This window comes from Lampetra planeri, chromosome 2 (genome assembly GCF_965212315.1).
Source record: "Lampetra planeri chromosome 2, kcLamPlan1.2.h2, whole genome shotgun sequence".
Lineage (NCBI taxonomy): Eukaryota > Metazoa > Chordata > Hyperoartia > Petromyzontiformes > Petromyzontidae > Lampetra > Lampetra planeri.
The window spans coordinates 21,066,123-21,209,457 of record NC_136108.1 but is presented as its reverse complement, the minus strand read 5'-3'; the positions used below and the strand labels follow the sequence as shown (position 1 = coordinate 21,209,457).

Genomic DNA, 143,335 nt, shown 5'->3' with positions numbered 1-143,335 from the left:
TAATAATGCATAATTTGGTCAGGTGGTATTGTGGTTCGAGTGTCCAAACCATAACCGAAAGGCCGTGACTTCAAATCTCAGTCAGAGGTTAACTCAGCCCATCATCTCCACAGGTTCAATAAAATCAGTACCAAGGTGTGGGAAGTCAATCCCTGGTAAACAACCCTTTGGGAAGGATGGCCTCTGCCGAGGCTGGCCCTAGGCAGACAATCGCGGCACCCCTGGTGGCTGCAGCAGCGCTTCTTACAACTCTGTGTCCACCTTGATTGCCCGTCCCAAAGACCAGCACGGCCTCTGCTCTAGAAAGGTGCAATATCCACCAATGACTTGAGGGCCACCAGTGGAGATGAGCACCACACTACAGCCAGATGCGAATCATCGTAAGATTCCATATTTTATTTTAGCTTAATGTGTTACGCACTGCTCCACCACTCGCCCAGCCTCGATTTTAAAAAAATATGCAATGTTTGCATCGGTATCTGTATCCTTATGTGTGTTTAATGCACACCTATAATCACCGATGTCCTTCCCATGGCTTCACTCCGGCCTCACATAAAAAACAAGAGTTGGTGTAACTTTCTTGCCCCGTGCCCCTATATCTGTAAAAAAAGAGCTTTATAGCTCATCGGATTCCACCAGTCTAAACATTCTAAAGATTCTGAATATCCACAAGGCGAACGGTCATTCCCGTTCCCCTTCAGCTACAGTCTGTGGTTTTCTATTCACGATTATGGAACAAGTAGCTGCCCCTTTCGCGTGCGATTTGTTTACTTTGACAACTTTTCACACCGCTTACTTAATGATTATAATTAAGAAGCAGTCACCAAAATGCTTTTTTGTCGCGTTGGTGACCCAGGTGACTTAACACGTAGGCTTTTACCACCAATATAATCCATTATAGAGGTTTTTTGGATTAGATCGCGTAAATATATTTCTATATTTACACGATCTAACCCAAAAAATATATATTGATATTTACGAGATTTAACCCAAAACAACCTCTATTATGCAGGTCACTCTTGCAAATGAGACTCACCCTGGTCTCTTCAGTTCTCAACTGGGTCAACAAAATAACCTTGAAACTTTACTTCTAACTAGTTGAGGGCCCATTTAGATGCCTCTTTTGTTAGGCATCACTAGTTGAGGGCACATTTAGATGCTTCTTTTGTTAAGCATCACAAAAGCAGTCCAGTAAATGCGCAATGAACATGAACTAATATCTTCTTGGTTCTTTCAGTAAAGTCACGTAGAAGGGAAATAATAAAATAATAAAAATAAAACATAATAAAATACAATTCTCACGACGTTTCGGCCACAATGCAAGCAGCCGTCCTCAGGTGAAGAACGGGTCTGTCGGAAAGACAGCGTCTCATTCAGACGCTGTCTTTCCAACAGACCTGTTATTCATATTTCATTTTTATTATTTTATTATTTTCCTTCTACGTGACTTTACCGAAAGAACCAAGAAGATGAATACCTGCAGTCACGAAAGCTTTAAATCGAAAAATGAACTAATATCTGCTTCGTAGGTATGTATGTTGAATTTCTTTTACACCATACGTAGCTAATTGGAGGTGCGGGATGGTGCCATCTGTTTGATTCACTATATATTCATTTGTGTATTCGTGATGTCCCAAGGGAGAGGAATGACCATCCGTGGAGTGCAGAACGATACGAGCAATAGGAGAGGGGCAGGGCCTTCTGGTGTAGCATTGTGGAGGAGGCTGTAATGAGGTTGGGGAGATACGCAGGAACAAGGCCTCTGGAGGAACTTGAACACAACCAGGGCAATGTTTTATTACCCTGGTTGTCTTCGTACTCTCTCCCCCCAGTGACATTCCCCTTTCCATAACTACAAACTCCAGAAGCACCTTCAGGGTTTGATTCCGTGCAAAGCCAAAGTGTATTGAGCGAGTACCTTGTGCGTTTCAAGATGAAATGACACTTTACATGCAGGATTCTTAGCTTAGCCGGACAAAAGCCATTCAACTTTTTAAATTTCTCCTACTCTTTGGTTCTTTCGGTAAAGTCACGTCGGTGAAAAATAAAATTAAATCACGACATTTCGATTGCAACACAAGCAATCATCATCAGGTGTGACAACCACAGCAAGACATTTTTTTTCAAATCTCGAATTTTCTCCTACCCCACGATTTGAATTCAATTTTGCTACGAGCCTCATGTCATGAGACATTTACAATCGGGGCTCTCACCTCTCACAGTGTACCATCGCGTCAGAGAATAACACGGTCACGGATGCCGTCAAATCACGACTCATGAAGTAACTTGAATTGGGTGACACCTCCTCTCTGCCCTGGAAGTGAAGCTGACCTCACGCGTGGGATTTCACAGCAAGTTCTACGATACGCAATTTATTTCTTGATTAAAGCCAACGTAATGATCCCAAAAAAAAAATTGGACACGTAATTTACGTAGCCCAACGTTAACATTTATAAATAAAAACAATTTTTTGCATTGTCAGAGCTGTACAAATCTATAGATAAGAGCACTGTCTGAAAAGTAAATAAATAACAGGTGACATTTCTGGCAAAGGCCCTGCTTCATGCTATATATATGAAGATGGGTGACTTGCGTATTATGTTTAATTGATGACAAGGCTAAGATCATCGGCTGCCGATACGTGAGAACTTGGTGTAGTGGCATGTAGGTTGCCTGGTCTCAAACCCAGGACTTCAGTGGTGTCAGCTCGGTCCTCTGGCCACTAAGGAATAATTTCCTCTCTGTCCGGCAGCCATATGATGCATGACTGCTGTTATCCATACCACGAAACAATGATAGAACCGACAATCGTTAATGACAACCAATGTGTAACATATCCCTATTACGTATTATTTACTGTACAACGATGACCCTTTTATACCTACATGACCTGATTTACATTTCTGGGGCACACGTGGCGTGTGGTATTGTGAACCCTGTCGCGCTGCATAACTTCACTCAAAGATAGAGGGCAGACCACGTGTCTGTAATCGCCGTGTCCCTCCAGTGGTTCATAGGCCGTCCATGAAACATAATAACAAAAGTTACCATGTTTTTTTTTTAAAGTTCCTCCGGAGGCCTTGTTCCTGCTTATCTCTCGACCCTCACGACAGCCTCCTCCCCAATGCTACACCAGGAGGCCCTGCCTCCGCTCCGATGGCTCGTATCGTTCTCCATTCCACGGGTGGTCACTCCTCTCCCTCGAGACATCACGAATACATGAATGAGGATATTGCGACTCAGACAGATGGCACCATCCCTGTCCGTTACGATGAGCCAATTATGAACATCCTGAAGCCACACCGTACTTTCCTACTCTCCGAATTACATCTATTTCACATTTCTTAACATTCTTCTCAAGAACTGTGCAGAATAATCCTACTGTGAGTTTTGCATATCCATTGCAAATGTGCAAATTCCAGTGCGTGTACCAGATTGTCCAAGCAAAGCAAGGGCAAAAATCCGATCGTGCAAAGATAGCAAGTGACGGCACAGACCTCAGAGAGGTCGTCCTCAATTATGCACCACAACACAATCTTCTGGACCAATGTCTGTGGGGAAGCTCGTACGTACGTGTGCACATTGAACTTAATTTGCACCGTACGTAGCCAACCGTGCTAATCGGAGGTGCCGGGGGAAGGACAACAAACTAAACACAAAAAGCAGTTCTAAGGAATTGAGTTTTCAACCTAGAGTTAAAGTCTTTTCAATCTAGAGTTACAGCGTTGGAAGCCATCATTCTGCCACAGTTTGGCAGACAGTGGCAGAACCATTCTACGCGATTCATCCGAGTACATTTCACCACGTGTAGAATGTATTATATGGCTAATGTTTAATCGAGAGCAGAGTCCGAGAGAGGCAGAATCTCCCCACAATTCTGTCTCCACAATTTTGCAAGTGGGGAAAGATTCGTCGGGCAACGTCGGCAGAGCGGACATCAGACGGTGGAGTGGCGTCGTGCCGCACAGCACGCACAGATCCTGCACGAGCCCTCTGCCTGTCTGTTACCCTTTAAAATTGACCCCATTCACAAGTTGCAGACAGGTTCACGAAATGCTAGAATCCATTGACAGGTTCTAGTGTGTGTGTGTGAATGAGTGGCAGCTGCACTATTTGGTACATACACACACACATGTTCGTGGGTGATTTCGTGCCTGGCTTGATAGCGTTCTGTCGAGTGAACTGGAGGCTCTGTCCGTTGTAACCGAGCGTGAATCTGATCACACAGTGTGTGGAATGTGTTTAGTGGAAAGTTTACACCACCGAAACGTTCTACTACGTCACCATCCCAACCAAAAGTCATCCCTGATCTCCCACTACAAATGTGGTTGGACAAACGAGTGATGAAAAAAGAATAAAAGGCTTTTACCCTTTCTGGCAATAATACGGCAAGTGTTAAGATGTTAACACACCAAACAGACACACGTGTTACAGGGCATCAAGTCTGCATTAACCCCACATATTTGTGATAACACATGCAAACAAGGGGGGGGGGCGGAGGGACCCTATTCGGCCAATCACATTTGACGTTTTTGGCTCTTCCCAAAATCCGCGGTCGGAACGACGGATAAGCGGGGTTATTGGGGCAAATTTCATTTGCCCGGGGGGTCATCCACGGTCGTGCCGCCCCCCCACCTCCCACCCACCCTCCCTCCCACCAGATAAATGAGTGAATGCACGGTTGGGACTCTGGATATTTGGAACCGGGGGGTACCCGCCCCCCTGTTTACCCCGGACAAACAGAGTCTGTAATAAACGACTCGCGGTGTAGCCTTGCAGAGCTCTAGAATCCTAGCAGAGTATGTGCACAGGGGTTTAAGATAGAAAATAAATAATTCGAGAAGGAAATAGAGACAAAATGCCGCTAAATATATTCGTTTAATTTCGTTGAATATAACTGCACCACAAAGGAAACTGGCTTTGTTCATAAGAGACTGTATGTCGAAACCGGTTCACGGTTTGCTTTTCTCGAAGCAATGCTGCTGAATTTATGTATTCCCAGAAGGCTGTGCGGCTGATGGGTTGTGTAAGAAATAATTTAATTTATGTTTTAAAGTGAAGTCTGATATGTGAAGGAGTGAAGGAGATTGCTTACAGAATCAGAATATGTATTTGTACTGGAAGAATCCGATGAGCTATGAAGCTCTTTCCCAAAGATGTCCAGTATCTGTGAAAATGCTACATGGTTTCCACTGATGAGTGAGGAGTGAGCTGATTTATTGTTGATGTATCCAATTACTCCACTACCCGGCTGCATTCTTTCCCAACGTTATTTAAAGTACAGATTGCAGTTTTCGCTTTTGGGGGCAGGCTTATTATTTTTGAGCTTATGTCAAATGTGCCTTGAACAGGGAGACATGAAAGAGATATGACTTGAAGCAGAGCCACTCACTCCATAAAGGAGAACATGTCACATTTGTAAGTTTAAAATTAAAAAGGCTCACATGTATGCCAAAAGACAACAGGAAATCTAGTCAGTGTACTGACAATGTGCAAGATTATGGCTGGAACGAGAATAATGATGAGGAGTTAAAATATAATACAACACACGATCACTTGTGCTGACTAAATTGTGACCATAAATGTATGTCTACTGAACTGTACATCCACATGCGAAGACTGCACAGTTAAACTAATTGGGCAGCAGAAATAAGCCACGCACGTTTGTTATGGCAAGGAACGTATGCATGCGCCAGCACTCATCACAAGGGCAGTGAGAAGGCCCCAGTGGTAGTGCCGCATTTGCCACTTTGTTCCGGAGGTTCACGGTTCGAATCAAGCGGCCGCCCTGGTTAATATTGCGGCTTGTAATGATAACCTTGTTCATAAAACTACGCGCCGTCCGTTTCACAGTGAATGTTAAAGATCCCCTGATGTCATTCCACAAGAGTAAACCATTGTTTTGCCGGAATCAGGATTCCAATTTGCCAAAAATTAGAAAATTGCACCGCAAATGGCTTAATTGGGATTTTATATATACACACACTCACACAATAGCCATCATCGCTCCCTGCTGACAGACACGTCACTCTTGCCATCGAGACTCCATCCTGGTCTCTTGAGTTCTCACCTGGTTAAACAAAATTCACTCGTATTATCTTGAGGTTTTTTTTTCCTCACTGAAAACAACATTTTCCACGGGAAATCCAGCAGGCTAAAGCCAGCGCCACGCTGCTGTATTTCCATGGCCATTGGTTTGACAGTCCTGAGTGTTCAAGAGCCACCTGCCCCGTGCCCCTTACACTCCGTCCCCTCCACCTCCTCCCCTCTGGGGCCACAGGAAAGAAACTGAATGTTTCGTGAAACAATGTTTAATGTTGGCTTTGGTTATGTTGTGCCACCCCAGGCTAAAGTGCTTTATTTTTGCAATGTTCTAGTCAATTGGCAAATATGATTGTGGCATCAGTAACCTGCTCTCTCTCCATTGCGCACACGTGTCACAACCATCACAATGTCCTCTTCCTGATTAAACAATTATATTCCTGTCGTGTTCAATTCCTATTAAACTATGACATTTTGAGAACCCTCTGCATGCAGCTATACGCAATGGCCAGACGCTCCCTTTGTAGTTGCCAGCTCTCTGACCCACAAAATAGACATGACTTATACCTTAAGCACTCATCTATTTACACTAAATTCCAAAAAAACACCACCCTAACACATCTCTTCATATCCTTATTACACCTAAATTGCTATGCACATTATACGTTAATTCGCCACAAACTATTTTGTTACAGCATCCAGAATGACATTTTCAGAAAGTGCACTTCAAGTCACATGGTCCAGCCCCATAATTAACATTATAATTTAAATAAATGTCGAATATATAAATTGTTAACTATATTTTCATTAAAGTATTTAGTTTATCTCTTCTTAACGTATAATTGGCGATGCTTGTTTTGAAACAACACTTGTCCATTTACAACAACTATGTTTCATTTGTGCAATCGTTAGCCCAGACGTTTTCCATCCCAGAATCCCATGGGAAATAGAGCCCGGCGTGTGTTTGGGGGATGACCCACTGGGAGAGGCTTCACAGGCCTGCCTTCACCTGTCATCCTTCACAGAACCCATTTGTGCACAACCACGACTGATAAAATGTTTAGCCATCCAATTAATTGGGTCATCCCAAGTTGAGATGTTATGAATATGCTGTCATAGTTTGGCTTGACCAAACTCTTCTTCTTGTGCGGTCTATGGTGACCGGGTTAAGATGACCAAACTCACTCAATAATGAGAACGAGTGTGTAGCTTCACTGCGATCCAATGATTAGTAGCCAAACAACGCCACACAGCCACCTCCGTAACAGTCCGTGCTCTTGCTGGAGGAGCTAAAATCTCAGCACGAAGGCAGTGGCACACACCAGCCCAATTGTCTGATGGCAAACGTTGAATGCAATCCGCAGCCTATCAGTTGCAGCAACCTCAAGTAATGGGGGCCCGATGGATTCCCACAGGAATCTCAGACTCCTCTATTGCTTACATAATTAGCACGGATGCCGTGCAGAAGAAGGTGGCAGTTGCAATTACGATGCAATCTACGGCACCTGCCCAACAGCAACTGATGTTTAGAAAACACTGCTGTTACCAATCGTGTGAACTACACCCGAATCGTCTGAAGAAAATTATTGTTTACAATGCTTTCATGCACTATGCATATATATGAGTCAAGCCCAAGAGGGTATGTTTTACAACCCGTCAGAGTGAGCATTTTACGTACGCATATATGACCCTTCATTTAATTACAGCAGAGTAGCCGCAATAACGTCTTCTCGTTGATTGTCGCTCAATGTGAGCAATGATTGTGATAGTGCTGCCATCACATGCACACGTCTGTCCACAATGCTGCCCACGGCCACACGGAAGTTAGTGACCCAAGTATCAAAAAGCGATCACCTTCATCTGTGGCCCTAATTGGTGAAAATTCCACACTACTATGACAGGGGTCAGTCTGTCCAGTGTTCAACCATCGTTGACCTCCCACAATGTCATACTAATTTTATCAACCTATAGGGCTGTTGACAAATATTGAATATTGTTGACAAAATAGAAGCCATCCAAGCGTACACGAAAAAAAAACCTCAGGTGATATATTTTTGTATTTCTACCTTTGGCTGCCCGGAGCCAATGGGATTATAGAGCGTTTTTTCATAAATTAAATGGGAACTTAAACACACACACACACAATCCGAAACACACGGAGTTATATTTCCCCTTAAAAAAACCCAGACAGGGCTTCTGTGGCCAATGCTGTTGGCAATACCTAATCAAATAAATAAGGTGGCACAGAAAATTTAGAGGGGTCAGCACCGTATGCCCAACCTCCTTTGTCTTCCCCACGCTGCTAATATTGACGCTCACTTCATGGGTCCCTCCATCGGCTGTGTGCTCACCGCCTGGGAGAAGCCACGGCAGATTCAGATGCCAAATCCCGCTGCTGGAGCACGAGCACGAATTAAGTGGCCAAACCCAGGACAATGTTGCAGCAAACTCTAACAACCATGCTGCCACTGCTACCAATGCATTTTGAACTTCTTTTGTTTTCGTACTGTACGTAGCCAACCGTGCTAATCGGAGGTACGGGGGAAGGACAGCAAACGACCCTCTCACACACAAAGGCTCGCATGCACACGGGCACACGTGCACACACAGCAGTGTCCGATACCAACAATTGAACATTTAAACGAAATCAATTCAAATTCCCCCCCTCCCAAAAAAATGAAAATATTTTGTTACTATTACACACAAATACAACGAATCGCATAACACAGCAGCCATCTGCTGTACCTGAATGAGGATGGTCTGGACGGAGTTCATCGTGGAGAGAGAGAGAGACCCGCCGTCCTCCCGTCGATGTGGCACGGCAGCAGGGCCACTCGCCGTGACCGCCTTCCCGCACGCAGCTCCCTGGCGAGCGGGTGTGGTGGCGTCCACAGAGGGTCCTTCGAGTGAGTGTGAGCGTGCGTGCGAAGGCTTTGGCACTGCGCGCTGCCTCGATCTGTTATGCTCCTTATTCACTGGACGAGACACGCCCGCTCGCAACGAAACCCAAAAATGCGATTGGAAGGATTTATATTTTTTTTGTTGCAATTCTCTTCCAGCTCGCTCTCATCTCTCCCACCCGACACACCCTCCCTTGCCTGGCTGCAATCCCACCCCTCCCGTCTTCCCCGGCTCCCACCTCCTTGCCACTGCTGTTTGCTCGGGGCCTCTCTCCAGAGACATCAACACAAAGGATAGTGCAGCAAATGAACGCAGAGTGTGGCTCTATCCATCCTCGATCCCACAAATTACACCCATCTCCATACCCATCCGACAGAAATACACTCGGGGATTAATGCCCGGAAATTCTAGTTACCATTTTGTGAAGTCAGTAAAATGCATTCGACATACGTGAAACACGTACTGACCACTCATGTAATCCAATAGCATGTGAGGCATGGTGTCTGTATAATAATAATATTACAACCTTTCCATTCCATCCGAGGCGAATGTGGAAACCCAAAAATAAATATATATGTTTTCAAAAATACATTTTATTGAATTTATATTATCAAAGAGAGTGACATTTTATTGACACCCCGAGTGATATTAAAATTGTCGGTACAATAAATTAAAATCAAACCTGCCATTTACTTGCTACATGAAGCCAACGGCGGTAGCTTGCAGCAAGGCTGGCTCGCTTGTGGAGGCACAGGGTTTTTTTTCTTTTCTCCTAGCACGTTAATTGAAGAGGCGATTCAATCCTGCCTTCTGGCTAGACGAGCACACCCGTCTCGCTCTAGATGGTGGGTTACAGGACCATCTGGGCCGACTGGGGAAGAGGCAGGTGCTATCATCCACGGTGGTGGCACACAAGCGTTGGGTGGTGGGTGAGGGGTCGGTGCTTTTCAAGACGTATCGTCAGCAGAAGGTCGGGTGAATATGCATCGCCTCCATTCACGCCCGCGTCACACGGCAGCACTGGTTATGCCGCATCGAGGGTTCAATGCCCGCAACGGACAGCGGTGTCTGTGTGCCGGTTGCCATACAGTGTCGTTACCCAATCTCAGATTTTTAAAACTACCCACAACAAAAAGGCAATAACTGCCCCGCCCCCATGAATTTCAATTTCCAGGTTTCCTTTGACATAATATGTTGTCTTGAACCTCACTATACAATAACCTGGTAACAAGAGTAATGCTGGATTTAAATTATTCGTCAAAAATGCCAGTTAAATGCATCTTTAGTTTAACCCACAGCATAAACATCAATTAATACAAAGTGCCCAGCAAGCGGTGATGTTGATTTCAATTGCAAAGCCCATTCGGTACATTTTGGCATATCGTGTTATTTGCTAAGCTCGTGCAAAGAAAGGTATTGTATACCAACAAGAAACCCATATCATGACACCCGAGCAGCTGATATACAACAGTGGGTATTAATTAACGTTAACGTGTAATACAAAACACCAGCTGTCACTGCCTATTGCAAACTCTTCCCATCAGTGAAATGCCCCCTGGTAATTTGGGTGGCCTGCCCCGTGATGGCCCCAGGCCCCTGGGATTTCCTCTCCCAATCTGGCAGCATGAAGCTGATTAAGAGGGCAAAAACTATCTTTTAAAAAAAACACGAAACGGCAGTAATGAAGCCCAATGCAAAACCTACGCTTTCATCTTGACACGTATGTTTAACGTAGCCCTTCTGAAAACGGGCAACTAATTAAGACAAATTACACTGTGCCAATATTTTTAGGTGCTCTATAATGTAATTTAAAATGTCTGTTTAGCCCCTTGCGCTTTAGGAAATTGCGCGTTCTAACCACACAAGAGCGCGCTCAGTGCCAGATATTACTAAGTAATTGTGCTATTCAACGCAATCAATCACAGCAAAGTATAAAATCACACCACTTTATTCTGAAACTTGACGATAACATTTGTTGGAGCAACTGCCGTGATACTACTGACGCTAAATATGCGCGGGGCTTGAAGCCGAGAGCTTAAAGATGTAAAGTGCAGCTTGTCACGTGAAGGTCGGTGAACACACCACGTGACGGGGATGTGGTTCGACGGTCGAAGCCCATGAGCCGCCCGAGTTGCATCACAAGCGGTGTGACACGGCTCCTGCCATTCACTAAACTCAACCGCAGTGACAGCAGAGGGGATGGAAACAAAACAAGCCACTCGTTTCACCCAGGCTCTCGCTTCTACGAGATGTGGGTATTTTTTGTCATCACATTTCCTTTCTTAAATTATAAAAAAGGCCAAAGTCCTGCATTTCGTGAGTAACAAAGTGGTGGTCATCTCCCGTTAACAGCCCTGAGCCATTGGTGGACATTCCACATTCCTATGGCGGGTGTGGGGGGGTGAGTCTACCCATAGGACAACTACTGTTGACCTCCCCACAAAGTGGTATTTGTTTTATTCGTGTCAACGGGATGATGGGCTGAGTCAACCCCCAACCAGGATTTGAACTCGCAACATTCTGACTACGAGCCACTTAGGCGAGAGGCAGTCTTGCTCACCTCCCCCGGGGGATTGCAAGAGGCCCTTTGAGATGACTAATTTGAAAGGCGCTTTATAAAACGGCGTTTATTATTAATAGTATTTGTATTTGAGATACGTGGGGATGTGACCTGGCCCAGCATTCTCTGCTTGTTGCAGAGCTTCGTGGTTCGGATCCGGCAGGGCCACCCTGGTCATTCGCTGCGAATGTATTGGCCATGACAAAAAAAGAAACGCCGTCTACCCCCTCACGTCATTCGGAACGAGTTGGTCATTGTGTGCTGGCGTGATGGTCCACATTTGTACAAGTAACCACGAATGAAATCGATTGGGATCAAGCATGGCAACATCACGCCCCGCTGCAAAAAAAAAAAAGAAAATTGGCCTGATCCTCCCGAATAAGAACCTTGATATTTAGTGAGGCTTTCCTGGCTAAACAAGCGTAGTCGGAATGGTAATAATATTAATGATATATAAGCAACGACTATTGGAAAAAAACATCACACAGTGCTTGAAGTTGCCGATGCAATTTTTACAAGTGGTGATGTTGCCAGAATAATAGACTAATGCACGGCAACTTTGGTGATTTTTCGTTTTAGAAATGCAGCGATGTTATACAGAAAATAAATTCGTATTCCAAATATGGTTGTGGTACTTTTTACACGCATGTGTGCATATCATACTAAGTCTGCGAAGTATATGCTCACACCACAAACAATTTATACCCTATTATGTGCCTACACACTGTGTTCTTCCAGAAAAAAGGGATTTATAATAAGCCGATTTAAATGTATAACCTAGCATTACATACTTGCAATGTTAAATTACCAGAAGAGTGTTTAGCATTCATTGATAAATGGATCTAAGATCTGGGTAATAGCTCAGCTGGACTCTAGGGTAATGGGAGCTTTAAGCAACTACACAGAGCAATCCGTATGAGTATCACGACTGGAAATGGGCTGCTCTGTGGCAGGACGGCTTCGTGGAAACACTCGTACCTCGTGTGAAGAAGTGCCTGGGTATGTTTCCACACACTCGGGCGCCTTTCTGAGTAGCCTGCATTCTCCCCCTGTTCTGCATGGGTTTCCTCCTGTAGCGGACACTCTTCTCATCAGCATGCCGGGACAGGTCAGGGTTCTAGTCCGTTGATTCCATCTCCATCACGCATACACAGCTCCCTCCTTCATACACAGCTCTCTCCTCCGACATGCCCTCCTATCCCCACGGTGCCCTCTCTCACCTCCTTCTCCTCATTCCTGTTACCTAAGCGCTGGAGTTGCTCACCGATCATCATCTCACCGGGGAAGATCTGCAGATAGAAAACCACTGTCAACTGTACGTGCCACCCTCGTGGTATGAAGTTTCAAGTTAAAGTTTCATTGATTAGGTAGAGCCCTGTGAGCCATGCGGCTCTTGAGTCGGGTGCAACCGCACTAAACAAAATATGAACAGAGCACATCTTAAAGCGACGACGCGCAACAGAAACATCCTGGACAAACCAGCAAATCTTCCAGAAAAAAAAACACCGTATTACAACGCTGTGTGCAACAATCCCAGTGTGATGCAAGTCAAACAATAACAACCATACGACAATTTGAATGTACCATTTCAACAACAGGAGTCCCAAGAACATTAACAAAACGATCAGTGGTTTCCCTTCCCAAACAAGCATGAGGTGCACATTGCTTGTTTACAACTCTTGAGTCAGCAGTGGACTTTCCACATTTCCGTGACAGGAGAAAATTAGCCCATATAACTCTTTAGCTGTTTTGTTATCCCCCTAGAGGGATGTGTGACTGAATTCACCGCTGACAAGAACATTCGTAACAATGCATCCGAATCTTTATTTAGACTGGGTGAATCCGATGAGCTATGAAGCTCTTTAACACTTAGGCTTTCACGACCAATATTATCCATAAGAGGTGCTTTGGGTTAGAGTGCGCAAATATAAACGTGCCATTGAACTCGCCACCACCCGACACAGCCAACTAGTACGTGGTTTGTAACGTAAACAAAACAAGATAACTAAGTTAGTCGTTCAGCACACAATTCTGACCGTGCTGGTTGAAATTACCGGCGAAACGTCGCTCTCGAATTGTAAACCTTGTGGGTTTACTCTCCAGCACGCCGGCATGTTGTGTTCATGTGACAAGCCTAACTAATTGGCTATCGGGTAGCGGCGAGTTGAACACCACATTTATATTTACACTATCCAACCCACAAACTAACCCCTCTATTATGTATTCAGCTTTTTTTCTTAGACGTCCAGATGACCTCATGAAAACACTAAAGGTAAACATTAATTATGAGAGGCTCTTACAATGCAGAGGTATTCTGCCCGCGCATAGGAGAGCCCTCCCTCTCATGCATCTCCAGAAGAGATACAAGACTAATATCGATCTCTGATCCACGGCATGGCGAGGCATGTACAGCGCCCACAATTCCTGACAAAGATGCTCCAGTGCCACGTGTGACATCATTTGCAGAGGCCCTGCAGCTCCCCCAGGTCTACAGCGATTGAGTCATCAGTCTTAGCCCCTTGATGCTTCCCAACGTGAGTGCGTGGAAGGGATGACGTGAAGGAGCTGGACACGTCTCTTCAAGTGTGCGACAATGACGCAGAGCCAGACTAGGAAGTGCCGAGAAGCGATGTGCAGGGTAGACATTTCATGGGACCTCCTTTGCCAGTATCAAAATATGAGAATAGGTTTTTCCCCTTTTTTCTGGCAACAAAACAGGTGTTAAGATGTTAAAACATCAAACTGAAACCTTTTACAAGGAATCATGTCTGCATTAACCACAATACTTGTGGTCAGAATGCAAAAAACATACTCTGATAACATATGCATTGACTTTGAAACTGATTGGTCCACACCAGAGACAGCTTTCTGACCACAAGCATTGTGGTTAATGCAGACATGATTCCTCGTAAAAGGTTTCACTTTGGTGTCTTAACATCTTAACACCTGTTTTGTTGCCAGAAAAAAGGGGAAAACCTATTCTCATATACATATATTGTATAACTATGAATGACAAGGGAATAATTTTAGACCAGGGGTCAGCAACCTGCGGCTCCGGATACCGCGTGCGGCTCTTTAAGGACTGACTTCGTGACGTTATTTATTAAGGGCCACCGTCCCGTATTCACCACGGTGCATTGTGGCTTTTAAAATATCGAGGTTTTTTTTTCCCACCGAATTCGAAAAAATGCCTCTTCTCGCCCCCTGTGTTAAACCAAGATTGTCATTTACATGATGCGCGTGTTACTTCGCAGACCGCCAAAAAGTCACCCCATAGACACTGTAAGACAGCGTTTTACTGTGGATCACCTTCATAGAGGTGTTTTGGGTTAGATCGCAGTAAATATGAAGAGAGAATCCTCCTGTTTCATAATGTTTTATTTTTATTATTTTAGTATTTCCCTTCTACGTGACTTTACCGAAAGAACCAAGAATATGAATCCCTGCAGTCACGAAAGCTTTAAATCGAAAAATGAATGTGTTGTTAAACCCACCACCACCTGACACAGCCAATTAGTAAGGTATGTCACGTGAACAGAACATGACAATTCGTTACTAGTCCAGCACAACGGTGTGTTGGAGAGCGAATCCACAACATTTACAACCTGAGTATGACGTTTCGCCAATAATTAAAACTAGCATCATCAGGCGGACAGCCATATTTGTGGAGAAATCCTCCTGTTTCGTTCCTTAAATAGAGGGATAGATGTGATGACGTCATTTGTGAACCCTTCACGTGCGAAGGGGTGGGGGGGGTTAATGAATGCATATCAATGACAATGGGTATCCATTGCCGGTTTGGTTATTCATATGGTAATGAACGTACATTATGCATGCGTATTATGCATGCTCATTATTCTTGTACCCGGAGAAAGATGCACACTACCACGGTGAGGCCACGTAAACTCCAAATATACAAGTGTCAGGGTTGGGATCGAACCCACGACCTCCTCAAATTGTAATACATGCGGAACGTTTAACAATTATTTTGGTGCATGCGTTTCGGAATTTTCGTTGTAATGGTGTCACGTAAGCGCAGAAATGTTGTTAATGAATATATGAATAATACACCTCGTCTGTATTTTATGTTAGGAAACCTTTCCTCATTATCAACTGAATGTTGTAATTGTGTTTCTTCTGCCTGTCGTTGTTATTTAGTGTCAGTTTCATGTCGAGGAACCATTTTACCATGTCCTCTGCAAATACAAATCTGTTTGATAATGATCAAGTTATTATCAAATCATTATCAAACTGATTTTAGATTATAATCTAAATAGTCTATGTGGATGTAAGTACAACAATCGATCTTTTTCTTGCCTGCTAGAAAATGTATTAGCGTACAATTTATTGTCATTTTTTTTACGTTGTATAACGGTACTGTAAAAAATGATGTTCTGTACAAAACATTTGGCAATTACACTACATCAATTATGTAACAAAGTTAACATCAATTACCGAAACCTTTGAGAGCACTCTTATATCCTGCAAGCAGTCAGTATTTTATTTAAGGAAATCAATACTTTCACTCATTTAAAAAGTTCCAGAAATAATTATTTAATAAATAAATGTATATAAAATTTCGATTTAAAGCTTTCGTGACTGCAGGGATTCATATTATTGGTTCTTTATGGAAAGAACCAAGAACATGTACATTATTTATTTCATTTCACCAACGATTTAAATTCACCAACTGACCAGGATGTGTACATCACTTCCATGCACATTCATTATTTATTATTTGATGTAGTATTTTATATTATCAGGTAAGGCCCACTGAGCTATATAGCCGTTTTTCAGAAGCACCCTGGCCACAAATAATAGCTCAACGAAGTGGGTTATCAAGTGGAAATTTATAGCAGCCAAATACTCTAAACGCAGATACAAAAAAACACATTGGGAGAAAAATCATGCAGAAAAAAAATTCTGCAAATACATCAACTCTGGTTGTCTCGCCTGATGAGGCTGGTTTTAATTACCGGCGAAACTTCGTACTCGAATTGTAAATGTTGTAGGTTTACTCTCCAACACACCGGTATGCTAAACTAGTAACGAATTCGCATATTTTGTTTACGTGGCAAACCTTACTAATTGGCTGTGTCGGGTGGTGGCGGCTTCAACGACACATTTATATTTACACGATTTAACCCCAAAAAACCTCTGTCATGTAAAATACAGCAAAAGTTTATCACTGCAGAAAAAGCGAGGATCCGAACAAAGCGGTGAATGTCCTGACCCAGGAATTGGTTTCAAGAGCCACGCAGCCTGGTCCCCCGATTCGTTTTTCAGGCAAAAAAAGCGACCATATTCTTCGGTCGCACAGCTGAATAAAACAAAAACTAATGCATGTTCTCTATCTTGATCCAGTTGGTGTGCTCGTTGCAATGTCACATTCCTAGAGTTCTGTGCTACACTCGGCCACGTAACTCGGATTTGAGGAACGAGTGCCTTCCTTCAAACTAAGCACCTACATTAATTTTGAGTGATCCTGGTGGAAGCCACCGGTGAATGGTTACATGTACAGTGCTGCTATTTTACATCAATTTGTTTTGTTCAAATTGCCACAACAGGCCAGATAATTGGGAGCAGAATTGTGTATTGAATTTGCTTTATATTTATGTATGGACCTATTACAGGATGTAATGGTCTGTTTAACTCCACGCTTAATTTTAGTTCATGAAATACGCTAAATGTTAAAAATCATGTCTGCCATCACAACACGGTAAACTTAAGCATGCACGCACGATTGCACAGGGTGTACAAATGATTGATTTTGCAGTTCCAGATTTAGCTGGCCAACATTATGTAAGGACACATTAAGTAACCACTACCCGTGCTATTCACACAGATTTGTGATGGTAATTAGGGTGTTTTATACAGGAGCGTCATTCATGCAGACTGCATCTCGCAACACTGCACGATCCACAGCACGTGCAGGCACATGCACATTAAGATGTTTTCAGCCAATGAATGAGTGTTTACATGTAGGAGGAAACCGGAGCACCGGGAGATAACCCACCCCCACGTGCAAGGGAGCAGCACTCTATCCCATACAGATGGAACAGGTGGGCATTAATCCGCATTTTCCTCTGTTGCCTTCTCATGGCAAGCCAATGTGTGATGGCACCTTGATGCCCACGGGAAAGGACGTTACACAAATGCGTGTGATCCATTAACCCTCGCCGCCTCTGCGGGCCTGGATTACAGGCCACATCCACCACCTTCCAGTTGTGGCAGTCGTGAGCCAATGTTGGAGGGACTAAATTGGAAAACACGTCATCAGAGTATGTACGTATCCCTAGGGGATTTATCAATGGTGGATCAGAATAACAAATAAAAATAAATGCAGAGGTAACCGAGAGCAGGTTGGAGTCCTGTTGGAAAGCTGAACTTCATAATGAAAAGAAAAAACATCAATGTGCAGAAGAAAGAAAGTGTTTATTCAGTGTACATTACCTGCTATTTCATTTGGGTCAGAAAACATGGGAGACCATCGTGGAGACGGAGTGGCGAAATCAGCTGGGGTGCTGGATTGTTCGCACTCATTACACACAAATTGCTTGCCACAAATGTACCACAATACATTCCTGATCTCGTCAAGGAGCATAAAACCATCAGGCCAACGAACAAAGATGGTCACTGCATCGCGCGCTTTCAGATGCGCTTCTGTGGCCGTCTGGAACGCTCTGCCTTTCGATATTAGGAAGCCACTGGAGCTATGCACTTTTAAATCATCTAGATTGCAAACTAATTTCTATACAACTGCTTTTTTGTGTTTAGTTTGTTGTCCTTCCACCGTACCTCCTAATAGCACAGTGGCTACGTACGGTGCGAAAGAAGTTCAACATATATACATACGTTTTATAATTGTTGCATTGTGAGACTGAGAAATTTAAATGGTTTTGGGAGATCATGACAAATGATGATGACATCTCCATCACCGGGTCACGTTCACATCATATTGTAAACAGAGCGTTATTCATGGAAGCCGTCTCTCTAGCGTCAATATCTTACACACACACGCACAATACGTGCTTGTCAATTGTGTATTTTGTATGAAAATAAACGTGGCCTCTTGTATGTTGCTATTCTAATAAGGCAGCAGTGGAGCAATGTCTTAAGTTAACAGTAAGCCTTGTGATGTGCTCCACCATACACAATTTGAACGTGAAATCAGTACATTGGTGGAATATGTACACTATGGGCACAGAGGAAATAGTATATAAGCTCAACAGCAAAATCTTTAAAGAAAGCCACCCCGGAGGGCGCTGTGTGCTTGAATCTGGGGCATAAAAAAAACCCCTTTGTAGATGATAACCTCAGCGGCTGCGCTGGGGGATGAAAAAGGAGGCTTGAAGGGCAGTTTGACCATTCGCCGTTTGCTCGTCTGCACTTCCAGCACGGTAGTTTCCTGCGCCGTGGCTGCATTTACAATGCAACGGTGTCGCTCGCTCCATCTGTTTCCCGGCTGCTCCTTGGAATTCTCCTTCCCTGCTTGACATGAGCGGGAACTCAACGAGTGGGAGGTCTCGTCCATTGGAGTGCCTTTAAATTAACACACATTTGGTTGCTGATGCAAAAAGACGAAGATGCCCCCCCGTATAGCCTTAACAGGCTGTTGGGGCAAGTGCTGTTAGCGAGCAGCTATGAAGGCCGGCACGGCACTCGAGGGGGTGGGTTGCCAGCACAATTCCCGGCTGCCTGATATTTTACTCACCGTACCAGGTACTCATCTGAGGCTGAGTCGACCTAGGGGAGGCCCAGGACCGGTTCAGATAATTGTCACTAGTTTTGGTCGTGAGCGGGAATCGAACACGGGTCGCCATGTTCGTAGCGCAGCACAGCGCTGACCGCTGCTGATGCACACACACACAAAGCTATGCCTGCCTGGCTTTGCCATTAGATTTTTTTTTGTAAAATGACCGTGGATCCAATTTGTGCCATCAATTGGAGGCATAAAGCACTCCCCGTGGGGAGCAGGGTCCCTACGTTACCTTGGGGAACAATCGTGCATTGACATCGTCGCCACTGGGCTGTGTTAAGGAGATTCGGTGAACAGAGCCCGCTTGGGCACTGCAGATCTGTGCGAGACAAAACATTGTTCCGTATTCCAGTATTGAGTTAACGATGTGTCTTGTTGATACTTTGACTCAATGTTGTGTTGAATCGCACTGCAACTGTGACTGCGCAACGAGACCGCACCGTGGGCGATGCGCGCACAGGTAATAGCGCACGCAGTCACATTTGCCATTGGAATAATTTCAAATGCACCGACGTAATATGACTTTCCACGGGTGCTTTCAACACAAATCCACAGAGTGCATATTCAGAGAGAGATGCACGAAGATGCAGAGAAACACATCCGTGAGGCCTTTGAATCGCCCCTTTTTGTTTACAAGACGCATGCGGTCGGTGTGAACAGCAGCGATTATTTATTTAAGTCAGGGGTCCTCAAACTTTTTAAACAGGGGGCCAGTTCACTGTCCCTCAGACCGTTGGAGGGCCGGACTATAGTTAAAAAAAACTATGAACAAATTCCTATGCACACTGCATATATCTTATTTTGAAGTGAAGAAACAAAACTGGAACAAATACAATATTTAAAATGAAGAACAAGTAAAGTTAAATCAACAAACTTGCCAGTATTTCAATGGGAACTATGGGCCTGCTTTAGGCTAATGAGATGGTCAATGTCCGGTTCCATATTTGTCACTGCTAGTCGTAACAAGTGATGCAAGTGTGCATCCGTTAGTCTAGATCTGGTTGGAGATTTCAAATGTTTCATTCTGGAAAAAGTTTGTTCACAGACATAAGCACTGCCAAAGATGGTTGCCATTTTGAGTGCATGGTTCCTGAGATGAGGATATGTCTTAGAGGAGAGAAATGCATAGAAATTATTAAGGCTGCTTGACTTGAATGCGTCTTTCAGAGAGTCACAATTCTGCAGTTCAGCCAGTTCCATTTGGTAAATTGTATCCACATTTTCAATGTCAATAGAAAATGGGTTACAGAAAAGCTGTATGTCCTGTTCATGGAGATGAAGCTCTTTAAATCTAAATTGGAACTCCTTTTGCAATTTTTCCAGTGAATCCACACATGTTTTGTTTGGGAATGCAACCAATGGTTTTTCCGCTAACAGATTTTGAGTTGTGGGGAGATGGCAGAAGTTTTCCTCCTTCACTTGTTTGATGAGGAGGCCTAATTTTACTTCAAATGCTTTGACATGTGATTGCATATCACAGATGAGCTTCCCCTTTCCTTGAAGTTGCACATTGAAACTGTTGAGTAGCTCTGTTACATTTGTCAGAAAGGCAAGGTGCCATTTCCATTCTGCATCATTGAGCTCTGGTACTTCTTTGTTTTTTGAAAACAGAAAAGCTGTAATCTGTGGAAGTAAGTCATAGAAACGTTTCAAAACTCTCCCTCGACTCAGCCAACGGACTTCGGTGTGGTACAGAACATCTCCATAGTCAACATTTAGGTCAGACAGAAATTCCTGAAATTGTCTGTCGTTTAGTGCATGAGCTCTAATGAAGTTAACAGAGTCCCATTTCAGTGATTTACTACACAGCGCTTGTTGGTGGATGAGGCAGTGTATGGCTATTGGATGAGAATGGTTATGTTTGTCCATCTCTTGGTTAATGCGAGCAATTACTCCTTTCTTAGACCCCACCATGCTAGGAGCACCATCAGTTGTCACACTGGCTAGTTTAGCCCAGTTCAGCTCCAAACCATTCACAGTTTGGCAAACTTTTTCATAGATATCCTCTCCTGTAGTTGTTCCTTTGATGCTTTGCAGTGCAGCAAGCTCTTCTGTGACTTTGAAATAGTCATTCGTCCCACGAATAAAAATTAGAAGTTGTGCAGAATCACGAACATCATTGCTTTCGTCGAGTGCCAAGGAAAAATAGGAAAGTTTTTTTGTGGAGTTTTGCAAATGCTGATGGAAATTGTCTCCCATTTCTTCAATCCTCCGTGTAATTGTAGATCCTGAAAGACTCACTGTACTAAATAAATCGGCCTTCTCTGGACACATATCTTTGGCAACAGAAAGAAGGCATTCTTTAACAAATTCTCCCTCAACGAATGGTCTGCCAGTGCACACTATTAGCTTGGCAACTTGAAAACTTGCTCGCAGTGATGAAATATTTAGCTGCTTCTGCTTCACAAAAGTATTTTGCTGAGTTGTTAATGTATTTTTCAGTTTTAATATTTTATCTTTTCTCACTTCTCCGACCAAACAATCATATTTATCTTTATGTTGAGTTTCATAGTGTCGACGTAAATTGTATTCTTTGAACACAGACACTATATTCTGGCATATCAGACACACAGCTCTTTCCTTGTACTGCATGAAAAAGTAATCATAAGTCCACTGTTTTTTGAATATCCTACACTCCGAGTAAATTTTTCTCTTTCTTGACATCATTGTTTCCTAGGGAGTCAAAATTGATATTAGTAAAATACCAATATATATACAGCGCTCAAAAACAATATACCAGCAATAACTTTGCCCACACAGAGACATACAGACTGCACTGCCCATCAATGCAGTCTGATTGGGGGAACTCCGCTTTTACCCCAGGCTCACACTAGTGCGGGTGCCATTAAAAAGTTAATTACACCTGCAGTTTTGTTCACAGATCGCAGCCCAATGAGTGCTCACCAGCGCAGCCCAATTAGTGCTCACCAGCGCAGCCCAATTAGTGCTCACAAGCGCAGCCCAATTAGTGACCATGGGCCGGATAAATGCCCTCGGTGGGCCGCATGTGGCCCGCGGGCCGTAGTTTGAGGACCCCTGATTTAAGTGGTCCGCCTTTTAAAAGTGTCCGAGGCGTGAGACGCTGTCACCGTGATCTGTCCCACACGTGAATCGCCGCTCTCCCGCACCAACGGAACGTTGCCAAGTCGTCCAAATGATCCAACGCTTCAGTTTCAACCTTTGCGCAGATCTAGGCATGACGGATTACTTTTTTTGCGTGTGTGTGGGGATCAATAATATTCGAGGGATTGATATTGCAATGAGAGATAAAGCGAAATCTGTTTATACGGGAACGATGCTGTATCGTTTGCCTCGAGGCAGAATGTTTGCCTCGGGACAATGACTTCCCTCCACGTCCACTACCGTGAGTGTGAGGGTGTTCTCAGAGGTTAAGTGGAGGTAAAGAAGGCGACTGAGTAAACGTAGTATGGACGTTGAATGCCAATACGTCTCTGGCCAATGTTGGGTACGTCATGTTTGCTTTATGGCACGGTGCATGCCGCGTATTTTGTAGATTGCAGAACTGCATGCATTATCTAGATAAACGATGTCAACATTGATTTACAGCCTTCTGTCAATCCACTGTTGAAGGATGAAGAAGGCCTTGGCATGCTGCGCCGGTCATGGGGTTGTTTAACCATACTTCACCACGCTGGTCGGTGCAGGTTGGCCAATGGGGGGGGGGGGGGTGTCCATGGCTGGTCAGATATTACTCAGCAATAATATCAATCAGAGTCATCTATGCCCGTCACAGAGAGATTATATTGTTATTAACGACTGAAGAAAGTATGTATTTTTTTAAAAACGCTGATATTACTTCATCGCTCAGAGTGATATATTAGCCTTATTAAATTGTCACGATTGCATCAGCCAATCAATACGAAAGTAATGGTATAACTGATGCCAAAATGAAATCTCTTCTTCGCATCAATCACAGCCTAATCTGATAAATTGTGGCGATTACTTTTTTGCAAAAATATTCATGACGTATGCATATTCTAACTAAAGATACTATGATTGACAATTGTGCCACTGAAGCCAGGGTACAGACGAAAGTTGTCGTCCGTTATGGAGCTGTCCTTTCCAGAGCCTTACTCCATGCTGGACGACGAAGCAACATTGCATAATCACTCTGAGTATCACTACCGTCTGCCTCTCTCCACAATGACAGCAGAATAATAACGCACGTTCACATTTCTATGACAACCTGCTTCAAGCCACTACAAATGAGATTCACCATAAAATTCACGTTTTTTTATTTTACCTGACTGTGCTGATGAGGACCAGAAGAACTCAGCTGGCCCACAGTTTGGTTTAGTAAATTGCTCATTGACTACGGTATTGCGCTTGTGAGCCAATAGGCTGATTCACTAAACATGTCATATCAATGAACGTGACTATTCATTGTGTGGTGGGTAATTGTCAGTCGTAACACGCCGCCACAACGACGGGAAAAGATGTAGCTCCAGTCAGGGCCAAACAGGGGGCAAATTGCGGGTCCGGCCTGTACCAAGTAGGACTCGAGGGTCAGGCAACAATCTGGGGGGTGGTTAAGAACCGGAGGTGGACGCCCCAGGCCCCCAGTGGGGGCTAGGGGATTGCGCAATAATCTAGGTCCCTCCAGAAGGTTCCAGAGAGTGGGCGTGGTCAGAGGCGGAGTGACCCTGGGAGCCCCATAAAAGCCGGACCCCAGAGGAGCTCTGGCAGTCGGCGTCAAGCCGAAGACCGAAGAAGAGCTCGCCTGGAGATAGGACCTTGGACTCCATGCTCCGCTGTACTTCTAAGGGCCGTAGCTGAGTGAGGCCAGTGGTCAGGGGTGGATAGGAACCTGAGGATCCCCGGACCCGACGTCCTTATCAGGGCCGGGTCTGAGTGGCACGTTAGCCGGAGGGCTAAGATTATGTGGTCCCAGTGGCTAGGGCACGTTAGCTCGGAGGCTATACCTCCTCAGGTCGTCGGGTAGAAGGGGCCATTACCCCTTCGTGTTAGGGATCCTGTGTGTTATTGTTAAATAAAAACGTGTTGCCTCCGAAGAAGACTCCGTCTCCATACAATCCACTACAATTGTACGACCCATAATGCATCACAATTGCATGTAACAAATGTGTATATTGTACATTATTGTTATTTGCGCCTACATGAACCCTCTGTGAAGGTGCAATACTCTTGCTCATAACACCTTGCGACCCGGCAGCATTTAACAAGCCTGACTCTTCTGAGGAGATGCAGAATGTCAAAATGAGTCAAACTTTTTCGTCATTAACATTTGCTGGACTGCATAATAATACGTGTCTCAAAAGCCCATAAGCGGACGGCCTAAATTATGTAATTTTGTGCGGAGCAATGTTTGGGAGTCTGCTTTATTATCCATAATACTCCACAACAGTGCATAATGGGCATGTATTTATGTAATTGTCACTGTGTGCATTCACTCTCGTCCAGTCGCAGGACACTGGCCATTGAAATGAGGCATCAGTAACTGTGGGACTCTGAAAGGGACGGCGGACATTATACATCTCCCCAAAAATGTAAACTAAACTATTTTTTATTTTACCAAGTAAGGCTCACTGAGCTGTATAGCTCTTTTTCAGAAGCGACCTGGCCACAAATGATAGCTCAATGAAGGAGCTTGTCGTGTGGAAATGTATAGCAGCCAAATACTCGAAAGGCATGCTGATTCTAAATGCGGAGGGAAAAGCCGGAGGGCCTGGAGAAAAATCCACGCTACCAAGAAGAAAACATGCAAACTCCAAGTATACAGGCATCAGGGTCATGATTGAACCCACGCACTCCTATATACAACGCGAAGGAGTTAATATCTTGCCAAAGTGGCAAAGAGATCAGCACGGCTGTGCTAATGTCTTTACTGTATCTCGATAAATGGTAACATTTAAATACCGTGCTTTATAGAATACAGCATTGAAATACCATAATGCTGAAATTCATATTATCACAGGAAACATACCAGCTCATGAAAATGTGACTGTGAATGCAACCTGTGCATTATTGAATGAATCTGATGGAAATAAATGTTATTACCCGTAACTTTGTCTCCCGTATTGACACAGAGTAGCTATTACCCATGCAACAGTTACACACACGATGTACATCATTTTCATTTGGGTTGGAAAGTCTTTTCACAACAGCAGGTGTTTCTTGATTTGTGGAAACCATATCCTACCTACGAAAAGATGACATTTTTGTGCTGACAAAATTTCGCAACAGCTTTCAGGTTCCCAATGCATCTGGAAATATTGGATGCGCTTCTGATGCCAAAGTAACAAAAATATAATCGTGAGGTATGGTGAATTATTTGGAAAATGTTTACGAATCTTTTACCAAGCCTACCTCATTCATCAAGCCACCAGAGGAATATGCCACATCTAATAATCTGTTCATTATGTATGCTTAGAAATATGGCCTTCATAAAATCCTGGCTTATTTTTGTTACTACCTTTTAAAAAAAATCAACAAAAGTCCACTTTTAGCTAACATGAATCAGACCCTTAGGACTGCTGAAAGCATTATTGTTACGTATTTATTTATTCAGGAATGTGAATGTCATATTGACGACCTTGACAATGTCTGAGCAATTAGCTGTACCACTTAGGGGTTGTTCTAAGCTCTCGAAAATTGTGCTGTGGAAAAACAAATGTGAATTGTACCAAACGCTATTCGTATAAAACGTCATGAAGGCCACTGTCATTTGGCGCCACACCTCACTCTCTCAACACTTTGCTTCCGTGAACATTCATTTGTTCAGGAATGCCTCACTCAAGACGTTTCAAGAGTGTCCTAATGGGTATGCACTGCATGACAGGTTACAATGGTGGATAGTTGCCGGCCAAGCGTATATTCGAGAACAGAATTGCCCAACCATCGTTTGCGGAACTGTCGCTAGAGCTAATTGATCATGTTGAGATGGAAAGTATTCTGCAATATGTTTCTAACCAAAACTTCGAAAAGGCATACCGTATCTAGAAAATGGATTTTGATATGTACTGCATATAGATATTGGACCGCGATTTTTTAAAATTTAATTAATAAGCGCCTTCATCAGCTTTACCAAAAAGGTCTCAACATCGCTTCCCATTGGCTTTCGCACCAGCACCCATCCTGCGTCCACGTGAAATGGTTATCATTCTTGGGCAGTGGGACCAACGTTTTTATTCTCTCGCGAGCTTGTGGCCCGTCTTGGGGGTATGAGAAATCTTTTGAGGCCATAAACACTTAACCTATGCCATAACTCACAGTCAGCAGTGCTCTAGTTCCTGTGATTGGCCTGGACAAACTGGCAGAGCCACGAAGCTTTGACACTAAAAGTGCCAGGCCAGTTTACAGGGACGAGATTTGCACCACTGGGTTATAAATCTATGGGCTTAATTTGCATAGCGTTCTTGCGAGCTGTACTAATCGTTACGCTGTTACCCCATGAGCAGCACTAAATTGCTGCCGCACTGTACTCTACACATTCAAGGGTACATGTTGGGGTCATGTGCTGAGCTGATTCTCCACCATTGCATGACACTAGGCCGTCTGCACCGTAGTTTATGGAATCATTCTCCATGAATTTAATGTAAGGGTTGGGATCGGACCAACAACCTCCATAGGGGCCGTCCATAAATGACGTCACGCGATTTTGGACGATTTTTTACCCCCCCCCCCATCGTCACACGGCGTCACAAAAAGTCAGACCCCCCCTCAAATATGACGTCACAAAGCTCTGCCCCCCCCCCAAAATGAAACATGCTTCAAATCGCTTTAAACTGTTGTCATTGTAGTGCGTATTTAATGTGGTGCTGCACTCTGATGTTGTAGGAGAAAACATTTGTGTTGTCTATATTTATTTAAAGTTGCGCATTTTGATGTGACATCGTCACAAATGTCTGACCCCCCCCCCTAGGTGTGTGACGTCATTTATGGACGGCCCCTTATCAGTGAACCACTGCTGTGGTGCCCATTCAACTACACAACAGCAGTTGGAGCTGATGTCGGTGAAATTCAAGAAATGTTAAAACAGTTCAAAGCACAATTGCAAGTGGTTTAAATTTAACAGTGAGGAAAAGAAAACAAACTCATCGCATTTCTGAATTCATTACAATAGCATTAGGCCACTTTCCCATTAATAACCCCAACACAATAACCCCGGCACGGAAATCAATAGCAATTCTATCTCCTTGCAGGCCTGGTGCCTCTGGGTAAATTGGTTGACACACATTCAAGACGATTGTATTATTTTTTATAGTTGCCTCCAAAACCCTATTTGACTTCCTGTAATAGGTAACCTTTATAATTTACACAGTAACCTGTCAACAAAACTGTTATCTGTAGCAAGAGTGACATCTACTGCGTCGGTGAGTTATTGGAGACAAAGCAGCCCATACATGAGAGGAATAAATTGTGACGCCATCACTGCTGTGGGTTTACTCTCCCACAAACCACCGAGACAGAAAGTTACACGTTCCGAATGCGGTCGTAATCTCCGAGGTTGGGCACGAACTGACAAAGTACAGCAACTGCTCAGTGACGTTTTCGACTTGGGTTGGGTGCCGATAATTCACAACGAATGACCACGGTGCTGTACGTCATTTGTGTTGACTCAGTGCTCATAGCTATCGTAATATAACTATCCTGAGTCATCCAGATGCTTCAGTAATGTGGACATGCGCACGACGTAATTTATGGCATCAGTGCCTCGTTTTGTCATTTATCTGCCGACTCTAATGCAGTGTATTAAACCAATAGAGCTATTAGCATACTCGGTGCTTCCCGAACTCCGAACTATGATTTACATTTGAAGGGTTCATTTTCTCCCGAACTGTTTAAACACATCTCACAGACAGTAAACATGTGATGTCCAACAAAGTGAAGATTTAATTCAGTCCTGTAGAATGAAGTTACAGAAAACGTATTGGCAAAAATATATGGTGTTCTTGAAAGCTTGTAGATTTTTTTCCATTATTATAACAACAACATTTCAAACAGCATCACATTAAGTCATACGTGGTGAGATTGTGTCGGGTCTATTCTGTACATGCGTACATAACGCACTCCAGCCTTGTAGCCTTCATATATCCTGTCGTGTATCACCCTCTGGATTACTCCAGCACATATCCCATTACATACAACAATGCATAATGTATTCTATTACCAGTGAGTTAAATTCCCCGCCATGGCTAACATCAATGTTGGGTGATATCCTCAACTGGCCCTGGTCCCCCATTCATCAAACGTGGTGGCGAGATGTTAACTACCTCGTCCGGTATACAGGAGGTCGAAGTGTCTCTCCCCGTGGTCGCGTGGATTTGTCTCCGGGTCCTCCGGTCTTTCCCCTCCACATTTAGGAACAAACGTACGTTTAGAGTATTTGACTGCTATAAATTCCCACGTGATACGCCACTTCGTTGAGCTTTCATTTGTGATAGCAATATTTCGTCCTTTTTGTTTAACCCACACCGTCACTGAAGCGGTAAAATACTTTTACGTTGGCATGTTCAGCCCACATGATGAACACGAGAGATTTAGCAGTCTTTTGAAATACGTGGTCATCCAGGTTAGTGTCTAACTGTGTTGTTGGCCGACTGGAATGCATCACGTGATGTTTCTAAGGTCTTTTGAGTTTCTCGTCTCCCATCTTCTTGTTGCATTTGCCTACGTGCAGTTTGCCGTTCTCCATGTGCTCTGCACGTGGGGTCCCCTTGTGTGTTCCCTCGCTGTATGTTTCACCCCATTTCCACCTGACTATGAGCGCTTGTTCTTCTTGGCTCTTTCGGTAAAGTCACGTAGAAGGGAAGTAATAAAATAATAAAAATTACTTACTTCCCTTCTACGTGACTTTACCGAAATAACCAAGAAAATGAATCCCTGTAGTCACGAAAGCTTCAAATCGAAATATGAGCGCTTGTGTTGCGTTCGAAACGCCGTGATTTATATTAATTTAATTTATTAAAATTTTATTTTATTTCTACACACGTGACTTTATTGAAAGAACCAACAAGTGTAATTTCTGCAGTCACGAAAGCTTCCATCCTAGATTAGGTGAAATACGCTCGGACGTTGCATCACTGACGTGGCGTGAGGAGTCCAGGAAATCAACAAAGGGCTGTAACAAGTCTGCAATAGATTCAGCGACATCTTTATGGATTGTAAACATCAGTAACCACAATAGCATCCGATTTGTTCCAATTGACCCAGTGACCAATTGCAATGCAGCTTTTCGCACCCCTCCACACAATGGACATGAATACGATGGGAGTGCATTGTTACGCACAGGTTGCTGGAATAATCATAGCGGCAAACGCACACACACACACACGCACACACACACACGCACAGGTACCGTCGTCCAAAGCCACCAGGTCCATTAAACATTCAGTCACAAGAAAATGAGGATGATTGGCCCCTATGGCCTGGGGATTGACATAGTTTAGTGAAGTATATGAGAAAAGGCCAATAAAGCATACGTCTATGGAACAAGGTACCGCCGTCCAAAGCCACCAGGTCCATGAAACACACAGTCACAAGACAATAAAGATGATTAGCCTCTATGGCCTGGGGATTGACATAGTTTAGTGAAGTATATGAGAAAAGGCCAATAAAGCATACGTCTATGGAACAAGCTGTCATATAAAAAGGTTTTTTTCTCGTAAAATGTCCGTGGAAAAGAACTTGATAATGACTATACTCTTTGGTTCTTTCGGTAAAGTCACGTAGGTATAAAATAAAATAAATTAAATCACGACGTTTCGGGCACACACACAAGCGTCCGTCATCAGGTGGGACAACCACAGCAAGAAACAACAACTTAAAATCTAGATTGATAATGACTTTCTGACATCAGTCTTTTCTAAGCGGGCGTCACATCTGCTGTAAATCACACGTATGCTCTCTTTTTATTTTGTTGCCAAGCAGATTTTATTGTCCATTGTGTTGATGTCGGCTCCAGATTGGATGCTTGCAGCTGAACGTATAGGCTGACACATTCAAATAGCACTGGGGTTTTTATGGTTAATATTCTTCAAAAGTATATTAAAAAATGGTTTTAATTCTTGAATGCAAGAACTAGTTCATACTGTAGCAGAGTATCGTTGACCAGAAAACACATGAAGTGGGATGATCCTGCGCATACCTATGTATTTATGAGTGTTATTGATATACATTGCACTGCCCGCGCATTTGCGTGTGATATAACTTAAGTGCAATTCTCTCACCTGGAATGCATCTGCAACAGCATTGAAATGAAAACGGAGTCGGCTCTGCTCAGATAAATGATTGAAAAGGTCATCCAGCCCAGAGCGCCGAATAATTAATTTCTGGTTATCCTGGAACTCTTTTGCAAACTTCGATTCAAATCGGCCTCATAAAGTCGTGAGTGTGCCTATTCTGCGGGGAATATTACAGGTAGATTTTGCTTCGCGCTCAGGATGCGTTCCTGGAGAAGTGAGCGCGAATCGAATCATTGTACTGTATCGATGGCGATGCGTTCCCGACGGCATTATTTATTACGTATCAGCAATATGAGGGCTTTATTGGGGTATCGGTAACAGTGCTAATAAAAATGCAGATGTAAAAAGTTATTTTATAAATAAATTTACTTTATAAGTAAGAACGTTTTATCATAGCATCAATATGTACTGTGCTCACAAGTGCATCCAGCACTAACATTTGCAGACCTTTGTCCAGAAACGATGGGTCTAAAATGCTCACGAAAACACACAAAACTAAGGCAGTATAGGGGTGTATATTTTAAAAAAAACATTCTTGCTTAGAGAATTCGCTATAAATAACAATTTGTAAATGTTGTGGCTTGGCTCTCCAACACACCGGTGTGCTGTACTAGTGACGAATTGGCACGTTCTGTTTACGTGACAACCCTTACTAGTTGGCTGTGTCGGGTCGTGGCGGGTTTTAACGACACATTTATTTATTTACGCGATATAACCCAAAAACCTCTATTATGGATGATATTGATCGCGAAAGCCTACGTGGTAAACAATTTGAATTGAGACAAATTTGTTCACAAAACGAGGGAAAATGTTCGTTTACCGAGCGGAGATCATTCAATAAACATATGCGTCCCATGGCAGCAGGGGGCGCAGAGAGGCTGTTTGTTTACCAGCTCTCCTGCACCGCTTGCCTCGCCTGTTTCGTGTTGTGGGGCAGCGGGGCTTCGTGGTGGCACTGCAGCGGGAGGGGAGCGGTGGCGGAACGGTTAGGGCGCGGCGCTACGAATCCGGTGACCCGAGTTCGATTCCTGATCACGGCCAACACCAGTGACAATTATGTGAACCCGTTCTGGGCTTCCCCTAGGTCAACTCAGTCTCAAATGGGTACCTGTGCAGTGTGTAACCATCGCCACTCGGGAGACAAAGGCGGCCGGGCGTGGTGCTGGCCACCCACCCCCTCGTGTGCTGTACCGGCCTTCATAGGTGCTCGTTAACAGCACTTGCCTTCATAGGTCGCCAACAGTCTGTTAAGTGGCCGTCCATAAATGACGTCACGCACCTGGAGGGGGGGGGGTCAGACATCTGTGACGATGGAGGGGGGTTTGAGAAATGTAACGTCACATCAAAATCCGCAACTTTAAATAAATATAGACAACACGTTCTACTTAATTAAATATACTTTTTTATATAAATGTTTTCTCATACAACATCAGAGCACAGCGCCACATTAAATACGCACTACAATGATAATAGTTGAAAGCGATTTGAAGCATGTTTTATATATTTGGGGGGGGGGCAGAGCGTTGTGACGTCATATTTGAGGGGGGTCTGAATTTTTGTGACGCCGTGTGACGACGGAGGGGGGGGGTCAAAAATCGCGTGACGTCATTTATGGACGGCCCCTAAGCCTATACGGGAGATGTTACACAGTGGTTCTTCATGTGTGGTGTTACGTTTGATGTTTTATTACTTTATTTTAAAATCAGAATTAGTATTTCTCACGTTGAAAAAAAGGTTGTTCAAGAGTGGAAGCTTTTAGGACTGAACCGTAGCTCAGCTTTTAACATTGGAGTCAATGGGAAAACGATGATCGTCTAACGATTTTTGGCGTACCGAGCAATATTTGCGGAACGTATATCGCGCTCGTTAAGCGAGACACACCTGTTCTGTAATAACGTTGTAAAGTAATCAATTCTTGGTAAACAGAGATACCACATCAAAACTGACGAGTATATCGTCAGGAGTTTTGATGTGGTATCTCTGTTTACCAAAGTCACAGTGCCTGACACCCTAACAATAATTGAAGACTTGGTCCAACATGGATTGAATTCGGATGTACCTGCGCTGGTTAGGCATTGCCTCACCAACACTTATTTTACCTGGAATGGCACCTTCTACAAACACAATGAGGGTACCCCTATGGGCTCCCCCTTGTCACCAGTGATAGCCAATGTGTTGATGGAAAAGTTTGAATCAGACGCCATCCAGACGTCCACCCTGCGTCCTTCCCTGTGGAAGAGGTATGTGGATGACACTTTCGTCATTTGGCCACATGGCCTCCCAGCATTGAACCATTTCCTGGACCACATCAATTCCAGACACCCATCCATCACAGGGGCGGTTTCTTCATTAGGGCGATTGGGCGACGCACCACCAATGTCATTCAACCACAGAGTCACGCTAGCCGTCACTGTGCCTCTGGATATAGTCCAATCAGCGTCATGTCACGTTCTGTGGAGTACCGCCTCTTTTTGGGCGATTTCCCTCCAGCTGAGAATCGCCCCGAGTGGTCCCATAGACTTACATTCAAAGATGTTTTTTTTCGAACGGGGCGCTGCAATGCATTCTCTATGGCTTCCGGGAGGGCTCGCACTAACGTGCTTACGTCATCACACGTGCTTACGTCATCACACGTAAGCATGTTTCATCCAACAATATAATTTGTCGCCACCTAGTGGAATCTTTAATAAAATAAACTTGAGTGGTTTGTTTTAATAGTGAGTATAGAAACAAACAAGATGTATTGTAAGAGTCACTTTATTTTTCATTAATATTAAAGAAGTGAAGTTGCCTTTACATGCTTAAGCTGTTAATTTATCCATTGCATGGGTGGACCTTATCCTTATCAATCATCCAGACATTTGCCCCCCCTGAGAGATTTTGCAGGAGCCGCCACTGATCCATCAGATTCACCATGGAAGTGGAGAAAGATGGCAAACTATCATTCTTAGATGTTCTGTTTGAGAGGAGACCTGATGGATCCTTGGGGCATTCTGTCTACAGGAAAGCAACCCACACAGAATCTTACTTGAAACCTGATTCCCACCACCACCCGGCTCAAAATAATTATCTCATCAAAACACTATACTGCATCTCTGGCCAACACCACCTTGCCAGTGAATTAAAACATGTACATCGGGCCCTCAAGATGAACGGATACTCTGACCGCACTATCCGCCAAGCTGTTTCTCCCACCATACAGAAACAACCACTTGAAACTCCGATCAAAACTATCACGTTGCCGTACATAGCAGGCGTGACCAAAAATATCTCCAAAATTCTAAACAAACATAAGATCCAAGTCCGATTCAGTACAGTACATAAAATCCGTGATCTAATCCCATCTGTAAAAGATGTCATTCCTGACTTGCAATACCCTGGAGTCTATAAACTGAATTGCATCTGTGGTGATTGTTACATTGGGGAAACGAAACGTCATGTCTCCAATCGTGTCCGCGAGTACAAGTCAGATCTGAAACATGGCAAAATAGAGTCTTCCGCCATTGCCGATCATTGCTACAATGCTGTGGGCTCTCATTATATTGTCTTTTCCAAGACCAAGGTGCTCTGCAAACCTTCTGGCTACCATCAAAGGTTTGTACACGAAGCCATCCAGATATACAAACACAGACATAACTTCAACCGTGATGATGGGTACATATTTCCAATGATGAGTAATCATTGGAAATATGTTATTAACCATGTAAAAAATATTTAACTACACATATTTGTACCATCTTATTTGACAGGTACTATTCTACTTTACCGAGTGTTGACATCCCCAGCGTTTAACAGTACTGTACTGCTTTTTTGTATTTGGATTGTCAGCCAACACCGGCCGCAACCCCGAGTTGAGGTGCACCAATTGGTCTCTTTTAGCACCCCCCCCACCATTACATTCCCTGGCTATCACATTCAGATAAGCCCCTCCCCCCTTCCCCTTAACTTGTATTGAAGAGCTTGTCTCTTGAATTTTTCCTCACTTGATACAGTAAATTTAGCTGTGAAGGTCCCACCTGATGACGGAGACTTGTGTTGCCTCCGAAACGTCGTGATTGATTATTTTATTTCTATTATTTTTATTATTTCTTTTAAATTTTACCTACGTGACTTTACCGAAAAAACCTAAGAGTATACAGGAAGTTGTTGGTCCGATCCCAACCCTAACAACTGTATGTTTAGATTTAGCATGTTCTCCCCATGGTCACGTGGTCACGTGGATTTTCCCCTCTACATGTATAAACGTTCGTTTAAGAACATTTGGCTGCAATAGATTTCCACAATGTAAGCCACTTCGTTGGCCAGGTCGCTTCTGAAAAAGAGCAATATAGTTCAGTGGGCTTTACCTGGTTAAAATAAAAAAAAATAGTTTAGTTTCCTGGTGACACTTGCTGGAGCCGACATTCATCCACGCACTGAATCATTGTCGAGTATTTGGCTTGAACAATGAAGTGCAAGGTGTGATCCAATGATGTCGTCATGTACAAAGGGCAGGCTGTTGCATGTTCCGAGCTGTTTTTGTTGACATTTTGGGATATTGAAATTCAGAAAGGTGGCAATGTCCTCAGCGAGAGGAACACTTTTGTGTTTTTTTACTCCCGACGCACCATTTGGGAGATCGAGGGCCCTCTCCCAAGCCCATCTTTTTCAGCGCCCATTGTTCGTATGAAACGCAACATTAAAACCTTTGTCCCCGTAAATTGATAAGTGTCTCCGTTACTGTTTTCTGTGAGCAGGAATCAAGCCGAGGTTGAGATCACGAGGTACGAACCACCGTGCCAAGCCTTGTGACGGGTTTGTGCTTAACCGTCAACAATGGAGTTCACCACAAGTCACAAACACCTCGTGAAAGCCCCGACGACGTCCAATATTCCTGGCTTCGATCGTCCACGAAATTTCTGGGTCACAACCCTAAACCCCCTTCCACACACCATAGCAGCAGCAGATGCGGACCTTGAAGATGATGCACAATTTGTAAAATTAAAAACTCTCCGGCAGTTGTTCAGAAAGTGGTCTACCACACCAGAACCACGGACCGTGTAATGACTCAATGCCCGATTCACAAACACGGTGATGCGCCACTCAGCCTGCGACTGGCACAATAATCGATATACAATGATAGTTGTTGTTCTAGATCAACATCAGCCATATGAAGAACCGTGACTAAGACATGTTTATTTCATGAAAATCCATCACATCGCTGCATAAAATGGCTATGCAGCATCAACACAACTCGCTGGCCCCACGAGGTCGAAGTTTCATATGTAATAATATGATACACAGTACTGGAGTGTACACTTCGCATGTTATCTCACAATAAGTTATTTTTTAGGAAAAAGATAACGTAAGGGAAAAAAGTGCACCAGTGTATTACAATGTGTTGCTCATGTAAAATACAGTAATGTTAAGTACAATGCTAATACTTGGAAATTGGTTTGATATGTATATGAAAGCAATCTAATGTATATTTAAGATTACACTCAAAACAATCTTCATTTTTATTCAGTTTTGCATTTATACTTTTTAAGAGGTGAATGTTAGATCATGATGTCTGTCTCGGCCTCGCTGTGCGCTGCGTTGCACCGCTAGCTGAGTAGTTAACCTCGCGTCCAATAAACCATCAGAGCCAGGATGAACGTCTGACTCCAAACGTCATTTATTGAATTTAACGAGGTAAAACTGGTAAGAAAACAGCACAGATGCAGCATCTGTTAATACCCGGAAACACCAACACAATGAATGAACACCACAGCATCATAACATTGTCTTAGATAACATGTTTCTCAACAATAAATCCTGGATGGACCAGGCACCTACATTACCACTGAATAGCTATGCAAGAGCATAAGATATTGTGTTACATAAAGGCACACCGTGTTATCATCACACTGCACCCCAGATGTACAGTACTACACAAAACACTGCACTATGAATGAGACATTTCGTCATCCTTGCTCTCCAGATCGCAATAAAGTTACTTGGGTACAAGTTTGACTCGACTTATTAAATTACAAGTAACATTCACAATAAGGAAAGTTACAGGCTTCGTTGTTAACTAGGCCTCGTATTTATCATAACAATTTAACAGCATTATAAAGGCATTTACATCATTATAACGGTCATTCTAACATTATAACATCATTGCCAATATTATAAGAACATAAACGAACTTACAGACAATGCTTCTTAAAGTCCCACAATGGACAATTGCAGCTGGCTTCACTGGAACGCGATGTGTGCCGCCATCTTGAATTATGTGTGTAATGGCCGACGCCCGCGTGGTTGAGCGGGAATCTTAAATCGCAACTTCCTGGTCACGTGACCAAACTTAGCATCAAAAACAGGAAATTCCTGTGTACATATGCCCCACATCTGCCGTGAGGCAAGACACCTGCTGTGAGGCATAACAACTTCATTGCAAAAATTAAAGAAACATTCCCAAACATTGAACATAGCAATACAAAAAGTCATATTGAAACAGATTCTCAAAGTCACTTTCTATGCAAGGGTGGCAGCGTAGATAGGAAGGTGGGCGACTGGGGATGAGGCCGTGCCAGGAGTCAATGTCGCTGGCTGCTCAATGGCCACCACCCTCTCGGCCGCTGCAGGGAGGGCGCGGCGCTGAGCCTTGACCTTCAGCTTCCCGTCTTGGGTCAAGCAGCAGCTCACGCTCTGCGGGTCCACGTCCCTGGGCAGCTGCATTTCCCTGTGGAACTCCTGGCAGCTGTGGCTGTAGCTGCCGCTGCTGACTTCTCCGCTCTTCACCTCGCGCCGTCCAGCCATCACCAGCTTGTCTCCAGACACCTTCACGGCCAGGTCCTTCGTGGAGAAGTCCTGCACGTCCAGGGACGCGACAAACCCGTCTCCCTGCTCCTGTGGATCTTCAATCTGGAACCCACTGCTCACGGCCGGCTGCTGCAGCAGTGCGTCTCCATGGCTGCCCGGAGCCCACGTGTGGCTGCTGAGCTGATCGACTCCACGGAATATTCTCTCCATCCTCTCGATCTCGCTCCTCATGTCTCGCTGCAGCTGCTGGAAGAGACTTTCACCGCGGGGCTTCCAGACCGGCCAGCCTGGCCAGACGCTCCTCTCCATCACGTGCATCACAGGGAAGGAAACGCTCAGGGCCATGCTTGCTTGTTGATGTGCTTCACAGTGAGTCTTGCTTGAGCTGTGAGCGTTGGTCTTTCGTCTGGCGATGTTCTGCCATTGCAGCTACAGGAGCTGCTTTTATAGCCCTGGCAGTGCTGACGAGCAGATGCCAGGGGGAGACAGAAGCGTCCAGAATGACACAGCTGCTCCCAGGGGCTTCCCTCACCCACAGAAAATAGCAGTGACTCAAGCCTGGGGCTCTGCTTTGTGACGTCTTCTCTAAAATAAGAATGCTATTTCCATTCTAAACGAGCAGGCAAGATACAACTTTCATACACTCTAGTATTTAAAATATGAGTATTGCTAAAACATTGATGTTATACTATAAAGCTGCATGTCCCTTGACTTGACGAAGCATCAGGGTGTTAAAATCTACTTACGGTAATGATTGTTATTTTCACCTCAATATTACATAAAAAAGTGTATTTTCAGTGCCCAGATGGGAACATTGCTGGGTTTTTCTCTCAACATTTTTAAACGTAGTTCTAGACATGGACTTGACTATATTTGTGCCAAATGGCCACCAATGTAATGAACTGGAATCATTCCACTCCTGATATCATTTTGAATGAAAACATCTAAAGAAGGTATTCAACAAAGCTACACAAAAAAATGGTAAATTTTTCAGTGGCACAATTTTGGCATGTGCACAGATGTGCATGGTTGTAATATGTTGGCTCCTGTATTCTCTTCATGTGCTGTATTCAGTAGAGAAATCGTAATCTTTATTTCGATATAGAAGGACCACTGTCTGAATTTATTTTGTTTACAGCTGGTAGGATGGATGGATGTTAATTAAGAGCTATATTATCTTTAAATATGGAGGGAGAGCATTTTCATAACGCTAATTAAGGTAGATATACATGGATTGCTTGTAATTGGCCCGAAAACAAAGGACTATATTACAATGCCCAAGTATGTTTGCCACTTGTCCGGGTGTGACCCAATCAGGAACATATTCGAGTGGCAAACATTTACCGAGATCTCGTGGTATTGTGTTGAACATTATCACTGCAAACTGCTGCGTGGATAGATCTTGGCTGAATGAGAAATGTCTATGTTTAACGTGTGGAAAAGATGTCAACCCTATTGTAAAGACCATCTTTCTGTAATCCACATACGGTGTAGCCATTTAAGGTAATAAACTCTAACTCTAATTGGTAACTTCATCTATTTTGGCCCCACTTGCCACTACTACTGATGGAACGCACGGCATATACATGACACAAGCTCAGGCATGAGTCACTGCTATTTCTGGGGGGTGAGTAAAGTCCCTGTGAGAAGCTAAATCTGGACGCTTCTGGCTCCTCCTGGAATCTGCTCGTCAGCACTGCCAGGGCTTTAAAAGCAGCTCCCGTAGCTGCACTGGCAAAACATCGGCAGACGAGAGAACAGCGCTCACAGCTCAAGCAAGCCTCACTGTGAAGCACATCAACAAGCAAGCATGGCCCTGAGTGTTTACTTCCCTCCGATGCACGTGATGGAGAGGAGCGTCTGGCCAGGCTGGCCGGTCTGGAACACTCGCGGTGAAAGCCTCTTCGAGCAGATGGAGCAAGACATGAGGATTGAGATCGAGAGGATGGAGAGAATCTTCCGTGGATTCGATCAGCTCAGCAGCCACATGTGGGCTCCGGGAAACCTTCGAGTCACCCTGCAGCAGCCGGACGTGAGCAGTGGGTTCCACATTGAAGCTGCACGGCAGCAGGGAGACGGGTTCGTCGCGTCCCTGGACGTGCAGGACTTCTCCCCACAGGACCTGGCCGTGAAGGTGTCTGGAGACAAGCTGGTGGTGGCCGGACGGCGCGAGGTGAAGAGCGGAGAAGGCAGCAGCTACAGCCACAGCTGCCAGGAGTTCCACAGGGAGACGCAGCTGCCCAGGGACGTGGACCCGCAGAGCGTGAGCTGCTGCTTGACCGAAGACGGGAAGCTGAAGGTCAAGGGTCAGCGCCGCGCCCTCCCTGCAGCGACCGAGAGGGTGGTGGCCATTGAACTGCCAGCGACATCGACTCCTGGCACGGCCACTCCAGCCATCCACGCACCCACCTTCGCAAGCACCCGTACATAGAATTTGGCGTTGGGCCAACCAAGATTGTTACTTTAACCGTACAATTTAGTTGTGTGTAGTAGCGTATATTGAAATGTTCTTCTTGAAATTGTACCGCTTCAATTAATTGTAATACTTTGAATACAAAACATGAATGGGTTTGGAAATAACTTAGTTTTTTTTGTTTAAAAAGCTATAAAATGTTGTACTGTGTCAATAATATGAAAGTGTACAGCTTAAACGTAGACAGTGGTTTGCCTGGACAAATATTTCAAAGTCGTATTTTGCACTGTAATACAAAGATATTTGTTTTGGGACACAAAATACCTTTTTCCGTTCTTCAGTTTTCATTCTAAAACATTAAATGCATCTAATATTCAGTATATATAAAGAACGTATTTATTTGCAATTTTAGATTCATGAATACGTCAGAAATGGTTAATTATGTGGAGATTGGAGATAACTCTCCCCTCTGTATGTGGAGAAACAGCAGTGTCAGAAACTGTACATTACCCAACATTTAAAATCGTTTTAATTGTATTATGCGCGATGCAACTGAAAGAAAACAAATGTTAAACACGAAGCTCTCGTATGTGCTCTGAAGGTTGAATGTTTGACTTTTACAACTAAAATAAACAGAAAAAAGCATCTTCTTTTCACTGTGTTTTTTGCCCAGTACCTATCTGCAAACATTGGAATTAAACTTTTTGCAATCAACCATAATTAACCATAACCGTTTAACCAGAAGGTGGCGGCTACCCACGTGACCTGTAATCCGGCAATGTGTAGGCAGCAGCGAGGGTTGGTGGAACACCACACAGATGTTGTGAAACTCCCTTCCTGGCTCGTAGGAAGTGTGGACACTCCATTTGTTCCATCTGTACAGGGTAGTATTGCCCCCTTTGCACACGTAGGTTTTCTCCGGGCACACCAGTTTCCTCACACACGTAAACACTCAGTAACTGACCGATAACACCTTCATATATAGAGGACCGCAGAGCTTGTGGGGTTTGAATTAGGCACTGGCTCACTGCCTGTGGTTCCTCCTTGCGCCTCAGTCATCCTCTTCTCTCCTGGTGAGGGAGTGATTCCTGTGCGGCGGCTATGGCGGGCGCGTTACAAGTTGACGTGAATATACAGGGTGTTTAAAAAAGATGGACCCAATTTCAAAGCAGTATATTTCACGATGGCAACATGTTACAATTACACAAAAAGTTACAAACGGTTTAATGAGTCATCAAGTTTTACTAACCTTTTATAAATGCTCTATGTGCCCTCCACCTGCTGTACGGACAACATCGAGACGATAGTTGAATTGGTCCCAAACGCCTCTCAAAGTGTCTTCTTCCACTGAAGTCACCGCTGCCGTGATTCTGTTTTTGAGGTCATCCAGATTAGTCGCTAATGATGGCACAAAAACACGGTCTTTGACGTATCCCCACAAGAAAAAGTCGCAGGGTGTGATGTCTGGGGATCTTGGGGGCCAAGAGTGTAGCGCCAAGTCTTGGGGTCCCGTGCAACCTATTCAACGTTGAGGCAGTGCGTCATTTAGAAAACGTCGAACCTGCAGGTGCCAATGTGGCGGTGCTCCATCTTGCTGAAAAATAAAGTCATCGGAAGTTCAAATGGTAAGAGTTTCATTCATGGGCGGTTCGTGGTTGCAGAGATATAGCGATTTCAAATCGGGTCGATCTGTTTGAAACACCCTGTACATTGGTTCGGCAGGGTAATGCGATGTTAATCCGATTTAAAGAGCCCCCGTCACTCAAGACATTTGACATAACTTACAAAACGGTGACAGAATGGTATGATGTAGTTGGCAGGGGCATGCTACAAGCATTGAGGTAATGAGGTACTTAGGGATCACAAAGGGACTGGGAGGGAAAGGAAGGAGTGCTGGGGAGAAGGGAAGGGAGAGGCAGGCAACGGGCAATAGGGAAGAAGTGAGCTTTAAGAGAGGAAGAAGGGTCCTGGGTTCGATTCCCGACTCGGGCACCCCTTCTGTGTGGAGCGTATGTATGTTCTCCCCCAGTTTTGCAATTGAAAGACTTTACAGTTTTTTTTAATTAATATTTTCATAGAAAATCACAGCAAAGTAATATTGCACGAGCCTCGAAGGGCTGCGGGGCCTCCTGCAGCTCCTCGCCATCCTGCCCTCCCCCCTTATCGCCCCATGCATAACCAGCCCCATGCTTAACCAGCTCCATACATAACCAGCTGCTTTCTGACATATGTACGCAAAAAAACTAACTCACTAACTTGTAAGATTCTTTCATGATTGAAATTATAATTTTGGATGCTCGGTGATATTGGATGCTTGTGCGAGGCAGGACACTTAGTGCATGGCTATGAATAACAGACGTGTCACAACATTACGCCAACGCAAAGATTGTTCCATTGCTGCAGTTACAGCAAATGATCAGATTCCACTTCAAGAAATCTAATCAGGCGCCAATGTTGCTGCGTACCCTGTTTTCAGTAGGTACAACGGAGAAGTGTCATCTCCATGGGTCTCATCATACTGGTTTGGTCTCAAACATTTACCATTTAAAGATATTGATCCAAGATTATCAGTAACATTGGGAAGCATTATTTTTGTCCGTAGATATTTTTTCTAGATTTTACTTTGAGTTCCATAGCGGATTAAAGAAAAACGGGAAGGAGCCTATCGGCATCAACACCAGCGACGGCACAACACAAGTCCCATTCAGCAGACGAGCAACTCTTGCCGACATTGCGACCGATGCTTCCGCTCAAGGGCTGGGCTCTTCCCACCAGCGTGCAGGAAAATGCTACTACTAGCTGTTCTCGGCAGTCATCATCGTTCACGATTGCCAGCCGAATTTTTTTTTTCAGCAATCAAATCCCGCTTGTCTAACTTATCACCCTTAACTGCTGAAACATATCTTTCAAACTGAGCATTGCCCACCAGTTGCCACTCGGTCGTGGTGATATCGCAACAGCACCTATGTCAGTCTGAGTGCACTCTGCAAACCGTGCATATAGAAAACACAACAAAGATATCTATGGAGCGGAGGGAGCTCACAGAACATGGGATGAATTGCCTCCAAACCAGATGTTGTGGTTAATGGTGGGATGAATGGCAATTATGACTTCACACAATTACTATGCACCCATCAACTATTTACAATGTTCAGATTTTATTTCACTATAAATATAACAGGACCCTGCGGGGTGGGCTGGTAGGAATAATACTTAGTACCGGTACAGGGATACCGACCGGGTATAGAGGAGTTAAAGAAAAAATTATCGTGCACAAATAAGGCGATTAAATGTATCTCGTCTCTGTGTTAATAAGCCTCCCGCACTAGGCCTCGCGAAGCCTGCCGCACTAGGCCTCGCGAAGCCTACTGCACTAGGCCTCGCGAAGCCTTCTCTGCAGTAGACTTAGCGAAGCCTTCTGCACTAGGCCTCGCGAAGCCGCTGCAGTAGGCCTCGCGAAGCCGCGCTTTTCGTGCACAAATAAGGCGATTAAATGTATCTCGTCTCTGTGTTAATAAGCCTCCCGCACTAGGCCTCACGAAGCCTGCCGCACTAGGCCTCGCGAAGCCTACTGCACTAGGCCTCGCAAAGCCTTCTCTGCAGTAGACTTAGCGAAGCCTTCTGCACTAGGCCTCGCGAAGCCTCTGCACTAGGCCTCGCGAAGCCGCGCTTTTCGTGCACAAATAAGGTGATTAAATGTATCTCTTCTCTGTGTTAATAAGCCTGCCGCACTAGGCCTCGCGAAGCCTGCCGCACTAGGCCTCGCGCCGTGCTTTTCGTGCACAAATAAGGCGATTAAATGTATCTCGTCTCTGTGTTAATAAATGTTTCTTGTCTCTGTGTTAAAAAAAACGTGCTGCGTTTCAGTAAAGTATTTTTTTAAAATAAACGTGCTGCGTTTTAGTAAAGTAATTTTGAAGCGAAGTTTAAAGTTTTGCTGTGATGCGCCGGAAGCGACGGCCATCTTGTTTAATTCATAGATCGCAGGGGGAGCGGGCGGCCATCTTGTCGGACAGGGTCATGCCAAGTGTTTGCAGTAGGGGGCGATGTTGATACACGGACGGACACATTCATCTATTGGTGGTCTGGTCCACTTCGTTCCTACCAGTAAAAGTAGCATATCCAAAACATTCACATGTGCATTTCAATAATATTTCGGATGCACGTGGAAAATCCAAAGGTAACAGGGACATAGTTCAACTTTACAAAGCAGCCGACATTTACATCATGAGCTGCCTTAAATTATTTGAAGAAAATTGCATGTGAAGAGGAAATATATCTATGCCTTCCATGGGCTGGGTTTTATATAGTTTTCAAAATACCTCCTCCAAACAATGCTTTGAAGTTAGTGATATTTATTTTCCATTATAAGAGATGCTGTTGTCCCATTAATAAATAAAATAAATCCCGCATTCCCTTTATCATAGGTGATTCTGGTTGGGTTCTTCAAAACTGACAACTCATTTTGTATACAATTTTCTTTTCAGAGGTACAAAAAAGATATGTTTTGCATTTTTGTAATTTTATATCTAATATTCTGATCAATGATAACACGTTTTCAACAACATGCTGCATTTACACGCACAATGAGAAAACAATGTACCACCAACAAATAAAAGGTGTTAAAAACTGAAAAATATAGAACATTTCCAACAACGAATTCAGATCCTCGAAGGCCACAGCAGCAACGGAGTTTCAATCGGTAGTTTTGTCAATGCATCCTAAGGCCACTTCCGTCCGTCCAAACAGCAGCAGGGACCGCCCCCACTCGGTGCTGCCCAGGCTGGACAGCAAGCGCATGTCTCCCTCCTCTCTCAGCAAGGCGACCAGCTCCTCGGCCTCCGTGCGGCCGCCACCGCCGCCAGCCCCACGCAGGAGCCGCAGATCCGGCAGGAGGGGGAACTCGGGCAGCCCCAGACGGCGCAGGCGGCGCGCGGCCGCTCGGTAGCACTTCCACGGCTGCGGTTCGACCAACAGGAAGGTGGCGGCGCGCGCGGCGGCCGCGAGGAAACGTCGCAGGCCGGCGTCTCCGTGGTGCAGGTGAATCCACATCGTCACCGACATGCAGAGGCACAGGTCAAAGCGCGTCCGGCCGTGGCGTCGCAGGAAGGCGTCCAGCGCGGCGTCTCGGGCTGCGGTGTCCATGAAGTCAAACGTCTCGTAGGCGATGTCCTCCGGGTGAGGGTTGTGGCCCCGCGCACGCTCCACCAGATCGGCGTCCAAGTCGCAGGCCAGCACAGACAGCGGCACGCGGGCAAGCTGCCCAGAGCGTCCACCCTCGGGCTGGTCCAGCCCCGTCAGGTGGCGATACATAGCCACCGTTAGCTCCTGTGAGAAACCACGAGGCCACCGGTGGCGGGCAAGCAGATGTTGATTTGCTGGAGAATGTCATAAAAAAACAACATGATGCGAGGATGGAGAACTTCATTATTGTTAATTATTATTGAGGAGGTTCCAATGGTGAACTTCATTATTCATAATGAAAAATAAGTTAATACCTCAGTGGGCTTTGCCTGGCAGGATGGGGATGGTTTAGTTGTATTTTTATGTGTTTGGGTGATTTGTTTACCTTTCTTGTACTTGGCACTATCGTGTTTTGTATTTTGTTGTTGTGACGTTCTTACCCTCCCCTACTGGACATCTGCGAAAAAGAGCTTTATCGCTCATCGGATTCCTCCAGTATGAATATTCTGATTCTGGCCACAGTATTAGCTGCAACTTTATTCAATACAAATCGATGACGCAGTGATTCTAGGTCAAAAAAGCCAACGAGACTAAGTTCGATGTTCAGTTACTTGCATAAATGCAACTTTAAATATCTAATAAACGCGTTCAAACCAGTGATATGTCCGAACCAGTCCTTGACACGCACCTTCAGCAACCTTCATTGCCAAAACCACCCGTGACCAAAAGTTAATTGACAAAAGGTCTGGAGCTAACGATGAATTTCCATGACTCACGTGTTTGTCACTCACATAATGATGAACAACGTCCATATGGGGCAGTGTATTCCATGTCCTACATAGCCACCCACACTACCCCACTGCGATTAGTACAGCCCCACACCACACAGTGATTAGTGCAGCCCCCCACTACCACGTGGCATGCCCCCCCCCCCCCACTTGGGGCCCCCTTTCTCGCCACGCTCGCCGCGTCTTCTGAACGCGGACCGATGACTTTAAAGTATTTTAATGACGCTTCAAACCGCACTCGTGGACATTCTTAAGGGGGTTGTTGTTTGTTTGTTGATGTTTAGCTTCAACGCGCAAGAATTCGCAACGTTTCTCTCACGGCCACGTGAACGTCCCCAGAGTTTCAGAACCTTCACCCCCCTCGGTCCACGCGGACGTCCTCGGCCCCGTCCACTGGGAACGTCGAGTTGCGCTCACCCCGCTGTTGCAGCCCACGTCCAGGGCGAGGACCGGCGGCGCCGACTCCGCCAGGAGCCGCCTCAGAAGCTCGCGGGGCAGCAGCGCGACGCGCCGGGCCGGGGGGTTGAAGGCCGCGTAGTTGATGAAGTTCCCGTGGGGAGCCGCGCCGGGCTCCCCCTTCCTCGGGGCCCCGGGCGCTGCCATGTCCTTCTCCTCCTTCTTCATCTCCTCCTCCTGTTGTTTCCCCGCCTCCATCGGGGTTCCGCTGTGGCCGTCAGCGAGGAGGCTGTCAGGGGGGATCGGCACGAGCAAAAGGGGGGAGCGGGACGCACGAGTGTGTGGAGGCAGAGTCAGCCATGTTACGTGGGGAAGTGAGCTCCGTGGAAGCAGAGTCAGCCATGTTACGTAGGGAAGTGAACGTCAAGGCAGAGTCAGCCATGTTACGTGGGGAAGTGAACGTAAAGGCAGAGTCAGCCATGTTACGTGGGGAAGTGAACGTCAAGGCAGAGTCAGCCATGTTACGTGGGGAAGTGAAGGTCGTGGAGACTCAGCCATGTCACGTGGGGAAGTGTGAACGCCGTGGAGGAGTGAATGCAGTGAATAAATCAATAATATATGAATTAGATCATTTATTTACTTTGATAACTTTACAATCAATCGTACATTTTTATTGTACTAGTTTAATGTCTGAAGGTTACGTTTTATATTCTCGAGGCTGAAACAAGTTATTGTTCAAAAAGAATGACATTAATAGGCGCATGCATTGAAAGTGCAATTTTAAATAAACCGTGTCAGTCTTCAAATACTGTTTGGTTATTCGACCTTTTTGGTATCCCTATTGTCTCCTGAACCCACAAACAACAGAGTTATTGTTGGGGTGGAGAGAAGCACAGCCAGCAGCCAGCCAGGAAACTCGAGACATAGAATATTTTAACACATTCCTGTGGAGGGAGCTGGTAGGAACGTTGGGTTGCTCGGTCAATGGCCAGGGTCACCGGCGGCGTGGTGTATTCCGCAAATATGCCCGACTGTGAGGGCGGGCACAAGCCGGCGTGAGTAGGTCAAACGTTGATAAGGGCACCACGGGGTGACCAGCCCCTCCCCTCCCCACCCAGCCCCACCCCTCTCACCCCCACCCTCCCCACCCAGCCCCTCCCCACCCTCCCCACCCAGCCCCTCCCCATCCTCTCCACCCAGCCCCTCCCCACCCCACCCAGCCCCTCCCCACCCTCTCCACCCAGCCCCTCCCTGCACGACGGACACAATAATCCCCTGTGGGCTGGTGTAACCAGGAGGTTCCTACCAGTAATAGCAGCGTGACTTGCAGTGCTAAAGCAGCGATGTTGTCATGTAACTATTTACATTCTCTGCGTCGCAACATTTAATGGCAACTGATTTTTTCTGTGGCACGCTTGTCCCCACGATTAGAGGACCAATTCCTTAGCGAAGTATTTACTACTAATTGAAGGGTGATAAATGTGAAATGTGAAGTGGTAAGATTGATCTTTGATCATTGCAAGCCAATCCCAAATTCTGAGTGCCGAGTGACCCGGCAGGACTACCACACAGGCAGGACCCGACAGCGTGAGCCTGGCGCCTTGGGAGTTGTCATGGACAGGGAGCAATGAGGCGGCGCTACCGGTTGTCTTAGTTTTGGGGAATTCTGTCTCAAGAACTCTGATCCACAGCAACGATGAAACAAACACAATGCAGAAAAAAAGAACAGTACAACTGTTTCATGAAATTAAAAGGCATTTTATTATGTTAAAAAAATATTCGTCATTTACCATTGCCAAAAAAGAGTATAGTTTTGTCAATAAATATTTAGATTCAGTTAAAAATGGGCACTACGTGAAAAATAGCAATGTATAACGATGAAAAATACTTGAAGATAACATTTAGCATTATCTTATTGTAATATATGATCGTGTAATTGCAAATTAACACGATGCAATACAATTTGACAATCATGCACAGCGATACACTTACTCCAATGGAGTTGAATGTGAACGCTGAAAACTTAAATATTAGTTAACATAGCGTGAATAGAAACTGCTTTAACTAAACACATTCCTGTGGAGGTGGTAGGAACGTTGGGTTGCTCGGTCAATGGCCAGGGTCAACGGCGGCGTGGTGCATTCTGCAAATATTCCCGACTGTGAGGGCGGGCACAAGCCGGCGTGAGTAGGTTAAACGTTGAGTTTTATAAGGGCACCACGGGGTGACCAGCCCCTCCCCTCCCCCCCCCAGCCCCACCCCTCCCACCCCCCACCCAGCCCCACTCACCCCACCCAGCCCCTCCCCACCCAGCCCCTCCCTGCACGACGGACACAATAATCCCCTGTGGGCTGGTGTAACCAGGAGGTTCCTACCAGTAATATCCGTACAATAAAAACATCAATTAAGCAGGTTGCTGTAATGGATGCTCCAGGCGCCACTCTACGCGTGAGTGGAGCCAGTGGACTGAGAGGCCGTGCCAGGAGTCGATGTCGCTGGCTGCTCAATGGCCACCACCCTCTCGGCCGCTGCAAGGAGGGCGCGGCGCTGAGCCTTGACCTTCAGCTTCCCGTCTTGGGTCAAGCAGCAGCTCACGCTCTGCGGGTCCACGTCCCTGGGCAGCTGCGTCTCCCTGTGGAACTCCTGGCAGCTGTGGCTGTAGCTGCCGCTGCTGACTTCTCCGCTCTTCACCTCGCGCCGTCCAGCCACCACCAGCTTGTCTCCAGACACCTTCACGGCCAGGTCCTGTGGGGAGAAGTCCTGCACGTCCAGGGACGCGACGAACCCGTCTCCTTGCTCCTGTGGATCTTCAATCTGGAACCCACTGCTCACGGCCGGCTGCTGCAGCAGTGCGTCTCCGAGGCTGCCCGGAGCCCACGTGTGGCTGCTGAGCTGATCGACTTCACGGAAGATTCTCTCCATCCTCTCGATCTCGCTCCTCATGTCTCGCTGCAGCTGCTGGAAGAGACTTTCACCGCGGGGCTTCCAGACTGGCCAGCCTGGCCAGACGCTCATCTCCATCACGTGCATCGCAGGGAAGTAAACACTCAGGGCCATGCTTGCTTGTTGATGTGCTTCACAGTGAGGCTCGCTTTAGCTGTGAGCGCTGCTCCCTCCTCCGCCGATGTTCTGCCAGTGCAGCTAAAGGAGCTGCTTTTATAGCCCTGGCAGTGCTGACGAGCAGATGCCAGGGGGAGCCAGAAGCGTCCAGAATGACGCAGCTGCTTCCAGGGGCTTCCCTCATCCGCAGAAAATATCAGTGACTCATGTCTCAGGCTGCATTCTGCGACAAGTTCACTACAATAGCATCCAGTTCACGCTGCCAACTTTAGCATTGCGTAAATTTTAAAAATAACATTGTACAAAATTCATAGTTTGCATTAATAAAGTTTAAAGTAAGACACATTCGTTGGCTATGCTCATCTCACTGTGTGCCTCAGTCTTTCCTGATAAGGCTGATGATGTCATTGTGCTGTGTAAGCGAGAATGTAAGGGTCGGTTTGTATCACCCTTCAAAGTGTTGTAATTTCAATTCAATATAGAATAGCACATCACTCTATTTCACATTTATTATATCACTGTGTGACGAAATTCATTTTTTGCTCCTGGGTAGTAAGTGTTACTTCCTAATTGCATATGCCTCAAAAGTATAGAAAATGGCTATTGTTCCCCACAAACTTTGCTTTTTTGACCAGGACATTGATATTTAGAAATTATCCTATTTTCAATGAGAAAACGTGTGCATTTGAGTTATTCCGTAAAGTCCTGGTCACAAAAGGAAAGTTTGTGGTGAATAATAGCCATTTTCTATACTTTTGAGGCATAAGCAATTAGAAAATAACACTTATTACCCAGGAACAAATATCGTGTTCCATAGTGAATTATCAGTGCAGAGTGAATTATCAGTGCAGAGTGAATTATCAGTGCAGAGTGAATTCCATGGCAGTAAACTGCTCACAGACTGCAGTCCGAGACACGAGTCACGCTCTTGATTCTGTGCCGATGAGGGAAGCCCTTGGGAGCAGCTGCGTCATTCTGGACGCTTCTGGCTCCCCCTGGCATCTGCTCGTCAGCACGGCCAGGGCTATAAAAGCAGCTCCTGTAGCTGCACTGGCAGAGCATCATCGGAGGAGGGAGCAGCGCACACAGCTCAAGCGAGTCAAGCGAGCCTCACTGTGAAGCACATCAACAAGCATGGCCCTGAGTGTTTACTTCCCTGCGATGCACGTGATGGAGAGGAGCGTCTGGCCAGGCTGGCCGGTCTGGAAGCCCCGCGGTGAAAGTCTCTTCCAGCAGCTGCATCGAGACATGAGGAGCGAGATCGAGAGGATGGAGACAATCTTCCGTGAAGTCGATCAGCTCAGCAGCCACACGTGGGCTCCGGGCAGCCACGGAGACGCACTGCTGCAGCAGCCGGCCGTGAGCAGTGGGTTCCAGATTGAAGATCCACAGGAGCAGGGAGACGGGTTCGTCGCGTCCCTGGACGTGCAGGACTTCTCCCCACAGGACCTGGCCGTGAAGGTGTCTGGAGACAAGCTGGTGGTGGCTGGACGGCGCGAGGTGAAGAGCGGAGAAGTCAGCAGCGGCAGCTACAGCCACAGCTGCCAGGAGTTCCACAGGGAGACGCAGCTGCCCAGGGACGTGGACCCGCAGAGCGTGAGCTGCTGCTTGACCCAAGACGGGAAGCTGAAGGTCAAGGCTCAGCGCCGCGCCCTCCCTGCAGCGGCCGAGAGGGTGGTGGCCATTGAGCAGCCAGCGACATCGACTCCTGGCACGGCCACTCAGTCCACTGGCTCCACTCACGCGTAGAGTGGCGCCTGGAGCATCCATTGCAGCAACCTGCTTCATTCATGATTTCTTACGTGGATATTTTGTTAAGTCAGTTTCTATTCACGATATGTTCACTAACATTTACGTTTTCAGCGTTCACATTAAAGTCCATTGGAGTAAGTGTATCGCTGTACATGATTGTCAAATTGTATCGCATCGTTTTAATTTGCCATTACACGTTCATATTTTGCAATATAAGATAATGCTGAATGTTATCTTCAAGTATTTTTCACTGTTATACATTGCTATTTTTCACATAGTATACATTTATAACTGAATCTAAATATTTATTGACAATACTACACTGTTTTTTGGCAATGGAAAATGACGAATGGTTTTAATATAATAAAATGCCCTTCAATTCCTATAGTGTTATAGTTTATCTTTCAGATGTACTTACATTTGAATTAAAATTCATCCATGAAGTCGTTTCTGAGCGTTTCAAACAACTACACATTTTCTTTTAAAAAATGTAACCCTAAAAATGTTGCTACGCGGTTTCACGTGGTAACCATGGCACTTAAAAAAAATTAAAATATTCAGTAAAACCGCAGCGTGAGCGCGACATCCCCAAATGATGAGATCAACTCTCTAACACCCGCTATGTCCAAACAAACGCTGCATAGTAATTTTAACATGCCGCTGGACGTTATTTTCAATGCGACTCATTAGATTAAGAATGTTTCATTTTACGGGGCAACAATAAGTACAATATTTTAAGCAATTTATTGTTTACAATCGAATATAGTTATTTAGTTGTACATGTACGTTCCTGCTTTGAGCTCTTACTGTTAATATTGTATGCAGTACACATTCAATATAATTTGTGGCTTTCGTCAATATATTTCTAAAAAATACATTTTGAAATAAAGTTTTTGTCATATCCTTAAAATTCTGATTTGCAGCCGTAACAATACAATGGTTTATCTGCCCTGTGAAAGAGACGCTGTGTGCGGACCAAGCTATATTTTCATCTGAACATTTCTCTCATGCCACCAGTACTTGACCCACAGCAAGATTCCACTCGTGACAGTAACTCGATACAGCTGCATGTGACAGCAGCTTGTTGAGCGAGACTTTTAACTATTTATTTTATATTTTACCAGGTATCGCCCACTGAACTTCGTAGCTATTTTACAGAAGCGACCAGGCCACAAATGACAGCTCAACGAAGTGGCTTATCACGTGGACATTTATCGCAGCCAATTACTCAACGCATTTTTATTCTAAATGTGGTGGGAAAAACCAGAGGACCCGGGGAAAAATCCACGCGATCACTGGGAGAACATTACAAATCCAAATATACAGCAGGCGTCAGGGTCGAGATCGGACCTTCTACCTCCTGTATACCAGGCGAGGTAGTTAACATCTCGCCAACGTGGTGCCCTCCCTTGCCACTGTCCCTACTCGCACACCCAAGGGGTTGCTCCTGACACCAGAGGGCAGCACCCCAAGGTAATGTATTCCACATACCCATTACACGTGTCATCAGTGGAGCATAATTTCATAGAAAAATAACACTGCCTTGAATGAAAAAAATGATAGACTTTTCAGGCCATGGCCCTTCCGAATGAACAAACTCTAATAAGCAACGTTTCGGGCCCATTATACATTTATTTTACATGCAAAGCAATGTTATGGCCGAATGTGGAGTTTGTTGTCATTCGTGCTTGTGCGCCATTATGAACGGAACATCATCCGCATATAATTTGCATCATTAAAAGAATAGTGTAGTACTCCATGCAGTACCGTAATATCTGTTATAAAAACATGGTAATGTGGAGCATTGATTGGGAATCCACTTTCAGAATCAGAATCTTTATTTCTATTGGAGGAATCCGACGAGCTTATTAAGCCATTTTTCACAGATGTGCAGTATTGGCGGATTTTAATTCTAGTGTGTATATTTTTTAAAAATAATAATTTTGTATTGATCCAACCACGCGACAGGTGAGTGGTGCATATCGGGATAGGCGGCTGGGACAGACAACCAACGGGGACGTGCAGGACCGTAGCGTTGTGTGTTACGTGGTGCATCAGATCCCCTTTTCTTCGGGGAAGGAAATTGTAAAGAAGGGGCGGGAGGGAGGGGAGTGTTGTGTCTATACCCTTTTTTTAACTAAGAACAATTCAAAAAATAATAATATTTTTTTTTTAATCTATATATATACCTTTTTTTAAAATTAATTAATGAAAACAACTCACTTCTCCTCACAAGAACACCAGGAATCCATGAAACATGGAGGGCGGTTAAAATGTTGAGAGTTCGGTCACAAAGAGGTCATGGACATCCAGATGGACAAAAGATGTATGGACTAGCCTCCCAAGACATCTGGAGATGTACAGATAAGGGCAGAATAAATAACGGTTGAAACTTCGCGTTTTCTTAACGTTTTCCTTACCGAAAAGTAGAAACTTAACAAATATAATTAACCAACAAACAATAATATTTTTTCTATTATTATATGTTTCCTACCTACACGACCTTCCAAAAAAATAAAAATAAAAACTAAAGAGTACGAATTCCAGAAAGCTTAAGTGGAAACATAATTACGCTTAACCTCAGGACATTAAAATATAACTCAGAATAAACACCAATCTCTGGAGAACTAAACTTGGCGAAGCCAAAATAATAATGTGACGAGAATCATTACGAATATTCATTAAACATAGACGAATGATTACCACGATACTAAGACCGAAGGAACTCATAAAATATAATTCAAGAATAAATGTAACACACAGGACCACATAAATGTATTACAAACATCTCCTCAGCCACCTTTGTCTTCCAGCGGGGTCTGACGGGCAAGGAGGGAGCAAAAGGTCACAAGGGGGGGGGTGTCTGCTTCTTCTCGCTCTGTCTTGTTTGTTTTCTCTCGCAAGAGACGCGAAGAGAGGGGAGTCACGTTTTGAGTTAGGCACGGGCGCACACCGCGAAAGGACAGTCTAAGTTGAGTCAGTCCGAGTCGAGCTCAGCGTTGCGACGGGGCACGCAAGGGAGCTGTGGCAGTCGTGCCTCGAGAAGAGATGGGACGACGAGACTTCGTTAAAGTGACAGTCTGAGAGCAGTCTGTCCGAGGCGCTCGGTCTCACAACTCGGCTTGCGACGCAGCGTTGCGACGGGGCTCGCAAGAGAGCTGGGGCGGTTGTGCCTCGAGAAGTGATGGAACGAGGAGGAGTCGTTCGAGTCGCAGAAGTCTGAGTTCAACCTGAGTTGGGGCTGGGTTTCAGCCGTGCTCCGGCTGGCGGAGCGTCGTGAGGAAACGAAACACCGATGCCGATAGCAGGTGTCGCTTCTCGCAGAACGAAGTTAAGTGCGAGTGAAGCTGGCAGCTGCACGAACAAAGGAAGCACGGAGCAGAGAGAGTGACGAGTGACGACAAGCAATCAACCTGTAAAAGGGCGGAGATCGCCAAGCGTCGACCAAGCGTGCAAAGGAGAGAGCGCGAAGCAGTGGAGAAAGCCTGGTCAAACGGCTGGGAAGGAGAGGACAGCGCCATCGAATGCGCCGTGTGCCTGAGGGCACACCGACCAACGACCAGTGTGCACACACAAGACGCCCAGAGCGACGGCGAGCATCGTGCCGACTCAACAATCAATCGAGCAGTGGAGAAGCCGGGGGCTGCCACCAAGGAAGCGCGTGCGCCACCGTGCGCCACTGTGCGCCAACGAGCGACACCCAGCGCCACCGAGCGACACGAGCGACCGAGCATCTTCAAGGACAGCATCGTGCCAACTCGTCATCCAGCGGTGGAGAGAGAGAGAGAGAGCGCACAAGCCGAGCGACACGCTGAGCGAGGGAGCAGCAGGCGCTCGCTGCGGCCACGCCCAACACAAGAGAACCTCTCTGGCCGCTGTTTGTATAATCCCTCCCCCACCCCACAAGCTAACGACACAATTAATATTACGAGGGGACAACGCACACACAACACGCACACGAATAAGACTTTCAAAAGTTATCTTTGTGTTTCAAAAAGGGTTGCCATTTCGAGGTGGTGCGTTCAATATCAACTGATCGTGCAAAGCAGTGCTGCCGTCGAGTTACATGAATAAGAAATGTTTTAGTCATTCATTTTCGTTAACTGCATAATTTCGCCAATGAAGAAGTATTTTTAGTCATTCATTTTCGTTAATTGCATAATCTTGCCCATGAATTTATTGACGTATACCTGCTTTCGCATAAGAGAGTGTCATGTGCTTGTTTAGAATTAAAATTGCTTAACACCAACTGTTCGAGTGCTTCTTTCCAAGTCCATGCAAAACTGTCTTATTCATAAGAGCTGTATCCTGATGAGATCTGAACTGGTGACCTTAAATATCATAACACACACTAGGATAATCGGTAAACGTTTAATCGATGATAATCGTGTTATCCTGATTGACAACTCTGGATAAACGAAGCTGAGCCTAATTATCACAACTGCACACATTAACATCGTCGCAAGCATCCGCATAAATTACTACGATTATCTCAGCGATTATCATAATTTATGCATATAATTACACGCATCATCATAATTTATGCATATTAATACACACATTAACATAATTAATGCGATTTGCGCATTTTTCGGAAAATTATTAATTTTTATTATTTTTATCAAAATTTCATAACCCGACACATACAACAGGAGTCAGTCTCATTTCAAGTTCAGTCGAGTAAACTCACGGTCTCTGGAGTGGCATTCATGAGGGGGCCGCAGATATGGGACAACTCCCCTTCCATATTCCTCAATTTAAGACTCAGGTGTTCTAAAGCGACTATGGCGAATAGGGGAGTTGTGCCAGAGGGCGAAAGAGGGGGCCCCGTTATTATTCCTTGAGCCAATGATGGTCTTTCTAACCGAAATGGTATATGCTTGGAAAAGGGTGTATTGGTGCCTGGTGATACCTTGGGGTTTACGGCCCAAGAGGGAGGATTCAATGCTAGGTAGTATCTCGGTGCCACACATCACGTTGTACAGATTGGTTATTTTATCATCGAATGTCCTGATGGTGGGAGAGTCCCAGAAGGCGTGGATGTAAGTTTGGATGGTGCCCGGGGGCACTTAGGGCAGTCTGGGGAGAGTGAGTATACTTTTTAACAGCAATCTGCCAGATGCACAATTAATTAACACAATGTACATCGTTACCGGAACACCGAAACCGACACCAATCCCCTGGCCTCCCTGTTCTGGCGAATAATCTGCCACCAAATATCCGCAGAGACATCGCGCAAACTGCAAAGGAGTTGACACGTTTTCTTTCCAGGAACAACAACAACAACAACCACCTGCCTACCCATCAACGAAGGCATCAACAATGTACCTCGCGCTGTCACCATCATAGAATATCACCCAGATCTGGAATAACGCTGGTGAACAGTGGCACAACACGTGCGTCCAAAATAAACGCATTTGAAACCCAAACATCACACCTCCTGGCTTTGAGATTCCTTCTTGGAGACATTGGTGTAACCATCAACCTCATCAAAACGTCAACAGGCCGATGCGCATTATCTCCTTCATGAATAAGGGGTCATTATGCCAGTTCTTCCCATACACCTCCGATTAACACAGTTGGCTACATACGGTGATCATGGAAGCTTGTGTTGCCTCCGAAACGTCGTGATTTAATTTACTTATTTTCATTGTATTGTTTAAATTTATTTATTTTACCTACGTGACTTTACCGAAACAACCAAAGAGTATGGATCCTTGCAGTCACGAAAACTTCAAATCTAGAATTAAGTTCAACTAACATACATGCAAATGGTAAATTAAAGACAAGCCACAGTACGATTATGACCATGCAAAACCAAACTATGGATCATGTAGTAAAAATACACGTCTGAGCTCCTTCAACGCAGGAATAGCAACACTAGACAAACTCTACACTGAAGCCCTCTCATGGCAAGCAGACCTTGACAATTTGGCTCCTGAAAATTATGCCATGAGAAAGAATAAATTCAAGCAATTTTGAAGATAATAGGTTACTTTCAGAGTTCGAACAATGCAGATGATGTTCAACAGTGTAACTTTTTTTGAAACTATGAGCATTCTTCAAAATCGTTTTTCATGGCCATATAAAAATGAAGTCAGGCTCGTGGAGTTTGTCCGGGATAATGCCACATCTTTTCATTTTGGCAGTCTCGTAATGGGCTGGATAGTGGCACGAACTTGGATTGTGACAATGTGAAGCGAATGTGCTTTGGGAATGGACAAGAGGTTGGGGAACACGATTAGTATAAACCAAAACCAACGACAACAGCAATTCATAATCAACGTTTTTGGGTTTAGATCGCGTTATTTATAAATGTGTCGTAACTCTCCACCACCCGACACGGCCAATCAGTAAAAAAGTATCACGTTGACAAAAGACAAATAGTTTACTGCTTTAGCCCACTGGTGTGTTGAAGCCTTGAAACCACAAGATTTACCAATTTTTGTACTGATTGGCCGTGTCGGGTGGTGGAGGGTTACGACACATTTATAAATAACGCGATCTAAACCCAAAAACGTTGATTATGAATACTATTGGTCGCGAAAGCCTTTGTGTCAAACTGACAACAGCAATAATCATGGATCCGCTGCCATGGCTAAGATAACAGATGAGAGTAGATGCACTGCATTGCCATTGTTGCAACCCTGATGCAAATTACATATATTAATGGTTGGTGTAGTATTATGGGTAATCGGGACTCATCCTTAATGTCTTCATTCCTGTGGAGCTCACTCGATATAAACTAGCAAATAGCCCTCGTCTCATTTTTTTGACGAACAAAACACACCATGTAGAAAACTGCAAAGTTAGATGTTACTAAGTCTACGGAACATGCAGCCTGCATTCTCTGCTTTGAGACACCAAAGCCGGAGAAGCTTCTATCTGATTCACCAAAAACAATGACTTCATTCTCGCTAAGGCGTGCCTGTACATGACTCATCTAAAGCCTTAAAGTGAGAATGTTCCCGCAAATGCTGGCTTACGCTTATTCGCATTACCTGCGCTATATAATTGCTGCCCTAGTTGTGCGAGCAGACCACTCTCGGACAAGAAGACAGAGCAGTCCTCTACAGCTCGGAGACTTCCTTCAAAGTAAACGATCATGGACATGAACGTGTTCTTCCCTCCAATGCACGTGATGGAGAAGAGCATCTGGCCTGGCTGGCCGGTCTGGAACCTCCACGACAAGAGCCTCTTCCAGCAGCTGGAGCGAGACATGAAGAGCGAGATCGAGAGGATGGAGCAAATCTTCCGTGGAGTCGATCAGCTCAGCAGCCACTCGTGGGCTCCGGGCATCCCCAGAGTTGCGCTGCAGCAGCAGCCGGCCGTGAGTGCCGCGTTCCAGATCGAAGCTCAGCGGCAGCAGGGAGACGGGTTTGTCGCGACCCTGGACGTGCAGGGCTTCTCCCCACAGGAGCTGGCCATGAAGGTGTCTGGAGACAAGCTGGTGGCGGCCGGACGTCGTGAGGTCAAGCGCGAAGGCAGCGGCGCCTACAGCCACAGCTACCAGGAGTTCCACGAAGCGATGCAGCTGCCCAAGGACGTGGACCCGCAGAGCGTGAGCTGCTGTCTGACCGACGACGGGAAGCTGAAGATCAAGGCTCAGCGCCGCGCCCTCCCTGCAGTGACTGCTGGGAGGCTGGTGGCCATTGAGTGAGCTGGGAAGTGCTCACCAACACATTAACATATGGAATCTAACGTTAAACGCCCTGCAGAAAGTGCTTGCTTCTTAAATGCAAAATTATAACAATGCTAATTGTTCGCATTCACTATGTGAAGTACAATAAAATTCATCTAAAATGTTACGAAGTTAATAAACGAAACATGCTTAATTGTTCAATGAATATACTCTTTGAATCTAATGCCAATTTCCAGAAGTCATTGTTTTTCAATTAACTTTGCTTTTCCTGCACATAACGTTAATGTTGTTCTCGCTTTTAATGCCATGCTTTTTTACATTCGTTTCAAATGCCTTTTTATAAAGACAAACTTGTGATGTTTTTTTGCAAGTAAAATGTAATTGTTACAGTGGAAATTGTCTTGAAAATAGAGTAATTTGAGGCTGCAAAATAAAAGATCCCAGTATTCACGGAAGTTTGTGCATTTTTTTTCTGTGTCCAAGCTAAAAATAAAATCTGCCGTTCAGGGCTGTGAAACTGGCACACATTAACAACCTTCGCTTGGGAAAGGGACGATTTCTGACATCCACTTCGCAGCATACATCATTCTTTAGCAAATTCCCACAGATTTGACGAGTTGTTGGCGAGAATGGCCCATTAGTCAGCCCCTGCCAATCACGCTCGATAGAAAACAGCACTGTTTACGGTTTTTAGTTAACATCTTGTGTCAGATATATGGAGAGATGGTGTAGCCGAGTGGTTTTCAAACTTTGTTTTGGCAACTGTACACTCCTTGTTGAAATTTGTTTCAACCGAGTTACCCCCCCCCCTTGCCTGACCCAACATGGTTCTGATAAATAAATATTTGCATGATTAACATAAATATTTGCATCGATTATCCATTTTGTGAGGTATCCTAACGAGCTAGTAACTGCAAGCGAATAAAAAAAATTCAGCGGACACTCTGCATGCATGACGTAACTTGTTCGCGCTCGCTGGCTGCTCTAGTAAATCACATTGTTTAGGATCAATGAGTGTAGAAAGGTCTTTATATCGTTATAGGTTACCATATAGATTTACATGTTATTATAACTATTTCAATATTGGCAGATTCATACATGATTGTTCACCAATGACTCTCATGTATGATGTAATTTCACACGAGTATAAATCACCCCACGTGCCCCCAGAGGTCCGCCGACACCCGGTCGAGAACCACTGGTGTAGATGATGCATGGACAATCTTGTTTGCATGTAGAGCTTCTTTCGCACCGTACGCAGCCAACCGTGCTAATCACAGATGCGGAGAAGGACAACAAACTAAACACAAACAGCACTTTATCCTCTTGGTTATGATAAAAACAACATTAAGACTGAATTAGTATTATTTTTGTGGATAATGACGTTAGCATACCACCAATTAAAAAGCAGAGGAAAACATTTCTTTTGGGGAGGGCTTACATGAAACATGCAGTGGTAGAATCAAGATCTGATGAATGCATGTGTCTCAGCAGTAAAAGGAGGCGAGGAAATGTGAGATGCAGCTGCCGCACAGATGGAGGTGGAAGGTTTTGCAGAGTTGAAGGATACGAGACCTCCGCACAAACGATGACTCCCAAAGTTAACACACTAAAACTAAACTATTATTTTTATTTTACCACGTAAAACCCACTGAGCTATATAGCTCTTTTTTCGGAAGCGACCTGGCCACAACTGATCGCTCAACGAAGTAGATTTTTAAGTGGACATTTATAACAGACACACTCAAAGACGTGTTTCTAATTGTAGACGAAAAAACCGGAGGACCCGGAGAACAATCCACACGACCACGGGGAGACACGCAAACTCCAAATATATAGCAGGCGTCAGTCGGGATCGAACCCACTACCTCCTGTATACTCGGTGAGGTAGTGAACATCTCGCCACCGCGCCCCCCTCTACATCACCTTTCCGGTAACACCAGGAAAAGATGAAGCCTGCTCGTTATGGCCATCTTATCCGTGAGTAAGGTCAGTAAACGTCTGGTTCATGTCACTGTATGAGGTGCAGTGGGGGAAGCTTTATGCCTGGGCTACTTCATCTTGTCCACAAAAGCAAAGATAAAACGTACCTTACCAGTTAGAACCATCTCCATTTGTCAAATACTGTGCCCGTTTTCATTCAACTGTGGATAGCAGGACCATTTTATGCCATTGGTGATGCGATGCATATAAATATTGGTTTACATTCCATTTAATGAGCTGTAGATGTAAGGGATGTCGAGAGGTGAAAACTATTAAATTACACAAATACAGGCAGACCTCGTCTAACACTCAAGATGCGTTCCTGGAGAAGTGAGCGCAAATAGAATCGGCGATAAATGGGTCATTATACCATTGCATATATGGAGATGCGTTCCTAACAGCGTTATTTCTTTCATACGAGCAATATAGAAGGGATTATTGGGGTATTGGTAATAGCACTCATAATAATAATTCATACATGATTATGAAATAAGATTATTAAACCTTTTTTCATTACTAAAATAATTTATTATAACATCAGTAGTATGTACTGCACTCCTACAAGGCAACGATGGTTGACGAGGTTGGAGGAGCTGCTGAGCTTTCAACAATACACTTTTTACACTGAGACCTCCTTTACCAGTGGCAAAATATAGTAGGTTTTATCCTTTAAACTGGTACAAAACTGACACCTTTATACAAGGCATCATGTTTGCAATAACCACAACACAAGTAGTCAAAATGCAAACAAAAAGAAACAACTATGATGATGATAATGATATGCTCTGTCCTTGAAGTTGATTGGTCCACACCCGAGACAGCTTTCTTTAGAGCCTAGTCTCCATTGGTGTTGGACCAGATGACACCAAAAGGCGTACAACTCAAAAACAGTGCACTATCAGAGTATTTCAAAGTTTGTGGGGAATAATAGTCATTTTCTATACTTTTGAGGAATAAGCAATTAGGAAGAAACACTTACTACCCAGGAAAAAAAAAACATGTTTTCGTTACACAGTGATATAATGAATGTAAAATAGAGTAATGTGCTCTTCTATATTTACTTTAAATTACTACACTTTGAAGGGTGATACAAACCGACACTTACATGCTCGCTTACACAGCACAATGACATCATCAGCCTTGTCAGGAAAGACAGAGGCACACAGTGATATGAGCAAAGCCAACGAATGTGTCTTACTTTAAACTTTATTAATACAAACTATAAATTCTGTACAATGTTATTTTTAAAATATACGTAATGCTAAAGTTGGCAGCGTGATCTGGATGCTATTGTAGTGAACTTGTCACAGACTGCAACCTGAGACACGAGTCACTGCTATTTTCTTTGGATGAGGGAAGCCCCTGGGAGCAGCTGCGTCATTCTGGACGCTTCTGGCTCCCCCTGGCATCTGCTCGTCAGCACTGCCAGGGCTATAAAAGCAGCTCCTGTATCTGCACTGGCAGAACATCGGCAGAGGAGGAAGCAGCGCTCACAGCTGAAGCGAGCCTCACTGTGAAGCACATCAACTAACAAGCATGGCCGTGAGTGTTTACTTCCCTGCGATGCACGTGGTGGAGAGGAGCGTCTGGCCAGGCTGGCCGGTCTGGAACCCCCGCGGTGAAAGTCTCTTCCAGCAGCTGCAGCGAGACATGAGGAGCGAGATCGAGAGGATGGAGACAATCTTCCGTGGAGTCGATCAGCTCAGCAGCCACACGTGGGCTCCGGGCAGCCTCGGAGACGCACTGCTGCAGCAGCCGGACGTGAGCAGTGGGTTCCAGATTGAAGATCCACAGGAGCAGGGAGACGGGTTCGTCGCGTCCCTGGACGTGCAGGACTGCTCCCCACAGGACCTGGCCGTGAAGGTGTCTGGAGACAAGCTGGTGGTGGCTGGACGGCGCGAGGTGAAGAGCGGAGAAGTCAGCAGCGGCAGCTACAGCCACAGCTGCCAGGAGTTCCACAGGGAGACGCAGCTGCCCAGGGACGTGGACCCGCAGAGCGTGAGCTGCTGCTTGACCCAAGACGGGAAGCTGAAGGTCAAGGCTCAGCGCCGCGCCCTCCCTGCAGCGGCCGAGAGGGTGGTGGCCATTGAGCAGCCAGCGACATCGACTCCTGGCACGGCCTCTCAGTCCACTGGCTCAGGACGCACAACCGAGGATGTTTAATTATTAATCAGAATTTTAATTATTTTAAAGGAATGGTGAGCTGAGTACAGAAGAATTCACATGAGTGCAGTTAAGTAAATACTGATATAAAATATATATTTTAAACTGCGCCAAAATCAATCAAAACGAACAGAATTGGACATGTAATCAGCCGCATAGCCGATTCATGGTCAGGATGTTGTGTATGTTTTCATGGGCATGGCGAGAGTTGCCACCTGTCCGGGAATTACCATCTGTGTTCAGGTTGTAGGTATTTGTTCTGAGATATAGCACCCTCATTGTGTTGATTGTTATTGTCGTTTACTGTGTAGTTCTGATAATTATAGACCGAGTGCTGACTGAGAAATCTGTCCAGGTTTGGTCTACGATTAAAAGATGGAAATCTCATAGCAACACCCTCCTGTGTCTCCAGTGTGAATATGCAGTAGGGTCATGTTTCAACGCAGCGTATGTTTACATGGTGAACTTCTTTCGCACCGTACGCAGCCAACCATGCTTTAATGGAGGTGCGGGGGAATAACAAACTGAACGCAAAAAGAGCAGGGACACAGATTGAAAACACAGAAGTGCATTTACACGTAGGACGATTGTTGAAGGGGGAGAGGGATGAAAATTATTAAGAGAGATGTATCAGGGCAGAGCAAAGTTGTTATTATAATCTGAACTTAATCAAAAGTAAGAAAGCATTATGCCTAAAACAGAATGTTTGTTAATCAGTGGACGTGACCTGCAACAACAGAAGCATCACAAACATGGCCATTGACGAAGACAATGCAACCAATGTTGAGAAGTGCACAAGGAAGCGTAGACATGCACATGCTAGGAATTATACTGAGACTGGAAGACGGACACGTCCATTGGATATCATATGCAAATGAAAGGCATCATTTTAGTTTCGAAAGGTGGGGTAAGGCAGGACACACAACTTGAAGGGATGACGGCCGGTGGTCGAGACTAACGTGGGAATGGGAGCTAAAGGAGGGAACGCAACCGACAGAGCGTCCACTGCGAAGATGTAGCAAATAAATGTTGATGGCTTCGTACAGAAGTGGAGAAATCACGGCTGGAGATGGTGACGGCTGCAAAAGTAGCTTTGGAAAGCATTTACACGAAATCACCTTCAAAAACATCCATTTACTTATACACATTTTCATTAAATGTGTATTCAGAAAGATAAACTATAACAGTATAAGAATTAGATCGTTTCTTTATATTGCTAATTTTAAAATTAAGCGTATTTTTTTCATTGTACTAGTTTAATGTCTTAAGGTTGTTTTAATATTCTCTAAGATAAAAAAAGTTTGCCAAAAGAATGGCATTAAAAGGCGCATTAATTGAACGTGCTATTTTAAATAAACCGTGTCATTCCTCGATACTGTTTTGGTAATTCCCACCTTTTTGGTGCCCCGATTGTCTTCTGAACTTCTACCATTTCAACTAATCGTCACGTTCATTTGTTACACGGCAAATCCGTGTAGCCAGTTGCCCAGCTACTTTTGTTGGCAACAGCCCAAAGCCATAAACAACAGAGTTATTTTTCGATTTAAAGCTTTCGTGACCTCAGGGATTCATCTTCTTGGTTCTTTCGGTAAAGTCACGTTTCTGATGGCACAGCGGCCACCCAACGTGGCCCCGCTTCTTCACTCCATCAACTGGCCTCGATCTCTTCTGGGCTCCCCTCTATAACCTCTCTCCCACGTGACCCTGACTCCTCCCATCCGGATCGTCAGATCCGGCCTTCCCATACTGCCCTGCTGGCTCCACCTCCATTCACCTCGCTTCCCATTGGAGCCGAGGTGAACGGCGGCCCCTCTCACACGCCCCCCATACCGGGCTCCGCCCCCAATACCCCGGGTCGTGTGATTGGGCCAGAGTCCAGCAGCAACCACATTTACGCTCGCATTACAACAGTATGATTTGTTAACAGTTGAAGGACGATATAACTGAAATGGCATTTGTGGTAACATTTCACGTAGACCATTGCAACCCCGGCCCCAATTCTGAGTGCGGAGTGACTAGGCAGGACGACCACACAGGCAGGGCCGACGGCGTGCGCATGGCACCTTGGGAGTTGTCATGGACAGGGAGCAATGAGGCGGCGTTACCGGTTGTCTTAGTTTTGGGGAATTCTGTGTCCAGAACTCTGATCCACAGTAACGATGAAACAAACACAATGCAGACAAAAAGAACAGTGCAACTGTTGCATGAAATTGAAAGGCATTTTATTATATATATAAAAAACATTCGTCAAATACCATTGCCAAGAACAGTACAGTGTTGTCAATAAAAATTTAGATTCAGTTAGAAATGTATACTATGAGAAAAATAGCAATGTATAACGATGAAAAATACTTTAAGATAACATTCAGCATTATCTTATTGCAATATATGAACGTGCAATGGGATATTAAAACGATGCAACACAATTTGATAATCATGAACAGCGATACACTTACTCCAATGGAGTTGAATGTGAACGCTGAAACACGTAAATATTAGTAAACATATCGTGATTAGAAACTGATTTAACAAAATATCCGTACGATCAAAACATCAATAAAGCAGGTTGCTGGAATGGATGCTCCAGGCGCCACTCTACGCGTGAGTGGAGCCAGTGGACTGAGAGGCCGTGCCAGGAGTCGATGTCGCTGGCTGCTCAATGGCCACCACCCTCTCGGCCGCTGCAGGGAGGGCGCGGCGCTGAGCCTTGACCTTCAGCTTCCCGTCTTGGGTCAAGCAGCAGCTCACGCTCTGCGGGTCCACGTCCGTGGGCAGCTGCGTCTCCCTGTGGAACTCCTGGCAGCTGCGGCTGTAGCTGCCGCTGCTGACTTCTCCGCTCTTCACCTCGCGCCGTCCAGCCACCACCAGCTTGTCTCCAGACACCTTCACGGCCAGGTCCTGTGGGGAGAAGTCCTGCACGTCCAGAGACGCGACGAACCCGTCTCCCTGCTCCTGTGGATCTTCAATCTGGAACCCACTGCTCACGTCCGGCTGATGCAGCAGTGCGTCTCCGAGGCTGCCCGGAGCCCACGTGTGGCTGCTGAGCTGATCGACTCCACGGAATATTCTCTCCATCCTCTCGATCTCGCTCCTCATGTCTCGCTGCAGCTGCTGGAAGAGACTTTCACCGCGGGGCTTCCAGACCGGCCAGCCTGGCCAGGCGCTCCTCTCCATCACGTGCATCGCAGGGAAGTAAACACTCAGGGCCATGCTTGCTTGTTGATGTGCTTCACAATGAGGCTCGCTTCAGCTGTGAGCGCTGCTCCCTCCTCCGCCGATGTTCTGCCAGTGCAGCTACAAGAGCTGCTTTTATAGCCCGGGCAGTGCTGACGAGCAGATGCCAGGGGGAGCCAGAAGCGTCCAGAATGACGCAGCTGCTTCCAGGGGCTTCCCTCATCCGCAGAAAATATCAGTGACTCATGTCTCAGGCTGCATTCTGCGACAAGTTCACTACAATAGCATCCAGTTCACGCTGCCAACTTTAGCATTACGTAAATTTTAAAAATAACATTGTACAAAATTCATAGTTTGCATTAATAAAGTTTAAAGTAAGACACATTCGTTGGCTATGCTCATCTCACTGTGTGCCTCAGTCTTTCCTGATAAGGCTGATGATGTCATTGTGCTGTGTAAGCGAGAATGTAAGGGTCGGTTTGTATCACCCTTCAAAGTGTTGTAATTTCAATTCAATATAGAATAGCACATCACTCTATTTCACATTTATTATATCACTGTGTGACGAAATTCATTTTTTGCTCCTGGGTAGTAAGTGTTACTTCCTAATTGCATATGCCTCAAAAGTATAGAAAATGGCTATTGTTCCCCACAAACTTTGCTTTTTTGACCAGGACATTGATATTTAGAAATTATCCTATTTTCAATGAGAAAACGTGTGCATTTGAGTTATTCCGTAAAGTCCTGGTCACAAAAGGAAAGTTTGTGGTGAATAATAGCCATTTTCTATACTTTTGAGGCATAAGCAATTAGAAAATAACACTTATTACCCAGGAACAAATATCGTGTTCCATAGTGAATTATCAGTGCAGAGTGAATTATCAGTGCAGAGTGAATTATCAGTGCAGAGTGAATTCCATGGCAGTAAACTGCTCACAGACTGCAGTCCGAGACACGAGTCACGCTCTTGATTCTGTGCCGATGAGGGAAGCCCCTGGGAGCAGCTGCGTCATTCTGGACGCTTCTGGCTCCCCCTGGCATCTGCTCGTCAGCACGGCCAGGGCTATAAAAGCAGCTCCTGTAGCTGCACTGGCAGAGCATCATCGGAGGAGGGAGCAGCGCACACAGCTCAAGCGAGTCAAGCGAGCCTCACTGTGAAGCACATCAACAAGCATGGCCCTGAGTGTTTACTTCCCTGCGATGCACGTGATGGAGAGGAGCGTCTGGCCAGGCTGGCCGGTCTGGAACCCCCGCAGTGAAAGTCTCTTTCAGCAGCTGCAGCGAGACATGAGGAGCGAGATCGAGAGGATGGAGCGAATCTTCCGTGGAGTCGGTCATCTCAGCAGCCACACGTGGGCTCCGGGCAGCCTCGGAGACGCACTGCTGCATCAGCCGGACGTGAGCAGTGGGTTCCAGATTGAAGATCCACAGGAGCAGGAAGACGGGTTCGTCGCGTCCCTGGACGTGCAGGACTTCTCCCCACAGGACCTGGCCGTGAAGGTGTCTGGAGACAAGCTGGTGGTGGCTGGACGGCGCGAGGTGAAGAGCGGAGAAGTCAGCAGCGGCAGCTACAGCCGCAGCTGCCAGGAGTTCCACAGGGAGACGCAGCTGCCCAGGGACGTGGACCCGCAGAGCGTGAGCTGCTGCTTGACCCAAGACGGGAAGCTGAAGGTCAAGGCTCAGCGCCGCGCCCTCCTTGCAGCGGCCGAGAGGGTGGTGGCCATTGAGCAGCCAGCGACATCGACTCCTGGCACGGCCTCTCAGTCCACTGGCTCCACTCACGCGTAGAGTGGCGCCTGGAGCATCCATTCCAGCAACCTGCTTCATTGATGATTTACTTACATGGATATTTTGTTAAGTAAATTTCTATTCACGATATGTTCACTAACATTTACGTTTTCAGCGTTCACATTAAAGTCCATTGGAGTAAGTGTATCGCTGTACATGATTGTCAAATTGTATCGCATCGTTTTAATTTGCCATTACACGTTCATATATTGCAATATAAGATAATGCTGAATGTTATCTTCAAGTATTTTTCACTGTTATACATTGCTATTTTTCACATAGTATACATTTATAACTGAATCTAAATATTTATTGACAATACTAAACTGTTTTTTGGCAATGGAAAATGACGAATGGTTTTTTATATAATAAAATGCCCTTCAATTCCTATAGTGTTATAGTTTATCTTTCAGATGTACTTACATTTGAATTAAAATTCATCCATGAAGTCGTTTCTGAGCGTTTCAAACAACTACACAATTTCTTTTTAAAAAATGTAACCCTAAAGATGTTTCTACGCGGTTTCACGTGGTAACCATGGCACTTAAAAATATTAAAATATTCAGTAAAACCGCAGCGTGAGCGCGACATCCCCAAATGATGAGGTCAACTCTCTAACACCCGCTATGTCCAAACAAACGCTGCATAGTAATTTTAACATCCCGCAGGACGTTATTTTCAATGCGACTCATTAGATTAAGAATGTTTCATTTTACGGGGCAACAATAAGTACAATATTTTAAGCAATTTATTGTTTACACTCGAATATAGTTATTTAGTTGTACATGTACGTTCCTGCTTTGAGCTCTTACTGTTAATATTGTATGCAGTACACATTCAATATAATTTGTGGCTTTCGTCAATATATTTTTTAAAAAGACATTTTGAAATAAAGTTTTTGTCATATCCTTAAAATTCAGATTTGCAGCCGTAACAATACAATGGTTTATCTGCCCTGTGAAAGAGACGCTGTGTGCGGACCATGCTATATTTTCCTCTGAACATTTCTCTCATGCCACCAGTACTTGACCCACAGCAAGATTCCACTCGTGACAGTAACTCGATACAGCTGCATGTGACAGCAGCTTGTTGAGCGAGACTTTTAACTATTTATTTTTTATTTTACCAGGTATCGCCCGCTGAACTTCGTAGCTATTTTTACAGAAGCGATAAGGCCACAAATGACAGCTCAACGAAGTGGCTTATCACGTGGACATTTATCGCAGCCAATTACTCGAAACGCATTTTTATTCTAAATGTGGTGGGAAAAACCAGAGGACCCGGGGAAAAATCCACGCGATCACTGGGAGAACATTACAAATCCAAATATACAGCAGGCGTCAGGGTCGAGATCGAACCTTCTACCTCCTGTATACCAGGCGAGGTAGTTAACATCTCGCCAACGTGGTGCCCTCCCTTTCCACTGTCCCTGCTCGCACACCCAAGGGGTTGCTCCTGACACCAGAGGGCAGCACCCCAAGGTAATGTATTCCACATACTCATTACACGTGTCATCAGTGGAGCATAATTTCATAGAAAAATAACACTGCCGTGAATGAACAAAAATGATAGACTTTTCAGGCAATGGCCCTTCCGAATGAACAAACTCTAATAACCAACGTTTCGGGCCCATTATACATTTATTTTACATGCAAAGCAATGTTATGGCCGAATGTGGAGTTTGTTGTCATTTGTGCTTGTGCGCCATTATGAACGGAACATCATCCGCATATAATTTGCAACATGAAAAGAATAGTGTAGTATTCCATGCAGTACCGTAATATCTGTTATAATAACATGGTAATGTGGAGCCTTGATTGGGAATCCACTTTCAGAATCAGAATCTTTATTTCGTTTGGAGGAATCCGACGAGCTTATGAAGCCATTTTTCACAGATGTCCAGTATTGGCGGATTTGAATTCTAGTGTGTATATTTTTAAAAAATAATAATTTTGTATTGATTCAACCAGGCGACAGGTGAGTGGTGCATATGGGGACAGGCGGCTGGGACAGACAACCAACGGGGACGTGCAAGACCGTAGCGTTGTGTGTTACGTGGTGCGTCAGATCCACTTTTCTTCGGGGAAGGAAAGGGTAAAAAGGGGGCGGGAGGGAGGGGAGTAAGTCTCATTTCAAGTTCAGTCGAGTAAACTCACGGTCTCTGGAGTGGCATTCATGAGGGGGCCCCAGATATGGGACAACTCCCCTTCCCTATTCCTCAGTTTAAGACTTAGGTGTTCTAAAGCTACTATGGCGACTAGGGGAGTTGTGCCAGGGCGCGAAAGAGGGGGCCCCGATATTATACCTGGAGCTAATGATGGTCTTTCTAACCGAAATGTTATATGCTTGGAAAATGGTATATTGGAGCCTGGTGATACCTTGGGGTTTAAGACCCAGGTGGGAGGATTCAATGCTACGTCGTTCCACGGTGCCACACATCACGTTGTACAGATCGGTTATTTTATCATCGAATGTCCTGATTGTGGGACAGTCTCAAAAGGCGTGGATGTAAGTTTGGATGGTGCTCGGGGGCACTTAGGGCAGTCTGGGGAGAGTGAGTATACTTTCTAACAGCAATCTGCCAGATGCACAATTAATTAACACAATGTACATCGTTACCGGAACACCGAAACCGACACCAATCCCCTGGCCTCCCTGTTCTGGCGAATAATCTGCCACCAAATATCTGCAGAGACATCGCGCAAACTGCAAAGGAGTTGACACGTTTTCTTTCCAGGAACAACAACAACAACAACCACCTACCTACCCATCAACGAAGGCATCAACAATGTACCTCGCGCTGTCACCATCCTAGAATGTCACCCAGATCTGGAATAACCCCGGTGAACAGTGGCATAACACGTGCGTCCAAAATAAACACATTTAAAACCCAAACATCACACCTCCTGGCTTTGAGATTCCTTCTTGGAGACATTGGTGTAACCATCAACCTTATCAAAATGTCAACAGGCAGATGCGCATTATCTCCTTCAAAAAAAGGGGTCATTATGCCAGTTCTTCCCATACACCTCCGATTAACACACTTGGCTACATACGGTGATGATGGAAGCTTGTGTTGCCTCCGAAACGTCGTGATTTAATTTAGTTATTTTCATTGTATTATTTATTTATGTATTACCTACGTGACTTTACCGAAATAACCAAAGAGTATGGATCCTTGCAGTCACGAAAACTTCAAATCTAGAATTAAGTTCAACTAACATACATGCAAATGATTAATTAAAGACAAGCCACAGTACGATTATGGCCATGCAAAACAAAACTATGGACCATGTAGTAAAAATACTGTCTGAGCTCCTTCAACGCAGGAATAGCAAAACTACACAAACTCTATCCTGAAGCCCTCTCATGGCAAGCAGACCTTGACAATTTGGCTCCTGAAAATTACGCCATGAGAAAGAATACATTCAAGCAAATTTGAAGATAACAGGTTACTTTCAGAGTTCGAACAATGCAGATAATGTTCAACAGTGTAACTTTTTTAAAACTCTGAGCATTCTTCAAAATCTTTTTCATGGCCATATAAAAATTAAGTCAGGCTCGTGGAGTTTGTCCGGGATAATGCCACATCTTTTAATTTCGCAGTCCTGTAATGGGCTGGATAGTGGCACGAACTTGGATTGTGACAATTTGAAGCGAATGTGCTTAGGGAATGGACAAGAGGTTGGGGAACACGATTACGTAAAAGCCAAAACCAACGCCAACAGCAATAATCGCTGATCCGCTGCCATGGCTAAGATGACAGATGAGAATAGATGCACTGCATTGCCATTGTTGCAACCGGATGCTATTTACAAATATTAATGGTTGGTGTAGTATTATGGGTAATCTGGAATCATCCTTAATGTCTTCACTCCTTGAAGCTCACTCGATATAAACTAGTATATAGCCCTAGTCTCATTTTTTTGACGAACAAAACACATCATGTAGAAAACTGCAAAGTTAGATGTTACTAAGTTAACGGAACATGCAGCCTGCATTCTATGCTTTGAGACGCCAAAGCCGGAGAAGCTTCTTTCTGATTCACCAAAAACAATGACTTCATTCTCGCTAAGGCGTGCCTGTACATGACTCATCTAAAGCCTTAAAGTGAGAATGTTCCCGCAAATGCTGGCTTACGCTTATTCGCATTACCTGCGCTATATAATTGCTGCCCTAGTTGTGCGAGCAGACCACTCTCGGACAAGAAGACAGAGCAGTCCTCTACAGCTCGGAGACTTCCTTCAAAGTAAACGATCATGGACATGAACGTGTTCTTCCCTCCAATGCACGTGATGGAGAAGAGCGTCTGGCCAGGCTGGCCGGTCTGGAACCTCCACGACAAAAGCCTCTTCCAGCAGCTGGAGCGAGACATGAGGAGCGAGATCGAGAGGATGGAGCAAATCTTCCGTGGAGTCGATCAGCTCAGCAGCCACTCGTGGGCTCCGGGCATCCCCAGAGTTGCGCTGCAGCAGCAGCCGGCCGTGAGTGCCGCGTTCCAGATCGAAGCTCAGCGGCAGCAGGGAGACGGGTTTGTCGCGACCCTGGACGTGCAGGGCTTCTCCCCACAGGAGCTGGCCATGAAGGTGTCTGGAGACAAGCTGGTGGTGGCCGGACGTCGTGAGGTCAAGCGCGAAGGCAGCGGCGCCTACAGCCACAGCTACCAGGAGTTCCACGAAGCGATGCAGCTGCCCAAGGACGTGGACCCGCAGAGCGTGAGCTGCTGCCTGACCGACGACGGGAAGCTGAAGATCAAGGCTCAGCGCCGCGCCCTCCCTGCCGTGACTGCTGGGAGGCTGGTGGCCATTGAGTGAGCTGGGAAGTGCTCACCAACACATTAACATATGGAATCTAACGTTAAACGCCCTGCAGAAAGTGCTCGCTTCTTAAATGCAAAAATTGTAATAATGCTAATTTTTCACATTCACTATGTGAAGTACAATAAAATACATCTAAAATGTTACGAAGTTAATCAACGAAACATGCTTAATTGTTCAATGAATATACTCTTTGAATCTAATGCCAATTTCCAGAAGTCATTGTTTTTCAATTCACTTTGTTTTGCCTGCACATAACGTTAATGTTGTTCTCGCTTTTAATGCCATGCTTTGTTACATTCATTTCAAATGTCTTTTTATATAGACAAATTTGTGATGTTTTTTTGCAAGTTCAATTTAATTGTTACATTGGAAATAGTCTTTAAAATAGAGTAATTTGATGCTGCAAAATACAAGATCCCAGTATCCACGGAAGTTTGTGCATTTTTTTTTCTGTGTCCAAGTTCAAAATAAAATCTGCCGTTCAGGGCTGTGAAACTGACACACATTAACAACCTTCGCTTGGGAAAGGGACGATTTCTGACATCCACTTACCAGCATACACCATTCTTTAGCAAATTCCCACATATTTGACGAGTTGTTGGCGAGAATGGCCCATTAGTCAGCCCCTGCCAATCACGCTCAATAGAAAACAGCACCGTTTACGGTCTTTAGTTAACATCTTGTGTCAGATATATGGAGAGATGGTGTAGCCGAGTGGTTTTCAAACTTTGTTTTGACGAACCCACTACCTCCTGTATACTCGGCGAGGTAGTGAACATCTTGCCACCGCGGCCCCCGCTACGTCGCCTTGCCGGTAACACCATGGAAAAGATGAAGCCTGCTCGTTATGACCATCTTATCCGTGAGTAATGTCAGTAAACGTCTGGTTCATGTCACTGTATGAGGTGCAGTGGGGGAAGCTTTATGCCTGGGCTACTTCATCTTGTCCACAACAGCAAAGATAAAACGTACCTGACCAGTTAGAACCATCTCCATTTGTCAAATACTGTGCCCGTTTTCATTCAACTGTGGATAGCAGGACCATTTTATGCCATTGCTGATGCGATGCATATAAATATTGGTTTCACATTCCATTTAATGAGCTGCAGATGTAAGGGATGTCGAGAGGTGAATAATATTAAATTACACAAATACAGGCAGACCTCGTTTAACACTCAAGATGCGTTTCTGGAGAAGTGAGCGCATATAGAATCGGCGATAAATGGGGTCATGATACCATGGCATATATGGAGATGCGTTCCTAACAGCGTTATTTATTTCATAGGGCAATATAGGAGGGATTATTGGGGTATTGGTAATAGCACTCATAATAACAATTCATACATTATGAAATAAGATTATTAAACCTTATTTCATTACTAAAATAATTTATTATAACATCAGTAGCATGTACTGCACTCCTACAAGGCAACGATGGGAGACGAGGTTGGAGGAGCTGCTGCGCTTCCAACACTACACTTTTTACACTGAGACCTCCTTTACCAGTGGCAAAATATAGTAGGTTTTATCCTTTAAACTGGTACAAAACTGACACCTTTATACAAGGCATCATGTTTGCAATAACCACAACACAAGTAGTCAAAATGCAAACAAAAAGAAACAACTCTGATGATAATGATATGCACTGTCCTTGAAGTTGATTGGTCCACACCCGAAACACCAGATGACACCACAAGGCGTACATCTCTAAAACAGTGCACTATCAGAGTATTGCAAAGTTTGTGGGGAATAATAGTCATTTTCTATACTTTTGAGGAATAAGCAATTAGGAAGAAACACTTACTACCCAGGAAAAAAAACATGTTATCGTTACACAGTGATATAATGAATGTAAAATAGAGTAATGTGCTCTTCTATATTTACTTTAAATTACTACACTTCGAAGGGTGATACAAACTGACACTTACATGCTCGCTTACACAGCACAATGACATCATCAGCCTTGTCAGGAAAGACTGAGGTACACAGTGAGATGAGCAAAGCCAACGAATGCGTCTTATTTTAAACTTTATTAATGCAAACTATAAATTCTGTACAATGTTATTTTTAAAATATACGTAATGCTAAAGTTGGCAGCTTTATCTGGATGCTATTGTAGTGAACTTGTCACAGACTGCAACCTGAGACACGAGTCACTGATATTTTCTGTGGATGAGGGAAGCCCCTGGGAGCAGCTGCGTCATTCTGGACGCTTCTGACAGCCCCTGGCATCTGCTCGTCAGCACTGCCAGGGCTATAAAAGCAGCTCCTGTAGCTGCACTGGCAGAACATCGGCGGAGGAGGGAGCAGCGCTCACAGCTGAAGCGAGCCTCACTGTGAAGCACATCAACAAGCATGGCCCTGAGTGTTAACTTCCCTGCGATGCACGTGATGGAGATGAGCGTCTGGCCAGGCTGGCCGGTCTGGAAGCCCCGCGGTGAAAGTCTCTTCCAGCAGCTGCAGCGAGATATGAGGAGCGAGATCGAGAGGATGGAGAGAATCTTCCGTGAAGTCGATCAGCTCAGCAGCCACACGTGGGCTCCGGGCAGCCTCGGAGACGCACTGCTGCAGCAGCCGGCCGTGAGCAGTGGGTTCCAGATTGAAGATCCACAGGAGCAGGGAGACGGGTTTGTCGCGTCCCTGGACGTGCGGGACTTCTCCCCACAGGACCTGGCCGTGAAGGTGTCTGGAGACAAGCTGGTGGTGGCTGGACGGCGCGAGGTGAAGAGCGGAGAAGTCAGCAGCGGCAGCTACAGCCGCAGCTGCCAGGAGTTCCACAGGGAAACGCAGCTGCCCAGGGACGTGGACCCGCAGAGCGTGAGCTGCTGCTTGACCCAAGACGGGAAGCTGAAGGTCAAGGCTCAGTGCCGCGCCCTCCCTGCAGCGGCCGAGAGGGTGGTGGCCATTGAGCAGCCAGCGACATCGACTCCTGGCACGGCCTCTCAGTCCACTGGCTCCACTCACGCGTAGAGTGGCGCCTGGAGCATCCATTCCAGTAGTCTGACTATTTAAACAGTATTCGTGCTGGAATTCAGTTTGATACAGTATCATGAATTTTGTATTTTAAGTCATCATAAGAATGTTAAAAGGCGTGTAATGTGTCGTATCTTAACAGTAATTTTAACATCCTACTGGACGTTATTTTGAATGCCACTCATTAGATTAAGAATGTTTTATTTTACGGGGCAACAATATGTACAATATTTTAAGCAATTTATTGTTTACACTCGAATTTCGTTATTTAGTTGTACTGTACATGTACGTTCCTGCTTTGAGCTCTTACTGTTAACATTGTATGCAGTACACATTCAACATAATTTAGAACGTTTGATTTGTGGCTTTCGTCCGTATATATTTTTTAAAGACATTTTGAAATAAAGTTTTTGTTGCATAAAACCAAATGTTCTAAGTCCAGTTTGTATACTGAACCTCAGGACGCACAACCGAGGATGTTTAATTATTAATCAGAATTTTTAATTATTTAAAAGGCATGGTGAGCTGAGTACAGCAGAATTAACATGAGTGCAGTTAAGTAAATACTGATATAAAATGTATATTTTAAACTGCGCCAAAATCAATCAAAACGAACAGAATTGGATCAGAATTAAATCTCCAATGCTTGACATTTAATCAGCCGCATAGCCGATTCATGGTCAGGATGTTGTGTATGTTTGCATAGGCATGGCGAGAGTTGCCACCTGTCCGGGAATTACCATCTGTGTTCAGGTTGTAGGTATTTGTACTGAGATGTAGCACCCTCATTGTGTTGATTGTTATTGTCGTTTACTTTGTAGTTCTGATAATTATAGACCGAGTGCTGACTGAGAAATCTGTCCAGGTTTGGTCTACGATTAAAAGATGGAAATCTCATAGCAACACCCTCCTGTGTCTCCAGTGTGAATATGCAGTAGGGTCATGTTTCAACGCAGCGTATGTTTACATGGTGAACTTCTTTCGCACCGTACGCAGCCAACCATGCTTTAATGGAGGTGCGGGGGAATAACAAACTGAACGCAAAAAGAGCAGGGACACAGATTGAAAACACAGAAGTGCATTTACACGTAGGGCGGTTGTTGAAGGGGGAGAGGGATGAAATTATTAAGAGAGATGTATCAAGGCAGAGCAATGTTGTTATTATAATCTGAACTTAATCAAAAGTAAGAAAACATTATGCCTAAAACAGAATGTTTGTTAATCAGTGGACGTGACCTGCAACAACAGAAGCATCACAAACATGGCCATTGACGAAGACAATGCAACCAATGTTGAGAAGTGCACAAGGAAGCGTAGACATGCACATGCTAGGAATTATACTGAGACTGGAAGACGGACACGTCAATTGGATATCATATGCAAATGAGAGGCATCATTTTAGTTTCGAAAGGTGGGGTGAGGCAGGACACACAACTTGAAAGGATGACGGCCGGTGGTCGAGACTAACGTGGGAATGGGAGCTAAAGGAGGGAACGCAACCGACAGAGCATCCACTGCGAAGATGTAGCAAATAAATCAACCTGTGGGCATGAGCCAGACGATTTTTGCATTGCAAATCCGCAAGAGATGTTGATGGCTTCGTACAGAAGTGGAGAAATCACGGCTGGAGATGGTGACGGCTGCAAAAGTAGCTTTGGAAAGCATTTACACGATATCACCTTCAAAAACATCCATTTACTAAATCACATTTTCATTAAATGTGTATTCAGAAAGATAAACTATAACAGTATAAGAATTAGATCGTTTCTTTATTTTGCTAATTTTAAAATAAAGCGTCATTTTTTCATTGTACTAGTTTAATGTCTTAAGGATGTTTTAACATTCTCTAAGATAAAAAAAAGTTTGCCAAAAGAATGACATTAAAAGGCGCATTAATTGAACGTGCTATTTTAAATAAACCGTGTCATTCCTCGATACTGTTTTGGTAATTCCCACCTTTTTGGTGCCCCGATTGTCTTCTGAACTTCTACCATTTCAACTAATCGTCACGTTCATTTGTTACACGGCAAACCCGTGTAGCCAGTTGCCCAGCTACTTTTGTTGGCAACAGCCCAAAGCCATAAACAACAGAGTAATTTTTCGATTTAAAGCTTCCGTGACCTCAGGGATTCATCTTCTTGGTTCTTTCGGTAAAGTCACGTTTCTGATGGCACAGCGGCCACCCAACGTGGCCCCGCTTCTTCACTCCATCAACTGGCCTCGATCTCTTCTGGGCTCCCCTCTATAACCTCTCTCCCACGTGACCCTGACTCCTCCCATCCGGATCGTCAGATCCGGCCTTCCCATACTGCCCTGCTGGCTCCACCTCCATTCACCTCGCTTCCCATTGGAGCCGAGGTGAACGGCGGCCCCTCTCACACGCCCCCCATACCGGGCTCCGCCCCCAATACCCCGGGTCGTGTGATTGGGCCAGAGTCCAGCAGCAACCCCATTTTCGCTCGCATTACAACAGTATGATTTGTTAACAGTTGAAGGACGATATAACTGAAATGGCATTTGTGGTAACATTTCACGTAGACCATTGCAACCCCGGCCCCAATTCTGAGTGCGGAGTGACTGGGCAGGACGACCACACAGGCAGGGCCGACGGCGTGAGCCTGGCACCTTGGGAGTTGTCATGGACAGGGAGCAATGAGGCGGCGTTACCGGTTGTCTTAGTTTTGGGGAATTCTGTGTCCAGAACTCTGATCCACAGTAACGATGAAACAAACACAATGCAGACAAAAAGAACAGTGCAACTGTTGCATGAAATTGAAAGGCATTTTATTATATATATATAAAACATTCGTCAAATACCATTGCCAAGAACAGTACAGTATTGTCAATACAAATTTAGATTCAGTTAGACATGTATACTATGAGAAAAATAGCAATGCATAACGATGAAAAATACTTTAAGATAACATTCAGCATTATCTTATTGCAATATATGAACGTGTAATGGGATATTAAAACGATGCAACACAATTTGACAATCATGAACAGCGATACACTTACTCCAATGGAGTTGAATGTGAACGCTGAAACACATAAATATTAGTAAACATATCGTGATTAGAAACTGATTTAACAAAATATCCGTACAATCAAAACATCAATAAAGCAGGTTGCTGGAATGGATGCTCCAGGCGCCACTCTACGCGTGAGTGGAGCCAGTGGACTGAGAGGCCGTGCCAGGAGTCGATGTCGCTGGCTGCTCAATGGCCACCACCCTCTCGGCCGCTGCAAGGAGGGCGCGACGCTGAGCCTTGACCTTCAGCTTCCCGTCTTGGGTCAAGCAGCAGCTCACGCTCTGCGGGTCCACGTCCCTGGGCAGCTGCGTCTCCCTGTGGAACTCCTGGCAGCTGCGGCTGTAGCTGCCGCTGCTGACTTCTCCGCTCTTCACCTCGCGCCGTCCAGCCACCACCAGCTTGTCTCCAGACACCTTCACGGCCAGGTCCTGTGGGGAGAAGTCCTGCACGTCCAGGGACGCGACGAACCCGTCTTCCTGCTCCTGTGGATCTTCAATCTGGAACCCACTGCTCACGTCCGGCTGATACAGCAGTGCGTCTCCGAGGCTGCCCGGAGCCCACGTGTGGCTGCTGAGATGACCGACTCCACGGAAGATTCTCTCCATCCTCTCGATCTCGCTCCTCATGTCTCGCTGCAGCTGCTGGAAGAGACTTTCACTGCGGGGGTTCCAGACCGGCCAGCCTGGCCAGACGCTCCTCTCCACCACGTGCATCGCAGGGAAGTAAACACTCACGGCCATGCTTGTTAGTTGATGTGCTTCACAGTGAGGCTCGCTTCAGCTGTGAGCGCTGCTCCCTCCTCCGCCGATGTTCTGCCAGTGCAGCTACAGGAGCTGCTTTTATAGCCCTGGCAGTGCTGACGAGCAGATGCCAGGGGGAGCCAGAAGCGCCCAGAATGACGCAGCTGCTTCCAGCGGCTTCCATCATCGGCAGAGAATCAAGAGCGTGACTCATGTCTTGGGCTGCAGTCTTTGAGCAGTTTACTGCCATGGAATTCACTCTGCGCTGATAATTCACTCTGCACTGATAATTCACTCTCCACTGATAATTCACTCTGCACTGATTATTCACGATGTAACCCGATTTTTGTTCCTGGGTAGTAAGTTATATTTTCTAATTGCTTATGCCTGAAAAGTAGAGAAAATGGCTATTATTCCCCACAAACTTTGCTTTTGTGACCAGGACTTTACGTGAAGGAATGAAACAAATGCACACGTTTTCTCATTGAAAATAGGTAAATTTCAAAATATCAATGTCCTGGTTAAAAAAGCAAAGTTTGTGGGGAATAATAGCAATTTTCTGTACTTTTGAGGCATAAGCAATTATGAAGTAGCACTTACTACCCAGGAACAAAAAAATTATTCGTCACAGTGATATAATGAATGTTAAACAGAGTGATGTGCTCTTCTATATTGAATTGAAATTACAACACTTTGAAGGGTGATACAAACCGACACTTACATGCTCGCTTACACAGCACAATGACATCATCAGCCTTGTCAGGAAAGACTGAGGCACACAGTGATATGAGCAAAGCCAACGAATGTGTCTTACTTTAAACTTATTAACGCAAACTATAAATTCTGTACAATGTTATTTTTAAAATATACGTAATGCTAAAGTTGGCAGCGTGATCTGGATGCTATTGTAGTGAACTTGTCACAGACTGCAACCTGAGACACGAGTCACTGCTATTTTCTGTGGATGAGGGAAGCCCCTGGGAGCAGCTGCGTCATTCTGGACGCTTCTGGCTCCCCCTGGCATTTGCTCGTCAGCACTGCCAGGGCTATAAAAGCAGCTCCTGTAGCTGCACTGGCAGAACATCGGCGGAGGAGGGAGCAGCGCTCACAGCTGAAGCGAGCCTCACTGTGAAGCACATCAACTAACAAGCATGGCCCTGAGTGTTTACTTCCCTGCGATGCACGTGATGGAGAGGAGCGTCTGGCCAGGCTGGCCGGTCTGGAACCCCCGCGGTGAAAGTCTCTTCCAGCAGCTGCAGCGAGACATGAGGAGCGAGATCGAGAGGATGGAGAGAATCTTCCGTGGAGTCGATCAGCTCAGCAGCCACACGTGGGCTCCGGGCAGCCTCGGAGACGCACTGCTGCAGCAGCCGGACGTGAGCAGTGGGTTCCAGATTGAAGATCCACAGGAGCAGGGAGACGGGTTCGTCGCGTCCCTGGACGTGCAGGACTGCTCCCCACAGGACCTGGCCGTGAAGGTGTCTGGAGACAAGCTGGTGGTGGCTGGACGGCGCGAGGTGAAGAGCGGAGAAGTCAGCAGCGGCAGCTACAGCCACAGCTGCCAGAAGTTCCACAGGGAGACGCAGCTGCCCAGGGACGTGGACCCGCAGAGCGTGAGCTGCTGCTTGACCCAAGACGGGAAGCTGAAGGTCAAGGCTCAGCGCCGCGCCCTCCTTGCAGCGGCCGAGAGGGTGGTGGCCATTGAGCAGCCAGCGACATCGACTCCTGGCACGGCCTCTCAGTCCACTGGCTCCACTCACGCGTAGAGTGGCGCCTGGAGCATCCATTCCAGCAACCTGCTTCATTGATGATTTACTTAAATTGATATTTTGTTAAGTCAATTTCTATTCACGATATGTTCACTAACATTTACGTTTTCAGCGTTCACATTAAAGTCCATTGGAGTAAGTGTATCGCTGTACATGATTGTCAAATTGTATCGCATCGTTTTAATTTGCCATTACACGTTCATATATTGCAATATAAGATAATGCTGAATGTTATCTTCAAGTATTTTTCACTGTTATACATTGCTATTTTTCACATAGTATACATTTATAACTGAATCTAAATATTTATTGACAATACTAAACTGTTTTTTGGCAATGGAAAATGACGAATGGTTTTTTATATAATAAAATGCCCTTCAATTCCTATAGTGTTATAGTTTATCTTTCAGATGTACTTACATTTGAATTAAAATTCATCCATGAAGTCGTTTCTGAGCGTTTCAAACAACTACACAATTTCTTTTTAAAAAATGTAACCCTAAAGATGTTTCTACGCGGTTTCACGTGGTAACCATGGCACTTAAAAAGATTAAAATATTCAGTAAAACCGCAGCGTGAGCGCGACATCCCCAAATGATGAGGTCAACTCTCTAACACCCGCTATGTCCAAACAAACGCTGCATAGTAATTTTAACATCCCGCAGGACGTTATTTTCAATGCGACTCGTTAGATTAAGAATGTTTCATTTTACGGGGCAACAATAAGTACAATATTTTAAGCAATTTATTGTTTACACTCGAATATAGTTATTTAGTTGTACATGTACGTTCCTGCTTTGAGCTCTTACTGTTAATATTGTATGCAGTACACATTCAATATAATTTGTGGCTTTCGTCAATATATTTAAAAAAATACATTTTGAAATAAAGTTTTTGTCATATCCTTAAAATTCAGATTTGCAGCCGTAACAATACAATGGTTTATCTGCCCTGTGAAAGAGACGCTGTGTGCGGACCAAGCTATATTTTCCTCTGAACATTTCTCTCATGCCACCAGTACTTGACCCACAGCAAGATTCCACTCGTGACAGTAACTCGATACAGCTGCATGTGACAGCAGCTTGTTGAGCGAGACTTTTTACTATTTATTTTTTATTTTACCAGGTATCGCCCGCTGAACTTCGTAGCTATTTTTACAGAAGCGATAAGGCCACAAATGACAGCTCAACGAAGTGGCTTATCACGTGGACATTTATCGCAGCCAATTACTCGAAACGCATTTTTATTCTAAATGTGGTGGGAAAAACCAGAGGACCCGGGGAAAAATCCACGCGATCACTGGGAGAACATTACAAATCCAAATATACAGCAGGCGTCAGGGTCGAGATCGAACCTTCTACCTCCTGTATACCAGGCGAGGTAGTTAACATCTCGCCAACGTGGTGCCCTCCCTTTCCACTGTCCCTGCTCGCACACCCAAGGGGTTGCTCCTGACACCAGAGGGCAGCACCCCAAGGTAATGTATTCCACATACCCATTACACGTGTCATCAGTGGAGCATAATTTCATAGAAAAATAACACTGCCGTGAATGAACAAAAATGATAGACTTTTCAGGCAATGGCCCTTCCGAATGAACAAACTCTAATAACCAACGTTTCGGGCCCATTATACATTTATTTTACATGCAAAGCAATGTTATGGCCGAATGTGGAGTTTGTTGTCATTTGTGCTTGTGCGCCATTATGAACGGAACATCATCCGCATATAATTTGCAACATGAAAAGAATAGTGTAGTATTCCATGCAGTACCGTAATATCTGTTATAATAACATGGTAATGTGGAGCCTTGATTGGGAATCCACTTTCAGAATCAGAATCTTTATTTCGTTTGGAGGAATCCGACGAGCTTATGAAGCCATTTTTCACAGATGTCCAGTATTGGCGGATTTGAATTCTAGTGTGTATATTTTTAAAAAATAATAATTTTGTATTGATTCAACCAGGCGACAGGTGAGTGGTGCATATGGGGACAGGCGGCTGGGACAGACAACCAACGGGGACGTGCAAGACCGTAGCGTTGTGTGTTACGTGGTGCGTCAGATCCACTTTTCTTCGGGGAAGGAAAGGGTAAAAAGGGGGCGGGAGGGAGGGGAGTAAGTCTCATTTCAAGTTCAGTCGAGTAAACTCACGGTCTCTGGAGTGGCATTCATGAGGGGGCCCCAGATATGGGACAACTCCCCTTCCCTATTCCTCAGTTTAAGACTTAGGTGTTCTAAAGCTACTATGGCGACTAGGGGAGTTGTGCCAGGGCGCGAAAGAGGGGGCCCCGATATTATTCCTGGAGCTAATGATGGTCTTTCTAACCGAAATGTTATATGCTTGGAAAATGGTATATTGGAGCCTGGTGATACCTTGGGGTTTAAGACCCAGGTGGGAGGATTCAATGCTACGTCGTTCCACGGTGCCACACATCACGTTGTACAGATCGGTTATTTTATCATCGAATGTCCTGATTGTGGGACAGTCTCAAAAGGCGTGGATGTAAGTTTGGATGGTGCTCGGGGGCACTTAGGGCAGTCTGGGGAGAGTGAGTATACTTTTTAACAGCAATCTGCCAGATGCACAATTAATTAACACAATGTACATCGTTACCGGAACACCGAAACCGACACCAATCCCCTGGCCTCCCTGTTCTGGCGAATAATCTGCCACCAAATATCTGCAGAGACATCGCGCAAACTGCAAAGGAGTTGACACGTTTTCTTTCCAGGAACAACAACAACAACAACCACCTACCTACCCATCAACGAAGGCATCAACAATGTACCTCGCGCTGTCACCATCCTAGAATGTCACCCAGATCTGGAATAACCCCGGTGAACAGTGGCACAACACGTGCGTCCAAAATAAACACATTTAAAACCCAAACATCACACCTCTTGGCTTTGAGATTCCTTCTTGGAGACATTGGTGTAACCATCAACCTTATCAAAACGTCAACAGGCAGATGCGCATTATCTCCTTCAAAAAAAGGGGTCATTATGCCAGTTCTTCCCATACACCTCCGATTAACACACTTGGCTACATACGGTGATGATGGAAGCTTGTGTTGCCTCCGAAACGTCGTGATTTAATTTAGTTATTTTCATTGTATTATTTATTTATGTATTACCTACGTGACTTTACCGAAATAACCAAAGAGTATGGATCCTTGCAGTCACGAAAACTTCAAATCTAGAATTAAGTTCAACTAACATACATGCAAATGATTAATTAAAGACAAGCCACAGTACGATTATGGCCATGCAAAACAAAACTATGGACCATGTAGTAAAAATACTGTCTGAGCTCCTTCAACGCAGGAATAGCAAAACTACACAAACTCTATCCTGAAGCCCTCTCATGGCAAGCAGACCTTGACAATTTGGCTCCTGAAAATTACGCCATGAGAAAGAATACATTCAAGCAAATTTGAAGATAACAGGTTACTTTCAGAGTTCGAACAATGCAGATAATGTTCAACAGTGTAACTTTTTTAAAACTCTGAGCATTCTTTAAAATCTTTTTCATGGCCATATAAAAATTAAGTCAGGCTCGTGGAGTTTGTCCGGGATAATGCCACATCTTTTAATTTCGCAGTCCTGTAATGGGCTGGATAGTGGCACGAACTTGGATTGTGACAATTTGAAGCGAATGTGCTTAGGGAATGGACAAGAGGTTGGGGAACACGATTACGTAAAAGCCAAAACCAACGCCAACAGCAATAATCGCTGATCCGCTGCCATGGCTAAGATGACAGATGAGAATAGATGCACTGCATTGCCATTGATGCAACCGGATGCTATTTACAGATATTAATGGTTGGTGTAGTATTATGGGTAATCTGGAATCATCCTTAATGTCTTCACTCCTTGAAGCTCACTCGATATAAACTAGTATATAGCCCTAATCTCATTTTTTTGACGAACAAAACACATAATGTAGAAAACTGCAAAGTTAGATGTTACTAAGTTAACGGAACATGCAGCCTGCATTCTATGCTTTGAGACGCCAAAGTCGGAGAAGCTTCTATCTGATTCACCAAAAACAATGACTTCATTCTCGCTAAGGCGTGCCTGTACATGACTCATCTAAAGCCTTAAAGTGAGAATGTTCCCGCAAATGCTGGCTTACGCTTATTCGCATTACCTGCGCTATATAATTGCTGCCCTAGTTGTGCGAGCAGACCACTCTCGGACAAGAAGACAGAGCAGTCCTCTACAGCTTGGAGACTTCCTTCAAAGTAAACGATCATGGACATGAACGTGTTCTTCCCTCCAATGCACGTGATGGAGAAGAGCGTCTGGCCTGGCTGGCCGGTCTGGAACCTCCACGACAAAAGCCTCTTCCAGCAGCTGGAGCGAGACATGAGGAGCGAGATCGAGAGGATGGAGCAAATCTTCCGTGGAGTCGATCAGCTCAGCAGCCACTCGTGGGCTCCGGGCATCCCCAGAGTTGCGCTGCAGCAGCAGCCGGCCGTGAGTGCCGCGTTCCAGATCGAAGCTCAGCGGCAGCAGGGAGACGGGTTTGTCGCGACCCTGGACGTGCAGGGCTTCTCCCCACAGGAGCTGGCCATGAAGGTGTCTGGAGACAAGCTGGTGGTGGCCGGACGTCGTGAGGTCAAGCGCGAAGGCAGCGGCGCCTACAGCCACAGCTACCAGGAGTTCCACGAAGCGATGCAGCTGCCCAAGGACGTGGACCCGCAGAGCGTGAGCTGCTGCCTGACCGACGACGGGAAGCTGAAGATCAAGGCTCAGCGCCGCGCCCTCCCTGCCGTGACTGCTGGGAGGCTGGTGGCCATTGAGTGAGCTGGGAAGTGCTCACCAACACATTAACATATGGAATCTAACGTTAAACGCCCTGCAGAAAGTGCTCGCTTCTTAAATGCAAAAATTGTAATAATGCTAATTTTTCACATTCACTATGTGAAGTACAATAAAATACATCTAAAATGTTACGAAGTTAATCAACGAAACATGCTTAATTGTTCAATGAATATACTCTTTGAATCTAATGCCAATTTCCAGAAGTCATTGTTTTTCAATTAACTTTGCTTTTCCTGCACATAACGTTAATGTTGTTCTCGCTTTTAATGCCATGCTTTGTTACATTCGTTTCAAATGCCTTTTTATAAAGACAAACTTGTGATGTTTTTTTGCAAGTTCAATTTAATTGTTACAGTGGAAATAGTCTTGAAAATAGAGTAATTTGATGCTGCAAAATAAAAGATCCCAGTATTCACGAAAGTTTGTGCATTTTTTTTCTTTGTCCAAGCTAAAAATAAAATCTGCCGTTCAGGGCTGTGAAACTGGCACACATTAACAACCTTCGCTTGGGAAAGGGACGATTTCTGACATCCACTTACCAGCATACACCATTCTTTAGCAAATTCCCACAGATTTGACGAGTTGTTGGCGAGAATGGCCCATTAGTCAGCCCCTACCAATCACGCTCGATAGAAAACAGCACCGTTTACGGTCTTTAGTTAACATCTTGTGTCAGATACATGGAGAGATGGTGTAGCCGAGTGGTTTTCAAACTTTGTTTTGGCGACTGTACACTCCTTGTTGAAATTTGTTTCAACCGATGTACCCCCCCCTTGCCTGACCCAACATGGTTCTGAGAAATAAATAAATGCATGATTAACATAAATATTTTCATCGATTACCCATTTTGTGAGGTATCCTAACGAGGTAGTAACTGCAAGCGAATAAAAAAAAATTAAACGGACACTCTGCATGCATGACGTAACTTGTTCACGCTCGCTGGCTGCTCTAGTAAATCACATTGTTTAGGATCAATGAGTGTAGAAAGGTCTTTATATCGTTATAGGTTACCATATAGTTTTACATGTTATTATAGCTATTTCAATATTGGCAGATTCATACATGATTATTCACCAATGACTCTCATGTATGATGTAATTTCACGCGAGTATAAATCACCCCACGTGCAGCCAGAAGTCCGCCGACACCCGGCCGAGAACTACTGGTGTAGATGATGCCTGGACAATCTTGTTTGCATGTAGAGCTTCTTTCGCACCGTAAACAGCCAACCGTGCTAATTACAGATGCGGGGAAGGACACCAAACTAAACACAAACAGCACTTTATCCTCTTGGTCATGATAGAAACAACATTAAGACTGAATTAGCATTAATTTTGTGGATAATGACGTTAGCATACCACCAATTAAAAAGCAGAGGAAAACATTTCTTTTGGGGAGGGCTTACATGAAACATGCAGTGGTAGAATCAAGATCTGATGAATGCATGTGTCTCAGCAGCAAAAGGAGGCGAGGAAATGTGAGATGCAGCTGCCGCACAGATGGAGGTGGAAGGTTTTGCAGTGTTGAAGGATACGAGACCTCCGCACAAACGATGACTCCCAAAGTTAAACACACTAAAACTAAACTATTATTTTACCACGTAAAACCCACTGAGCTATATAGCTCTTGTTTCGGAAGCGACCTGGCCACAATTGATAGCTCAACGAAGTAGATTATTACGTGGACATTTATAGCAGACACACTCTAAAGACGTGTTTCTAATTGTAGAGGAAAAAACCGGAGGATCCGGAGAAGAATCCATACGACCACGGGGAGACACGCAAACTCCAAATATATAGCAGGCGTCAGTCGGGATCGAACCCACTACCTCCTGTATACTCGGCGAGGTAGTGAACATCTCGCCACCGCGGCCCCCGCTACGTCGCCTTGCCGGTAACACCAGGGCAAAGATGAAGCCTGCTCGCTATGAACATCTTATCCGTGAGTAATGTCAGTAAACGTCTGGGTCATGTTACTGTATGAGGTGCAGTGGGGGAAGCTTTATGCCTGGGCTACTTCATCTTGTCCACAACAGCAAAAATAAAACGTACCTGACCAGTTAGAACCATCTCCATTTGTCAAATACTGTGCCCGTTTTCATTCAACTGTGGATAGCAGGACCATTTTATGCCATTGCTGATGCGATGCATATAAATATTGGTTTTACATTCCATTTAATGAGCTGCAGATGTAAGGGATGTCGAGAGGTGAATAATATTAAATTACACAAATACAGGCAGACCTCGTTTAACACTCAAGATGCGTTTCTGGAGAAGTGAGCGCATATAGAATCGGCAATAAATGGGGTCATGATACCATGGCATATATGGAGATGCGTTCCTAACAGCGTTATTTATTTCATAGGGCAATATAGGAGGGATTATTGGGGTATTGGTAATAGCACTCATAATAACAATTCATACATTATGAAATAAGATTATTAAACCTTATTTCATTACTAAAATAATTTATTATAACATCAGTAGTATGTACTGCACTCCTACAAGGCAACGATGGGAGACGAGGTTGGAGGAGCTGCTGCGCTTCCAACACTACACTTTTTACACTGAGACCTCCTTTACCAGTGGCAAAATATAGTAGGTTTTATCCTTTAAACTGGTACAAAACTGACACCTTTATACAAGGCATCATGTTTGCAATAACCACAACACAAGTAGTCAAAATGCAAACAAAAAGAAACAACTCTGATGATAATGATATGCACTGTCCTTGAAGTTGATTGGTCCACACCCGAAACACCAGATGACACCACAAGGCGTACAACTCGAAAACAGTGCACTATCAGAGTATTGCAAAGTTTGTGGGGAATAATAGTCATTTTCTATACTTTTGAGGAATAAGCAATTAGGAAGAAACACTTACTACCCAGGAAAAAAAACATGTTATCGTTACACAGTGATATAATGAATGTAAAATAGAGTAATGTGCTCTTCTATATTTACTTTAAATTACTACACTTCGAAGGGTGATACAAACTGACACTTACATGCTCGCTTACACAGCACAATGACATCATCAGCCTTGTCAGGAAAGACTGAGGCACACAGTGAGATGAGCAAAGCCAACGAATGCGTCTTATTTTAAACTTCTGTACAATGTTATTTTTAAAATATACGTAATGCTAAAGTTGGCAGCGTTATCTGGATGCTATTGTAGTGAACTTGTCACAGACTGCAACCTGAGACACGAGTCACTGATATTTTCTGTGGATGAGGGAAGCCCCTGGGAGCAGCTGCGTCATTCTGGACGCTTCTGACAGCCCCTGGCATCTGCTCGTCAGCACTGCCAGGGCTATAAAAGCAGCTCCTGTAGCTGCACTGGCAGAACATCGGCGGAGGAGGGAGCAGCGCTCACAGCTGAAGCGAGCCTCACTGTGAAGCACATCAACAAGCATGGCCCTGAGTGTTTACTTCCCTGCGATGCACGTGATGGAGATGAGCGTCTGGCCAGGCTGGCCGGTCTGGAAGCCCCGCGGTGAAAGTCTCTTCCAGCAGCTGCATCGAGACATGAGGAGCGAGATCGAGAGGATGGAGAGAATCTTCCGTGGAGTCGATCAGCTCAGCAGCCACACGTGGGCTCCGGGCAGCCTCGGAGACGCACTGCTGCAGCAGCCTGCCGTGAGCAGTGGGTTCCAGATTGAAGATCCACAGGAGCAGGGAGACGGGTTTGTCGCGTCCCTGGACGTGCGGGACTTCTCCCTAAGGACCTGGCCGTGAAGGTGTCTGGAGACAAGCTGGTGGTGGCTGGACGGCGCGAGGTGAAGAGCGGAGAAGTCAGCAGCGGCAGCTACATCCACAGCTGCCAGGAGTTCCACAGGGAGACGCAGCTGCCCAGGGACGTGGACCCGCAGAGCGTGAGCTGCTGCTTGACCCAAGACGGGACGCTGAAGGTCAAGGCTCAGCGCCGCGCCCTCCCTGCAGCGGCCGAGAGGGTGGTGGCCATTGAGCAGCCAGCGACATCGACTCCTGGCACGGCCTCTCAGTCCACTGGCTCCACTCACGCGTAGAGTGGCGCCTGGAGCATCCATTCCAGTAGTCTGACTATTTAAACAGAATTCGTGCTGGAATTCAGTTTGATACAGTGTCATGAATTTTGTATTTTAAGTCATCATAATAATGTTAAAAAGCGTGTAATGTGTCGTATTTTAACAGTAATTTTAACATCCTACTGGACATTATTTTGAATGCGACTCATTAGATTAAGAATGTTTTATTTTACGGGGCAACAATATGTACAATATTTTAAGCAATTTATTGTTTACCCTCGAATTTCGTTATTTAGTTGTACTGTACATGTACGTTCCTGCTTTGAGCTCTTACTGTTAACATTGTATGCAGTACACATTAAATATAATTTAGAACGTTTAATTTGTGGCTTTCGTCCGTATATTTTTTTAAAAGACATTTTGAAATAAAGTTTTTGTTGCATGAAACCAAATGTTCTAAGTCCAGTTTGTATACTGAACCTCAGGACGCACAACCGAGGATGTTTAATTATTAATCAGAATTTTAATTATTTTAAAGGAATGGTGAGCTGAGTACAGAAGAATTCACATGAGTGCAGTTAAGTAAATACTGATATAAAATATATATTTTAAACTGCGCCAAAATCAATCAAAACGAACAGAATTGGACATTTAATCAGCCGCATAGCCGATTCATGGTCAGGATGTTGTGTATGTTTTCATGGGCATGGCGAGAGTTGCCACCTGTCCGGGAATTACCATCTGTGTTCAGGTTGTAGGTATTTGTACTGAGATATAGCACCCTCATTGTGTTGATTGTTATTGTCGTTTACTTTGTAGTTCTGATAATTATAGACCGAGTGCTGACTGAGAAATCTGTCCAGGTTTGGTCTACGATTAAAATATGGAAATCTCATAGCAACACCCTCCTGTGTCTCCAGTGTGAATATGCTGTAGGGTCATGTTTCAACGCAGCGTATGTTTACATGGTGAACTTCTTTCGCACCGTACGCAGCCAACCATGCTTTAATGGAGGTGCGGGGGAATAACAAACTGAACGCAAAAAGAGCAGGGACACAGATTGAAAACACAGAAGTGCATTTACACGTAGGACGATTGTTGAAGGGGGAGACGGATGACAATTATTAAGAGAGATGTATCAGGGCAGAGCAAAGTTGTTATTATAATCTGAACTTAATCAAAAGTAAGAAAGCATTATGCCTAAAACAGAATGTTTGTTAATCAGTGGACGTGACCTGCAACAACAGAAGCATCACAAACATGGCCATTGACGAAGACAATGCAACCAATGTTGAGAAGTGCACAAGGAAGCGTAGACATGCACTTGCTAGGAATTATACTGAGACTGGAAGACGGACACGTCAATTGGATATCATATGCAAATGAAAGGCATCATTTTAGTTTCGAAAGGTGGGGTGAGGCAGGACACACAACTTGAAGGGATGACGGCCGGTGGTCGAGACTAACGTGGGAATGGGAGCTAAAGGAGGGAACGCAACCGACAGAGCGTCCACTGCGAAGATGTAGCAAATAAATCAACCTGTGGGCATGAGCCAGACGATTTTTGCATTGCAAATCCGCAAGAGATGTTGATGGCTTCGTACAGAAGTGGAGAAATCACGGCTGGAGATGGTGACGGCTGCAAAAGTAGCTTTGGAAAGCATTTACACGAAATCACCTTCAAAAACATCCATTTACTTAATCACATTTTCATTAAATGTGTATTCAGAAAGATAAACTATAACAGTATAAGAATTAGATCGTTTCTTTATATTGCTAATTTTAAAATTAAGCGTATTTTTTTCATTGTACTAGTTTAATGTCTTAAGGTTGTTTTAATATTCTCTAAGATAAAAAAAGTTTGCCAAAAGAATGACATTAAAAGGCGCATTAATTGAACGTGCTATTTTAAATAAACCGTGTCATTCCTCGATACTGTTTTGGTAATTCCCACCTTTTTGGTGCCCCGATTGTCTTCTGAACTTCTACCATTTCAACTAATCGTCACGTTCATTTGTTACACGGCAAATCCGTGTAGCCAGTTGCCCAGCTACTTTTGTTGGCAACAGCCCAAAGCCATAAACAACAGAGTTATTTTTCGATTTAAAGCTTTCGTGACCTCAGGGATTCATCTTCTTGGTTCTTTCGGTAAAGTCACGTTTCTGATGGCACAGCGGCCACCCAACGTGGCCCCGCTTCTTCACTCCATCAACTGGCCTCGATCTCTTCTGGGCTCCCCTCTATAACCTCTCTCCCACGTGACCCTGACTCCTCCCATCCGGATCGTCAGATCCGGCCTTCCCATACTGCCCTGCTGGCTCCACCTCCATTCACCTCGCTTCCCATTGGAGCCGAGGTGAACGGCGGCCCCTCTCACACGCCCCCCATACCGGGCTCCGCCCCCAATACCCCGGGTCGTGTGATTGGGCCAGAGTCCAGCAGCAACCACATTTATGCTCGCATTACAACAGTATGATTTGTTAACAGTTGAAGGACGATATAACTGAAATGGCATTTGTGGTAACATTTCACGTAGACCATTGCAACCCCGGCCCCAATTCTGAGTGCGGAGTGACTGGACAGGACGACCACACAGGCAGGGCCGACGGCGTGAGCCTGGCACCTTGGGAGTTGTCATGGACAGGGAGCAATGAGGCGGCGTTACCGGTTGTCTTAGTTTTGGGGAATTCTGTGTCCAGAACTCTGATCCACAGTAACGATGAAACAAACACAATGCAGACAAAAAGAACAGTGCAACTGTTGCATGAAATTGAAAGACATTTTATTATATATATAAAAAACATTCGTCAAATACCATTGCCAAGAACAGTACAGTGTTGTCAATAAAAATTTAGATTCAGTTAGAAATGTATACTATGAGAAAAATAGCAATGTATAACGATGAAAAATACTTTAAGATAACATTCAGCATTATCTTATTGCAATATATGAACGTGCAATGGGATATTAAAACGATGCAACACAATTTGATAATCATGAACAGCGATACACTTACTCCAATGGAGTTGAATGTGAACGCTGAAACACGTAAATATTAGTAAACATATCGTGATTAGAAACTGATTTAACAAAATATCCGTACAATCAAAACATCAATAAAGCAGGTTGCTGGAATGGATGCTCCAGGCGCCACTCTACGCGTGAGTGGAGCCAGTGGACTGAGAGGCCGTGCCAGGAGTCGATGTCGCTGGCTGCTCAATGGCCACCACCCTCTCGGCCGCTGCAGGGAGGGCGCGGCGCTGAGCCTTGACCTTCAGCTTCCCGTCTTGGGTCAAGCAGCAGCTCACGCTCTGCGGGTCCACGTCCCTGGGCAGCTGCGTCTCCCTGTGGAACTCCTGGCAGCTGTGGCTGTAGCTGCCGCTGCTGACTTCTCCGCTCTTCACCTCGCGCCGTCCAGCCACCACCAGCTTGTCTCCAGACACCTTCACGGCCAGGTCCTGTGGGGAGAAGTCCTGCACGTCCAGGGACGCGACGAACCCGTCTCCCTGCTCCTGTGGATCTTCAATCTGGAACCCACTGCTCACGGCCGGCTGCTGCAGCAGTGCGTCTCCGTGGCTGCCCTGAGCCCACGTGTGGCTGCTGAGCTGATCGACTCCACGGAAGATTGTCTCCATCCTCTCGATCTCGCTCCTCATGTCTCGCTGCAGCTGCTGGAAGAGACTTTCACCGCGGGGCTTCCAGACCGGCCAGCCTGGCCAGACGCTCCTCTCCATCACGTGCATCGCAGGGAAGTAAACACTCAGGGCCATGCTTGCTTGTTGATGTGCTTCACAGTGAGGCTCGCTTTAGCTGTGAGCGCTGCTCCCTCCTCCGCCGATGTTCTGCCAGTGCAGCTACAGGAGCTGCTTTTATAGCCCTGGCAGTGCTGACGAGCAGATGCCAGGGGGAGCCAGAAGCGTCCAGAATGACGCAGCTGCTTCCAGGGGCTTCCCTCATCCGCAGAAAATATCAGTGACTCATGTCTCAGGCTGCATTCTGCGACAAGTTCACTACAATAGCATCCAGTTCACGCTGCCAACTTTAGCATTACGTAAATTTTAAAAATAACATTGTACAAAATTCATAGTTTGCATTAATAAAGTTTAAAGTAAGACACATTCGTTGGCTATGCTCATCTCACTGTGTGCCTCAGTCTTTCCTGATAAGGCTGATGATGTCATTGTGCTGTGTAAGCGAGAATGTAAGGGTCGGTTTGTATCAGCCTTCAAAGTGTTGTAATTTCAATTCAATATAGAATAGCACATCACTCTATTTTACATTTATTATATCACTGTGTGACGAAATTCATTTTTTGCTCCTGGGTAGTAAGTGTTACTTCCTAATTGCATATGCCTCAAAAGTATAGAAAATGGCTATTGTTCCCCACAAACTTTGCTTTTTTGACCAGGACATTGATATTTAGAAATTATCCTATTTTCAATGAGAAAACGTGTGCATTTGAGTTATTCCGTAAAGTCCTGGTCACAAAAGGAAAGTTTGTGGTGAATAATAGCCATTTTCTATACTTTTGAGGCATAAGCAATTAGAAAATAACACTTATTACCCAGGAACAAATATCGTGTTCCATAGTGAATTATCAGTGCAGAGTGAATTATCAGTGCAGAGTGAATTATCAGTGCAGAGTGAATTCCATGGCAGTAAACTGCTCACAGACTGCAGTCCGAGACACGAGTCACGCTCTTGATTCTGTGCCGATGAGGGAAGCCCCTGGGGGCAGCTGCGTCATTCTGGACGCTTCTGGCTCCCCCTGGCATCTGCTCGTCAGCACGGCCAGGGCTATAAAAGCAGCTCCTGTAGCTGCACTGGCAGAGCATCATCGGAGGAGGGAGCAGCGCACACAGCTCAAGCGAGTCAAGCGAGCCTCACTGTGAAGCACATCAACAAGCATGGCCCTGAGTGTTTACTTCCCTGCGATGCACGTGATGGAGAGGAGCGTCTGGCCAGGCTGGCCGGTCTGGAAGCCCCGCGGTGAAAGTCTCTTCCAGCAGCTGCAGCGAGATATGAGGAGCGAGATCGAGAGGATGGAGAGAATCTTCCGTGGAGTCGATCAGCTCAGCAGCCACACGTGGGCTCCGGGCAGCCACGGAGACGCACTGCTGCAGCAGCCGGCCGTGAGCAGTGGGTTCCAGATTGAAGATCCACAGGAGCAGGGAGACGGGTTCGTCGCGTCCCTGGACGTGCAGGACTTCTTCCCACAGGACCTGGCCGTGAAGGTGTCTGGAGACAAGCTGGTGGTGGCTGGACGGCGCGAGGTGAAGAGCGGAGAAGTCAGCAGCGGCAGCTACAGCCACAGCTGCCAGGAGTTCCACAGGGAGACGCAGCTGCCCAGGGACGTGGACCCGCAGAGCGTGAGCTGCTGCTTGACCCAAGACGGGAAGCTGAAGGTCAAGGCTCAGCGCCGCGCCCTCCCTGCAGCGGCCGAGAGGGTGGTGGCCATTGTGCAGCCAGCGACATCGACTCCTGGCACGGCCACTCAGTCCACTGGCTCCACTCACGCGTAGAGTGGCGCCTGGAGCATCCATTGCAGCAACCTGCTTCATTCATGATTTCTTACGTGGATATTTTGTTAAGTCAGTTTCTATTCACGATATGTTCACTAACATTTACGTTTTCAGCGTTCACATTAAAGTCCATTGGAGTAAGTGTATCGCTGTACATGATTGTCAAATTGTATCGCATCGTTTTAATTTGCCATTACACGTTCATATATTGCAATATAAGATAATGCTGAATGTTATCTTCAAGTATTTTTCACTGTTATACATTGCTATTTTTCACATAGTATACATTTATAACTGAATCTAAATATTTATTGACAATACTACACTGTTTTTGGCAATGGAAAATGACGAATGGTTTTAATATAATAAAATGCCCTTCAATTCCTATAGTGTTATAGTTTATCTTTCAGATGTACTTACATTTGAATTAAAATTCATCCATGAAGTCGTTTCTGAGCGTTTCAAACAACTACACATTTTCTTTTAAAAAATGTAACCCTAAAAATGTTGCTACGCGGTTTCACGTGGTAACCATGGCACTTAAAAAAAATTAAAATATTCAGTAAAACCGCAGCGTGAGCGCGACATCCCCAAATGATGAGATCAACTCTCTAACACCCGCTATGTCCAAACAAACGCTGCATAGTAATTTTAACATGCCGCTGGACGTTATTTTCAATGCGACTCATTAGATTAAGAATGTTTCATTTTACGGGGCAACAATAAGTACAATATTTTAAGCAATGTATTGTTTACAATCGAATATAGTTATTTAGTTGTACATGTACGTTCCTGCTTTGAGCTCTTACTGTTAATATTGTATGCAGTACACATTCAATATAATTTGTGGCTTTCGTCAATATATTTCTAAAAAATACATTTTGAAATAAAGTTTTTGTCATATCCTTAAAATTCAGATTTGCAGCCGTAACAATACAATGGTTTATCTGCCCTGTGAAAGAGACGCTGTGTGCGGACCAAGCTATATTTTCCTCTGAACATTTCTCTCATGCCACCAGTACTTGACCCACAGCAAGATTCCACTCGTGACAGTAACTCGATACAGCTGCATGTGACAGCAGCTTGTTGAGCGAGACTTTTAACTATTTATTTTATATTTTACCAGGTATCGCCCGCTGAACTTCGTAGCTATTTTACAGAAGCGACCAGGCCACAAATGACAGCTCAACGAAGTGGCTTATCACGTGAACATTTATCGCAGCCAATTACTCAACGCATTTTTATTCTAAATGTGGTGGGAAAAACCAGAGGACCCGGGGAAAAATCCACGCGATCACTGGGAGAACATTACAAATCCAAATATACAGCAGGCGTCAGGGTCGAGATCGGACCTTCTACCTCCTGTATACCAGGCGAGGTAGTTAACATCTCGCCAACGTGGTGCCCTCCCTTGCCACTGTCCCTACTCGCACACCCAAGGGGTTGCTCCTGACACCAGAGGGCAGCACCCCAAGGTAATGTATTCCACATACCCATTACACGTGTCATCAGTGGAGCATAATTTCATAGAAAAATAACACTGCCTTGAATGAAAAAAATGATAGACTTTTCAGGCAATGGCCCTTCCGAATGAACAAACTCTAATAACCAACGTTTCGGGCCCATTATACATTTATTTTACATGCAAAGCAATGTTATGGCCGAATGTGGAGTTTGTTGTCATTTGTGCTTGTGCGCCATTATGAATGGAACATCATCCGCATATAATTTGCATCATTAAAAGAATAGTGTAGTACTCCATGCAGTACGGTAATATCTGTTATAAAAACATGGTAATGTGGAGCATTGATTGGGAATCCACTTTCAGAATCAGAATCTTTATTTCTATTGGAGGAATCCGACGAGCTTATGAAGCCATTTTTCACAGATGTCCAGTATTGGCGGATTTTAATTCTAGTGTGTATATTTTTTAAAAATAATAATTTTGTATTGATCCAACCACGCGACAGGTGAGTGGTGCATATCGAGATAGGCGGCTGGGACAGACAACCAACGGGGACGTGCAGGACCGTAGCGTTGTGTGTTACGTGGTGCATCAGATCCCCTTTTCTTCGGGGAAGAAAATTGTAAAGAAGGGGCGGGAGGGAGGGGAGTGTTGTGTCTATACCCTTTTTTTTAATTAAGAACAATTCAAAAAAAAATAATAAATTTTTTTTTAATCTATATATATATACCTTTTTTTAAAATTAATTAATGAAAACAACTCACTTCTCCTCACAAGAACACCAGGAATCCATGAAACATGGAGGGCGGTTAAAATGTTGAGAGTTCGGTCACAAAGAGGTCATGGACATCCAGATGGACCAAAGATGTATGGACTAGCCTCCCAAGACATCTGGAGATGTACAGATAAGGGCAGAATAAATAACGGTTGAAACTTCGCGTTTTCTTAACGTTTTCCTTACCGAAAAGTAGAAACTTAACAAAGATAATTAACCAACAAACAATAATATTTTTTCTATTATTATATGTTTCCTACCTACACGACCTTCCAAAAAAATAAAAATAAAAACTAAAGAGTACGAATTCCAGAAAGCTTAAGTGGAAATATAATTACGCTTAACCTCAGGACATTAAAATATAACTCAGAATAAACACCAATCTCTGGAGAACTAAACTTGGCGAAGCCAAAATAATAATGTGACGAGAATCATTACGAATATTCATTAAACATAGACGAATGATTACCACGATACTAAGACCGAAGGAACTCATAAAATATAATTCAAGAATAAATGTAACACACAGGACCACATAAATGTATTACAAACATCTCCTCAGCCACCTTTGTCTTCCAGCGGGGTCTGACGGGCAAGGAGGGAGCAAAAGGTCACAAGGGGGGGGGTGTCTGCTTCTTCTCGCTCTGTCTTGTTTGTTTTCTCTCGCAAGAGACGCGAAGAGAGGGGAGTCACGTTTTGAGTTAGGCACGGGCGCACACCGCGAAAGGACAGTCTAAGTTGAGTCAGTCCGAGTCGAGCTCAGCGTTGCGACGGGGCACGCAAGGGAGCTGTGGCAGTCGTGCCTCGAGAAGAGATGGGACGACGAGACTTCGTTAAAGTGACAGTCTGAGAGCAGTCTGTCCGAGGCGCTCGGTCTCACAACTCGGCTTGCGACGCAGCGTTGCGACGGGGCTCGCAAGAGAGCTGGGGCGGTTGTGCCTCGAGAAGTGATGGAACGAGGAGAAGTCGTTCGAGTCGCAGAAGTCTGAGTTCAACCTGAGTTGGGGCTGGGTTTCAGCCGTGCTCCGGCTGGCGGAGCGTCGTGAGGAAACGAAACACCGATGCCGATAGCAGGTGTCGCTTCTCGCAGAACGAAGTTAAGTGCGAGTGAAGCTGGCAGCTGCACGAACAAAGGAAGCACGGAGCAGAGAGAGTGACGAGTGACGACAAGCAATCAACCTGTAAAAGGGCGGAGATCGCCAAGCGTCGACCAAGCGTGCAAAGCAGAGAGCGCGAAGCAGTGGAGAAAGCCTGGTCAAACGGCTGGGAAGGAGAGGACAGCGCCATCGAATGCGCCGTGTGCCTGAGGGCACACCGACCAACGACCAGTGTGCACACACAAGACGCCCAGAGCGACGGCGAGCATCGTGCCGACTCAACAATCAATCGAGCAGTGGAGAAGCCGGGGGCTGCCACCAAGGAAGCGCGTACGCCACCGTGCGCCACTGTGCGCCAACGAGCGACACCCAGCGCCACCGAGCGACACGAGCGACCGAGCATCTTCAAGGACAGCATCGTGCCAACTCGTCATCCAGCGGTGGAGAGAGAGAGAGAGAGCGCACAAGCCGAGCGACACGCTGAGCGAGAGAGCAGCAGGCGCTCGCTGCGGCCACGCCCAACACAAGAGAACCTCTCTGGCCGCTGTTTGTATAATCCCTCCCCCACCCCACAAGCTAACGACACAATTAATATTACGAGGGGACAACGCACACACAACACGCACACGAATAAGACTTTCAAAAGTTATCTTTGTGTTTCAAAAAGGGTTGCCATTTCGAGGTGGTGCGTTCAATATCAACTGATCGTGCAAAGCAGTGCTGCCGTCGAGTTACATGAATAAGAAATGTTTTAGTCATTCATTTTCGTTAACTGCATAATTTCGCCAATGAAGAAGTATTTTTAGTCATTCATTTTCGTTAATTGCATAATCTTGCCCATGAATTTATTGACGTATACCTGCTTTCGCATAAGAGAGTGTCATGTGCTTGTTTAGAATTAAAATTGCTTAACACCAACTGTTCGAGTGCTTCTTTCCAAGTCCATGCAAAACTGTCTTATTCATAAGAGCTGTATCCTGATGAGATCTGAACTGGTGACCTTAAATATCATAACACACACTAGGATAATCGGTAAACGTTTAATCGATGATAATCGTGTTATCCTGATTGACAACTCTGGATAAACGAAGCTGAGCCTAATTATCACAACTGCACACATTAACATCGTCGCAAGCATCCGCATAAATTACTACGATTATCTCAGCGATTATCATTATTTATGCATATAATTACACGCATCATCATAATTTATGCATATTAATACACACATTAACATAATTAATGCGATTTGCGCATTTTTCGGAAAATTATTAATTTTTATTATTTTTATCAAAATTTCATAACCCGACACATACAACATAATGGGTGGCGTCGTCCGGGATCTCTCACAGACAGTGTTTTGCATGGATGATGGAATGAACCACTACGTGTTAACCAGAATATCGGGATCAAACATTGCATTGTGATTGTAAACGGGCGGAATAAAAAAAGCGCCCTCTGAGGTTAAAACCCAGAATAGCAGGTAAAAAAAAAAAAAGACAGTGGAATTAAGATAATACCGTATCAAACCGATTGCATCCTGTGATAAATGGTGTTAGAGGTACGCACTCTGAATCGGAAAAGTACAGAATAGCTCGATTCAAACTGACTACCCTCTGTGACTTAATTGTTTTATATGCACTCTAAAAAGGAAATGTCAAAATAACTCTTGCCATACCTAAGATGCTAGGATTAAGAATAATTTTTGAATGGGTTACGGGATACTGCGAGCTCGTATTAAAACGTACCGACCAATCTGTTAAAAAGCAGTACAGTCAGAGAGACATATGGGAAGGGAGCTGTATCGATAACACGAACACACCTCGAGGGAAACTAAGTGACTGGATAAAATGTAACAAAGGCGAACACGATGCAAAAACTGCAGAGAAGGCAGGTCAGGACTCATGCCTTCTCACACAGGCATACAGACAGGGATTGTGGAATGAGGAAAATTTTGGAAAGGAAACGGGAGAGAAATCGTCTCTAATAAACGAGGAAAAATGTCCTCACACCATCGTAAGGGAGGAGAAATCAGTGCTCGCGACACCAGCGAAACTCACAGACGTTGATCCACAGAATAAATATGAAAGTAACAGTAAATCACACTCTTGGGTACGGGGACAGAGTCAAGGGACTGATCGCAAAAAAATTATGAATATCGAGCAAAAAATCCTTGACAAAGGGAAACCCTCACAATTCGAGAGAAGGGATGGAGAGATACATATGCAAACAAAAACATGTGAGATTGACAACTTCACAGATAGAGGGAGGCAAAATGTTAAAGTAAAGTCGACAGGACATGCTCCACTAAGGGCAGAGGCAAAAACTGAAGGGAAATGGCAACACGAGCGACACAGCACTGGGCGCGCACACAAAAAATGCACGCCACTTAAACACAAGCGACACAGCACAGACCAAAGTGACAGATTGCCTGATGATAACTTGTTTGATGATGACGCTGTCGGCAATCAACTTTCGGAATACCTATTCATCAGTAAAACCCTTAAGTTGATGGACAAGGCTCTAGTCAGAATTCCCGATTTTGACCCCCACAATAAGTCCATGGATATACATACACATATCGCGACAGTGGAAGAGGAGGCAATGATTAGAGGGCTGATGAGACGGGATGAAAAAGCGAGTTTGTTGAAACGAAGCTTACATAAAGATTATATTCCATGGGTAAAGTCACTACCACACAAGGTTAGAAATGATTTTAAACAACTGAGCCTGGCAGTGATTCGGAAGTTTGGAGAATATTCGACACTCACTGAGGGGTTTTATGCTGTAAAATCGATGACCCAGGGCATGGACCAAGATCCACGTGACTACCTCGTACAATTTAAAAGAGCGTATTATGCAGGCGATGTGAATCAATACCACGAAGGAGATAAAATGTTCAAAATTATGTTTTTTGAATCCTTGAGCCCAGAGATCACAGAAAGGGTGAGAATGGTTTTGAATCCAGAAACCGCATCCTTACGCCGCATAGAGAGCAAGGCGTACATGGCATGGTTATACAGAGCTAAGAATCATAATTCGGATCCAGAACACAGGGAGAGGGATAAAGAACCCAGCCTCTCAGAGAGTAATCTCAATCACTGAGTAGTCCCACAATGCAGGACGGAGCAAAAACGCACGCACACATGGCAAAATAACCCAGAGAGAGGTTGGCACGAGAATGAGAGCGGCACAAAGCCGAACATTCAGAGGAATCGCAGGAGGGGGAGGTTCAGAACAGAACCATATCAACACCCCATGCCACGACACACGCAAGGTCAAAATTACCCACAAAAATGGCAAGGTAACAATCCAGGAAAAATTTGGCACCCAAATGGGAGAAACACTGGGCCAAAATTGTACGAGAATCGCAGGAGGGAGAGGTTCAGAGCAGAACCATATCAACACCCCATCCCACGACACACGCAAGGTTCAAATTACGCACAGAGATGGCAAGATAACCACCTAGCGGGAAGGTGTTACACAGACCGCGGAGGTATGGATGCGAACATTCAGAGAAATCGCAGGATGGGAGGTCAAACACAATCGATCCAATTCCGACCAATTCCTCCACCGGCTATACCAGGAGGGAATAGAGGAATAACACAGAATGCGGTCCAAATACATGATAAACAACCCACAGTGAGCGCGAGCGAGCGGCCAACACGCGCCCCATCCGCCGAGGTGTTAAACCCGGAGCTCAATGGGAAACACAAGCAGGCTGCAAGTGACAGGGCGGGCAAAAACGTGGACAGTGCTACCGTAAATGACGCGCGGATCGAATACAAGGACAGGGTTGCATTGAAGCGTGATCGGACAGTACAAAAACAGACAGCAGAGACACGCCCTGAGGAGCGCAGGCATGAGACTTTGAATGGAAAATATCCAAGGGAAACCAAAATTTATGTGGATCGGAGTGCTAAAATGGAGACGAATGTCCATGACGTATCGGGAATGGTGTTGAAATCCAACACACTCGTAAAAACAAAGAGGGCAACATTACGAGGGACAGAATTAAATCGACACACTGACTCGGCAAATGTGCATGTAATCGCAGAGAGAGCGAATGCCAGTGATGACGGAGTACAGAAGTTGGTTGTGTGCGCGAATTCTGATTATGTGCAGCACAATTTTACACCACACACTCCCACGACGCGAGAGAGTGAGAGGGGAAATTACAAAAACGAACCGGAAAACCGTGATCGAATGATCAAAGTGATAAGTGGTAAACCAGACACTCGGAACTTGGTAAAAAGATTGCAAGGATGTAACAGGAGGAAAATAACGCAAAAATGCGTTCGAAACCGCTACCTAGCGTTTCCCAGGATTTAACAAAAACAAAAAAATTAATATCCGTCGGAGTTATGATGTATGAGAACCATGTAACTGGTGATATCGATGTTAAAGTTTTGTTGTATTTTCCTTGCTTATTTCAAATGTAACCTTGTTAAGATTGTGATACATATGCGCGCGCTTTGGAAGGAATGCGTTATGGATTAGTACCGATGTTTAACGTTGTGTTTTATTTCTTTTGCTTATTTCAAATGTAACCATGTTACGATTGTGATACATATGCGCGCGTCGTAAGAAATAACCGCCGAGAGTGAGGGCGGCTTATAGATTCATAACACAAAAAAAGGGCATTTACTTGGTTTGAAAATTCGCCAGTGGCCAAATCGACCCCTGATAATTTTCAAACGGGCGGATTGTTGTGTCTATACCCTTTTTTTTAATTAAGAACAATTCAAAAAAAAAATTAATCTATATATATATACCTTTTTTTTTATTAATTAATGAAAACAACTCACTTCTCCTCACAAGAACACCAGGAATCCATGAAACATGGAGGGCGGTTAAAATGTTGAGAGTTCGGTCACAAAGAGGTCATGGACATCCAGATGGACAAAAGATGTATGGACTAGCCTCCCAAGACATCTGGAGATGTACAGATAAGGGCAGAATAAATAACGGTTGAAACTTCGCGTTTTCTTAACGTTTTCCTTACCGAAAAGTAGAAACTTAACAAAGATAATTAACCAACAAACAATAATATTTTTTCTATTATTATATGTTTCCTACCTACACGACCTTCCAAAAAAATAAAAATAAAAACTAAAGAGTACGAATTCCAGAAAGCTTAAGTGGAAACATAATTACGCTTAACCTCAGGACATTAAAATATAACTCAGAATAAACACCAATCTCTGGAGAACTAAACTTGGCGAAGCCAAAATAATAATGTGACGAGAATCATTACGAATATTCATTAAACATAGACGAATGATTACCACGATACTAAGACCGAAGGAACTCATAAAATATAATTCAAGAATAAATGTAACACACAGGACCACATAAATGTATTACAAACATCTCCTCAGCCACCTTTGTCTTCCAGCGGGGTCTGACGGGCAAGGAGGGAGCAAAAGGTCACAAGGGGGGAGGGTGTCTGCTTCTTCTCGCTCTGTCTTGTTTGTTTTCTCTCGCAAGAGACGCGAAGAGAGGGGAGTCACGTTTTGAGTTAGGCACGGGCGCACACCGCGAAAGGACAGTCTAAGTTGAGTCAGTCCGAGTCGAGCTCAGCGTTGCGACGGGGCACGCAAGGGAGCTGTGGCAGTCGTGCCTCGAGAAGAGATGGGACGACGAGACTTCGTTAAAGTGACAGTCTGAGAGCAGTCTGTCCGAGGCGCTCGGTCTCACAACTCGGCTTGCGACGCAGCGTTGCGACGGGGCTCGCAAGAGAGCTGGGGCGGTTGTGCCTCGAGAAGTGATGGAACGAGGAGGAGTCGTTCGAGTCGCAGAAGTCTGAGTTCAACCTGAGTTGGGGCTGGGTTTCAGCCGTGCTCCGGCTGGCGGAGCGTCGTGAGGAAACGAAACACCGATGCCGATAGCAGGTGTCGCTTCTCGCAGAACGAAGTTAAGTGCGAGTGAAGCTGGCAGCTGCACGAACAAAGGAAGCACGGAGCAGAGAGAGTGACGAGTGACGACAAGCAATCAACCTGTAAAAGGGCGGAGATCGCCAAGCGTCGACCAAGCGTGCAAAGCAGAGAGCGCGAAGCAGTGGAGAAAGCCTGGTCAAACGGCTGGGAAGGAGAGGACAGCGCCATCGAATGCGCCGTGTGCCTGAGGGCACACCGACCAACGACCAGTGTGCACACACAAGACGCCCAGAGCGACGGCGAGCATCGTGCCGACTCAACAATCAATCGAGCAGTGGAGAAGCCGGGGGCTGCCACCAAGGAAGCACGTGCGCCACCGTGCGCCACTGTGCGCCAACGAGCGACACCCAGCGCCACCGAGCGACACGAGCGACCGAGCATCTTCAAGGACAGCATCGTGCCAACTCGTCATCCAGCGGTGGAGAGAGAGAGAGAGCGCACAAGCCGAGCGACACGCTGAGCGAGGGAGCAGCAGGCGCTCGCTGCGGCCACGCCCAACACAAGAGAACCTCTCTGGCCGCTGTTTGTATAATCCCTCCCCCACCCCACAAGCTAACGACACAATTAATATTACGAGGGGACAACGCACACACAACACGCACACGAATAAGACTTTCAAAAGTTATCTTTGTGTTTCAAAAAGGGTTGCCATTTCGAGGTGGTGCGTTCAATATCAACTGATCGTGCAAAGCAGTGCTGCCGTCGAGTTACATGAATAAGAAATGTTTTAGTCATTCATTTTCGTTAACTGCATAATTTCGCCAATGAAGAAGTATTTTTAGTCATTCATTTTCGTTAATTGCATAATCTTGCCCATGAATTTATTGACGTATACCTGCTTTCGCATAAGAGAGTGTCATGTGCTTGTTTAGAATTAAAATTGCTTAACACCAACTGTTCGAGTGCTTCTTTCCAAGTCCATGCAAAACTGTCTTATTCATAAGAGCTGTATCCTGATGAGATCTGAACTGGTGACCTTAAATATCATAACACACACTAGGATAATCGGTAAACGTTTAATCGATGATAATCGTGTTATCCTGATTGACAACTCTGGATAAACGAAGCTGAGCCTAATTATCACAACTGCACACATTAACATCGTCGCAAGCATCCGCATAAATTACTACGATTATCTCAGCGATTATCATAATTTATGCATATAATTACACGCATCATCATAATCTATGCATATTAATACACACATTAACATAATTAATGCGATTTGCGTATTTTTCGGAAAATTATTAATTTTTATTATTTTTATCAAAATTTCATAACCCGACACATACAACAGGAGTCAGTCTCATTTCAAGTCCAGTCGAGTAAACTCACGGTCTCTGGAGTGGCATTCATGAGGTGGCCGCAGATATGGGACAACTCCCCTTCCATATTCCTCAGTTTAAGACTCAGGTGTTCTAAAGCGACTATGGCGAATAGGGGAGTTGTGCCAGAGGGCGAAAGAGGGGGCCCCGTTATTATTCCTTGAGCCAATGATGGTCTTTCTAACCGAAATGGTATATGCTTGGAAAAGGGTGTATTGGTGCCTGGTGATACCTTGGGGTTTAAGGCCCAAGAGGGAGGATTCAATGCTAGGTAGTATCTCGGTGCCACACATCACGTTGTACAGATTGGTTATTTTATCATCGAATGTCCTGATGGTGGGAGAGTCCCAGAAGGCGTGGATGTAAGTTTGGATGGTGCCCGGGGGCACTTAGGGCAGTCTGGGGAGAATGAGTATACTTTTTAACAGCAATCTGCCAGATGCACAATTAATTAACACAATGTACATCGTTACCGGAACACCGAAACCGACACCAATCCCCTGGCCTCCCTGTTCTGGCGAATAATCTGCCACCAAATATCCGCAGAGACATCGCGCAAACTGCAAAGGAGTTGACACGTTTTCTTTCCAGGAACAACAACAACAACAACAACCACCTGCCTACCCATCAACGAAGGCATCAACAATGTACCTCGCGCTGTCACCATCATAGAATATCACCCAGATCTGGAATAACGCTGGTGAACAGTGGCACAACACGTGCGTCCAAAATAAACGCATTTGAAACCCAAACATCACACCTCCTGGCTTTGAGATTCCTTCTTGGAGACATTGGTGTAACCATCAACCTCATCAAAACGTCAACAGGCCGATGCGCATTATCTCCTTCATGAATAAGGGGTCATTATGCCAGTTCTTCCCATACACCTCCGATTAACACAGTTGGCTACATACGGTGATCATGGAAGCTTGTGTTGCCTCCGAAACGTCGTGATTTAATTTACTTATTTTCATTATATTGTTTATATTTATTTATTTTACCTACGTGACTTTACCGAAACAACCAAAGAGTATGGATCCTTGCAGTCACGAAAACTTCAAATCTAGAATTAAGTTCAACTAACATACATGCAAATGGTAAATTAAAGACAAGCCACAGTACGATTATGACCATGCAAAACCAAACTATGGATCATGTAGTAAAAATACACGTCTGAGCTCCTTCAACGCAGGAATAGCAACACTAGACAAACTCTACACTGAAGCCCTCTCATGGCAAGCAGACCTTGACAATTTGGCTCCTGAAAATTATGCCATGAGAAAGAATAAATTCAAGCAATTTTGAAGATAATAGGTTACTTTCAGAGTTCGAACAATGCAGATGATGTTCAACAGTGTAACTTTTTTTGAAACTATGAGCATTCTTCAAAATCGTTTTTCATGGCCATATAAAAATGAAGTCAGGCTCGTGGAGTTTGTCCGGGATAATGCCACATCTTTTCATTTTGGCAGTCTCGTAATGGGCTGGATAGTGGCACGAACTTGGATTGTGACAATGTGAAGCGAATGTGCTTTGGGAATGGACAAGAGGTTGGGGAACACGATTAGTATAAACCAAAACCAACAACAACAGCAATTCATAATCAACGTTTTTGGGTTTAGATCGCGTTATTTATAAATGTGTCGTAACTCTCCACCACCCGACACGGCCAATCAGTAAAAAAGTATCACGTTGACAAAAGACAAATAGTTTACTGCTTTAGCCCACTGGTGTGTTGAAGCTTGAAACCACAAGATTTACCAATTTTTGTACTGATTGGCCGTGTCGGGTGGTGGAGGGTTACGACACATTTATAAATAACGCGATCTAAACCCAAAAACGTTGATTATGAATACTATTGGTCGCGAAAGCCTTTGTGTCAAACTGACAACAGCAATAATCATGGATCCGCTGCCATGGCTAAGATAACAGATGAGAGTAGATGCACTGCATTGCCATTGTTGCAACCCTGATGCAAATTACATATATTAATGGTTGGTGTAGTATTATGGGTAATCGGGACTCATCCTTAATGTCTTCATTCCTGTGGAGCTCACTCGATATAAACTAGCAAATAGCCCTCGTCTCATTTTTTTGACGAACAAAACAGACCATGTAGAAAACTGCAAAGTTAGATGTTACTAAGTCTACGGAACATGCAGCCTGCATTCTCTGCTTTGAGACACCAAAGCCGGAGAAGCTTCTATCTGATTCACCAAAAACAATGACTTCATTCTCGCTAAGGCGTGCCTGTACATGACTCATCTAAAGCCTTAAAGTGAGAATGTTCCCGCAAATGCTGGCTTACGCTTATTCGCATTACCTGCGCTATATAATTGCTGCCCTAGTTGTGCGAGCAGACCACTCTCGGACAAGAAGACAGAGCAGTCCTCTACAGCTCGGAGACTTCCTTCAAAGTAAACGATCATGGACATGAACGTGTTCTTCCCTCCAATGCACGTGATGGAGAAGAGCATCTGGCCTGGCTGGCCGGTCTGGAACCTCCACGACAAGAGCCTCTTCCAGCAGCTGGAGCGAGACATGAAGAGCGAGATCGAGAGGATGGAGCAAATCTTCCGTGGAGTCGATCAGCTCAGCAGCCACTCGTGGGCTCCGGGCATCCCCAGAGTTGCGCTGCAGCAGCAGCCGGCCGTGAGTGCCGCGTTCCAGATCGAAGCTCAGCGGCAGCAGGGAGACGGGTTTGTCGCGACCCTGGACGTGCAGGGCTTCTCCCCACAGGAGCTGGCCATGAAGGTGTCTGGAGACAAGCTGGTGGTGGCCGGACGTCGTGAGGTCAAGCGCGAAGGCAGCGGCGCCTACAGCCACAGCTACCAGGAGTTCCACGAAGCGATGCAGCTGCCCAAGGACGTGGACCCGCAGAGCGTGAGCTGCTGCCTGACCGACGACGGGAAGCTGAAGATCAAGGCTCAGCGCCGCGCCCTCCCTGCCGTGACTGCTGGGAGGCTGGTGGCCATTGAGTGAGCTGGGAAGTGCTCACCAACACATTAACATATGGAATCTAACGTTTAACGCCCTGCAGAAAGTGCTCGCTTCTTAAATGCAAAAATTGTAATAATGCTAATTTTTCACATTCACTATGTGAAGTACAATCAAATACATCTAAAATGTTACGAAGTTAATCAACGAAACATGCTTAATTGTTCAATGAATATACTCTTTGAATCTAATGCCAATTTCCAAAAGTCATTGTTTTTCAATTCACTTTGCTTTTCCTGCACATAACGTTAATGTTGTTCTCGCTTTTATTGCCATGATGTTACATTCGTTTCAAATGCCTTTTTATAAAGACAAACTTGTGATGTTTTTTTGCAAGTTCAATTTGATTGTTACAGTAGAAATAGTTTTTATAATATAGTTATTTGATGCTGCAAAATAAAAGATCCCAGTATTCACGGAAGTTTGTGCATTTTTTTTCTGTGTCCAAGCTAAAAATAAAATCTGCCGTTCAGGGTTGTGAAACTGGCACACATTAACAACATTCGCTTGGGAAAGGGACGATTTCTGACATCCACTTACCAGCATACACCATTCTTTAGCAAATTCCCACAGATTTGACGAGTTGTTGGCGAGAATGGCCCATTAGTCAGCCCCTGCCAATCACGCTCGATAGAAAACAGCACCGTTTACGGTTTTTAGTTAACATCTTGTGTCAGATATATGGAGAGATGGTGTAGCCGAGTGGTTATCAAACTTTGTGTTGATATTTGTTTCAACCGAGTTACCCCCCCCCCTTGCCTGACCCAACATGGTTCTGAGAAATAAATAAATGCATGATTAACATAAATATTTTAATCGATTATCCATTTTGTGAGGTATCCTAACGAGCTAGTAACTGCAAGCGAATAAAAAAAAATCAACGGACACTCTGCATGCATGACGTTACTTGTTCGCGCTCGCTGGCTGCTCTAGAAAATTGTTTAGGATCAATGAGTGTAGAAAGGTCTTTATATCGGTATAGGTTACCATATAGATTTACATGTTATTATAACTATTTCAATATTGGCAGATTCATACATGATTGTTCACCAATGACTCTCATGTATGATATAATTTCACACAAGTATAAATCACCCCACGTGCCCCCAGAAGTCCGCCGACACCCGGCCGAGAACCACTGGTGTAGATGATGCATGGACAATCTTGTTTGCATGTAGAGCTTCTTTCGCACCGTACGCAGCCAACCGTGCTAAACACAGATGCGGGGAAGGACAACAAACTAAACACAATCAGCACTTTATCCTCTTGGCTATGATAAAAACAACATTAAGACTGAATTAGCATTAATTTTGTGGATAATGACGTTAGCATACCACCAATTAAAAAGCAGAGGAAAACATTTCATTTGGGGAGGGCTTACATGAAACATGCAGTGGTAGAATCAAGATCTGATGAATGCATGTGTCTTAGCAGCAAAAGGAGGCGAGGAAATGTGAGATGCAGCTGCCGCACAGATGGAGGTGGAAGGTTTTGCAGTGTTGAAGGATACGAGACCTCCGCACAAACGATGACTCCCAAAGTTAACACACTAAAACTAAACTATTATTTTTATTTTACCACGTAAAACCCACTGAGATTACATAGCTCTTGTTTCGGAAGCGACCTGGCCACAATTGATAGCTCAACGAAGTAGATTATTACGTGGACATTTATAGCAGACACACTCTAAAGACGTGTTTCTTATTGTAGAGGAAAAAACCGGAGGACCCAGAGAACAATCCACACGACCACGGGGAGACACGCAAACTCCAAATATATAGCAGGCGTCAGTCGGGATCGAACCCACTACCTCCTGTATACTCGGCGAGGTAGTGAACATCTTGCCACCGCGGCCCCCGCTACGTCGCCTTGCCGGTAACACCATGGAAAAGATGAAGCCTGCTCGTTATGACCATCTTATCCGTGAGTAATGTCAGTAAACGTCTGGTTCATGTCACTGTATGAGGTGCAGTCGGGGAAGCTTTATGCCTGGGCTACTTCATCTTGTCCACAACAGCAAAGATAAAACGTACCTTACCAGTTAGAACCATCTCCATTTGTCAAATACTCTACCCATTTTCATTCAACTGTGGATAGCAGGAACATTTTATGCCATTGCTGATGCGATGCATATAAATATTGGTTTTACATTCCATTTAATGAGCTGCAGATGTAAGGGATGCCGAGAGGAGAATAATATTAAATTACACAAATACAGGCAGACCTCGTTTATCACCCAAGATGCGTTCCTGGAGAAGTGAGCGCAAATAGAATCGCCGATAAATGGGGTCATACCATTGAATATATGGAGATGCGTTCCTAACAGCGTTATTTTTTTCATACGAGCAATATCGGAGGCATTATTGGGGTCTTGGTAATAGCACTCATAATAATAATTCATACATGATTATGAAATAAGATTATTAAACCTTATTTCATTAATAAAATAATTTATTATAACATCAGTATTATGTAGTGCACTCCTACAAGGCAACGGTGGGAGACGAGGTGGGAGGAGCTGCTGAGCTTCCAACACTACACTTTTTATTTTGCCAGGTAAGGCCCACAGCTTAAAAGGCTCTGGTTCTTTCGGTAACTCCCCTCCCAGCCTCACGTCCTCTTCCCTGAGCGCTCACACAGCCTCCCCCCCGACCCCACAGCCCCCCCCCCCCTCTATCTCTCCCCCTTGCTCCCCCCCTTTCTTACCTATATAACCTCTAGCCTACGGCAGCTCTCACCTACTTCAGAATTTTCTTGCTGTGGTTGTTCCACCTGATGAAGATCGCTTGTGTTGCGATCGAAACGTCGTGATTTGTTTTATTTTATACCTACGTTACTTCACCGAAAGAACCAAAGAGTATGGATTCCTGCAGTCACGAAAGTTTCAAATCAGGCTTATATAGTTATTTTTGAGAAGCGACGTGGCCACAAATTATAGCCCAGTGAAATGGCTTATCACGTGGACATTTATAGCAGCCAAATACTCTAAAAGCATATTTTTTTACGTGGAGGGGAAAAACCGGAGAACCAAGAAAAAAAAAGCCACGCTACCACAGGGAGAGACACACGCAAAGTACAAATATGAAGGTGTCAGGGTTGCGATCGAACCCACATCTCGCCACCCCCTAATCCGGGTCATTCTCAGAGAAGAGCTCCAGGACGTCCGTGATACTAGCCATGCCCTCAGTCTCAACTTGTGTGGTGAAGTTTCGTTTAGGCGGAGACCGAGAGCGACTCTTCTATCTTGGTCTCGTGAGCTCTCAGTAGTCTAGGGGTCGGCACGGTTTGAACCGACTCAAACTGGTTTCAAATTGAGCAATCCAAACCAAACCAGCGACGACTGAACCAAACCAAACCAAAACCAAACCAAACTAAGCTAAACCAAACCTCTTAAGTTGGCTTGAACCAAACTAGTTTGAGCCGGTTCCACCCTGTCCGAGCCAAACCGAGTCGGTTTTCGTAGCCCCAAACCAAACCGAACCAGTTCAAACAGAGCCAAACCAAACCGATTTGGTTCGGTTCAAACCGCGGTTTGGTGGTTTGAGCCAAACCGTGCCGACCCCTAGCTCTCACCTGGCTAAACAAAAAAATCGATTTGTTAAAACGTAATCATGACATCGAATCGATGTCCCTATACTCGCTGGGCTGAACAAGTTTGCGTAAGAGCGTGCTCTCGACTGTCATTGGCGAGGAGATATGGAACATGATCTAAATTGGAAGGTGAAACCATTCAAATCTGATTGGTCGTCAGGGTACATTTGAATGAGCATGGGGGGAATAAAACAATATTTATTTATACTGTATTGGAGGAATACGATGAGCTATAAAGCTCTTTTTTGTTTTTACAGATGAGGGGTCGGTTGGAAGACCGTTGAGAGAAATGAAGGATTGGTGGGAGTCGGGGAAATTCCATAAAGGACGGGGGAAGATGATAAAAGGTGCGGTGTAGTTCTGGACCATGTCTGAACGGAGTTACACATGCAGTGCTGAGGATGTAATAAAGTCCAAGTTCAACACTTCGCAGTTTAAGAATGTTTCGCCAAACTCTTTGGCGTGTTCGGGCAGGCTCACCCACGTTGCCAGTTGTGCCCGGGGTCGACATTCCACATCTTTGACGTGGACCATCAGCAAATCCGCTGCATGCCTATTCAAGTACCAGCTGTGTTCAGTTAGGGCTCACCCTGGTGACACTTCACCAACACTGGAGGGATTGTGGGCTTGCAAAGCACCCACGGATTTACAAAGTGAACTATGCCTCATTATGCAGGTATACACATGCATGGACGTATGTTTAAGCAGACAAAATAACCGCATCACACAAAAATGCATATTACATTTACTGTGCTTTCAAACGGACGAGTAACAAAAGTATTATTCTGCATGTCTTTAGAGCCGATATTTGCTTAATGCCGAATGGACATGGGCACATGTTGTCCTCTTCAAATCACGAGAAAATCAGAGTTCATTACAGTTGCCAAAGTGCAGAATGCTCGAATGGTAATCTAAATAAGCCCTTTCAACCTATTTATTTATATTACGTTCACGTCTCTCTCAAAGTGCCTTATGTCACCGTGAAAATAAACCCCACCCCGTGTGGACATTACCGCACAAATACTTTAAAGTTTCACCACTCCAAATGTTCGCTCTGTATGGTGACTTCTTGAGAAAAACGTTAGCCTGGTGAATACATATTTGGCCAAAAACACAACACGGTTTGGGGTGGAGAGCCGTGGGTCGGTGGTTCTCGCATTTCCCTATGAACCCAGTAACCTGAGTTAGATTCCTGACCACGGCTAACATCAGTGGCAGATCTCAACCAACCCGCACTGTGGCCAGCATGGTCAAGTAGTCAAACAAGCCCCATTACAGGCAGTCGATTGACAAAGGGCTGTACAAAAAGAGTCTGAAGTAACAATACACATTTCATTAGCTCACCACATATACTCTGAATGCCAATGGTAAATGCCACGACAGGTGTATGTGGGTAGTGGACTGCCGATTATTATTACACTTGTTTAAATTGCTTTATCAAGAGGATCATGCAACGTTTTCACAGGAAGGGGCTATTTGTTGCTATGTGTAATCCCAATACAGAAATTTGCAGGTATTTTTTTCGGCAGGAGGATGTTTGGACATTTTATGTTATTTTATATTCATACTAGCATAAGTACCCGGCGTTGCCCGGGTGAAAAATATATTTCTTAATAACCTTACATATATACACACCCTCACCACTCACCACTCACCCTCACCATTCACCCTCACCACTCTCCCTCACCACTCTCCCTCACCACTCATCCTCACCAATCACACCCTCACCAATCACCACTCACCACTCACCCTCAACACTCACCCTCACCACTCACCACTCACCCTCACCATTCACCCTCACCACTCTCCCTCACCACTCATCCTCACCAATCACACCCTCACCACTCTCCCTCACCACTCTCCCTCACCACTCATCCTCACCAATCACACCCTCACCAATCACCACTCACCCTCAACACTCACCCTCACCACTCACCACTCACCCTCACCATTCACCCTCACCACTCTCCCTCACCACTCTCCCTCACCACTCATCCTCACCAATAACACCCTCACCAATCACCACTCACCACTCACCCTCAACACTCACCCTCACCACTCACCCTCACCATTGACCCTCACCACTCTCCCTCACCACTCATCCTCACCAATGACACGGTCACCAATCACCACTCACCACTCACCCTCAACACTCACCCTCACCACTCACCACTCACCCTCACCATTCACCCTCACCACTCTCCCTCACCACTCATCCTCACCAATCACACCCTCACCACTCTCCCTCACCACTCATCCTCACCAATCACACCCTCACCAATCACCACTCACCACTCACCCTCAACACTCACCCTCACCACTCACCACTCACCCTCACCATTCACCCTCACCACTCTCCCTCACCACTCTCCCTCACCACTCATCCTCACCAATAACACCCTCACCAATCACCACTCACCACTCACCCTCAACACTCACCCTCACCACTCACCCTCACCATTGACCCTCACCACTCTCCCTCACCACTCTCCCTCACCACTCATCCTCACCAATGACACGGTCACCAATCACCACTCACCACTCACCCTCAACACTCACCCTCACCACTCACCACTCACCCTCAACACTCACCCTCACCACTCACCCTCACCATTCACCCTCACCACTCTCCCTCACCACTCTCCCTCACCACTCTCCCTCACCACTCATCCTCACCAATCACACCCTCACCAATCACCACTCACCACTCACCCTCAACACTCACCCTCACCACTCACCACTCACCTTCACCATTCACCCTCACCACTCTCCCTCACCACTCTCCCTCACCACTCATCCTCACCAATCACACCCTCACCAATCACCACTCAACACTCACCCTCACCACTCACCCTCACCATTCACCCTCACCACTCTCCCTCACCACTCTCCCTCACCACTCATCCTCACCAATGACATGCTCACCAATCACCACTCACCACTCACCCTCAACACTCACCCTCACCACTCACCACTCACCCTCACCATTCACCCTCACCACTCTCCCTCACCACTCTCCCTCACCATTCATCCTCACCAATCACACCCTCACCAATCACCACTCACCCTCACCACTCACCCTCACCACTCACCCTCACCACTCATCCTCACCAATCACACCCTCACCAATCACCACTCACCACTCACCCTCAACACTCACCCTCACCACTCACCCTCACCATTCACCCTCACCACTCTCCCTCACCACTCTCCCTCACCACTCTCCCTCACCACTCATCCTCACCAATCACACCCTCACCAATCACCACTCACCACTCACCCTCAACACTCACCCTCACCACTCACCACTCACCCTCACCATTCACCCTCACCACTCTCCCTCACCACTCTCCCTCACCACTCATCCTCACCAATCACACCCTCACCAATCACCACTCAACACTCACCCTCACCACTCACCCTCACCATTCACCCTCACCACTCTCCCTCACCACTCTCCCTCACCACTCATCCTCACCAATGACATGCTCACCAATCACCACTCACCACTCACCCTCAACACTCACCCTCACCACTCACCACTCACCCTCACCATTCACCCTCACCACTCTCCCTCACCACTCTCCCTCACCATTCATCCTCACCAATCACACCCTCACCAATCACCACTCACCCTCACCACTCACCCTCACCACTCACCCTCACCACTCAACCTCCCCTCACCACTCACTAATCACCACTCACAATCGCCACTCACAACCGCCCTCACCATTATATTTTTGCCCCAGTCAACGCCGGATATTTCCCATTCGTAGCAGTTTATATCAACTCTATAAGCAACTTATATTAAACAGGAAGCGCGATCGTAAAGTAATTTACAACCTTCGATTAGTCCTTTGTGCGATTCAAAGAATCGATTCCTGGCATGTTGGGGGTTTACATTTTGAATGATAGAGTTTCATTTTCATTGTTTTTTTTTTTTTCAGGAGTTTTTAATTACATTTTTGCCCCGGTCAACGCCGGATATTTCCCGTTCGTAGCAGTTTATATCGACTTTAACCAACTTATAGTAAACGGGAATCGTCCGAATCTAAAGGAATCTACAACCTTCGATTCCTTTGCGCGATTCAGAGAATCGATTCTTGGCGCGTCGGGTTTAAAAGTAATTACACAGTTGTTTTTTCATTGGTATGTAATGTTTGAAAGTTTTCATAAGATTTTAAATGTACTTTCTCCCCGGGCAACGCTGGGTATATCGAGTTTATACGACAAATGCGTGCGCATATTTTTAACGGGAATTAAAAATGGCGTCCACCCGGCAGCGAATGCGTCGCTACCCGTTGCCAGGGGCAACCGCCGTCCAATGAAACTGCGTATGGTCCGGCGACACACAGACACACACACAGACAGACAGATTTGCGATTTTATATATATAGATAGCACCTGAAACTCAAGGCATTTTACGAAATTTATAGGAGGTAACATTAGTGATTTCGATGGCAAGGAGGCGAGCAAGGGGCGAGGAATGAGTGACCATGACAGAGGGCACGTGGGGGTCACGAGGAAGGGAATGGGCAATGGAGAAGAGGTGAAGCTTGGAGAGAGGAACAATAGCAGGCCAAGGAGGGGGTCCGCTTAATGTAAGGGGCAGTTTATTCCAGTGGAAGGGCGCAAGGAAGGAGAAATATATTTTTTTAGGTATGAGAGGAAACTGAGAACCCGGAGGAAACCCATGTTCAACACACATGCTAAAAATCACAAAATAAATTATTCTAAATGTCCTAGAATTGAAGCTTTCGTGACTGCAAGGATTCATATTCTTATGTAGGTAAAAACATTAAAATTAATAAAAGTAAAATAAAATAAAAATCACGACGTTTCGGAGGCAACACAAGCTTCCGTCTTCAGGTGGAACCGTCACAGCCACGACAGCTGTATCAAGTAAATGAGAGATTGCAGGAGCTACCACTCCGTTCAAATAATGGTTGGAGAGGGGGGAAGGGCCAAGTACAGCACACTTTTTATTCATATGGTAGGGTGAGGCTAAAGAGGGTGAGCCTTTATGGTTTGTGACAACTAAACATGGTGAACATGGTGAACATGGTACACCTGTAATAGTTGTCTGTCAAATAATAAATAAGATTGGTCAAATAAGTGTAGTTAAATCTTTTTTGCATGGTTAATCACATCTTTCCAATGATTGCTCAGTTTGTAACCATCATCACGGTTGAAATTATGTCTGTGTTTGTATATTTGTATGGCTTCGTGTACAAACCTTTGATGGTAGCCAGGAGGTTTGCAGAGAACCTTGGTCTCGGAAAAGACAATTTCATGAGAGCCCATCGAGTTGTAGCAATGACCGGCAACGGCCGAAGAATCAGTTCTGCCGTGTTTCAGATCTGACTTGTGCTCGCAATTGCACTGGCAAATTGTGATGCTTCTCAATGACCACTGGGAGGCGATGTTAAACAGAGCACAAACATTATTCTGCAAAATATTGATGCAGTACCGTACTATGTTTAAGTAAAAGAATCCATAACCATATATTGATTACTAACTCAGTTTTACTATAGTTTTATCGTATACATTTATTTTAGACATGCAGCACTGTGTTCAGTAAACTTACTGGTATTACAGTTTGCTCATAAAAAACATCCTACATTGTAAAATATATTGGAACTTTATTTTAAAAAATCATGAAAAAGGTCATAATTAAGAGTGCATTGTGTAAACAATAAAATTACACCGGGCCACGCATAACAGGTCTTGTTTGTTTCAAGAATCATGTACCAATAATGCAAGTGTAGCATGGACAAATTACCTGCATTAATGAAGAATCATTTATCAGAAGGAACTAGAGTCTGTAAATGTTATTTATAGGGTATATTGGGTAGCTGAAAAGCCTAGGAGTCAAGTTTTAGCTTAACCAATGTCCACACTTTTGACCACAGCAAGAAAACGTGAACATTAATATCGTCCGCGATCATATTTTTTTCAATAAATGTTTATAAGTGAATTCACATGTAATTCGTGCATTGCAGCAGGACAAGAATTGAATCACAAGATACAGACAGTAGTGGAGATTCTGAATTCAATACAAAATTCTAAAACACCATAATGAATATACCCCGAGGCGTTCACAGCCTGTGTATCAACGTGTAATTTAAAATTCACTTTGCTTTAACTCGTTTCTGCATTTAGATATAAATTACATATACATATAGACGGCATTAATGTAAGCTGAATATAACAGGTTCAGTCACTAAACACCAAGGCCATCAAGGTACAACAATTCAAAATAACTGGAATGGCAATATAAAAAAATCTGTACACAAATACCAGTGGGCGATTACTTGAATGTTATCCGAATTGACAGCAGCTTTGCAACCAGAAGTGCTAACAGAGAAGAATAAGTCTTTGCAACAGTCAGTGTAGCCAATGTCTGTCCAACAATAAACGAATCCACTTAGAGGCACATTGTACTTGATATGATTCGTCCAAATGAATGTTTCCACAATTCACTGCTTATGGACTACATCTGACCATTTGATATCATGATATGTTAACGGTGATACAAAATACGAATTTCTTACATCTGATCACTAACTTTGCCAATGTAAGCGAGTGCACATATTTATGTAACATCTTTTTATATATTACGAGACCAATTTAATAAGGCTCAGCATAAATAATTCGACTCGTATATCCTGCATGTGCTCTGGTAACGCTCGCAAAGCCCTTTGGGTATGGTACCATAACATCTTTAAACTAAGCGTATGTTGACATTTAATTCATCCCATTGTTGTGCCCTTCGCCATGGGGGAGTTTTAAATGTTTTTTTGCCTTTTCTACCCAATGTTTATCCTGATTGTGCAATCAATGTGTGAGGAGACAAAAATAACCCTCTCCCGATCTCTCGCAGTGCAACCCTTCACGTTCGAGAATGGCCCCACTCAAGCGGGTAGCTCGTAACTACTTTGCGAGACCGCTTCATGTGACGTACGCAGAAGCTGCGACAGGGCCCATGGCCGTGTCGTCCTCGTTACCCTCAGCAACCTTTTGCCGGCGTGCCTCTCTGAAGTCGCTCACGCACACGTAGATGCTGATGAGGTAGGAGACCGCTAGCAGGAGCGCAAACGCACCCGCCATGATCTCGGTGGCGTGCAAAACGCATGTGGAGGTGTAATTTCTGCTCGCCAGCATATCGGAGCGATCCTTGCACACCTGCGTGCCGTAAACCTGCTCGATGTTGTAGTGCAGGTAAAATGCTACTGCGGGGATCAAACCCAGGCCGTATATGAGACTCACAAGTGCCTCAAAGAGGAGCCAGCCGCATGCCCGCCGCTCAATGTGCAGAAGCCCGAGGACTATGAACAATAACGACAACCCCATCGCAGGCAGAACCACAGCCAGTGTGAGGTTTACTGCTGGCGTCTTCAGCGCATTATACTTCAAATCCAGGTCGTTGAGTCTCTCAGCATCCTTGCCCTACACACAGAGGGTCCACACACACTGTTAGCTTGGGGATTTTTATTACTTCCCACTCTGCAGGCCAGACTTTGAACCCACATCTTCCAAATGGTGTGTGCGCACTGGAAATATTTAAAAGTATCAAATAATGAACTCTAAATTGATAAGCCACAAATGCTTGTCAGTAATTTAGAGTAGTGCAACCATAGAAACCGATTTTCATGATCCTGACATCAACAGTTTGGGCAATTCACCAGCACTGGGTCAAGCAGGCCTGACTGGTGAGGAGGCACTTCATGTTGAAATCGGTCAAGCATTGGCTTGTGTTGAACCAATGCTGCTGATATTACGCACTCTCAGAATGCCATGTGGCTCATGGGATAAGCAACTAAAAAAACTTCAATGCTTTTCAGTGAACGGAAAGATATGTGAAAGAGGTGTATTGTTGCATTATTTAGCTTGGGAAATGCTGGTCTATGGGGATCTGAGAGGAGAACAAGACCCTCCCGCCCACCCCCCTTGTCTGCAACACAATGTGGTGCTGGCGGACGTGTGTGTACAGGGTGCATGCAGACTGCGCACCGTGAAGCCGCTGTAGGCGTAACCCAGGCTGTAGTAGTAGACTCCGCCAAGGTCGCCCAGGCTCAGGTAGCCGGGCGAAGCACTCTGCGAGGCAGCTGCAAGGACTGCGGACAGGATGGACAGCAGCACTTGTGTGGCCTGCAGTATCCCTGGTGGAGGGCACAGCCGCCAAAAGAATAGAGCAAGATACAATCGTGTCAATAGAACATGCAGCGCATTCGTATCCGGAAATTTATTTGCATGCTACACACTTATGGCTTTGCAGTTATATGGCACATTTTTTTTAAATTGGAAATTCTAAGCATCATTGATTCATGTTGAGAATTAACAAATCATCTGCAGACAAAAGTTTGAATGCTGATGTTCATTTTTGACTGGTGACTCAGACATGCTAAGACAATGTTTTATTGCTTTTATTTTTCAGAAATATTCCAATTTTTGTGAGCCGTTAGACATAGAATGGGAGCTTTATTGTACAACAGCTTATAGCCACAAGTTGTGGAACCTGGATGATGTGACAAGATTTTTTTTTCATAGCCATGAATTCCATACCTTACAAAACCACTAGAATAAGCACTATTAAGGAGTGCAGATGAGCAAGCCATTTGGCCCATACCGACATGCAGAATATTTTCAAATCCAGCTCTCAGAAATGGACAATAAAAAAATAACAGCTGAATTTAATGTTGCGCCAGAATACAATAACTCGACAGATGCAATAATCTTGTTAAACACGATAACCTCAACTTGCATGGCTGACCAGAGTTTGAACGTGGCTAAATGCCGGAACATGCATTACTATAATCTAACAAGCTGGAAAGCTGACTCTCATTTTATTTTTATTGACTAGATTTGCACAACTCTCCACTTAATGGCCACTCCCTGCTGTTAGCAACACACCAGCGAAAATGTGATCATCATTTCACAATATGTTTTCTGCACCTGTGTTTTAGGAAACCAAGCTTCTAGTTATTGAACATTATTTGGTGCTTTATTTTTAATGGGGGACCCAGCTGAGATCAGCAATATGCTACACGAGAACTTGTTTTTATTATTCTGGTGGCCACCTAGGGGCTTTAACCCTGGACCTGCATTGGCTCATCTTCAAAACAGGCATCAATTCCTAGGGACATTAAGTCCTTCCGTGTCCAATGCGGTATTTTTTTTATATTAAATATCATTATTAATAATCACAGGTAACACTTTTGAATATTTCCTGCAGTAAGCGAATTGGAAGTTTGCTGGATGTGGAGAAATGCAATAGCACACTCATCTTTGCAACGTACACGCACTTGCTGTTCAAAAGAGAAAGGAGATCCCTCTGCAGTATAATTGATGCTGTGCATGGGTGCATCCAATGTCTTTGCCATAAGGTACATGTGTACAATTGAAAGGCATGCGTCTGCTACAATTTACTGTGTATGGCATTTTCCAAGTGTGCTAAAATGGCCTGGGGACATTGTTGGAAAAACCCAACACATTTAAGATGTATCTGGATATTAAATTAACAACACATACGTAAATATATTACATATTGCGTTCCGCCAAGTATCAGACATTACGGCAAAACTGACAACTTGGTGATGTAAACAGGATGAACATGATGATATCTTTTGGAGTATTACAATGTTGAAAGTACAAATATCCAAAAGTGAAAATGGCATTGAGATGTATGCAGGCCTACCTCTCCGCGTGGCCAGGTACTTGAGCTTGGCAAAGTAGTAAGCTGCCCATGACACTTCTTTCTGGTAGTAATACTCCTCGGGGATTGTGGGGGGGTCAGCAGCTACAGGCTCCACGTAACGGCCATTATCACGATAGGCAGGCGGCTCGGCCCTCTCCCGGTCATTCCTCGGCGGATCTCTGCTCACCCGCTCCCTCTCTGTGTAGTTGTCCTGGTCTCTGTACGGGTCTCGACCACGGTAGTTGTCTTGGTTCCTGTCGTAGCCTCGGTCTCGGTACTGGTCTCGGTATTTGTCTCGGTCTCTGCCCACGTCTTGGTCCTGGTAGCCATCTCTGTCGCCGTAGGCGTCTCTGCGGTAGTTCTCTCGGTCTCCATACTTGTCCCGGTCTCTGCGCACATCTTTGTCCCGGTAGCCGTCTCTGTCGCCGTAGTCATCTCTGTTCCGGTAGGCATCTTTATCGGGATAGCTTTCTCGGTCCCTGTACTTGTCCGAGTTCCCATGTGCGTCTCTGTCCCGGTAGTTTTTCTGGTCTCGACCTCTTGCACTCTTACCAGCGTACTCTGTCATGTTTCTAGAGGTTGCGTTTTCAAAAGATAAAGGTCACAGCTCAAATGATCTAAACAATAATTGTGGAGTAGGTGCTTCGTCAAATAATTTAACAGGTTTTGATTCATTCGCATAAATCAAAAGCACATGACTTGCATAAAGAAAATAAGACATACATTTAAAGGACATTGTAACATTTTAAGTTTGGATGAATAGGGGCGGTCCATCACTAAAAAGTCTACGTATTTCCCAGTGGCTAGTACACTGTTCACTGAGCCAGTATGAATATACAGTACAGTCGTAAACGATTTGATTCATTTAGCATCCTTATAATAGTAGTTTTGTTGTGGTTGATTCATAATAACATTGGATTTTATTCACATATTATGACCTATTGAGACCAAACCTCTATTTTAAGGGTGACCTGGATCAACAAGTTATAAGGAAAACAGTGTAGTATCTTTCTACATGTATAAGGGAATTGCCAAGGAAAATGCAGTTACACATCAGCATTAAACACAACGATCAATACATGTAGATGTTAAATCGGTGACATCATTAACAATGCCGTGCAGATGCGATAACCCACATAATATTTAAGTTAAAAAGTCAAAAGTGACAAAATGCACATCTTCCTTGTCAGTTCTGAGCCAAGGGTGTAAATTCCACGTTTGTATGGCAGAGTGGGCTAACTGTTGGCTTTTCATGAAGGGCCACTCACGTGGGTATGACGATGTGCGAAGTTAATAGACAGGGAATTAAATCAAATAACCATTCAACCAAAATTCCACTTGCCAACATTTTAACTACAGAAACCGTACATTTCAAAAACACGTTTTTAATATACATTGTTTCTACACACCGAATAGTCTTCAAGACAAGAATGTCACGTGCAAACATTTACACCCAACTGCAGTTTGGCAATACAAAGCTACATCTGGCATGTGATCAATTACATATCATAATCTAATCACATGTACTCATGGGGTCTGACAGTACTTCCATTATAGCAGTTTATGGTTTTACAGTTATTATGCAATCTATTTTCATCCAGTGTTTAAAAACTGATTCTTGCCAAGGAAACAAGACCAGATATAGTCATGATGATTTTCCTCTGAAGCTAAACAACGATCATGGATATTTTTTCTGTAGTACAGCGATTTATCCTAAAGAGTGAACAACTGCGAGTGTGGAAATGCAACTCAAAACTACGGCCCATATGTAAACTCCTACAATCTGCGCTCCTTCAATGAAGGAGGAATAACAAAACTTAAACGAAGTCTCTCCCGAAGCCCCTCTCCTCGTGGTTAGCAGATATCGACATTGGCATTTAGCTCCTAAAAATATTGCCATACAAATGAACAGAAAGCACCTAATAAATATGGTCAAACCCACAAGCCGTTTCATACATTCTGTACAACTTACAGGAGTACATAGTTCCGGCAAACTTGTTTCCTGTTAATGTAGCAGGTTAAGACTCAACTGCAAGGGATAACAATCGAAGAGCATCAATGTGAATTTTAGGTTTTGGTTACACAAGCGTTCCCTGTTCTGTAACATTTACAATACGGATCAGACTGCTGGCGTCATTAAAACTGTCCTGTGGTTTGAGTGGCTGGGTTATATTTATGACAAGTCAAATGTCAAATGGACCAGGTTCTGGGTATTCATATATTTATTATAAGACGGTATAACTCAGCCAATCATAAACAACTGTTACAGTACAGTATGTATTTTGCTTACCTTTCCTATACTTTGCACTCATATCGTTTTCTTTATATTTTTAGTTAACTTTTTGACATCGGATTTGTCGAGGATAAATAAACGTTCTGATTCTGAGTATGTAAAAACAACAACACACAAGGGGATCCCATGCTCCTAAACACATTCGGGTCAGCTACATTCTAATGACCTAAACCAAAGGTTGAAATTCCACGTTCTTATGGCGGGGTCTAGACGAACCATATAATTCTAGATTTGAAGCTTTCGTGACTGCAAGGATTCATACTCTTAGTTCTTTCGGTAAAGTCACATTGTAGGTAAAAAATGAAATTAAAATTAATAAAAATAAATCAATAAAATCACGACGTTTCGGAGGCAACACAAGTCTCCGTCATCAGGTGGGACCGTCACAGCCAGATTTGCTGTATCAAGCCTCCGAAACGTCGTAATTTTATTGTTTTATTTTTATTAATTTTTATTTAATTTTTTACCTACGTGACTTTACCGAAAGAACTAAGAGTATGAACCATAGAATTCACATTCCGAGCAGCATTCGTAGTGGAAACCCACAAAAAAAGCAAAAATATTTTGCTTCTACTGCCATGTACAGTGGCTAGTTTACTTGTAAATTCACTGGCGAGTTCTTATCAACAACCCAAGCCTGCCCCCTTTAACAGGTTTGCCCGAGTCGTCATCAACATTCTTCACAAAAACCTGTTTAATGTTCATGACATTCTGTGTTACACCTTCCTCCAGACACCACCCCAAACCACCACCACCACCCCAAACCACCACCACCACCCCAAACCACCACCACCACCACCACCCCAAACCACCACCACGACCCCAAGCCACCACCACCACCCCAAACCACCACCACCCCAAACCACCACCACCCCAAACCACCACCACCACCACCAAAAACCACCACCACCACCACCACCCCCCCACTGGCAACACCGGCGACACTGTCAGCCACATGTCACGTTTCACAGTTCGCTGCGATCATTTTCGATGGAGTTTAAAAAGATGTAGATTATTCTTGGAACTCGACCGGGCAGTACGTTCCACTGGGCGAAGACATGCTGGCGGCAACTCTATCGCTCGGCTGGCCTGGGAACGCCTGGGAATTCCCCCCAGGAAGAGCTAGAGTGGTGTATAGCAGAGGTGGGACAAAGTCATTGTTATGCAAGTCCAAGTCGAGTCGCAAGTCATCAAATTCATGACTCGAGTCTGACTCGAGTCCAAGTCACATGACTCGAGTCCACATCTCATAGGTGGGACAAAGTCATTGTTATGCAAGTCCAAGTCGAGTCGCAAGTCATCAAATTCATGACTCGAGTCTGACTCGAGTCCAAGTCACATGACTCGAGTCCACACCTCTGGTGTATAGTATATAGTAGTGTATAGTGTAGTAGTGTATATTAATGTAGAACTAGCGTCTGTCGCCAAGGAAAGGGAGGTCTGGACCGCCACGACTGAACATGCTGCCGCCACGACCCTCACCAGGCGAAGCATATTGAGACACAAACGAACGATAGGAGTCGTCACTAAGCAGGTGATGAGCCTGGTTTAATAGTGGTGGATGGGTGATCACCATGCGCACCAAACATGTTTTCATAGGCTACTTTGGCGCTACGTTAGGGCCAGTGTAACAACATTCATTGCTTATGCACCACTACCCACCTCCTTCTTCAATCACCCAAACTGACCAGCTTGGTGAAGTATGGTCAAACTAACCCACCCCTCACCCACCCACCATGACCAGCAGGGCGTGAAGACGGTCTCTCATTCGCACCTCGGATTCGCGCGATTTGGCTACGTATGGTGCGAAAGAAGTTCAACATGAGATGCGTACACATACGTCCAGCAGTGGATTGGCTATTGACGTCTGCCGTCCGGGTGGAAAGGTGCTTCCTAGTTCAATGGACTTTACCCACTGGGAAGTCAACTTCTGATCTGATCGATGTTAGACGATCTACGGTGCTGGAGTCTTGTCCCGCCTGTATGTACTGCCCCACCAGAGTGGTGAAGTATGGCCAAACTAACCCCATCATAGTCAGCCACGAGGGCACGAAAGCGACACGCTTCTAGACTTTGATGTTTCCGGAGTTCGTCAACGCAACACTGATGGCGGAAAACGCAACAACAACAACGCCACCACCCCCACCACCACCAAGACTGTGGTTGTGGCGTGTGGCACACTCAGCCCGCAGAGTTTAGCCAAACACACACACAGCCAAGACACTCCATTAACAAACACAATGGGTTTACACCAAGCTTTATTCGGTGTGGTTTGAGCTTAGTTCATAAGGTCACATTAAGATGTTTTCTCGTTCATGTTTTTTTGTTGTTGCGGTTGCAACCGATTCAAGAGCCAAATGGCTCACAGGGCTACACCAAATAAATGAAAACAAATGAAACAAACCGCTGGGGAGGAGTAAAAAAGAGAATCACTGCCATTGTCTGAGATGATGGCGCACGATGGGCCCCTTCTCGCCCACGGGTGGAACGATGGCCCACGGGTCTTGTTTGGACCACCAATATTTATCAACCACACACATCTACAACCGATAAATAACCCCACGCTACGACCAACGAACAGTGCAAGTGGGTCTGAATCAGACGGTGGCCTGGAACGAACCTCAGAGATCCAAGCCGGAGTGAAAGAAGCCTCGGAGTTTCCTCGACACGGCCACCGACTCGCCCACACCACTACCCAGGTGCTCCCCACCCCCCCAGGTGCCTTGCCACTGACGCTGCCCACGGAAGGCGATGTCCGCAGCGAAGACGGCACCGAAGATTTTAACCCGTGAGATGATGGGCACGACAGACGTAACCACGGTGGTGGTGGTGTTGTTGTTGTTCTTCGTGTTGTTGTTGATCGAAGGGATATCAGCCGAGTCGGTCGCAAGACGGCACCGAGGAAGCCTTCGCTGCACCTGGGACGCGGCACGCCTCTCTGGCTCCTCCCACTCCCCCCCGACTTCCCCCCCCCCCGACTTCCCCCCCCCCCCCGACTTCCCCCCCCCCCGACTTCCCCCCCCCCCGACTTCCCCCCCCCGACTTCCCCCCCCCCCCGACTACCCCCCCCCCCGACTTCCCCCCCCCGGCTCCCCCCCCCCGGCTCCCCCCCCCCCCCGCATCCCCCCCTGGTTCCCCCCCCGGCTCCCCCCCACGGCTCCCCCCCCCTGGCTCCCCCCCCCTGGCTCCCCACCCCCCCTGGCTGGCTCCCCCCCCCCTGGCTCCCCCCCTCGCATCCCCCCCTGGTTCCCCCCCCGTTTCCCCCCCCCCGGCTCCCCCCCCCCCTGGCTCCCCCCCCCCCCTGGCTCCCCCTCACCAGCACCCCCCCCGCATCCCGCCCACCTGCCCCCCCCAGCTCCCCTCCCCCGCCGCCGACCTGCCCCCCGCCCATCTCGCCCCACCCCTCCGTTCACCTGCCCCCCCTCCCGGCTCCTCCCCCTGCACCCCAAAGTAAAGTTCCCCCGTGTAGCCTCGGCAGGCTGCTGAGGAAAGTGCGGTGAGCGAGGAGCATGAAGGCCGGCACGGCTGCCCCGTGTTGATGGTTGGACACGGTACCGGGCAATCGGTTATTTCTTATTGAAAGGCTGAGTCGACCTAGGGGTGGCCCACGACGGGTTCAGAGATTCGCTGTCACTGTTATTGGGGTCGTGAGCGGGAAATGGAATTCGGGGCGCGCTGGGTTCACAGCGCAGTCCCCCTACCACCACTGCGCTATCGCTCAAATTAGGGGCCGTTCATAAATGACGTCACGCGATTTTGGACGATTTTTGACCCCCCCCCCCTTCATCACACGGCGTCACAAAAAGTCAGACCCCCCCTCAAATATGACGTCACAAAGCTCTGCCCCCCCTCCCCCCCAAAAATAAAACATGCTTCAAATCGCTTTAAACTATTGTCATGGTAGTGCGTATTTAATGTGGCGCTGCACTCTGATGTTGTAGGAGAAAACATTCATTAAAACGTATATTTAATTAAGTAGAACGTGTCGTCTATATTTATTTAAAGTTGCGCATTTTGATGTGACGTCGCATTTCCCAACCCCCCCCCCCCTTTGTCACACATCATCACAAATGTTTGACCCCCCCCACCCCCCAGGTGCGTGACGTCATTTATGAACGGCCCCTTACACGTTTGAGCAGAGAGATATTGTCATTCACCTTTGGTTCTTTCGGTAAAGTCACGTAGATGGAAAAAATAACTAATAAATCACGACGTTTCGATAGCAACACAAGCTATCGTCCTCAGGTGAAGATAAAAATAAAAAAACAGGCAGACTGCTGAGGAGGAAATGTAGCGAGAGAGCTACGACAACCAAGGGTTATACGGGTAGGAACCTCCTGGTTACACCAGCCCACAGGGGATTATTGTGTCCGTCCGTCGTGCATAAAAACATGGGAAGGATGGGGCTGGGTGGAGAGGGGAGAGTGGGGAGGGGCTGAGTGGGGAGGGTGGGGAGGGGCTGGGTGGGGAGGGGCTGGGTGGGGAGGGTGGGGCTGGGTGGGGGGTGGGAGGGGTGGGGCTGGGTGGGTGGGTGGGGCTGGGTGGGGAAGGGCTGGTCACCCCGTGGTGCCCTTATAAAACTCAACGTTTAACCTACTCACGCCGGTTTGTGCCCGCCCTCACAGTCGGGCATATTTGCGGAATACACCACGCCGCCGGTGACCCTGGCCATTGACCGAGCAACCCAACATTCCTACCAGCTCCCTCCGCAGGAATGTGTTAAACGTAGGGTAAGTGGGTGGGACTAGGGATGGAATTTGCAAGTGGTGAGTGTCGACGAATTCGAGGAGGGGGAGGGGGCAGCTGTCGCAACGGGTGAAAGGGTGGGGGTGAAACCTACAGAGTGAAAAAGGTGTTAGAGAGAAAAGAAAAAATATATCAAACTTAGCAAACCTAGAAATGTAATGCAACTCAGAGAGTCGGTCAACACAACAGTCAACACCACACCTCGTTGATCAACGTCCTTCCAAAGATTGCTAAATTTTGCATCCAAAAAAACTAGTTTGAGATATTGTTAGGGGTGCCGCGGTGGCGAGAAGTTAACCACCTCGCCTGATATTACAGGAGGCCGTGGGTTCGATCCCGACCCTGTGGTCGAGTCGATATTTCTCAGGGTCCTTTAGTTGCCCCCCACTTAGAAACATGCGTTTAGATTACAGCATTTGGCTGCTATAAATGTCCACATGCTAAGCCACTTAGTTGAGCTGTCATTTGTGGCCAAATAAAAGAGCGTTAAGTTCTTTACACACCTTACCTGTGGAACCAGTTTTTCAGGAGTCTTGATCAACATGCAATTGGGACTATTTGGCCCATGTACATGATTGGAATGAATAAAGGAAAGACTTATGAATAATTTAACCCGTGAGCCTAAAATGATCTTTCGCAAAGGCACTGCAGTTTTTAATGGATTATTTTACATGATTTAGAGGGTTTGTGTGAAGTCCTCAAAAATAGATATTTATTAACTCGTGCATGTAAATGGAATATGAACTTCTCAACAGGAATTTAACGATGCTCCTCCACCTCCCACCGAGATTAATTCCAAGTAGTCATTAATATGCACTACTGTCTATTGTCCAAACATTTAATTGTTGTTAAATGTGTGATGCCGCCGCCACGAAGCCGTTCAGCAGGCGCCCCATCTACGACCTCGCCACCACCAAGCGACGGAGCCGACCCCGCGTCCACCTCACCTCACCTCACATGAACACACCCGCACGCATTTCCCCCCTCCCCCCCATAGAGCTGCGAGGGGAGGTCACCTGACCGACCGGTTTTTATCCGAGAAACCCTTATCGGGATTAACTTTCACGGTTTCCGGCGACCAGGGAATTGGACGACCTCCCCCGACGCTAATTTGCACCGCGGCGCTGCGACCGGCCTTAAGATGGTATGGTCGCGGCGAAGGGCATTCGGCCACCGCGGATGAAACGCATCCGCCCACACACACCCCCACAGGTCGACGAGACAGGCAGAGGAGGGACGGGGCGGCATAGTTTAGCGTGCCAAAGCGGGCTCGAGTGCGTAGGTGCTATCGTTAGGGAAGTTAAAGGATAGGGCGGGAATGGCAAATAATCAGAGAGGCGACTCGGACGCATAGTGCGCAATTGATGGGGCAGGTGGTGGAGACATGCGGAGGCTCCGCTTAACTTCCACAGCAGGCCGTGGTGATGGACGCCGCTGCATAATGCGCAAGACCAAAGCGCCATGCATGAGAAAGGGATTAATTAGAATAAAGCCGCTACACGCAGCGCATCTGATTAGCATAGCAAGGGCGCCCGGAACCGCCGTACGCGTGCTGATGGGCACGCGCCCATTGTTAAAGAAAAACTGGGAGGGGGCCGCCACCACGCTCAGAGCCGCATCCCTTTGATGTAGGGAGGATAAAAAGGGGGCGCAAAGGGGAGATCGGGATCTCACTCCAAGAAGCCAGCGGTCAAGGCGGCTCCCAGCTCTGCCCTCCGGACGTCCGTGCGACGTGTCCAGACGAGCATCGAGGAAAAGCCACAGGACGCCGAATACTTCGAACCGTGAGTAAGAAGGTGAATTAGGATCATAGCCGATAAATAGGGAATAGGTCCAGGGGTAGTAGAATAGGCCAGCCTCGTCGAATCATACTGATTTAATATCAATTCCCAGGTGGTCGAAAATAAATCATTAATAGCTAATCGTGGCCTCGTGTGATCTCGTTGAGAGGTGTGAACGTGTGTGGTGCTGTGTACACAGTGGTTCGCCACGTGAGTGAGCGCTGCGCGGAGCTGCGCGTGTGGGTGCGCGTGTGTTCACTACGTGTATGATACAGGTGCGCGATCACAACGTGAGTGTTCAGTGGTGAGTGAGTGCCGCGGGGAGCTGTGTGCGGGAGTCTGCGTACGTTCGCTACGTGTCGGATACGGGTGCGCATTGGTAACGTGGTTATTCGGCGTGGAGGTGAGTGCCGCACAGGGCTGTAGACGGGCACACGCTCGCAGCGTGCGAGAGCTGTACGTAGCGGTGTAAAGAGGGGGAGTATGGGGTTTGATTGATGATGCTGTGCGCACGTATGCTTGCAACGTGGGAGCGCTGCGTGAGGCCGTATGGGTAGGGGCGTCGCGTTCGAAGGCCGGCAAAACCCTAGCAGGTAATAGGGCAGTGCGGCAATGCAACCGGAATAGGGGATGCGTGAGGGAGAGACCCCGGGGGCCAACGGCCCCCACATATTGGTGTCAGAAGTGAGATTCGAACCCACGCCTCCAAGGGAGGGTAGCGCGTTACTCCACGCAAAGGTAAGGCATGTGTTCACCGGCCAGGGGACCCCTTCATGGAAACCGTTTTCCCGCAATATCATAGGGGCTAAAAAGCTTAATGGCTGGTCGGACGCGCAGGCGTTACGACATCTTACGTTGAACCTGGATGGGCGGGCAGCCGACTTTGTAGAGGCACTACCCGAAAGCGCGCAAACCCAACTAGAGGAACTAATGCGTAGATTAGATCTGCGTTTCGGCAAGCCCAACGCAATACAGGCAAAGACGGCCTTAGAGGCGCGCCGACGCCAACCCGGCGAGGACTTCCGAGACTATGCCGACGACGTTCGATCACTACCCCGGATCGCCCGTCCAGAGTTCGCGAAGGAGGTCATTGAAGCGCTAGCTGCAGACAAGCTACTCAGGTACCTAGCTCGCACCGTGTGGTGGCATCCCAAAAGGGGTAGCGCAGGCCTCCCCTTCGATACCCTAGTCGAGCAAGCACTTGAGTGTGAGGAGCTCTCCAGCGAAAGCGCGCAGCTCCGAGGGTCGGGACAGGAGTGCACCGTGGCGAGCCTGATCCCTGACGAGGAGGAGGATGAGGAGGAGCCCGCCAGCCCAATAAGGAGACGGGCAAGAGAGCCCCAGAGACCCCGCGAGACAACCCCGGGGTGGGTAGCCGGGTTACAGACCGGCATGGGAGATATTGCTGGCCAGGTAAACCAAATGGACGGTAAGATAACCCAAGTAGGTGAGAGGGTAACCCAAGTACACGAGGAAGCGAAGAAAAATGTGAAGACCATCCACTCTGAGATGGGTGAACTACACTCCACAGTAGGGGGGCTGGCCGGGAAGGTATCCCAATTAGAGTCCGAGTTAGAACAGCTGCGTACAGGGAGATGGAGCGGGCAGGGGGCCCACTACGGAGCCGCCACCCCTCCCCGGACGTGTTATGTGTGCGACCGTCGAGGGCATCTCAGGAGGGACTGCCCTCAAGCCCGCCCGTGCGAGGCAGATGCATAGGTCAAACACTAAGGCCCCCCTAGAGAGGGGACCACCGGGGGATGAAATCGACGTAGCCCCGACCCAAACAAGCTGTAATGATAATGGCGAGCAAGTGATCTCCACGCAGATTCCAGCAACGACACCAAGGAACGCGGCGACTCCTGGCGACAGGCTGCGGGAGCTGGTGGCGGGAATCACGGGGGCCACGTCGCTGGTGGAGGGGCAGGTCAACGGACGCCGTATCCAGATCTTGCTGGACACGGGAGCGGTGGTCTCACTCGTGAGCGCGGCACACTGCAGCATGATCGGGGTCGATGTGAGCCGCCTGCAGGCCCCGGACTGCGCGCTGCACATGGCGAGTGGAGCCGGAATGGGGCTGCTGGGGACAGCCACCCTAGAGGTCCGCATAGGCAGCCAGGTGTGCACCCAGGAGTTCTACGTGTCGAGTGTGTTGTGTCACGAGTGTATTGTAGGTACCGACCTCCTAGAGAAGCTGGGACTCAACGTGCAACCCCGCCAGCGATGCGCCACCATGGAGAGCAACGGCGAGCGGATACCGTTCCTGGGACGAGAACCAACGCGCCCCCGCTTCACACCTGTGGCCGCTATCCTGGCGACGGCAGTCATCATCGGGCCGCTCACCGAGATGCTGGTGCCGGTAGCAACATCCCCCACCGACCCCACGCTCCGACCAACAGGGGAGGTAATGCTAACTCCTCACCCGGAGTTGGCAAAACGGTATGGGGTCGTGGGATCCGCCACGTTGGTAAACGCAGATGGGGACCGATTGTTTATGCGGATGTTTAACCCTCACAATACCCCAGCGATACTGCGACGGCGCACCCCGATCGCCACCGTACACCCCCTGCACGCACGCCACTCTGACGAATCGGTGTTCGCACTCTGGGCTGAGGACCCCGTCGTCCTGAGGGGGACCAGGACCTGGCCTGGCGAGTCGGCCCGTCTCCCCGAGCCGAGGTCGTCCCCCTGCTCAACGCGTTACATGTACCATGGGTGGATTTACCTAAGGGAGAGGCCGATTGGCTGCGCGAGTTACTGCAGGAGTATGCCGACGTATTCAGTGAACACGACTCGGACGTGGGTCGGACCGACCTTGTTAAGCACCAAATTGACACCGGTGCAGCCCGACTCATCAAACTCCCTGCATACCGAGTGGGCGCACCCGAACGCACCCAGATCAAAGAGGCAGTTGGGGACATGCTTTGCGATAACATAATTCAGCCCTCGGCGAGCCCCTGGTCAGCCCCAGTTGTACTAGTAACGTAAAAGGATGGGTCAACCCGGTTCTGCGTCGATTACCGTAAACTGAACGCAGTCACGCTCGGCGACGCCTTCCCCATACCCCGCATCGACGACACCTTCGACAGCCTCGCCAGAGCGCGATATTTTTCCACCCTCGATCTCGCGTCCGGGTACTGGCAGGTGGAGATGGCGGAGGAGGATCGGCCAAAAACCGCATTCACCACCCCGATGGGACTATTCGAGTTTCGAGTACTCCCGTTCGGACTCACCAATGCGCCCGTGACGTTCCAGCGGCTGATGGAGTTGGTGATGCGGGGCTTGCAATGGGAACAGTGCCTGATTTACTTGGACGATGTGATAGTGTTCAGTAGATCTTTGTCTGAGCATTGGTCCAGGTTACGGGAGGTATTCCAGCGACTGCGAGCGGCTCATCTCAAGCTCAAGCCACGTAAGTGTTACATCGCACAACGCGAGGTGGGGTACCTCGGGCATCGCGTCAGCGAGGCAGGCGTGCACACCGATCCGGAGAAGGTACGCGCCGTAGTGGAGTGTCCACGGCCAAGGAATCTGACGGAGATCAGATCATTTTTGGGGCTCGCCACCTATTATCGTCGATTTGTAAAGGGATTCAGCGAGATTGCACGCCCCCTCACCCAACTCACCTCTCCTAAGCACCCCTATCAGTGGACGGGGGCCTGCCAGATGGCCTTCACCACTCTCAAAGACCACCTCACCCACATCCCCACCCTCGCTTTTCCCGATTTTACCACCGATTTTATTTTGGACACTGACGCCTGCAGCAGCGGGCTGGGCGCGGTGTTGTCACAGGGACAGGATGGGACGGAACGAGTCATCGCGTACGCCAGCCGGACCTTGAGTGGGGCCGAACTGAACTATTGCGTGACCCGCCAAGAGTTGTACGCCGTGATTTTCGCATGTAAGCAGTTCCGGCCGTATTTGTACGGCAGGAAATGTCGCGTACGCACTGACCATTATGCTCTGCAGTTTCTTCTTACATTCAAGGAGCCGCGGGGGCAGATGGCCCGGTGGTTGGCGCAGTTGCAGGAGTACAACCTGCAAATAGAGTATCGGGCTGGCCGGACGCATGCAAACGCGGACGCCTTGTCGAGGCGGCCCACGGTGTACGCCGAGACAAGGGCAGAGGAGGCTTGCCCGTGTTTCACAGGGGGACGCTGCCGGCAGGCAACGGACCCCCGAGAGGCCGCGGCCACTGACCCCCCCCCAGTGAGAGAGAGTGCAGTGTGCGCCACAGAGACCCTCACAGGTGGCACCGAGGATCCCGTCGACCGCCCGGCAAGCGCGGGACCCACGGCTCGGGACCCGGTGGATCACCCCACCCCAATCGGACGGATCCAGGAGGACGTCGGCTGCGCCTTCCCGGGCCTGAACGACGAGCAGCTGAGACAGACCCAGCAGTGGGATCCGGATCTGGCGGCAGTGGAGGCGGCACTGCGGGAGGAAAAGAGTGCCCTACCAGGACCCTGGAGCGGTTTGTATGGCCGGTTGTGTGTGCAGAACGGGGTGGTACGGGAGTTAACCGAGGCCGGCCAGCCGGGGTGCATCTGTGTTCCTGCCCAGGTACGACCCCAGCTGCTACGGCTGGTGCATGATCACCCACTCGGGGGCCATGACGGGGAACGACGCACTCGAGAGACCCTGCGTCGCCAGTATCTCTGGCCCAAATTGGCACAAGACGTGGCCGCCTGGGTACAGGGCTGCCGCGCCTGTCAGCAGTGCGGGCCGAAACCGGCACGATACCAGGTACCCCTAAGACCATTCTGCGTCAGCTGCATGAATCAGCTGGTCGGGATCGACCTACAGTGGCCATTCCCTCGATCCCATCGAGGCAACCGGTATATCCTAGTCGCAGTAGAGTATTTCACCCGCTACCCCGTGGCAGTGGCCATCCCTGATAAAACGGCCTTGGTGGTGGCCCGGGCATTCGTGGAACATTACGTACTTAAGCACGGGATCCCAGAACGAGTCCTCACCGACCAGGGTAGCGAGTTCAAGGCCGAGCTGTTCCAGGCACTGTGCCGAGAATTCGGAATCCAGAAGGACAGAACCACAGCGTACCACCCCCAAGCGAATGGTATGGTAGAGCGCATGAATCAGACCCTAGCGGGGAAACTCAAACGTATGGCGGCGCAAATCAATGGGATTGGGACGAACACCTCCCCTACGCCCTTTTCGCCTACGCCACCACCGTACACACGTCGACGGGACAAACCTCGTTTTTAATGATGTTCGGCCGTGAGTCTCATTTACCCGCAGATCTGCTATTCGGCGTTCCTTCCCCCCAGCCGGAGGAGGGAAGCCGCCCCGTGGAACACCTGATGGAGACCCTGCGAGAAGCCCGAGGCCGAGCATACCCGCAAGGGGAAGCCGCGCATCGGCGGCAGGAACAGGGCACCCGTCCCCGCATGGAACCCCCCTTATTCCTGACAGGCGCGAAGGTATGGCTACACACCCCTCGCATCGGGGCCGGGCAGGTGGAGAAACTGACGACCTACTGGCGGGGACCCTGGACCGTGGTGCGGCAGATCTCCCCCTGGACGGTACTAATCTATGGCGGGGAGAGGGGTCGAGAGACGGTGGTCAACGTCCGCCGCTTAAAACCGTGGAAAGCGGCCCCGGCGAGAGAGAACCCCGTCACCCGAAGGCCCCGAAATCCCGGGGTACTCGCACCCCTCGTGTTGGGGGGCCTCGCACACTACATGGGCCCCGCCGGGCCCCCGAGACGCCCCGATCCAGTCAGGAGACGGCGCGGACGACGGCCCATAAACCCTTCCGCTGCTGAGTTTGTGCCCCAGCCCACAGGTGCCGGAGGACGGGGAGAGCCACTGGAGTGGAGGAGGAGGCCGCTGCAGGAGCTACAGAGGATGGAGCCACCCGCCCCGAGACCAGCCACAAGGTCCGGACGGATCCCCCGGACCCCGCAACGTTTCCTCATGGGCGCGGCCCAAGCAAGGTGCTCCAGTCAACCCGGGACGGGGACTGGCACCTCGGGGGGCTATGTGATGCCGCCGCCACGAAGCCATTCGGCAGGCGCCCCATCTATGACCTCACCACCACCAAACGACGGAGCCGACCCCGCGTCCCCCTCACCTCACCTCACATGAACACACCCGCACGCATTCCCCCCCCCCCCCCATAGAGCACCGAGGGGAGGTCACCTGACCGACCAGTTTTTATCCGAGAAACCCTTATCGAGATTAACTTTCACGGTTTCCGGCGACCAGGGAATTGGACGACCTCCCCCGACGCTACTTTGCACCGCGGCGCTGCGACCGGCCTTAAGATGGTATGGTTGCGGCGAAGGGCATTCGGCCACCGCGGTTGAAACGCATCCGCCCACACACACCCCCACGGGTCGACGAGACAGGCAGAGGAGGGACCGGGCGGCATAGTTTAGCGTGCCAAAGCGGGCTCGAGTGCGTAGGTGCCATCGTTAGGGAAGTTAAAGGATAGGGCGGGAATGGCAAATAATCAGAGAGGCGACTCGGACGCATAGTGCGCAATTGATGGGGCAGGTGGTGGAGACATGCGGAGGCTCCGCGCTTAACTTCCACAGCAGGCCATGGTGATGGACGCCGCTGCATAATGTGCAAGACCAAGGCGCCATGCATGAGAAAGGGATTAATTAGAATAAACGCCGCAACACGCAGCGCATCTGATTAGCATAGCAAGGGCGCCCGGAACCGCCGTACGCGTGCTGACGGGCACGCGCCCATTGTTAAAGAAAAACTGGGAGGGGGCCGCCACCACGCTCAGAGCCGCATCCCTTTGATGTAGGGAGGATAAAAAGGAGGCGCAAAGGGGAGATCGGGATCTCACTCCAAGAAGCCAGCGGTCAAGGCGGCTCCCAGCTCTGCCCTCCGGACGTCCGTGCGACGTGTCCAGACGAGCATCGAGGAAAAGCCACAGGACGCCGAATACTTCGAACCGTGAGTAAGAAGGTGAATTAGGATCATAGCCGAGAAATAGGGAATAGGTCCAGGGGTAGTAGAATAGGCCAGCCTCGTCGATTCATACTGATTTAATATCAATTCCCAAGTGGTCGAAAATAAATCATTAATAGCTAATCGTGGCCTCGTGTGATCTCGTTGAGAGGTGTGAACGTGTGTGGTGCTGTGTACACAGTGGTTCGCCACGTGAGTGAGCGCTGCGCGGAGCTGCGCGTGCGGGTGCGCCTGTGTTCACTACGTGTATGATACAGGTGCGCGATCACAACGTGAGTGTTCAGTGGTGAGTGAGTGCCGCAGGGAGCTGTGTGCGGGAATCCGCGTACGTTCGCTACGTGTCGGATACGGGTGCGCATTGGTAACGTGGTTATTCGACGTGGAGGTGAGTGCCGCACAGGGCTGTAGACGGGCACACGCTCGCAGCGTGCGAGAGCTGTACGTAGCGGTGTAAAGAGGGGGAGTATGGCGTTTGATTGATGATGCTGTGCGCACGTATGCTTGCAGCGTGGGAGCACTGCGTGAGGCCGTATGGGTAGGGGCGTTGCGTTCGAAGGCCGGCAAAACCCTAGCGGGTAATAGGGCGGTGCGGCAACGCAACTGGAATAGGGGATGTGTGAGGGAGAGACCCCGGGGGCCAACGGCCCCCACAAATGCATTGAGGAGGGAATAATTTTGTAAATTCGTTTGGCTGATTCATCACATACTGCTCAATACGATACGGTACAGCAGTAGTGCAATTTAAAGTACTCTACAGGTACTGTTATTCTACAGGTATTTTTTAAAATAGTTATACATTATGCACAACATTCTTAAGGAATATTTATATAGCGCCTTAATTTACGGTGGATGGAAACAATGTGCAATTACTAAACTGCAGCCACAATAGAGCACTAATTTGAGAGGCCGAATTGCAGTGTAACATTTCGTGCACCTATAAATAGTGGCTCAAGCTGTTGACTTACAGTTCCTCTGTTGCAACCACAACCGGTTATAAACTCTTTAGGGACTTTGTTAATTTGAATGTGTCCATATATGTGTGTGGTTTTGAAGTTGACAAACGCAGCAGGGGATGGTACTGTATTCCAAAGTTACAATTTTCTGTGGTGCAGTGGTTCCTAACCTTTGCTCCGCGGTGATGGGACTACCCACCCAATAGACTTGCGTTGGCATTTAGTTAGGACCGTTGACCCAACGTTGGCCCAGCGTTCAAATGTTGACTGGGTAACTGCTTGACAAAAAACTAGATGATGTTGTGACTGTCTTGGGGGTAAATCTTCTCAAATATGACATTTTCGTAAAATGCAGTTTACGAATGTACTATGATGCTTCCTTCAGCAGTGCCTGTGCTGTAGAATAACTCATTCATCTTATTGGACTTTCACCTGATTAAGTGAAGGAATGATGAAAAATAATAGTTTTAATTTTAATTATTATAATAGGTTTTACCCTTTCTGGCAATAAAACGGGTGTTAAGATCTTCAAACACCAAATAGATACCCTTTCCAAGGCATCAAGTCTGCATTAACTACGCATATTTGTGGGAAAATATGCAAATATGCTTTGATAATAATAGATGCATCGTCTTTTAAACTGATTGGCCTACACGAGAGACAGCCTTCTTTATGGCCTTGCCTCACCAGTGTTAGACCAGAGATCGCCAAAAGTCCAACAGCGCAAAGATAATGGCGGTATCAGAACACATATAGCTCGGATAGAGCAGTTTTATTTATGGGACTTTTGCCAGTATCCAAAATGATGGAAAATATGGAGAGGTTTTACCCTTTCTGGAAATTCATAAATAAAATATCAACTCATATCTCACGTTAAAAGTACTGTACTTGTTTTATTTTAATACATTTTGCACTTAAGTTTCTATTTAGAAACAGAGTTAAACGTGGGCATAATAGCTACGATACACATAACCTCAAAGTAAACATTAATAGCGATGACTTCATGCACCAAGCAGTCGAGTCATCTGGACTTCGTGGCAGAATACCTCTCCGCTAGGGTAATGGGGGAATAATCTCGCCGGCTCTGGAACATTCCTGCGGAGGGAGCTGGTAGGAACGTTGGGTTGCTCGGTCAATGGCCAGGGTCAACGGCGGCGTGGTGTATTCCGCAAATATGCCCGACTGTGAGGGCGGGCACAAGTCGGCGTGAGTAGGTTAAACGTTGAGGTTATAAGGGCACCACGGGGTGACCAGCCCTTCCCCACCCAGCCCCACCCCTCCCACCCCCCACCCAGCCCCATCCTCCCCACCCAGCCCCATCCTCCCCACACAGCCCCTCCCCACCCTCCCCACCCCGCCCCTCCCCACCCTCCCCTCCCCACCTAGCCCCTCCCTACACGACGGACGGACGGACACAATAATCCCCTGTGGGCTGATGTAACCAGGAGGTCCCTACCAGTAAATTGTACTCATCAGTACAACCACAACTACGCGCCTTCTTCAGCAGTAGCTGTCCCCAAATCCAAGGAATGTTGGAAAACCGACCAAGTAATCGTCCTTCATTCACGATTGTAACTTCATCAGCAAACAATAACAGTTTTGCTAATTAGTCGGGTGCGTGTTAAAGTACTGTACACGGATAGGCTGGCGGTCGGGTTGGTGAACCATGCAGGGATTGGAGGCCTGCATTAGATCAATCGTGCCAGCAGGAGCCGTGGTGTGCCCAACACGCACCTCCGATGAGCATGGTGCGAAAGAAATTCAACATACGCAGGGAATATTTTTTTTTATAAGCAGATGCCTGTGGGGGGAAGTATAACAAAGGGGTTTTCCTTTCAGGTGATCTTCTCTTACGAGGCTTTAATAGGCATTCGATTTACATCCACGTGCAAAATTCAGAACAGTGCTCAAACGTGAATTTACATCGAAACGATTACCCACCTGAGAAGTAGTGGAAACTCTGGCTTTTTTGGATAAACTTAAATAATTCCAATTTCCAATCGTAGTTTCCCTCCTAATACCGTGTTAAGGTTCCCAAAGTAGGTGGTTTCTGATCATCAGTGCATTTACAAAATCAAATGTGGACCCAATTTCAAAGATATAGCGATTTCAAATCGGGTCCATCTTTTTAAAACACCATGTATTTCAATTCAGTTGGATTTGCATATAATTTTTCTCTAACTTCAACATACCCCCTACCAGAGGTGTGGACTCGAGTCATGTGACTTGGACTCGAGTCAGACTCGAGTCATGAATTTGATGACTTGCGACTCGACTTGGACTTGCATAACAATGACTTTGTCCCACCTATGAGATGTGGACTCGAGTCATGTGACTTGGACTCGAGTCAGACTCGAGTCATGAATTTGATGACTTGCGACTCGACTTGGACTTGCATAACAATGACTTTGTCCCACCTCTGCCCCCTACTATAAAGCAATGCCTTTGTGTTGGAATGTGTTCGTGAATAGAGCTTTTTTGAAATCACTGAAATTCCTTTTGTGGCGTCATCTTCCAGGGTTGCGAGAGGCACTCTTACGTCAATAGAGGTAGTGGTATGAACTCTATATTGCCTATTGCTTAATGTGCACTCACGGAATTTGTATGTACAGAATTTGGTAATGCATTATGAAATGTATTTTGAAATAAACAAAATAATCCGGTTAGAATTCAATGCTCACTGGGAGCAAGTCTTGTGGCAGAATAGTGCAGCACTGAATTTGAATGGTCCATTTTGTACGCTCTCCTTAATCTGTAACCCAATGGCTAAGGATGAAGCCTGCTCCATTTGGTGCATCATGGCATAACTACGACAGTCTTCATGAATATGTTATGGAAGAGACAAAGCCATTATAATACGAGTATTTTCTCAGACCCAGTGGCTATTTGAGAGAGTTGGAGGAGGCTGTGTGTGGATATATGGCAGTTGCTGCATTACTCTGGGATGCATCCCAGAAGACCAATTGTGTCCGAAGTTACTGCGTGCTTAGTTTTCAGCTATTCAGATACAATCTGTGAGGTTTCTGAAATATGATTTTGAAGTGGCAGCCTTTCGTGTAATAGCTGCACAAATTAATTTTAGAAAACCGAAGCTTTTATGCAATTGGTGCATTTTTCTTATGACTGCAGTACAGCATTTCAAACCGGCTTGATGTACGTGATATACGGGGGCTAAATCAACAGGCAGTTGTACAAAGTATATATTTCCTATTCATATTCTTTGGGTCTTTCGGTAAAGCCACGTAGATAGAAAAGATTATCAAATTAATAACAATATCACGACGTTTCGATCGCAACACAAGAAATCGTCTTCACCTGAATATTAATTCCTGCAGTCACGAAAGCTTTAAGTCAAGATATATATATATTTCCTGTAACATTTTAGGCATTGTCAGTCAGTTGTTTACAAAACGATTCAACACTGACAAAAGGGGAGTGACGTGAGGAATGTGGGTGCAATGACAGTCACTCATGCAAGCTCCGAAGTCATTAACCTTGAGTTACAACGTTTATTTAAAGCACACCAATGCAGGCATCACAATTTTAGCCCGACGTCAATCACCAGCTAAAGAGTTAAAATAATTCTCTGCTGTAAAGAGAACACGACATTGTATTACATTTAAAGTATAACGTTGTGAGGGGAAAGTCAATAGGAATTTGAGGTGGAGATTATTCCAAAAGGACCTATCCCTTTTTTAGAGCTGACAAAAATTACTCTATAGAGACGGTTCTCGAAACTGCTTTCAAATTGTTGTTGTGTTGGTATGCAGTTACACATTTAAACTGCACTGCATCATCTTCTATCTATAACTACTTTCAACCTTTGCATCTACAGTTGATGATTGTAACTATTACACGTGCCAAACCAATGTAAAACATAACATCAGTATAACATACAATTTTAAAGATATATTTACAGTTAAACAATCAATATGCATGCACATACTCACACACCATCTTATTGTAAAATACTGTTTTAATTTACAGACATTTACATTTTTAGGTGATGTGTGACAAAAATTGGACTCCATGTGGGATTTTAGGCAGTTTTAGTTTAAGGGTTAGGTATCTTAGTTGACACTCTAAACAATTATCATACAGCTTTGGAAATCAAGTCCCATTTCACAGTTGGTGAATGCTACCTCATAGTTGTTTAAAAATACTGTACACAAAATGCATATGCATCCGTAAATTGGCTGATTGAATTTCCGCTTTCTTAATATATACTTTATAATTTCTTCTTGTGGAAATGTATAATTGACAATTACTGTATTATATAAAATTGCATAATATTGAATACTGTAAATTGCATCAATACAGACATTTCATAATTGAAGACAATTATGTATCATTGATGTTATATTTAATCACATATTAACCTTCATGGTAAGTAGATTAAAACGCATACAGCAAAGTATTGTGC

The 143,335-nt window shown here is 45.9% G+C and overlaps 19 protein-coding genes across 20 annotated transcripts in view; 11 read left to right on the top strand and 8 right to left on the bottom strand.

Moving 5' to 3' along the window:
* Positions 1-35,642: 35,642 nt before the first annotated feature.
* Positions 35,643-37,672, bottom strand: LOC144729698 (heat shock protein beta-11-like). The gene has a single exon (XM_078610137.1). It carries the CDS (start codon positions 37,616-37,618, stop codon positions 36,986-36,988), a length of 633 nt encoding a protein of 210 aa, XP_078466263.1. The 5' UTR covers positions 37,619-37,672; the 3' UTR covers positions 35,643-36,985.
* Positions 37,673-39,010: 1,338 nt separating this feature from the next.
* Positions 39,011-40,085, top strand: LOC144729690 (heat shock protein beta-11-like). Its single transcript, XM_078610125.1, has one exon. The coding sequence runs from the start codon at positions 39,084-39,086 to the stop codon at positions 39,702-39,704; it is 621 nt and encodes a 206-aa protein (XP_078466251.1). The 5' UTR covers positions 39,011-39,083; the 3' UTR covers positions 39,705-40,085.
* A 3,944-nt stretch (positions 40,086-44,029) lies between these two features.
* LOC144729680 (pre-miRNA 5'-monophosphate methyltransferase-like) lies at positions 44,030-46,415 on the bottom strand. Its single transcript, XM_078610114.1, is given in 4 exon segments — positions 44,030-45,014; positions 46,076-46,321; positions 46,324-46,373; positions 46,376-46,415. Coding segments are annotated over 4 exon segments (969 nt in total). The 3' UTR covers positions 44,030-44,381.
* A 1,974-nt stretch (positions 46,416-48,389) lies between these two features.
* LOC144733677 (heat shock protein beta-11-like) lies at positions 48,390-49,166 on the bottom strand. The gene has a single exon (XM_078615707.1). It carries the CDS (start codon positions 49,109-49,111, stop codon positions 48,497-48,499), a length of 615 nt encoding a protein of 204 aa, XP_078471833.1. The 5' UTR covers positions 49,112-49,166; the 3' UTR covers positions 48,390-48,496.
* A 1,023-nt stretch (positions 49,167-50,189) lies between these two features.
* LOC144733666 (heat shock protein beta-11-like) lies at positions 50,190-51,061 on the top strand. Its single transcript, XM_078615696.1, has one exon. It carries the CDS (start codon positions 50,249-50,251, stop codon positions 50,861-50,863), a length of 615 nt encoding a protein of 204 aa, XP_078471822.1. The 5' UTR covers positions 50,190-50,248; the 3' UTR covers positions 50,864-51,061.
* Positions 51,062-57,896: 6,835 nt separating this feature from the next.
* Positions 57,897-58,526, top strand: LOC144733655 (heat shock protein 30-like). Its single transcript, XM_078615685.1, has one exon. The coding sequence runs from the start codon at positions 57,972-57,974 to the stop codon at positions 58,524-58,526; it is 555 nt and encodes a 184-aa protein (XP_078471811.1). The 5' UTR covers positions 57,897-57,971.
* A 3,443-nt stretch (positions 58,527-61,969) lies between these two features.
* On the top strand, positions 61,970-62,654 carry LOC144724213 (heat shock protein beta-11-like). The gene has a single exon (XM_078603143.1). The coding sequence runs from the start codon at positions 62,028-62,030 to the stop codon at positions 62,652-62,654; it is 627 nt and encodes a 208-aa protein (XP_078459269.1). The 5' UTR covers positions 61,970-62,027.
* A 2,517-nt stretch (positions 62,655-65,171) lies between these two features.
* LOC144733644 (heat shock protein beta-11-like) lies at positions 65,172-65,917 on the bottom strand. Its single transcript, XM_078615674.1, has one exon. The coding sequence runs from the start codon at positions 65,862-65,864 to the stop codon at positions 65,250-65,252; it is 615 nt and encodes a 204-aa protein (XP_078471800.1). The 5' UTR covers positions 65,865-65,917; the 3' UTR covers positions 65,172-65,249.
* Positions 65,918-66,943: 1,026 nt separating this feature from the next.
* LOC144733633 (heat shock protein beta-11-like) lies at positions 66,944-68,284 on the top strand. Its single transcript, XM_078615663.1, has one exon. It carries the CDS (start codon positions 67,002-67,004, stop codon positions 67,614-67,616), a length of 615 nt encoding a protein of 204 aa, XP_078471789.1. The 5' UTR covers positions 66,944-67,001; the 3' UTR covers positions 67,617-68,284.
* A 3,544-nt stretch (positions 68,285-71,828) lies between these two features.
* On the top strand, positions 71,829-72,508 carry LOC144733624 (heat shock protein 30-like). Its single transcript, XM_078615652.1, has one exon. The coding sequence runs from the start codon at positions 71,876-71,878 to the stop codon at positions 72,428-72,430; it is 555 nt and encodes a 184-aa protein (XP_078471778.1). The 5' UTR covers positions 71,829-71,875; the 3' UTR covers positions 72,431-72,508.
* A 2,151-nt stretch (positions 72,509-74,659) lies between these two features.
* On the top strand, positions 74,660-75,832 carry LOC144733616 (heat shock protein beta-9-like). Its single transcript, XM_078615640.1, has one exon. It carries the CDS (start codon positions 74,792-74,794, stop codon positions 75,404-75,406), a length of 615 nt encoding a protein of 204 aa, XP_078471766.1. The 5' UTR covers positions 74,660-74,791; the 3' UTR covers positions 75,407-75,832.
* Positions 75,833-78,176: 2,344 nt separating this feature from the next.
* On the bottom strand, positions 78,177-79,239 carry LOC144733606 (heat shock protein beta-11-like). Its single transcript, XM_078615628.1, has one exon. The coding sequence runs from the start codon at positions 79,179-79,181 to the stop codon at positions 78,567-78,569; it is 615 nt and encodes a 204-aa protein (XP_078471754.1). The 5' UTR covers positions 79,182-79,239; the 3' UTR covers positions 78,177-78,566.
* A 1,038-nt stretch (positions 79,240-80,277) lies between these two features.
* On the top strand, positions 80,278-81,395 carry LOC144733595 (heat shock protein beta-11-like). The gene has a single exon (XM_078615618.1). The coding sequence runs from the start codon at positions 80,333-80,335 to the stop codon at positions 80,945-80,947; it is 615 nt and encodes a 204-aa protein (XP_078471744.1). The 5' UTR covers positions 80,278-80,332; the 3' UTR covers positions 80,948-81,395.
* A 3,810-nt stretch (positions 81,396-85,205) lies between these two features.
* On the top strand, positions 85,206-90,297 carry LOC144724207 (uncharacterized). Its single transcript, XM_078603129.1, is given in 3 exon segments — positions 85,206-85,756; positions 89,179-89,492; positions 89,495-90,297. Coding segments are annotated over 3 exon segments (1,176 nt in total). The 3' UTR covers positions 89,806-90,297.
* Positions 90,298-92,601: 2,304 nt separating this feature from the next.
* On the bottom strand, positions 92,602-93,611 carry LOC144733578 (heat shock protein beta-11-like). The gene has a single exon (XM_078615598.1). The coding sequence runs from the start codon at positions 93,552-93,554 to the stop codon at positions 92,940-92,942; it is 615 nt and encodes a 204-aa protein (XP_078471724.1). The 5' UTR covers positions 93,555-93,611; the 3' UTR covers positions 92,602-92,939.
* Positions 93,612-94,633: 1,022 nt separating this feature from the next.
* LOC144733586 (heat shock protein beta-11-like) lies at positions 94,634-96,073 on the top strand. Its single transcript, XM_078615610.1, has one exon. The coding sequence runs from the start codon at positions 94,692-94,694 to the stop codon at positions 95,304-95,306; it is 615 nt and encodes a 204-aa protein (XP_078471736.1). The 5' UTR covers positions 94,634-94,691; the 3' UTR covers positions 95,307-96,073.
* Positions 96,074-108,259: 12,186 nt separating this feature from the next.
* Positions 108,260-109,320, top strand: LOC144733572 (heat shock protein 30-like). The gene has a single exon (XM_078615586.1). It carries the CDS (start codon positions 108,335-108,337, stop codon positions 108,887-108,889), a length of 555 nt encoding a protein of 184 aa, XP_078471712.1. The 5' UTR covers positions 108,260-108,334; the 3' UTR covers positions 108,890-109,320.
* Positions 109,321-118,002: 8,682 nt separating this feature from the next.
* On the bottom strand, positions 118,003-127,428 carry LOC144729668 (MARVEL domain-containing protein 3-like). Of its 2 annotated transcripts, none has more exons than XM_078610091.1 (4): positions 127,106-127,428; positions 122,193-122,764; positions 120,509-120,657; positions 118,003-119,944 (listed from the first exon to the last, which is right to left on the bottom strand). In XM_078610091.1, the coding sequence occupies exons 2-4, from the start codon at positions 122,758-122,760 to the stop codon at positions 119,447-119,449; spliced, it is 1,215 nt and encodes a 404-aa protein (XP_078466217.1). In that variant the 5' UTR covers positions 122,761-122,764; positions 127,106-127,428; the 3' UTR covers positions 118,003-119,446. The 2 variants fall into 2 exon arrangements, with proteins under 2 accessions (XP_078466217.1, XP_078466226.1); XM_078610100.1 differs by lacking the exon at positions 127,106-127,428 and adding an exon at positions 124,165-127,099.
* A 14,973-nt stretch (positions 127,429-142,401) lies between these two features.
* LOC144733568 (heat shock protein beta-11-like) overlaps positions 142,402-143,335 on the bottom strand; it is a 1,904-nt gene continuing 970 nt past the window's right edge. The window contains exon 1 of the mRNA XM_078615571.1: positions 142,402-143,335. This exon is cut by the window's right edge and continues 970 nt beyond it. The gene's annotated coding sequence lies outside the window, so the exon portion shown is untranslated.

Bases quoted from the DNA above. Each gene is read 5' to 3' on its own strand.
- LOC144729698 (XM_078610137.1), bottom strand. From the start codon at position 37,618: ATGGCCCTGAGCGTTTCCTTCCCTGTGATGCACGTGATGGAGAGGAGC.
- LOC144729690 (XM_078610125.1), top strand. From the start codon at position 39,084: ATGGCCCTGAGTGTTTACTTCCCTCCGATGCACGTGATGGAGAGGAGC.
- LOC144733677 (XM_078615707.1), bottom strand. From the start codon at position 49,111: ATGGCCCTGAGTGTTTACTTCCCTGCGATGCACGTGATGGAGATGAGC.
- LOC144733666 (XM_078615696.1), top strand. From the start codon at position 50,249: ATGGCCCTGAGTGTTTACTTCCCTGCGATGCACGTGATGGAGAGGAGC.
- LOC144733655 (XM_078615685.1), top strand. From the start codon at position 57,972: ATGGACATGAACGTGTTCTTCCCTCCAATGCACGTGATGGAGAAGAGC.
- LOC144724213 (XM_078603143.1), top strand. From the start codon at position 62,028: ATGGCCGTGAGTGTTTACTTCCCTGCGATGCACGTGGTGGAGAGGAGC.
- LOC144733644 (XM_078615674.1), bottom strand. From the start codon at position 65,864: ATGGCCCTGAGTGTTTACTTCCCTGCGATGCACGTGATGGAGAGGAGC.
- LOC144733633 (XM_078615663.1), top strand. From the start codon at position 67,002: ATGGCCCTGAGTGTTTACTTCCCTGCGATGCACGTGATGGAGAGGAGC.
- LOC144733624 (XM_078615652.1), top strand. From the start codon at position 71,876: ATGGACATGAACGTGTTCTTCCCTCCAATGCACGTGATGGAGAAGAGC.
- LOC144733616 (XM_078615640.1), top strand. From the start codon at position 74,792: ATGGCCCTGAGTGTTAACTTCCCTGCGATGCACGTGATGGAGATGAGC.
- LOC144733606 (XM_078615628.1), bottom strand. From the start codon at position 79,181: ATGGCCGTGAGTGTTTACTTCCCTGCGATGCACGTGGTGGAGAGGAGC.
- LOC144733595 (XM_078615618.1), top strand. From the start codon at position 80,333: ATGGCCCTGAGTGTTTACTTCCCTGCGATGCACGTGATGGAGAGGAGC.
- LOC144733578 (XM_078615598.1), bottom strand. From the start codon at position 93,554: ATGGCCCTGAGTGTTTACTTCCCTGCGATGCACGTGATGGAGAGGAGC.
- LOC144733586 (XM_078615610.1), top strand. From the start codon at position 94,692: ATGGCCCTGAGTGTTTACTTCCCTGCGATGCACGTGATGGAGAGGAGC.
- LOC144733572 (XM_078615586.1), top strand. From the start codon at position 108,335: ATGGACATGAACGTGTTCTTCCCTCCAATGCACGTGATGGAGAAGAGC.
- LOC144729668 (XM_078610091.1), bottom strand. From the start codon at position 122,760: ATGACAGAGTACGCTGGTAAGAGTGCAAGAGGTCGAGACCAGAAAAAC. The intron at 120,658-122,192 runs GTAGGCCTGCAT...GCCCTCCACCAG, and splicing joins GTACCTGGCCACGCGGAGAG to GGATACTGCAGGCCACACAA. The intron at 119,945-120,508 runs GTGCGCAGTCTG...CTCTGTGTGTAG, and splicing joins ACGCCTACAGCGGCTTCACG to GGCAAGGATGCTGAGAGACT.